Source organism: Miscanthus floridulus, chromosome 10, assembly GCF_019320115.1.
Source record: "Miscanthus floridulus cultivar M001 chromosome 10, ASM1932011v1, whole genome shotgun sequence".
In the NCBI taxonomy this organism is placed as follows: domain Eukaryota; kingdom Viridiplantae; phylum Streptophyta; class Magnoliopsida; order Poales; family Poaceae; genus Miscanthus; species Miscanthus floridulus.
The window spans coordinates 17,446,861-17,591,039 of record NC_089589.1 but is presented as its reverse complement, the minus strand read 5'-3'; the positions used below and the strand labels follow the sequence as shown (position 1 = coordinate 17,591,039).

Genomic DNA, 144,179 nt, shown 5'->3' with positions numbered 1-144,179 from the left:
AAATAAATAAAAAGGATATTCAGATTTAATCAACTGAGGGATGGCGTGCATAATTTGCTGAAAACCGAGGGGATCTTTAGCAATTTTGCCACGGCGAAGGGGTATCGGCCTCTCTGGACCGTTGATCATGTGATGGACGGCAGAGAAAAGAGATGGCGGCGGCCAGGAACAGTGCTTCCGGCGGCGGGGCACCATGGCCGGTGGCAAGGAGGTCACTGGTGCGCATGGGTTGGGGTCTACGGGCCACGGTTCGAAGAACCAAGGGCATCGGGGAAGAGAGGGGGCGGAAGGGAACCCGCCTAGGCCAAGATTGCGGCCGAAGGTCATGGCTGAGGCGGTGGTCGCCATGGCCGACGATGCAGAGCTCTCAGGCGCATGCGGCTAGGGCTCTAGAAGCCATGAAAATCAAAAGTAACGGCACGGGGAGAAAGAGGGGAGCAAGGGGTTCTCACCGCGGGGGAAAACGAGGACGGAGACGGCTCGGGGACGGTGAACCGCATAGAGGGGTGGACGACGGACCTCGGCGCTTCTCCGTGCGATGGTTGTGGCTTCAGTGCGCTCGGCAAATGCGAAAACAGAGCGGGGGCGACATCAGTGAGGGCGGCGGAGAGTCTCGGCTCCGTTTTATAGAGGTCGGGCGCGGGGAGACGCTCCCACGACGACGCGAGACGTGGGCGCGGAGCGGCGGTTGCGGACTTGACCGGCGCTGTGGTTGCGGGAGGTGGGGGAAGGCGCCGACACGTGGGCCTAGGCGGTCAGTGACTGAGGCGCGGGCGGCAGTTGAGGAAAGCAGCGCGGCCTTGGCTGGGCCAGCCTAAGAAGGAAAATAGGAGGAGGGGAAAGGAGGGAGGCGCGCGGGCCGGCGGGAGAAATGGGCCAGCAGGCCAAAATTGAAGAAGGGGAGGGGAGAGAATGATTTTTTTTATATTTTCTAGAGTTTTAGCAAACCATTTTCAAATTGATTTTGTATCCAAATTCAAATTTGATCAAAACCAATCATTGCAAAAATAAAGGTGCAGCAGCATGTATGCATCAAAAGGTTACTAACCTTATATTTGATTTTAATTTCCCAAAAATTATTATTTTCCTATATTTGAATGCACACATAATAACATAATTAAATCAAATTTACTTATTTTAAAAGAATGAAATTTTTGGGTGTTACAATTCTACCCCCCTTAAGATGAATCTCGTCCTCGAGATTCGGATGATTGCTTACTCAAACAGTTGTGGATAAGACTTTCGCAATTCCTCTTCTCTTTTCCAAGTAGCCTCATCCTCTGTATACCGATTCCACTATACCTTGCACATTTTTATAACTCAGCTCCTAGTAACTCTTTCTGCCATCTATAAGATCTTTATCGGATACTCTTCATATGTGAGATCTTCCTTAACAGCAAGTTCTTCTAAAGGAATCTGCTCTTCTGGTACTCGCAGACACTTCTTTAATTGAGAAACATGAAACACGTCGTGCACACCTGACAAACTCTCAGGCAGTTCCAACTGATAGGCTACTTCTCCATGTCTCTCTAGGATCTTGAAAGGTCCAATATACCTTGGTGCCAACTTTCCCTTCATATTAAATCTTTTCACACTTCTCATTGGTGACACCTTCAAGTACACATAATCTCCAACTTTGAAAGTCAGCTCTCTTCTACGAGTATCAGCGTAACTCTTCTATCGAGACTGAGCCACTTTCAAGTTATCTCTAATCATTCTCACTTGTTCTTCTGCGTCTCTAAGGACATCGGGTCCAAACACTTGAGTTTCACCAGTCTGATTCCAGAACAAAGGCATTCTACATTTACGCCCATATAGCACCTCAAATGGTGACATCTTGAGACTCTTTTGGTAACTATTATTGTACGAGAACTCAGCATATGGCAAACTCTTGTCCCAACATGTACCATATTGCAGTGCACAAGCTCTCAACATATTTTCCAAAATCTGGTTGATCCTTTCAGTCTATCCATTAGTTTGTGGGTGGTAAGCAGAACTGAAATTCAACTTTGTCCCCAAAGATCTATGTACTTTCTGCCAGAATTGCGACGTAAACTGAGTGCCTCTATCAGACATAATTTTCTTGGGAACACCATGTAAGCACACTATCCTTTCCATGTACAACTCTGCTAGCCTTGCACTTGTATAGGTAGTCTTGACTGGTAGAAAATGAGCAACCTTGGTGAGTCGATCCACTATTACCCATATTGAATCATAACCTCTTTGAGTACGGGGCAAACCTATGATAAAATCCATACCAACTTCTTCCCATTTCCATTTAGGAATCTTTATTGGTTGTAGCAACCCTGCAGGTCTTTGATGCTCAGCTTTCACCCTTTGACAAGTGTCACACAAAGCCACATACTCTGCCACATCTCTCTTCAAACCATACCACCAATACTTCTCTTTGAGATCCAAATACATCTTATACTTCCGGGATGTATAGAATAAGTAGACTCATGTGCCTCTTGTAGAACTGCATCACGGATAGCCTTCAATTCAGGTACACATATCCTTTTCCTGAACCAAAGAGTACCATTCTCATCCATCCTGAATCCTGGTGCCTTTCCAAGCACTATATTCTCCGCTATCTCCTTAAGTTTTTCATCCTCCAATTGACCTTTGCGTATTTCTTGCTCCAAGGTAGGCTCCATCACCAATTCTATTGCATTAGTGACCAAACTCAAGTTGAGATATTCCATTTCAGCACACAACTCTGCTAGCATAAATGTCATCCGAAGTCCATTGGCATAACTCTTCCTACTAAGTGCATCAGCTACGACATTTGCTTTTCCCGGATGATAATGCACTTCCAAATCATAGTCTTTGATCAATTCTAACCAACGACATTGTCTCAGATTCAGATCTGACTGGGTAAAGATATACTTCAAACTCTTGTGATCTGTATAGATATCACTCTTATGCCCAATCAGATAATGTCTCCAGATTTTTAAAGCATGAACCACAGCTGCCAATTCCAAGTCATGAGTAGGGTAGTTCAACTCACGCTTCCTTAATTGACTTAATGAACAAGGTACTACATTTTTCTTCTTTCATAAGGACACATTCCACACCTTGATAAAGTGCATCCTAGTGGACATAAAGCCCTTGTCCTGATTTGGCAAAGCTAATACATATGTTCTACTCCAACCTCTTCTTGGATTCCTTCAGCACTTAGCTGAGGTCTCTTGATCTAAACTAACTTGAAAGCTTCTCTAGTAGCTCTATCAAAATCTTAATGATCTTGGATAAACCTTCGTTGAACCTTTAACCAAACCTCATTGAGACTCTGAGTTTCTCTCACATCTTTGGGTACCACCACGCTTCCGCTGCGCAAACAAGAACGTAGGACACTTCAGCTTGCAAATTCTTCAACTTGGCTACCCCCTTAAGAAAAGATAGACTAGGGGACACCAAAGTATAGCTTACATCTACTTTTAGATGAGCTAACTAGTATCAAGATGTTCTGGCATCCCAACGATACTCTTGTGTATGGGCAAGAAACCTGAAATTCCTCGCGAGATGAAAAAAAGCAGTTCTGTAAAACAGCTGTAACTCCCATTCCGTTAATCTAATGAAGTTGTAGCTTATACCGTTGGAAAGATTATAAAATTATCCACAACTTCCTTATAGAACACTTTTCTAAATTCTATAGTTAACTTGGTCGAAAACAGTACACAACAGAAACTACTCCAGATTCCAAACAGCACAGATGCATCGCCTTGTGATTTTCGTATCTCCATAACCAAAATAGCTATCAAGCTGATTCTTGCGCTCAGAGAAAGATATTGAAGTGTACTATTGTCCAAAATTTTCTCATGATTTTTGGTTGTCCAAGAATAGAGATATAAACCGAAGAGTGTAGACTGCTCTGAAAAGATAGGATCAAGAGAACAGAAGAAAACCATAACCTAACTATTTATTGCACTGATCCTTATACCTTAGGCCTATGAAATTGTGGGAACACCCAACAAGATCATTGCAATCATTACAAAAATTCAAAACAATCATAAGCATAATGACAACTCAATAAACCATAAAGATGCACAATTCAATCATTGACTCAACTTGTGATACTATCGTTTTCATAATGTTATGGGTAAAGATCCTAGAGCTTAACTTTAGATTACGCAAGAGGTGGTAAGAGAAGATTCCAAAAGCATAACAAAGCAAGAAGTAAAGGTGGGAACAAGACTTTACAACAAGCAACAAGGTGGAGATCAATAGCAAGGATAAGATATAGTATAGGGAAAATATCAAGGTCTATAGAACAAGGATTTTTACAACAATTTCTAAACCTTAGAACGATCAGTTTCTAACTAGGCTTGCGTCTTACAGTCAGCATTGCTCTGATACCACTTTGTAGCACCCAATTTTAAGGATAAAATTGAATGCACTAAACTCATGTGTGCCCAGGGATCAGTCACACACATAAGTCGATAAATTACAAAAGTATCATCACGGTGTATCTTACATAACGATTGATACCATCACATAGTCTTACACAACACAGCGGAAAATAAAAGAAAGTAGCTCTCTCGTGGAAGCTCCATTCACAGGGATGGTCAACTGGTTGACCACAAGCCTAAAAGTCCTCAGGAAACTCCTCATACTCATTGACATCTATTACCCATCCGGGATTTTTATCCAAATATAGAAAGTAAACAAGCGTAAGTACTTCCCGTACTTAACAAGATAACATGGGGTTATGAAAGCTCAAAAAGGTTGACTCTGGTTTACTGTAGATAGCACTTTTAGTAAGTCAAGATTTTATCATCAGTTATTATCAAGTTATGCTTAAGCCCCAATTAAACCCACGTGATCAGATATCAGAATCAATTGTATCATATTATCATCATAGAACATCATAAATGAGCAACAATAAATAACTAGTTATTCTGTGAGTTTTCCTGATCACATCAATTGTATCTATGACTCGCTACGATCACATCAACACGAAGTTCACGAAAATCGGAGCTAAACGCAAAAGTTTTGATTTAAACACGATTTCCTATAGCAAATTAATTAAGTAAACCTAACCATGAAATTTAAAAGTTGCAAACATGATTAACAGTGGTACTAACATGTAGATTGTGAAATTACGAAACTAACACAATTTGAACGGGTCGATTCGGAGCTAAAACGAAGTTTTTATGAGCAAAACAAATCCAATGGTATTTCTATAATTAGTATGAACTATTTTCAGATTTAAAATAAATAAAAAGGATATTCAGATTTAATCAACTGAGGGACGGCAGGCATAATTTGCTGAAAATCGAGGGGCTCTTTAGCAATTTTGCCATGGCGAAGGGGTATCGGCCTCTCTGGACCGTTGATCATGTGATGGACGGTAGAGAAAAGAGATGGGGGAGAGAGAAAGGAGGCCGGCGGCTGGGAATAGTGCTTTCGGCGGTGGGGCACCATGGTCGACGGTAAGGAGGTCACCGACACGCACGGGTTAGGGTCTATGGGCCACGGTTCGAAGAACCGAGGGCACCGGGGAAGAGAGGGGGTGGAGGGGAACCCGCCTAAGCTAAGATTGCGGAGCTCTCAGGCGCATGCGGCTAGGGCTCTAGAAGCCATGAAAATCGAAAGTAACGGCACGGAGAGAAAGAGGGGAGCAAGGGGGTTCTCACCACGGGGGAAAACGAGGATAGAGACGGCTCAAGGACGGTGAACTGCGCAGAGGGGCGGACGGCGGACCTCGGTGCTTCTCCGTGCGACGATTGTGGCTTCAGTGCGCTCGGCAAATGTGAAAACAGAGCGGGGGCGACAGCAGGGAGGGCGACGGAGATCTCGGCCCCGTTTTATAGAGGTCGGGCGCGGGGAGACGCTCCCACGACGACACTATATGTGGGCGCGGAGCGGCGGTTGCGGCCTTGACCGGCGCTGCGGTTGCGGGCCGGTGGGGGAAGGCGCCGACACATGGGCCCAGGCGGTCAGTGACTGAGGCGCGGGTGGCAGTTGAGGAAGGCAGTGCGGCCTTGGCTGGGCCGGCCCAAGAAGGAAAACAGGAGGAGGGGAAAGGAGGGAGGCGCGAGGGCTGGCGGGAGAAATGGGCCAACAGGCCAAAATTGAAGAAGGGGAGGGGAGAGAATGAATTTTTTTCTTTTTTATTTTCTAGAGTTTTAGCAAACCATTTTCAAATTGATTTTGTATCCAAATTCAAATTTGATCAAAACCAATCATTGCAAAAATAAAGGTGTAGCAGCATGTATGCATCAAAAGGTTACTAACCTTATATTTGATTTTAATTTCCCAAAAATTATTAATTTCCTATATTTGAATGCACACATAATAACATAATTAAATCAAATTTACTTATTTTAAAAGAATGAAATTTTTGGGTGTTACAGGGAATTGGGCTTGAGACCCACTTGAAGTTACTCCATAGTGGTAACCTATCCTATGTGATCGGAGATCCCGTGAAGTAGGATGGCGAAACAAGCTAGTGGTTGATTGATGGAGAAACCCCTTACATTAAAGCCCAAATCGTTATGAGATGCACTATTTCTCCTATGCCGTATGGTAGGTTGGTTAATTCCTTAATGTGATCCGAGTGGCTTATTTAAGCAGGGATGTTGCCCTATAGAACATCCTAGAAGGAACACACCTATATGAGTTCGACTGCTAGTCATAGTCTATGAGATGTGGGTAATCTCTAGATACTCATGAAAGGCATCGAAGTGTGACTTATATGCTTTGTAAGGAAAATGGACCCTAGGCCCATTTACTTTGAATTTTGGTGTTTGATTGCCAACACAACCAAATTGGACTAATGAATTTGCAAGTGATTGTTTTGTAGTTCAATAGGATGCAAGACGTGACTTGGACAAAGGCGACGTGATGATCCGATAATCAACACCTTAAGCAAGACCTTAGGAGCACAAGAGAAGACCCAAGATATCAAACAAACTCCAAGCACAAAGATAGGAACCAAGCCACACGCAAGATCGCGAAGAAATGAGCTCACAGAAGCGACCAGACGCTGGAGGAAAACGACTGGATGCTCCGATCAGGAGGCTTGGCAATAGCAGCAACGACCAGACACTGGACCGGACACTGATGAAAAGCGATCGGATGCTCCGATCAGAGGCTCGGCAATAGCAGCAGCGACAGGACGCTAGACTGGACGCTGGCGGCAAACCGATCGAACGTAGGACAACAGCGTCCGATCGAGTACAGAGAGGTTCTAGAGCGGTGAACTTGTGACCTAACACATCCGGTTGCAAGTGACCGGACGCTGGCAGCGTCCGATCAGTTGTTCGCAGCTCCAATGGTCGGGACGACTGGACATGTCCGATCAGGACGACTCCAGTGTCCGGTCAGTAGCAGAAAAGTGGGAATTCATCCCCAACGGCTACTTTCTTAGTGGGGCTTATAAATACAACCCCCAACTGACCATTTGGTATGTGTGGAGCTGAGGAAACATAATAAGGGTGTTGATACACCATTTTTGTGATCTCCACATGCATAGTGCTTAGTGTTTTATTAGGTGATTAGCTTAGGTGCTTTGCGAAGTGCTTAGGTTGATTAGACCACCGCTTATGCGCTTTCTCGAGTTTTAGGCCTAGTGTTTAGTGAGGTTTACATATCTCTTACCCCTCAGTGCTTGCGAGCACCATTGTTGTACATCAGAGGGGCTTATAGTCTTGCGAGATCACACCAACCGCGTTTGTGGTGTGGCCGCCACCGTGTACTGGAGGGAACAAGGCACGCAGTGTTTCGGCCAGGAGCTTGATAGTGAAGACGGCGGGGAGAATCCAGGAGAGGCTTGCCAGAAGGCACATTGGAGACCCACTTGCGTATGGGGAAGGCCCAAGGCTATCTACAGAGTTACCCGACTGGGAGCTTGGCCCTTGCGAGGGATTCCTTGCGAGGGGCTCCAACGAGGACTAGGGGGAAGCTTGCACGCTTCTCGATACCTCAGTAAAAATACCAGAGTCGTCGACAGGAGTTTGCATATCTCTACATTGCTCTTTAGCTTCCGCATTTACATTGATTGCTTTACTCCTTTTGCGGTACAGATAGTAACACACTAGCAAAACCGTAGTTGCACATTTAGATAGTTTATCTTTTGCATAGGTTTTGCCAGGGTTGGAAAAGAGGCCATAGTTTAGAAGTTAGATTTTTAAGTCGCCTAATTCACCCCCCCCCTCTTAGGCATCACGGTCCCCCTTCAATTGGTATCAGAGCCGGTTGGCTCAATTTGGACCTTTGGCTTAACCACCGTTGAGCCAACGCTATTTGCAGTGATTGGGATGGATACCTCTAGGCCTACATACTTTGACGGTACTAACTTCCCTTATTATAGAGCTAGAATGGCTTGCTACCTTGAGGTGGTTGATTTGGGAGTTTGGAGAGTCACTCATGACGAGATGAAACCCATTAAGAATCCCGATAAACCCACGAAGAGTGATGAAAAGGAAATTCATTTCAATGCTAAAGCTAAGAATTGCTTGTTTGAATCATTTAGCATGGATGTGTTTAACCAAGTATTCACTTTAAATACGGCAAATGAAATATGGTTAAAACTCCAAGAGCTCCATGACGGCACATCTAGTGTCCGTGAGCAAAAGCATTGTCTAGCTAAGCAAAATTATGATACCATTACAATGAATGATGATGAGCTTGTTCGTGATATGTATTCTCGTTTGAATCTAATTATCAATGAGCTCCATTCAATAAGACTAACAAAGCTAGATGATGCGAACATTGTAAGGAAGATCATCTCCGTGCTACCACAAAAGAAATATACAAGCATCATAACCATCCTTCACAACATGGAGGACTTGAGCACCATGACCCCCGCCATAGTCACTGGCAAGATAGTGGCATTTGAAATGTCACGCAAGATGGGTCAAGAAGAAGCCTCTTCATCAAGCAAAGGCAAAGCTCTCGCATGTAGCGAGAAAAAGAAGATGAAGGGCAAGCAAGTTGAGACAAGCTCAAGCTCAAGCTCCTCAAGTGAAGAAGAAGAAGAAGATGAAGATGATGATGATGATGAAGATTCAAGTGATGATGATCAATCTTCCTCCTCCACCTCCGACCTTGATGAAGAATCAATCAAACTAATCAACAAGGTGGAGAAGATGATCCAAAAGCTCAATGTCAAGGGTGTGCCCATCCAAATTCAAGATATCATCTTCACCAATCAAAGAAATGAGCGAAGAAAAAGAGGATGCTATGGATGCGGCGAGTTGGGGCACTTTATAGAAGTTTGTCCAAACAAGCCCGCACCCAAGACAAAGAAGAAGGCGTGCAAGAACCAAGCCCTCACATCAATAAGGTCATGGGATGATTCTTCAAGTGAAGAAGAACACCATCACAAGAGGTGAGGGCACAAGCACTCATCATCAAGCTCTTCACGTGTGTGCCTTATAGCACGAGGTAACGAAAGCTCATCTTCTAGTGAGAGTGATAGTGATGATGAAATGCCTTCTTATGAAGAAATTGTGCAACAAAATCATAATTATGCTAAAGTTTGCACTAGTCAACAAAAGAAGCTTAGAAAAATAAAAGAAAAGCTAGATAGTTCACAAGAAGCATATAAAACTTTGCTTGAACAATATGAGAACTTTGCTAATCTCAATGTTGAACTATCTACTAAAATTGAGAAACTTGAGGCTAGTGCAACAACAAATGCATGCACAATCAATGATGAGCAACTTGTAAAGAAAAATTAAAAATTAAAAGAAAAGTTAGCTAGCTCACAAGATGCTTATAAAAGTTTGCTTGCTAAAATGGAAACCATGTGCAAACAATGTGATGAGCTAACTAATAAAGTTGCTACTCTTGAAGCCGTTAGTACAACCCCCACTAAGACATCAAAAAAGAAAAGCTCTAACATGTCTAAAAAGGATGCCTCTACTTCTTGTAATGATTTATGTTTAGACTCATCCTTGTGCAACCAAGTTTGTGTTAAGAAAGTTGTTGTAGATACATGCACACAAGAGGTTGCAAAGGAGAATTAGCAACTCAAGCAAGAAGTAGCTCGCCTCACCAAGGACTTGACTCAAGTGAAAGACAAGGCGAAGCAAGCCCAACTTCATCAAGATAACACCATCAAGGGAGTGAAGAAGCTTGATGAAGGACAAACTGTGGTTTGCTACGTGTGCCACAAGGAAGGTCACAAGTCCTATGAGTGCAAGGTGAAGAATGGGGGAGGAGCAAAGAAGAAAGAGAAGAAGCAAACAAGCAAGCTCTCCAACACCTACACCAACAAGGTGGACAAGAAGGCCTCGACACATTATCTCTTGAAGAAGAAGAAAAATAACAAGGTGGTGGCTATCAAGGTGAACAAGCAAGCCAACAATGGGGTCAAACACTTTTTGGTGCCAAAGGAAATCATCTCCAACATGAAGAGCACCAAGAAGGTTTTGATCTCGAAAGAGAAGTGAGAAGTCCTATGGACTTTGGGGAATTTAGAGACTTGGCAAAGTATGGATGCATTTCATGGGGTGCATCATGATGGACAAAATCATTGCCAAGTGGGTTAATGAATACTATGGACCCAAATTCCCCTCCCCATGTTAGGTAACTAGATTCAATTTACTTCAATTGGTATTAGATTTAAATTTTCCTACAATTGGTATCTTTTAGCATCTAGTTACTCTTCATGCCTAGGTTTTCATTTGCATTCTTATATTTTTTGTCATGCATACACTGGGTATTTCATATGGTAGGCTTGCTCGGTTTCATTCTTATTCCTTGGAGCAATCCTACATGGTTTAAAATTGTTTAGGAGCACGGCACATAGCTTGTCCTTCAATTGTTCATCTAATATGTGCCAAAGTCCAAATTATAGATAATTTCTCCTGAATATCGCCTTCGAAAATGACTCACATTCATGTGATGTCATCTTTTAAGTGGTATTTTTTATTCTAAAATCAATGTGCATGTTTCTTATAAGTATTCCATACTTGTGTGCACAAATTTAGGGAGAGATTACTCTACAAGTTGGATGCTTTGAGACTAACACTTTTTCAAGCTTATCATGTGTGTAGTAGTCTCATTGAAAGGAAAATAGAGTCTCCAGAGTTAAGCATCATACTTCAATATCCACCACCGATTGCATGTGGTATTTCTAAACCAATATCATCATGTTGATTTCATTTTGATATTTATATGCATTCTCCGTACATTATATAGATTAATTTCCCTTGTGCAATACTTTGCCAATTATGCATATGTTTTGACTTCTATCATATGTATGCATATATTTAGGGAGAGCTTAGTCTATATAACGTGAGAGTCAAATTTTGTGATCTATTTCACTCTACACACAAAGGATCACAAAGTATGACCCTCCCTTGTGCTACTAATGTCTTCCTTTTTTGGTGTTTGATTCCAAAGGGGGAGAATTTAGAGGACCAAAAGCAAGCATTAATTTGTAGTAATGGTCCGAGAAAGGGAGGATAGTGGATTATGGATTAGCCTATGTAATGGGGAGAATTTGTAGGAAGCAAGGCTTAAATCAATAATACCACATAGGGACATTTGCAAGGGCAAGATAATTTTTTATGTAGTCTTACAAGTAGTATCTTTTAGCATCATATAACCTTGCCCCTTGCATTGCATCCTAGCAAGTAGATAGGTTTTAAATTCAAAAATTTTATTATTTGCTTGCTTTGGTCGTGTTGTCATCAATCACCAAAAAGGGGGAGGTTGTAAGGAAAATGGACCCTAGGCCCATTTACTTTGGATTTTGGTGTTTGATGACCAACACAACCAAATTGAACTAATGAATTTGCAAGTGATTGTTTTGTAGTTCAATAGGATGCAAGACGTGACTTGGACAAAGGTGATGTGATGATCCGATGATCACACCTTAAGCAAGACCTTAGGAGCACAAGAGAAGACCCAAGATATCAAGAAAAGTCCAAGCACGAAGATAGGAACCAAGCCGCACGCAAGATTGCGAAGAAACGAGCTCACAGAAGCGACCGGACACTGGACCGGACGCTGGAGGAAAGCGACTGGACGCTCCAATCAGGAGGCTCGGCAATAGCAACAACGACCGAACGCTGGACCGGACACTGACGAAAAGCGACCGGACGCTCCGATCAGAGGCTCGGCAATAGCAGCAGCGATCGGATGCTAGACCGGACGCTGGCGGCAAACCAACCGGACGCAAGACAGCAGCGTCATCAAGTACAGTGAGGTTCTAGAGCGGCGAACTTGCGACCGGACGCATCCGGTGGCAAGTGACCGGACGCTGGCAGCGTCCGATCAGTTGTTCACAGCTCCAACGGTCGAGACGACCGGACGTGTCTGATCAGGACGACTCCAGCGTCCGGTCAGTAGCAGAAAAGCGGGATTTCGTCCCCAAAGGCTACTTTCTCAGTGGGGCTTATAAATACAACCCCAACCGGCCATTTGGTATGTGTGGAGCTGAGGAAACATACCAAGGGTGTTGATACACCATTTTAGTGATCTCCACATGCATAGTGCTTAGTGTTTTATTAGGTGATTAGCGTAGGTGCTTTGCGAAGTGCTTAGTTTGATTAGACTACCGCTTATGCGCTTGCTTTAGGTTTAGGCCTAGTGTTTAGTGAGGTTTACATACCTATTACCACTCGGTGCTTGCGAGCACCATTGTTGTACATCAGAGGGGCTTGTAGTCTTGCGAGATCACACCAACCACGTTTGTGGTGTGGCCGCCACCGTGTATCGGAGGGAACAAGGCCCGCGGCGTTTTGGCCGGAAGCTTGATAGTGAAGATGACGGGGAGCATTCGGGAGAGGCTTGCCGGAAGGCACGTCAGAGACCCACTAGCGTGTGGGGAAGGCCCGAGGCTATCCACGGAGTTATCCGACCAGGAGCTTGGCCCTTGCGAGGGATTCCTTGTGAGGGGCTCCAACGAGGACTAGGGGGAAGCTTGTGCGCTTCTCGATACCTTGGTAAAAATACCGGAGTCATCGATGGGAGTTTGCATATCTCTACCTTGCTCTTTAGCTTCCGCATTTACATTGATTGATTTACTCCTTTTTGCGGTAGAGATAGTAACACACTAGCAAAACCGTAGTTGCACATTTAGATAGTTTATCTTTTGCATAGGTTTTGCCAGGGTTGGAAAAGAGGCCATAGTTTAGAAGTTAGATTTTTAAGTCGCCTAATTCACACCCCCCCCCTTTTAGGCATCACGGTCCCCCTTCATGCTTCAACCAGAGGGATGCTTGTAGCAACCTAGTACCAAAAAAGAACTAGGGTGAAACTCACTTCACACAGAACTGTCAATTCAAGGCATAGTCCATTGTTCAGTTGTGATTGAGTGTAACCTCTGTTCTAGACGGATGTTCAACTTAACAGTCTCTGTCGAAACTCTGGTATATCAAAGAACTTTGGATTGGAGATTATTTAACATGTGTCCTAGAATTTGGTGGGGATTTTTACATTTAATGTGGGCTAGGCCCATATATTATCTAATTAAATCAAATAAATTATAAAGCCCATATTAAATAATGTGTGCAATATCATTTAGTCCCATATGGTATTTTGACTAAATGTTGACTCGACTTAAATGTACGGACTACGTCTGTCTACACTGAGTGGGTTGAGAAAGGATGAGGTGAGCCACATGCGCGAGCCACCGCAGGCCCTGACCCGACGCGACACACGTGCTGCGGGACATGAAAGGTTTTGCAACTCAAACCAATCATGGGAAGGAGAAAATGGGAGTTTCTAGGTTACGGGAGTTTTTGCCCCTAATACGGAAAGTAATGAGAAGAGTGACGGGAGTTTCAGGAGTTTCTGCCCCTAAAGTAGAAAACTATGACGAGAGTTATGGGAGTTTTCCGTAGCCGCGTGCGTCTCCTCTCCTCCCTGTCTCCTCCTCACTCGTGGTGACTCCTTCCCTTCTGAGGCTGACTCATGCACCCTTTGGTTTGCCTGGTTGCGAGATAAATAGAAAGGCTCGCTTCAACATTCGTTTCTCTTGGTTGAACACGCAAACACATCCATTGTTTCCGCTGCGGCCAAGTTTCCCGTCCTGGTTCCCGCGAGCACGGGAATAGGGAGATTATAACTCCGGAACCGAGTCGTCTACGAGTTCATTTGCTTGGGTGAAGGGCGGCCATCAGGTTTTTGGGGAGCGATCATGTGACTACTCGATCGATCCATGACCTATGACTTCATCTTCTTCCCGGCATTCATGACGGCGGCGGGAGTTCGGCACTGCAACTCTCTACATTGCATCAAGCGGGACAACTACACCAACAGGCGCTATGTCGACTAGCGTAACCGGCTCTGGTGCCGCTGGGTATGTTCTAATTCATCCCCTATCTTCAGTTATTAAAATCATGATTATTAGTATCATCTATACGTCCTTGTCAATTAGATCACACGTGCACATATATGAGGGCACAAACTTGTTGTTAATCTTTTTCTGGATTAAATTAATACTAAAATTGCCTAAATTTCTAACATCGATATCACTATTCAGTTTCAGTCCTCATGACCCAGACCGAGCTGGTGCACAAGAGAAGGTGATATTGAAGGAACTGGAGGAGGCATCAATGGTGCTTGAGGAGGTGATGAACAATCGTAAACATGTGTGTGCTGTACGTCCATGGCCACTAGTTTATATATAAGTTCTTTCTATTAGACATGTATATGTGTGTTGTACACAATATGTCTTGTAACACAAGATGTGTACAACACTTATAATTGTCTAATACTTTCTTTGTGTAATTTACTTTGGGTAGCCATAATAAGACTATTTATATACAATGTTTCTGTAGGCATCATACAGCAACACAACTTCTCAAACAGTGGAGACGACATTGTGGTAGATCGTTCAAGTAATGCTAGTGCTTCTTTGAGCTTTGCATCAGATTGTTCTTTCATTTGAGTTTTGTACTCTTTTTTTTTTGCAATTTTAGTGATATGCTAATATATATTGATTCTTCTAGGTGATGCAACTGAAGCAAATGTTGTTAGGAATAAACAATATATTCCCGAGGAGGAAGCAGGTAATCAAAACCCCATCCAATTGCAAACACTTGAAATAATGCATTGGAGAACTAGGAGCTCTCTTATGTTGTAATGTTTCGGTAGGCACAGTGCAGCTCGAGAACCCTGCAAATGCAGAAGGCATTATGGAAGAGGATCCTACAGGTTTTTATACTTGTTTGATTTTCTTACGTCTGTGGTTTCATTTGATTTATGAATATATTCAAGACTGTAGTTTTAATATGGTAACATTTATCAATTTGTTTTTAGATAATCCTACAAGTAATGTTGTTTCTTCTTTGACTTTTTCTTCAGGCTAATGTTTCATTTATTTTTCCACTTTTTAACATTTGTAATTATATGTTATTAATATGTTTTGATTCTTTAATTATAGTGCAGCAACCAAATGATATCAACAACGACCAATAGAATATGGAGCAACAAGCAGGTAAATTATAACCTTTCCAATTGGAGACCCTTCAAGAAAGGTCTAGTGTTGAACTAAAACTTTTGTGATGCTGTGTGATATGCTAATATATATTGTTTTTTCTAGATGTTGAGAACCAACAAGACGTTGCCGTTAATTAGCAACACCTTCCAGACGAACAAGCAGGTATGCTATAACTCATCCAATTAGTGATCCTTCAAAAAGTGCAGTTGAGAAAGAAAAATTTCTATGACATAATATTTCTGTACGTAGCCATAATGCAAGACGTAAGAAAAAATATTTCTTTCCTATCATATATTAAACTAATCTTTTTTATTGTCCAGACACCATTTGTCCACAACATCTGCCAAAAAATATTTTAAGAGGTGGATAACTGATGGAAATAGGACGTGTGGGAAGTGTTGTGCACATATCCTGTCCGAAATGGCACAAAGAAAAAATAAATCAACTCTACATTGGTTGAAGCTATCCGTATGGCTCATCACAAAGAAAGCTAATTAAGCTGGCTCAGCAATCTCATATACTTATATAGGAATGATGATAGGCCCAACAAAGAAATTTTCTGGGTTCTTCTTCTCTGTGGAGTGCCTGGATATGCATCAAGAAAGTGAGGGCAACTACAGGGCGGCGACCGGAAGTCCATCTCCTTTGTTCGTCCAGCAACGGAAAGCGCAGGCCGAAGACATTCCAAGATCACTATTCAGTTTCAGTCCTCATGACCCAGACTGAGGTGTTGCACAAGAGGAGGTGATATGGAAGGAACTGGAGGAGGCATCAATGGCGCTCGAGGAGGTGATGAACAATTGTAAACATGTGTGTGTTGCACGTGCATGGCCACTAGTGTATATATAAGTTCTTTCTATTAGACATGTATATGTGTGTGTTGTACACAATGTCTTGTAACACAAGATGTGTACAACACTTATAAATGTCTAATGCTTTCTTTGTGTAATTTACTTTGGGTAGCCATAATAAGAGTATTATATACAATGTTTATGTAGGCATCATACAACAACACAGCTTCTCAAACACTGGAGACGACATTGTTGTAGATCGTTCAAGTAATGCTAGTGCTTCTTTGCGTTTTGCATCAGATTGTTCTTTCATTTGATTTTTGTGCTCTTTTTTTTTTGCAATTTTAGTGATATGCAAATATATATTGATTCTTCCAGATGATGCAACTGAACCAAATGTTGTTAGCAACGAGCAATATATTCCCGAGGAGGAAGCAGGTAATCAAAACCCATCCAATTGCAAACACTTGAAATGATGCATTGGAGAACTAGGAGCTCTCTTATGTTGTAGTGTTTCTGTAGGCACAGTGCAGCTCGAGAACCCTGCAAATGCAGAAGGCATTCTGGAAGAGGATCCTAAAGGTTTTTGTACTTATTTGATTTTCTTACGTCTGTGGTATGTTTCATTTGATTTAGGAATATATTCAGAACTGTAGTGTTGATATGGTAACATTTATTAATTTCTTTATAGATAATCTACAAGTAATGTTGTTTCTTCTTTGACTTTTTCTTTAGGCTAATGTTTCATTTATTTTTCCACATTTTAACATTTGTAATTATATGTTATTAAGCCCTTGTTTAGTTCGCGAAAAGTTTTCCCAAAAAGTGCTACAGTACCCGTCACATCGAATCTTGCGGTACGTGCATGGAGCATTAAATGTAGACGAAAATAAAAACTAATTGCACAGTTTGGTTGGAAATTGCGAGACGAACGTTTTGAGCCTAATTAGTCCATGATTGAACACTAATTGCCAAATAAAAACGAAATTGCTACAGTAGCCAAATTTCGCACTTTTCGCGAACTAAACGCGCGCTAATCTGTTTTGATTCTTTAATTATAGTTCAACAACCAAATGATATCAACAACGACCGACAGATTATGGAGCAATAAGCAGGTAAATTATAACCTTTCCAATTGGAGACCCTTCAAGAAAGGTCTAGTGTTGAACTAGACTTTTGTGATGCTGTGTGATATGCTAATATATATTGGTTTTTCTAGATGTTGAGAACCAACGGGACGTTGCCATTAATCAGCAACACCTTCCAGATGAACAAGTAGGTATGCTATAACTCATCCAATTAGTGATCCTTCAAAAACTGCAGTTGAGAAAGTAAAATTTCTATGACATAAATATTTTTGTACGTAGCCATAATGCAAGACATAAGAAAAAATATTTCTTTCCTACCATATATTAAACTAATATTTTTTATTGTCCAGACACCATGTGTCCACAACTTCTGCCAAAAAATATTTGAAGAGGTGGATAACTGATGGAAATAGGATGTGTGGGAAGTGTTGCGCACATATCCTGTCCGAAATGGCACAAAAGAAAAAATAAATCAACTCTACATTGGTTGAATCTTCATGACAAAGAAAGCTAATTAGGTTGGCTCAGAAATCTCATATACTTATATAGGAATGATGATAGGTCCATCAAAGAAATTTTTTGGGTTCTTCTTCTCTGTGGAACCCCTGGGATATTCAGTACAACCGGGAGTGCCACGTGGCTCTGGCTTTAGCTCAGTAGTAAGACCTTTTCTAGCTTGTTAGTTGTTATCGAAAAGCATAAGAGGGGTGTGTTCCGGATTGGGTGTAGTGCGGAAAGTGTATAGCCTGCACGGAATGTGCCTTCAGAAAGGGGAGCTCTACATTCGCAGGCCGCATAAATCTAGTGGCCACTAACTTGTTAGGGAAACCTTTAAAAAGCTTCATAGTGAACCCTACTGACCTCCCTAGGAAGGGATCAAGAGATTAGCTACCTCGAGCGAAAGGGTAAATCACGGCTCGTGGTGAAAGTGTATAAACTCTGCAGAGTATTAAAACCGGTATATCAGCCGTGCTCACAGATACGAGCAGCCCAAAAAACTAACAGAATGGGGCTTAAGCACAACTATATGCTAATATAGTGTTAAAACCTTGACTTATTGAAATGCTAACCGCAGTAAACCAGTGTCAGCCTCCTGAGCTTCATAAACCCATGTTATTCTTGTTAAGTACGAGATGTACTTACGCTTGTTTATTTTCATTATTTGGATAAAAATCCTGGATGGGTAACAAATGGCAATGGTTATGAGGACTTTCCTGAGGATTACTAGACTTGTGGTTCACCAGTCGACGTCCCTGTGGAGTTTGGAGGCTCTCGTGGAGAGTGGTTATCTAGTTCTTCTGCATTTATGATAGACTTGATACTATTGTAATGAATTATTATACGTGGTGTAATTAACACTTATGATGATACTTTGTAATTTGTCAGCTTATGTGTGCGACTGATCTCTGGGCGCACATAAGATTTATGCATCCAATTTTATCCTTAAAATCAGGTGTGATACGGCGCTTCACTCGATTTGGGATTTGGGGAAGAGAAGATCTAGGGTTTCTCATTGCACTTGTGAAATTTGTGCGCGAAGCGCGTGAGCTAGGTGGGGGCCACTTCTTTTTGGCGACAGACAGATTGATGATATACCTATTTTTAGCAACAGACAGTTAGACGTTAAATATAAATATTTATAACGGTAGATAATGAATCGTTAAATGAGGATTTAGCCACAGGTGGTCTGTGAGTTGTCTTTAGTGACTGATCATCCATCGATAAATATAATTTTTAGCGTCAGATGTCTAACGCTAATGCGGTGTTGTGGTGTAGTGTTCGTTAAACATTTTTTCTACCATATATTGAGCTAATAAGCATTTTTTATTGTGCGGACACCATGTGTCCACAAGTTCTACCAGAAATGTTTCGAGAGGTGGACAACTAATGGGAAAAGGAAATGTGGGAAATGTCATGCACATATCCTGTACAAAATGGCACAATGAACAAAAATAGTTGAAGGTATTCGTATTGCCAAGATCTCAAAGAAAGCAAATTCAGCTGGCTCAACAATTTCATATCATTATATACCAAACGATGATAGGCCCGACAAGGCACATACAACTGAAGGTCTAAGTGGGCTAGAATGATATGCTTTAAGCGGCCAGATCATCATAATAATTCCACAAGATCATTTTGGACTAGTCCTTACAAAACAAAACCTGAAAAGGAACATTTTGTCTGAGCTGGACAAACCTGGGAAGACAGGTTTAAAAGCAGGCAATGGGGAGCTCATTTTCCTCACATAGTCGTCATTTGTTGGCTATACCGGATTAAGGTGCTGAGTCAATAGCACTAAGCGGGGGCTATGAAGATGACTAAGACCACAAGGGCTAGTTTCTTAACAGTGGAAGGTTTAATAATTTGACAACTCACCACTCTTCTATTGTTTTCGCATTTGTGGTCATAGATATATTTCACCTTATTGAAATGTGTATAAAAATAATAATACAGTAATACTATTGTGGGAGAGATCTTAGAAGACACAAGCGAACAAACAAGAAGCAAGGCTTTGACCAGAACATGAACGAGGCTTTGCGATTTAGTTGCTTGTCGTGTTATCTTGTTTGAGTTGTGTGGAGTGTTTCTTTTCTTTTGCAATATTTTTAGTTAGACCGTACATTTTGCTCTTTTTTCATGCAACTACATGTGTTCTAAAATAGCTACCATATTTTATCCAAATACGCAACGAGGTTTTACCTTTTGTTCATTTATATGTATGTTCTTTTCTATTAGACATGTATCTGTGTGTGTCGTACACATTGTCTCGTAACTCAAGATGTGCACAACACATATACATGTCTAATACTTTTTGTGTATTTTACTTTGGGTACCCATAATATCCATATACCACTATTTATCATTATCCACTAAACATATTTTACATATTTGAACTAATATTTTTTTATTGTGCGCACCATGTGTCCATAATTTCAGCCAGAAGTGCTTCAAGAGGTGGATAACACATGTAAAAAGGACATATAGGAAATGCAATGCAATGATATGTCCCAAATGGCACAACAACAAAGAATCGACTCTACAATACTTGAAGGTTTCTGTATATATGGCCAGGATCTCAAAGAAAACTAATTCAACTGACTCATCAATCCCATCTCATTATAGAAGGAATGATGATAGGCCCAATAAGGCACAAACAACTGAAGGTCTAAGCAGACTGGAAAGGCAAATACTTCAAACAGCCAGATCTTCATGAAAATTCCACAAGATCATTAGGGTCCAATCCTTGCAAAACATGATCCAAAATGAAAAATGTGTCTGAGTTGGAGAAACATGGGAAGACAGGTTTGAATGCAAGCAATGGGGTTGCTCATTTTTCTCACACTAGTATATTGCATGTGTTAACGCTACGGTAACTTTCGGGTCTATGCAAATTAGAACTGAAATATATGCAAAAGACTCTCCAAATGATGACTTAGAGAGTGGGATTTAGAAAGGCTTTTGGATATTCTCTAAAACAACCAAAAGATGGTTCCCTTGCGTAAGACTTAGCCATTACAGCTCAACACATCACAATGCAAACCAATCGTATGATTTGGGAAATCCTTTTTAATAACTTTGACTTAAATATCTTGGAAAACAAAAAAGAAGAATGTTATGCCTCGTTATAGAAAAAAGTATTTCACAAACCGGAACTCTCTCAAATTACAGTTGCATGTTTTACACTACAAAAAAACCTTCCTTCTATGACAATAATCCTCATGACGGGACAAATTATTGTTATATAATATATCATAATATGACACAAAGGTCTGTAGCGTCATAAAATCAGGACCGTCGGAACTATATATGACGATTCTTTTTCTTTTGTCACATAAAGGTACCAAGGATCGTCATAAAATGTAATTCTTAGGAGCCGGCTGATGGTACCGAATTTATGACGATATATGGAGTTTTTTATGTGACAGCAGTCGACCATCACTGAATGTTTTTACAAATAAGAGCCTGTTTGAGGGCTCAAACACATGATTTCGAGGTTCCAAACGAGCAGCCTTACCACCGAGCCATAACTACATTTGTGTCAGTTGAAGCAGTTTTACTTTTATGTATTAAATTTTAGTAGCTAATGGCATCTTTAAGTTGGGACTTGGGCTTGGCTCTGGGCCAGCTCAACACGGAAGAGGGATAAGGCGCGGGCGACGTTGGGCTTGGAGCTGGGCCTCGGCCCAGGTGAAAAGGAAGAGGGGGCGCGGGTGGAGGGAGATAGGTCGGGCCTGAAAGAGTAGTGCCGAGAGACATTTTTATCCTTTTCCTTTCTTTTTTCTTTTTAATTTGTAAATCCATTTTGAGTTCAAATTCAAGAGCTTTAAATTGTCCAAACAAATTTGGATGAAGAAATGACTAAGACCAAAGTTGTAGATCTTGATGAGTTGTACAACTTTGTTGTTGCTCACTTTTTCATTGGAAATCATTTTACTATGTCAAAATTCTATTCGAATTTATCAAATTTTGAAACTCAAATTTAAAATTACCCAAACGAATTTGGATGAAGAAATGACCAAAACCAAAATTGTAGGTCTCAATGAGTTCTATAACTTTGTTGTTTATAACTTTTTCATTTGAAATAATTTACTCTCCCAAAATTCTATTCGAAGTTCTTATATATTGAAGTTCTCACAAATCATGTGAACAAGCGCAGTTTTTCTTTTTAATCTTTCTCTAAAACTTGTAACTAGTCTTTCTCTCTCATACTAACTTCAAATATGATGATTTTTTCCGTAAAATTTTCTAAAATCATTCTCCATCAATTTATTATGCTCTTACAGCTATTATTTTGGTCATCTTTTCATGTGACTTTGTTTTATCAATTCAAAATTTGAATTTTCAAAAGTAGCAACTTCAAACAATATTTTGAAACAGAAAATGATTTTAGATGAAAAAGTCATGAACATAAAAGTTCTTAGACTCATTAAGATCTACAACTTTTATTTTGGTTATTGCTTCATCCGACAAAGTGTTAGTAATATTGTTCACAAATTAACATATATCTTATATAGTTTCATAAACTATGTTAGAGAATTATGGATTTGTGAACAATGTATACTACCATTTTGTCAGATGGAGAAATAATCAAAATAAAAGTTGTAGATCTCGATGAGTTCTATAACTTTGTTGTTGATGACTTTTTTTATTTGAAATCATTTGCTAGGCAAAAATTTGGAAAGAATTTATCATATTTTGAAATTCAAATTTTGAATTGTTCAAACAAAGTCGGATGTAAAATTGACCAAAACAAAAATTTTAGATCTCATCGATACCTACAACTTTAGTTTGAGTCATTTCCACGTACGAGTTCGTTTGAACAACTAAAAAAATTTAAATATCAAATCATAAGAACTTCGAAACAAAGTTTTTAGGCAAAAATGATTTCAAATTGAAAGGTAGTCATCTACGAATTTTTAGAGCTCATCAAGATCTATGACTTTTGTTTTTGTAGTTTCTTCATTCGAGTTTATTTGAACCAGGCATTATAAAAGTCACAAGTAATGAATATTAGAAAAAACAAGCACTGAAATTAGTTTAAACCTTATTTTGGGCTAGAATTCTGTTTCGGACCGTGATGCCCCTTGGCCCAAATAAGTGTCCGACGATCTTATTCGTCCAAATTCATCCAACGGCCCAGATTATGCCCACGTAAGATAAATTAGCCTCCTAACCCTAGCTCCTCAACCCCACCCACACACGCCGCTCTCTCTTCTCTCTTTGACTCCTTGCCTCCTCCCGCGACTCTGTTCAACTCCTCCCGGGGTGGCGCGGCGGCGCGGCGCGGTCCCCCTCCTGCTCCCGCGATGGCACGGCGCGGTCTCTAGCCTGCTCGAGCGGCGGCGCGGCGCGGTCCCTGGCCTGCTCAGGCGACAGCCTGGCGCGGGACGGCAGCCATGGGCCACGGCCGGAACCCTAGCCACCGGCCGAAGGGGTGGCCGCCCTTCTTCTCCTTGGCCGGATCGACGACGGGGTGGCCGCCGTTCTTCTCCCCAGACCGGATCGACTACGGGATGGTCGCCCTTCTTCTCCTCCAGCCGGATTCACAACGAGCCAGGTAGGATCCGCAGGGGGCTCCTCCGCATCGCCGCAAGCCAGGTAGGATCTTGCCTTTGGCTGCTGATATTTCAGCTCAAATGCAGCTTGGGTTTCTTCTCTTTGACTGCCGGTGTTGGTGGATTGTGGTAGTAGATCTGGAGTCGGTCACGCGTGCTCTTCATCCTCACCTGATTGTGGTTGAGATGAATATACCGTGTCTCATTTGCCTGAATCTCTGGTTCGTGTATTTGTTGTGGCTGTGTTAGAGGGCTCCATCAGTAGGATTGGCTGTCCGAGGATTCTGTCTCTTGGTACGCTCACTGCAGTTTTAGTGGGCATGGATTGCTCACTAGCTCACAAAGGCAGTGCATTGTGTAGCATATGTATATTTGCTAATATTTCTAGATAGCCTTTTTCTTGTCTTCTCAACGTATTTGTCCTATAGGTTTTAGACTATAGGTTTTAGACTGTAGGTGTTTCCATTAAACTCTGAATAATAAAACCTTGCAGTTGGGAGCCAACATTGTGTAGGGCAAATCAAAGGTCCAGAAATCACTAGTTGATTGTACTGTAAGACTACAGTAAGATCAATGGATTATTAGCATACTTAATTTTGAAGCATTTATATAACTCGATACTACTTAATATATTTATTTGCCCTCTATATTTGCCGCTCTAGGCACTCAACACCAAGGAGCCTCCCAGATAATAGTACGTACTTGTTGATATATAGTATGTATATCTATGTATTATTAGTTAATAGTATAAAGAGAAAACAAGTCCATGAATTAATGCAGTCATAGAGCGTATCCAATGATAAACTCTTGAATTGGTGATTATTGCTATTAATTTAGATAACTAACGCTGTTGAAGACATTGTTTATTGGTGATACTTTGCAATGTTGCCTTGAAGAACATTAGAAGAAAATTCTAAAGTAATTTAATATTTATCTTTTATTTGATATTCTTGAACTGTTTATAGGTAAATTTTGTTTATACATGTTTTTGTAATATGGTTATAGTGAGGAACACATGTCTCACCAAACCTGATTAATGTTGTCTTCCTGGCTCCTGCAAGGTTCATATAATTAGTACAATGTATTAAACCTTTTGCATTCTAAATAATAAAAAAAATAAGCAACTTTTATCAGTTGTATGTGTTGTCGCCGTAGGTTCATAGCCATATGAGATTATGAGTACTCTGATGACAAAGGTTTTTATTTGACCATCAGGTATAGTGATTCCCATGGTATCCCTGGAATTAGGAAGGAAGTTGCTGACTGCATCCACAAACATGATGGATATGAGGTTGAATTCTTTACTGCTGAAAATTTTACTTCTTTAGAAATAACTAAAAATTTTATCAGAGCTGTAGACCATTTTATCTCTAACGCTTCTATGCTCTACTTACTGCAGTGATCCAGAACTCTTGCTGCAGTTTTCTTTAAATGGTGTTGCAAATGTGATGTCTTCTCTTCGATAAGCTGTCTGGATGTTCGCACTGTTGCTGTGCTAACAAATTCCACTGTGTCCTGCTCACAAGGTTCTGTATCTTGTGTATTTGAGTGTATATATGAATCCTTGGAGCTGATGATCTGAATTACATTGGTTTATTGTTAGCATAGAGGATATGATTGTTGGCCTGTACAGCAAGGCTTTAAGCTAATACTTTATTCCACCTGCCAGGAAATCAGCAACCTGTCATGTTGTGAGATTGGGCTGTAATGATCAATTTGTGACGGTTGACGTATTGAATGACGATTTGATCAACCAATATGTGACAATTACAATCGTCATTAAATGACAATAATATATGACGACAAAACATAACCGTCACAAAAGGTCGTCACATTTTGTGATGGTTATCCTTGTTATCGTCACAAGGTACATTTAGCGACGGTCTTTCTGTGACAACTTTCATGACGGTGGTTTTTTGTCATACCATTCATTGTGACAAATCCTGTACTTTCCATGACACTTTCAGTTTGTTATAAAAGCCTAGATTTTTTGTAGTGTTACATTTTGAACAATTATTACATTGCAACTTCACTAATTACCACAGAACCAAATACATAATTGAATATATATTATAACTTCTAAAATTATTTTTGACTAAATTGATCTGTAGTTTCTTGAAAGAGTAAAATGATGGCAGCCACCATATACCCCTCTAGCCATCAGCTCCTGGAGGCTCCATTTTGCATGTCCTAAGCTAAACCGCAACATGCACTCGGATCCACCTCGACCACTCAGGGTCAATGCTATCTAAAGGGCTTAAAGACTATCGGCGGGTCACTCACTGTCAGCGGCGAATCTAGACTAAACTGCTGTCGGGGTCGCATAGATTCATGAACCCAATTTGATGGGGTCGTAGCTGGCCGGAATACGCGGGGTTCCACTGATTCGTACAAAGTTATCGGGGTCGCATGACCCCGACAACTTTGCACTGGCTTCGCCGCTGCTCACTGTCACCTCGATCGGGAATGCCTCATGGCTTCATGTCCGGCTGCACCTTTTTTCTGTCTCCAAGCAAAACAAAAACAATCAATATTTTTTTCCAACCCTGTCTCCATGCAAAAAAGATACATGGTAAGTACCAAGCCAAGTTATGTGCCCTGTGCAACGATGATGAGTGGGACTCCGAGGAAGAAAACACTTTGTAGCTTGGTGATACAGTTAGCACGGGCAGTAAGCATAGAAAAATGAAACCAACATATATTGGAAGATAAGATGTCATGAAATATTTTAGATCACAAGACAATTTTTAATTTATGTAAACAATTAACATATCTAAATTTTAGACAGTTTTTTTTGTAACTCAGCCACTCAGGCAAGCAGTTCTTGCGTAAATGTATAGCCATAAATCTGGCTGGAGCTTGAGAAGAGAGTGATTACCGAACATAAACCGGATGACCAACCCTGATAATCGTTCCTTTGCCATTTCATGACAGGGATTACTCGCGGACCAGATTTTGCCCAAAGTAACCTATAGAATTTTATCCGAAACTCATCAAGTTAGAAAGTCCAAAGCAGCTATGTTAAATTCAGGTAGATTTTAAGCAACTAAAGTACAAATTCACTGTGGTCTGTTAAGCAACTGAAGAAGTACAAATTCGCTGTGGTCTGTTGAGCAACTGAAGAAAAAAAGGACTACCTTTTTCCGATGTCCTGTGGGCATGAGGCTGGCCTCCTACAATCTGATCTCTCAATTGCAGTAATACCCTTGCTTTGCCATTAAGAAAAACAGGACTAAGAAGATTCACTGTAGGCTGGTGATTAGATGCTTTGCTGGGTGTTGGCAATGACAGAACACGACTAAGAAGCTTCACTATAGACCGGTGAGAAGTGCAGACAAATTCAAAGCTGGTTAGTTACCATCCTAAAAATTACAACACCATCTACACAAGAAGAATCTCTGGATTACCTTATCCCAGATCTCGGTAGGCTCCAATAGCTCCTCCAAGGCCTCCATGGTTAGCGGTCTCCCTGGCGGAAGGTGTTGAGGGAACTACAACAGGCTCTTTAATAAACTTTTGTGTGGTGCCAGGCGCAGGAATTTTATCATCACTGTTACTGCAGATCATAGCCCCGTTTCCAACTGGATCAGAGTAAAATTTTCTCGTCCTCCGTTGGTTTCTGCGCTGCGCTGTTAAACAAGAGTAAAATAACATAAATATCAAAAAGATTAAAAAATTGATGCACTGCTCATTCTGAGAAGTTATATGAACAATGTTGCATACACAGAACTACTCACGGAATTAATGAAGCAAATAAACTCAGGTGGACTTGCATGGCCCCGATTTTATTTGGTGTATCAGCTGCGTCAGCTTCCCTAGATTACAACGACGGAGGCTGCAGTGCCGCATTGACGTCCCTACCCATCCGCTGATTCGGTCAGTGCAAGGCACACAAAACAGCGAAACATGAAGTGGAACTGGATTCCAGAGATCTGGCCGGCAAACCCAGGGTTTGTGGATCAAAAGTACACACTCACCATGGATCGTTACCAAGTGGAGTCGGAAGATTTCAACGACGAAGCCATGGCGGGCAGGCGGTTAAGACTCGCTTCTCTCCTTCCGGTGCCGCAACGCCATGTACTGGGTCGAACCGTGGGGACAAAGTCGAGCCCGTTGCTGCACTCTTCTTCTGCAAGGCAAGGCGGGGCGGCACCGCGGCGGGACGGGTTGGGAGGAAGACGGCACGGGATGGGCCACTGCGGTGTTTCTCCATGTCGTCTGGAAGGATTTTTTTTTTGGAAGGAAACTGTTGACGATAAAAAATGATCGGAAGCATGAATTATTCTTGGGCAATGTTTCTAATATTATTATGGTTACAAAAATATATTTGAAACATTGCGTTAGAATCCATGAGAAAAAAGGAAGGAAAAGGTGATCTCTCTCTAGCAAACCAGCCAGCCGGTTGGGAAACCAGCCAGGCCGGCTGCTTTTGCTGCTGGTGTGATGGATCGGCTTGGCTGGCCTGGGAACCAGCCTGGCCGGCTGCTGCCGCACCTCCCTGGCTGAACGGCTTGGCCGGCAAGCCAAGCAGCCAGGCCGGTTGGCCCCACTGCGCTGCCCCTTCCCTGCTGCGTGTTGATGCTTGGTCGCTGCCTCCCTCCCATGCATGTACGCTGCTGGCCTGCTGCTGCCGCACGCACTGGCCTTTGTGCTGCATGCCTGCATGCTGCTGCCCTGCTGCTGCATGCGCCTCTCCCTTGGCCCATCAGCTGCATGCGTTTTCTCGCTTGCCTCGCTGCTGCATGCTCGGCTGGGTGCTCTGGCCAATCGGCTTGGCTGAAGGCCGATCAGGCTGCCTCCCTGCTGAACGTAGCGCCCCTCTCCCTGGCTGCTTGCCGGCACAACCGGCGAACCGGCTAGGCCGGTCTCCCTGCGCATCCAGCTGGCCCAGCTATTCCAGGACCACAAAAACCAGCCTGGCCGGTTTGGGATCCGACTAGGGCGGTTTGACTGTTCCAATCCGACCCGAACTCCTTCTTTATCCGGATTTGAATGTATTTTTGTATAGGAAACTTGGAGATCACGATATGGAGATGCTTCCTATTGGGATAAGACCACATCCTCTCTATATATAAGAGGATTACGGCCGATTGAAGGATCTAACACTCAATCGTCAAAAAACACATCTACTACCTCTCTCTCTATCCTCTTTTCATATCTACCTCTTCTCCTCGTTCTTCGTCAGTGCTGCATGACTGGAGGATCGATGACAACGACGCTCTAGAGCAGTTAGGCCGGCTAGAGCAGCCCATAGCCGCTGCACGCCCCGACGGGGTCCCTCCCGGGCATGTGGGGTTTCGGGTCTCAAGAGACCTCGCCGGTGTATCTTGCGTATCGCGCTCCCGGCGAGGCTCCTCCGGCGATGTGTCTTGCGTATCACGCTCATCGCTGGAGGCACAAGGTCCAGGTGCGGACATTCCCAAGGCGCCGGCCGACCTCAAAGTCGGCTAGGCCCTAGATTGAGCGATTTAGCTCCTTATCGGTGTGGTGACCTAATTAAGTGTTAACAGAAACTTCATTGCTTTTTTTTTGGTGAGTTTGAGATTTGATCGTGGGTCTCATCCGGTGTGTCGTTGTGCAAGCGGCGTGCGTTGAAGCGCGAGGCGTGTGTTGAAGCTTGAGGGTGGGAGATCTAAATAACGTTGGCCATCGGATCGAGTTGAAGCCTGTGAGGGAGAATTAGGAGCCATAAATTTTAATGATGTTGTAGTGTTGGGTACAATTTCGTTGGTGTGCAATGGTTAGAGTCTCTCAATGGGGGAAGTTTTTTTGGGGGGACCTAGTATAGTTTTGATTGGTCCCTTGTAGTAGAGATAGCCGGCATTGCTGTCTATGCCTGATTGGGTGCCCACTTCGTAGCACTATGCAGGGTCTATAAAGATGACTAAGACCAAGGACTTGTTTCAGACGATTTAATAATTTGACAACTTGCCACTCTTCCATTGTTTTCTCCTTTCTGGTCATAGATATATTTCAGAAAATGTGTGTAAAAATAATAATATAGTAATACTATTGTGGAAAAGATCTTAGCAGAAACAAGCAAACAAAAAAGAAGCAAGGCTCTGATCAGATATTTGAGAAGATGAATGAGGCTTTCCGACTTAGTTGCTTTCACGGTTACCACGTTCATGTTGTGTGGTATGTTCCTTTTCTTTTGCAACATTTCTAGTTAGACAATACCTTTTGCTCCTCTATTTTCAGGCAACTACATGTGTTATGAAATTACTGCTGTAGTTTTATCCAGTTAGGCCATTAAGTTTGCCTTTTGTTCATTTATATGTATGTTCTTTCTATTAGACGTGTATGTGTGTGTTGTACACATTGTTTTGTATCACAAGATATGTACGCTACATATACACGTCGTATACTTTGTGCATTTTACTTTGGTAGCCATGATATCCATGTACCATTGTTTATCATTATCCATTAAACATTTGCTTTCAACCATATTTTGAAATAATAGTCTTCATTTATTGTGCGGACACCATGTGTCTATAATTTCTACCAGAAGTGCTTCAAGAGGTGGATAACTAATGTAAAAAGGTTGTGTGGGAAATGCAACGCACAGATCTGTCCAAAATGGCACAGCCACCAAGAATTAACTATACAGCAATTGAAGCTATTCGTATGGCCAAGATCTCAAAGAAAACTAGTTCAGTTGACTCATCAAACCCCATTTAGAGAAGTCAAAATGCAATCATGAGGTATATAGGAAGAGTAATTAGAACAACTTTCACAGTGATGAGCCGACCAGCACGATTCGTGAGTGATGCCTTCCAATTCAGAAGATTATCAGCCACTTTATCAACTAGTTTGAGCAATTCGGTTTTGGAGGGCTTTCTGATACTCAAAGGAAGACCCAAATAAGTGCAAGGAAAATCCTTTATCTCACAAGCCAAATGATTGGTCATCAACTCCCGCTCTTCGATGGGTGGTCAGTGAGCTCTTAGCAATATAAGTCGCCCACTGATTTGCCCAAAAATATCAAGCAGCTCTATGATGAGAAAGAGATCATTAGCATTTGGCTGAACAAACATCACCACATCATCAGCATAGAAGGAGGTTGCTGAGGCTGCTACAATGCAAGTGGCTGTAGAAACATTCTTGGGTGGCCTATTCACTAGAGAGTTGAGCACGTCCACCATCACTAATTTTTTGGGCTACAACCCTTTGGCAATTCTTATAACGCTTTTTGGAGAAACATCATAAATCAGCGACGTATTTCGCAATTGTCATGAGGAATACATCATCATATTTGTTGTAGCGTATTCTCAGTTTAATCAATTTTATGGAGAAGGGTGTAAATATTTATGTCACCAAATCCAATATACATATTTTGCATAATTAATCAGTCATACTGTTTTAAACATTTGGTCAAATATCAGATTATTTGACTTAGGACAAAATAGAACAACTTTATTTTATGGAAAGAGGGCATAGCTGTTTAACAGAATTAATTGTAGATAATGACACATATTTTGAACTTCATTGTATTGTTAAGAGTTTGCAAAAGGTACAGCTATTGCATCTTACATTAACTTTGATTTGGCTAAAACACAAGCACTACTACATTACATTCTACTACTACATTGAAGCTAACATTTTGGAATAAAGTAAACCGGATACACACTAGATAGCTACTCAATCATATGCAGCATGTTCGCTGGTTGGTTTTTGGGCTGATAAGCCCGGCTGGTGCTGGTTTGTTGTGAGAGGAAAACATTGTACCATGGCTGATAAGCCCTAGCTGAAACCAACAAGTGCACCGGCTCATGGTTCACAGCTGATCTCCAAGCTCCTAGCACTAATGGACGCACTGGACCATCCAAAGTTCAGTTGTTGATGCAATTGCGTGGGATGTACGCGCGGAGCCAGACCTAACGCGTGTGTATGAAGATCTAGGCACGGTCAACGCCGTTGAGTAGCAAGCTCACGAACGCTTTGCTCTTGTAGATGACGCGGCCGTACATTGGCTACGCGCCACGGGTGGTCGTGTGGAGAATACAGCCGCCCAGGTACTGCATTATTCGATGAGGATGTAATCATGCACATGTACATATATATGGCATTCACAAAGCTAGCAAGAGATTGAGTGTGTAGCAATCATGCATGCATGCATCAATCAGTTGAAACAGAACATACTCCCTGAAGTAGCTAAAGATCTTGTCTCGTTCGACTGCCTGACCCCGAGAGAATGTCACGAACATGGAGCGATAGTCCTCTGGCACAGTGATGATGACCCTAGCGTAGGGTGCTTCGAGCTCTAGGTTGCGGCCGATGAGGCCCGTCTGATAGAGGTGTAGCAAGTGGTAGAGGCGATCGTCGAAAATGAGCGTGCACACATCACGCACGATGAGGTATAAGTTGACGGGGGAAGAAGAGGGGGTGGTCCATGCAGCTGTCCTGGCAGAGCACAGAGAGGAGCGGGGTCGGTGGGCCAGCGAAGAGGTTCCTCATGTGAAGGCAATGGATGACGCAGCTGGCCTCGATGACCAGATTGCCTAGGGCGGTGGTGGTCATGCTCGGCAAATGGTAGATGACCTGGTTGGTGCCCAGATCGAAGCAGAGTAGGAGCGCCACGGCGTTTTGTGCCACCTGTGGGTAGCGGTCGCAGTCATCGAGGAAGCATTCATATACATACACCCCAGGAGAAGGTGTAGCTATGTAGCACGTCCCGAGCGGTGGTGACAGCGACCATTGGTGGAAGTGGAACTAAGCAAGCAAGAAAGATAGCTCTTGCTAGTAGCTAATGTATGCACTGATGATCGAAGAACTGATGAAAGGGTGATTGGTTGATGGAAGGGAAGCTCTGCAGGATGGGGATTTATAGGCCAAGGAGACCAAGATGACCCTCTGGTAGTTTCTTGGTTGGATCATTTTCTCACTCACCGTTCCCTCGTAGAATTAACAAACACAAAGTGCGAGAAATAGGGGCATGCAACTGCTTCTAATGGGCGCTACAATTTGGCCAATCGCCACACATATAAGAGGTGAATCTTAATGAATCTGATTGTTTATCTTACTTTTTACAAATTTTATCTTGTTTTGTATTTTACCATAGCACTAGCATAGGCACACTACTAGTATAGAAAGCTATGTTTTGCGTTTTCTTCATCTATATGTATGTTATTTCCATGGCATGTATATGTGTTGTGTGCGTACTGTCATGTAACACAAGAAAATGTGTACAACACATATACATGTCTAATTTTTTTTGTGTATTTTACTTTGGATAGCCATAATATGCATGTAATGCTATTTATCGTTATCCATTAAACATTTGTTTCCTACCATATTTCTATATAATAAATAATTTTTTATTGTGCAGACACCATATGGCGGCCATAATTTCTGCCAAAAGTGCTTCAAATCGTGAAAATGTCATGCACATATCACATCCAAAATAGCACAGAGCATACTCCCTGAAGTAGCTAAAGATCTCGTCTCGTTCGACTACCTAACGCCGAGAGAATGTCACGAACATGGAGCGATAGTCCTCCGACACAGTGACGACGACCCTAGCATAGGGCGCTTCGAGCTCTGGGTTGCGGCCGACGAGGCCCATCTGATAGCGGTGCAACAAGTGGTAGAGGCGATCGTCGAAAATGAGCGTGCACACGCCATCGAGGAGATCGGCGATGCCACACACGATGAGGTCTCAGTTGACGGGGAAGAAGAGGGGGTGGTCCATGCGGCTGTCCTAGCAAAGCGCAGAGAGGAGTGGGTCGGTGGGCCGGTGAGGAGGTTCCTCATGTGAAGGTAGTGGATGACGCAACTGGCCTCAGTGAACAAATGGCCTAGGGCAGTGGTGCTCATGGCCGGCAGGTGGGAGATGACCTAGTTGGTGCCCTGATCGAAGCAGAGTAGGAGCGCCATGGCGTTTTGTGCCACCAGTGGGTGGCGGTCACAGTCGTCGAGGAAGCATTCGTATAGACCCCAGGCGAAGGTGTAGCTGTGTAGCACATCGCGAACTATGGTGAGAGCGGCCATTGGTGGAGGTGGAACACTAAGCAATCAAGAAAGATAGCTCTAGCTAGTAGCCAATGTATGCATTGATGATCGAAGAACTGATGAAAGAGTGATTGGTTGATGGAAGGGAAGCTCTGCAGGACGGGGATTTATAGTTCAAGGTGACCAAGATGACCCTCCAGTAGTTTCTTGGTTGGATCATTTTCTCACTCACCGTCCCTCATAGAATTAGGAAAAACAAAGCGTGAGAAACAGGGCACGCAACTGCTTCAAATGGGCGCTATATCGTTTGGCCAATTGCCATGCATATAAGATGTGAATCTTAATGAATCTGATTGTTTGTTTTACTTTTTACAAATTTTATCTTATTTTGTATTTTAACATAGCGTTAGCACATGCACAATACTAGTATAGGAAGCTATGTTTTATGTTTTCTTCATCTATATGTATGTTCTTTCTATGGCATGTATATGTGTTGTGTGCATACCGGCGTTTTGTGCCACCTGTGGGTGGCGGTCGCAGTCATCGAGGAAGCGTTCGTATACACCCCAGGTGAAGGTGTAGCTATGTAGCACGTCATGAACTATGGTGAGAGCGGCCATTGGTGGATGTAGAACTTGTTAAGTGTGAAGATCCTATCTAATAGGCCTATATGCCTATATATATCCATGAGGCTATCTATATATAGTCACTCCTTCACCTGTGGAGATTAGCTTCTGAAATCCCCAGGTTAGTATCATGGTATCAGAGACATGGATTAGGGTTAGGATTAGGCTACTCTAATTCACCCACGATCCAATTTTTCTTTACCTTGGGATCCATCCTGTCTCTTCGCGGCGTCGTCCGCCTCGTCTGTTCGGCTCATCGCCGCACATCCGCGCTGTTCGCGCGGCCCGTCGGATCCTTCTCGCGTTCGCGCGGCCCGTCGTCGATCCTTCGCGCCGTTCGCGCGGCCCGTCGGATCCTTCTCGACATTCGCGCGGCCCGTCGTCCCGTCCGTCACCGATTCTCCGCGCCGTCCGTGCGGTCCTCCTCCGCGCGTCAATTCGCGCGACTCGTCGATCCGCGTGAGTCGGTCTTCCACGCGTTGATCCGCGCGATTCGTCGCCAGATCGTCTTCATCGTGCCTTGTCCGCTCGGTCTTCCATGCGAGCAGAGGAGGCCAGGCCGTCCTTGTCATGCCGCACGAGTGTCTCCGTCTGGACTTCGTGCCCTGCTCGTCCATCAGAGGTTCTGCTCATCCATCAGAGGTTTCTCTGCTCTGCTCTGTTTTTCCTCTGCTGCTGCTGTTGCTGGTCTCCTCTGTTGGCGGTGGTCTGCTCTGTTTTTCTATTCAGTGGTGCTTGTCATCTGCTACTGCTTATCTTGCACAATGTCGCAGTCGCAATTACTGTCAAATGCCATTGTTTTTCCTCTAAAACTTGATGGTCCATCTAATTATCGAGAGTGGGCTTTCTCTGTCAAAACTGTACTGCGTGGACATGGCCTTGCATCTCATCTGACAGATGATCCTCCAACTGACAAGTCGGAGGATGGTTCTGGTGCTGCTGCCGTCACGACTTGGACTAAGGATGATGGCCGAATCATGAGTGCCATAGTCACCAGCATGAAACCCTCACTAATGATGAGCCTTGAGCACCATCAATCTGCTAAGGAGATGTGGGACTACTTGCAGGGGAGATATGTTCAGAACAGTGGTGCACTTTTGCTTACTCTAATGCAAGGACTTCATGATCTTCAGCAGAATGAGATGTCTATCGAGGAGTATTATACTGCTTTTGATCGTCTGATGGGACCTTTTCTTTCCATGGTTCCTAAGTGTGAGGCAGGGTGCTCAGGCTACTGTGATAAGAAGAATAAGTTCATTGAAAAATTCCTTATATATCAGTTTTGTCATGGTTTGCGGCCTGATTTTGAGTCCAGTCGTAAACAGTTGTTAAATGCTTCCACCACTCCGTCTATTTCTGATGTGTTGTCCGCCTTGATTGCTGAGGAGACACGACTTAATTCTCAGTCTCCTGTATCAGTACCTCACAGTGTTCTGGCAGCCTCTCACAAGACCAATACAGTGAAGGGCAACTCTTTTTCGCCTTGTGTTCATTGCAAGAAGACTACTCACCGTTCAGAAAATTGCTTTGTTCGGTATCCTGAGAAGTTAACTGCTTATCGCTCACGCCATCCCAAGCAGAGTGGTCGTGGCACCGGTTCCACCCCTACAGGCTCTATGCCTACAGGTTCCACCCCTACAGGATCTGTGTCTGTTGCTGCTGCATCACCTGTTACTGCTCCTTCTTCTTGGGTGCTTGATTCAGGAGCCTCTTTTCATGTGTCATCAGATCAGTCATAGCTTGTTGCCTGCAAGCCAATTGTAGATGATGCCTCTATTCAGACAGCAGACGGTACATCCTGCCACATTACTCATCAGGGTTCTCTTTGCACCTCTAATTTTTCTGTACCTAATGTCTTGTTTGTACCTCAGTTGTCCATGAATCTTCTTTCAGTTGGTCAATTAACGGATCACAATTGTTTTGTTGGATTCGATGACTCATCTTGTTTTATTCAGGATCATCGCACCGGGGCTGTACTTGGGACTAGCCATCGCCGTAGAGGTTCTCATAGCCTCTATGTTCTCGACACTTTACGTCTTCCTCACTCTACTACCTATGTGTCATCCACCGCCGCTGCTACATCTTCATCAAGTACATCGCCATGGACTTCATCTTTCGCCAAGTGGCATCATCGCCTTGGTCATTTATGCGGGTCTCGTTTATCCACCTTAATAAACAAGGGTTGTTTAGGTCCTACATCCATTGAGTCTAGTTTTCAGTGTAAGGGTTGCAAGCTTGGAAAACAGCTGCAGCTCCCATATTCTACTAGTACTTCTCATTCAGCTAGACCTTTTGATATTATTCATTCTGATGTATGGGGTCCTGCACCTTTCGCTTCCAAAGGTGGTCATAAATACTATGTTATTTTTGTTGATGATCATTCTCGATATACTTGGATTTACTTTATGAAACATCGCTCTCAGTTGTGCTCTACTTATCAAAATTTTGCTCGCATGGTGCACACACAATTTTCCACCCCCATTCGAGTTTTTCGTTCAGATTCTGGTGGAGAGTATTTATCTCACACCTTTCGCCAATTTTTGACCTCTGAAGGCACTCTTGCTCAGCTTTCTTGTCCTGGCGCGCATGCTCAAAATGGGGTTGCTGAACGGAAACACCGCCATATCATAGAGACTGCCCGCACACTTATTGCATCTTTTGTTCCTTCTCATTTTTGGGGAGAAGCTGTGTCCACTTCTATTTATCTCATCAACAGACAACCATCATCAAAATTGTCTGGTCAGTGTCTTGGTGAGGTTCTTTTTGGTACTCCTCTTAAGGATCCATCTCGATATCGGCATATTGTGGGCAGCCTTGTTTATCTCACTGTTACTCGACCTGATATTGCCCATGCCGTCCATATTTTGAGTCAGTTTGTGAGTGCTCCTACGACCGTTCATTTTGGCCATTTACTTCGTGTCTTGCGGTACTTGAGGGGGACATCATCTCGCAGCTTATTCTATGCCCGTGACAGTCCGCTTCAGCTTCATGCTTACTTGGACTTCACTTGGGCGAGTGACCCAACAGATCGTTGCTCTATCACAGGGTACTGTATTCTTCTTGGATCCTCTCCTATTGCATGGAAGTCCAAGAAACAAGCTGATGTATCTCGTTCTAGTGCAGAGGCAGAACTTCGAGCACTTGCCACCACTACTGCAGAAATCGTATGGCTTCGATGGTTGTTGACTGATTTCGGAATTTCTTGTGATGCTGCCACACCTCTTCTATGCGATAATACAGGAGCTATACAGATTGCCAATGATCCTGTGAAGCATGAACTTACCAAGCATATTGGCGTCGATGCTTTCTTCACTCGCTCTCATTGTAATCAGCATACCATTGCTCTTCAATATGTGCCATCCGAGCTGCAATTAGCTGACTTCTTCACTAAAGCGCAAACTAGAGAGCAACATCGGCTTCATTTGCTCAAACTCAATGCTTCAGATCCTCCATTTCCACCTTGAGTTTGAAGGGGGGTGTTAAGTGTGAAGATCCTATCTAATAGGCCTATATGCCTATATATATCCATGAGGCTATCTATATATAGTCACTCCTTCACCTATGGAGATTAGCTTCTGAAATCCCCAGGTTAGTATCAGAACTAAGCAAGCAAGAAAGATAGCTCTAGCTAGTAGCTAATGTATGCACTGATGATCGAAGAACTGATGAAAGGGTGATTGGTTGATGGAAGGGAAGCTCTGCGGGACAGGGATTTATAGTTCAATGCGACCAAGATGACCCTCTAGTAGTTTCTAGTTTGGATCGTTTTCTCACTCACCGTTCCCTCGTAGAATTAGCAAAAACAAAGCGTGAGAAACTAGGGCACGCAACCACTTCAAATGGGCGCTATACGGTTTGGCCAATTGCCATGCATACAAGATGTGAATCTTAATGAATCTGATTGTTTGGTTTACTTTTTACAAATTTTATCTTGTTTTGTATTTTACCATAGCATTAGCATAGGCACACTACTAGTATAGGAAGCTATGTTTTATGTTACTTCTTCATGTATATGTATGTTCTTTGTATGGCTTGTATATGTGTTTCGTGCATACTGTCATGTAACACAAGAAAATGTGTACAACACATATACATGTCAGATTTTTTGTGTACTTTACTTTGGATAGCCATAGCATGCATGTAATGCTATATATCATTATCCATTAAACATTTGTTTGCTACCATATTTCAATCTAATAAATATTTTTTTATTGTGCAGACACCATGTGGCGGCCATAATTTCTGCCAAAAGTGCTTCAAATCATGAAAATGTCGTGCACATATCACATCCAAAATAGCACAGAGCATACTCCCTAAAGTAGCTAAAGATCTCATCTTGTTTGACTGCCTGACCCCGAGAGAATGTCACGAACATGGAGCGATAGTCCTCCGGCACAGTGACGATGACCCTAGCATAGGGCGCTTCAAGCTCTGGGTTACGACCGACGAGGCTTGTCTGATAGCGGTGCAACAAGTGGTAGAGACCATCGTTGAAAATGAGCGTGCACACGCCATTGAGGAGATCAGCAACGCCGCGCACGATGAGGTCTCAATTGATGGGGAAGAAGAGGGGGTGGTCCATGCGGCTGTCCTGGCAGAGCCAAAAGAGGAGCAAGGTCGGTGGGCCGACGAGGAGGTTCCTTATGTGAAGGCAGTGGATGACGCAGCTGGCCTCGATGACCAGATGGCCTAGGGCGGTGGTGTTGATGCCTTGCAGGTGGGAGATGACCTAGTTGGTGCCCTGATCGAAGCATAGTAGGAGAGCCACGGCATTTTGTGCCACCTGTGGGTGGCTGTCGCAGTCGTCGAGGAAGCATTTGTATACACCACAGGCGAAGGTGTAGCTGTGTAGCACGTCGCGAACCATGGTGAGAGCGGCCATTGGTGTAGGTGGAACTAAGCAAGCAAGAATGATAGCTCTAGCTAGTAGCTAATGTATGCACTGATGATCGAAGAACTGATGAAAGGGTGATTGGTTGATGGAAGGGAAGCCCTGCAGGACAAGGATTTATAGTTCAATGCGAGCATGATGACCCTCTAGTAGTTTCTTGGTTGGATCGTTTTCTCACACACTGTTCCCTCGTAGAATTAGCAAAAACAAAGCACGAGAAACAGGGGCACGCAACCGCTTCAAATGGGCGCTATATCATTTGGCCAATCGCCATGCATATAAGATGTGAATCTTAATGAATTTGATTGTTCATTTTACTTTTTACAAATTTTATCTTATTTTGTATTTTAACATAGCGTTAGCACATGCACAATACTAGTATAGGAAGCTGTGTTTTATGTTTTCTTCATCTATATGTATGTTCTTTCTATGGCATGTATATGTGTTGTGTGCATACTGTCATGTAACACAAGAAAATGTTTACAACACATATACATGTCAAATTTTTTTGTGTATTTTACTTTGGATAGCCATAGTATGCATGTAATGTTATTTATCATTATCCATTAAACATTTGTTTCCTACCATATTTCTATCTAATAAATATTTTTTATTGTGCAGACACCATGTGGCGGCCATAATTTCTGCCAAAAGTGCTTCAAATCGTGAAAATGTCGTGCACATATCACATCCAAAATAGCACAGAACATACTCCCTAAAGTAGCTAAAGATCTCATCTCGTTCGACTACCTGACCCCGAGAGAATGTCACGTACATGGAGCGATAGTCCTTTGGCACAGTGACGATGACCCTAGCATAGGGCGCTTCAAGCTCTGGGTTGCAGCCGACGAGGCCTGTCTAATAGCGGTGCAGCAAGAGGTAGAGGTGATCATCGAAAATGAGCGTGTAGACGCCATCGAGGAGATCGGCAACGCTGCGCACAATGAGGTCTCAGTTGATGGGGAATAAGAGGGGGTGGTCCATGTGGCTATCCTAGCAGAGCGTAGAGAGGAGTGGGGTCGGTGGGCCATTGGTGGAGGTGGTACTAAGCAAACAAAAAAGATAGCTCTAGCTAGTTGCTATTGTATGCACTGATGATAGAAGAACTAATGAAAGGGTGATTGGTTGATGGAAGGGAAGCTCTGCAGGATAGGAATTTATAGGCCAAGGCGACCGAGATGACCCTCTGGTAGTTTCTTGGTTGGATCGCTTTCTCACTCACCGTTCCCTCATAGAATTAGCAAAAACAAAGCGCGAGAAATAGGGGCACACAACCGTGTCAAATGGGCACTACGGTTTGGCCAATCGCCACGCATATAAGATGTGAATCTTAATGAATCTGATTGTTCCTTTTACTTTTTACGAATTTTATCTTGTTTTGTATTTTACTGTAGTGTTAGCACAGGCACACTACTAGTATAGGAAGCTATGTTTCATGTTTTCTTCATCTATATGTATGTTCTTTCAATGGCATGTATATGTGTTGTGTGCATATTGTCATGGAACACAGGACAATGTGTACAACACATATACATGTCTGATTTTTTTTTGTGTATTTTACTTTGGATAGCCATAGTATGCATGTAATAGGTTTGCCTCACATGCATGACCCATGTGAACTGCGTCTTACAAGCTTGAAATAAATACTTCGATACGCCCATAGTATTTTGCATCTAGGCTTGATCGTGCAGCCCTCTTCTCATTCTAAATTGATGGTCTATTCTGATGTTGATTAGGTTGGTTGTCCTAATATATGCAAGTCAACTTCTGGCTTGTTGTGTTCCATGATGAGAATGTTTTCTCTTGGCCATCCACTAGTGATTGGCACCTATACGTACTGATGGTAGAAAATCATCGTAGTTCTAAATCACTCTTATTCTCCATAAACTATTAATAAACTCATATGCCGTAGTGCTTACTAGAGAAATTAGCTAGGACAACAATATTTAGCATTGGATTAGCCCTCCCTCGATGTTTGGTCACACTCTGAAACTCATAGTTCCCCCTAAAATAGAATTATTATTTGTATAGAACTTGTTGTTTTCAATAGACAAGTTAAGAACAATTCAAGTCTTCAAATTCAAATATATATCTAACAACTTTCTAAGAGAAACGGCTTAACGAATTACATATGCATACTAGAAAAGATGAAACAACTCAAAGACAACGTAGCCACTTATTCTGTTTTACATGAAAATCAAAGGATTATGGAGCTGGACCAAGAACACTATTGGAGATGCAATTTCATCAAAAAAAATTTACTTGAGATGCAGTTTATTTAAATCATGCCTGCACATTTCGTGGAAGTTATGCCAGATTGAAACCACTGAACGTATCTCTGTCCTCCAATACAAGGAATTATGCACAAATTAATCCAAACTACTTAGAGCACTAGAAGTAGGAGGTGATATTAAAATCACAACCTCAGATGGGACACAAGAAGCATAAAGACGATTGCCTGGAGAGGAAATAGTAATCCGGCCTGAAACTAGAATTGAGAAGAACTCGAAGCGTGAGAGATATATGTTAGGGGCTTAGGGCAACAGACAAACAGTAGACAAAGAAACCACAGAAATCAGAAACCATATGTGAAGAATCTAAAGATTTAGCAAAGTATACTCCCATACTAGGAGGAGGAGAATTGAGGAACGCGGATTAAGGATGGAAGCAAAGTAAGACATCGCAGACGGATCACACTGAAAAGTGAAAACAGAAATCGAAGGTACATACAATTCGAAAATGATAGAGGCATCGAGCGAGGGAGGGATCGAGGAACTCACTGTGACGGGGAGATCGATGGTGTGGACTGCGGCGATGAGCTCACCTCCTGAAGCGGCGCCCACGCGGGCAGTGTCGTCGGAGGCCGGAGCAGTCGGGGCACCTCCAGTTCGCGGCGTTGGAGCGCGCGGGGGCTTCCGATTCTGAGAGCCAGGGGGAGTGCGGAGTGCCACGGGGTGGCATAGGTGGAGCACGTTGACCTCAGATGGTGAAATCCTGCCACCCTGCCGCGGCCCGCAGGCCATGTGCTGACTCCATCGCTGATCGCTGTCGCAGGGTGTGAAGCGCAGCGGCGCGGCTGGGGCTTGGAATTGGGGAGGGGCGGTGTCCTAGGGTTTGGGAAGGGTTTCGCTTCCTGCAAATTTTGGGGATAGTTTTCTTTCTTTCTTTTTTTGGCACACAAAACCGTTGATGTCAGGGTAGGCGAGCAAGAGAAAAAAATATTATTCGTCAATTGCCCTTTTCTTCCTTTCCGGCGACGCCTATCGGCTAAGGTTGTTAGTGACGGCGCAAAGCATGTCAACAGTCAAAAGGTTAAATCCTAAGTCCAAGATTACGTTTTGACCACAAGCTTGGAACGAGGAAGTCGAGAGTCTGTATAGGTGTAGACTAGGACCCTGTTTGGATTCATGGAGCTAAAGTTTAGCCCTAGGCTAAAGATTAGCCCTTAGAATGAAGGGGCTAAAATTTAGCCCATGGGGTTGTTTGGATCCAGGGGCTAAAGATTAACCATGTACCCTATCATGACTCATTTGTCCCTAATTAATACATGTCGCACCCGGTTTTAAGAATAAAACCAGATCCACACCATATGCAGGGGCATGTATGCACAAACATGTGGCTAAACCTTATGATGAATTTTAATTTAATGCTAAATTTTATTTTCCTATGTTTTCATGAACACAAAATTCAGAAATAAATTATTTTAAACCTATTTTCACAAGAGGCAAATTTTGGGGTGTTACAATTCTACCCCCCCCCCCCCCCCCCCCCCTTAAGATGAATCTCGTCCACGAGATTCGAAAGACGTCGGCTAGGAGATAGAGATACTCCGTCTATAGATTCTTCTTTACTTCCTCGCGTGGTTCCATCGTCTTGCTAAGGATCCCACTTTACTTTGCATACCTGTTGACCTTACTCCAAATATCTTGCTCTACCAATTCCAAGATTATAACGGGCACCTTGAACAACTCTCAGGTATCTCCAATCACTAGGCCACCTTTCCTATAATACCGATTCTCTTTCTTAAAATATTTATCTTCCAAACATTAATGGTTCCGGTCAGGTTGCACAAACTTGGAATATAATTCTTAATACTCGGTGTCACCCGAACCTTCTTAGCATGACTCTCCGTTGCTAAGGGCATCGGCCATGACTTTTGCTTCTCCAAGTGATAGCACTTTTCTAAGTCATAAGCAATTTCATTCCAACGAGGATACCACAAGCTCAAGACCAACTTAGTGAAGATGCCCTGTAGATTCTTGTGATCCTCCTATGTCACTTTTACTTCCAAAAAGACAGTACTTCCACGCTCCACAATGGATAACTCCAGATAACATGTTAGGTAGTTCAACTCACGCTTCCTTTGTTGACTTAATGAACAAGCCACTGCTTTTCCTCTCATATAAGGATACATCCCACACCTTGACAAGGTGCATCATTGCAGATATGAAGCTCTTGTCTAGATCTGGCAAAACTAATACATAGGTTTTACTTCAACCTTTTCTTGAATTCCTTCAAATACTTACCTGGAGTTTCTCGATCCAAACTAACTTAAAACTACTTCCAGTAGCATTATTAATATCCAGATCTTAGTTAAACCTCCCTTGAACCTTTAATCAAACCTCATTGAGACTCTGAGTTTCTCTCACATCTTTGGGTACCACCACGCTTCCGCTGCGCAAACTAGAACGTAGGATACTTCATCTTGTAAATTCTTCAACTTGGCTACCCTCCTTAAGAAAAGATAAACTAGGTCACACAAAAGGGTAGCTTACACCTTCTTCCAGAGGAGCTAACTAGTATCATGATGTCCTGACATCCCAATGAGACTCTTGTGTATGGGCAAGAACAAGAAATCTAGAATTCCTCGCGAGATGAAAAATAGCAGCACAGTAAAACAGCTATAACTCTCATTCTGTTAATCCAATAAAGTTGTAGATTACACCGTTGTAAAGATTATAAAATTCTCCACAACTTCCTTATAGAACACTTTTCCAAATTCTACATTTAACTTGGTCGAAAATAGTGCACAATAGAAACTACTTCAGATTCCAAACAACACAGATGCATCGCCTTGTGATTTTCGTATCTCCACAACCAAAATAGCTATCTGGCTAATTCTTGTGCTCAGAGAAAGATATTGAAGTCTACTATTGTCCAGAATTTTCTCATGATTTTTGGTTGTCCAAGAATAGAGATATAAGCCGAAGAGTGTAGGCTGCTCTCAAAAGACAGGATAGGGAGAACAGAAGAATACCATAACCCAACTGCTTACTTCACTAATCTTTATACCTTAGGCCTATAAACTAAATGAAATTGTGGGAACACCAAACAAGATCATTGCAATCATTACAAAGATTCAAAACAATAATAAGCATAATGACAATTTAACAAGCATTAAAGATGCACAATTCAATCATTGACTCAACTTGCGATACTATCGTCCTCATTGTACCGGTTGTAACAATCCTAAGACTCGTCTTTAGATTACGCAAGAAGGTGTTGAGGAACAGTTCTAATAGCATATCGAATCAAGGAATGGAGATGAGAACAAGGACTTTAAATAAGCATCAAGGAGGAGATAAATATCAAGGATAGATACATAGTAGAGAAGAAAATATCAAGAATTATAGAACAAGGATTTTATAGCAATTCCAAAACCTTAAGATGGCCAATTTCTAACTAGGCTTGAGTCCTACAGTCAGCATTGCTCCGATACCACTTTGTCTCGCCTAGTTTTAAGAATAAAACCAGATACACACCATATGCGAGCCCAGGAAGTCAAATCTCACATATAGCTACAAATAAAGGTAATATCAAAAGACAATGCTTAAATACATAGCGTAATAGTATAAAGATTATAACCTCAGAGTATAGACAGCGGAAAGACAACTCCGATCTTCAGGCGAAGACTCCAAATCCACAGGGACAACTGACTGGTTGATCACAAGCCTAATTCCTCCAAACTCTAGCAATCTGGTACCCATCCGGGATTTTTATCCAAATAATTAAAAATAAAGCAAGCGTAAGTACATGTCGTACTCAACAAATATAACATGGGGTTCATGAGGCTCAAAAGGCTGACACTGGTTAACTGCGATTAGCTTTTAATGAGTCATCTTTTAGCAATTGAGTAGCAACAAGTTTATCACAAGCCCATAAACACATGATCAAGTAAACATGAATAATGAATAGCATAAACAATTAACCATTAGTGAGCATCTTCATTGTCCATATCACCAGTGTTCATCATCTATTCAGTAAGGGTTCCAAGGCCGCTCGTGACCGTGAGCACGGCTGATATACCAGTTTTACACTCTGCAGAGGTTGTACACTTTCACTGTGAGTTGTGATTTACCCTTTCGCCCGAGGTAGCTAATCTCTTGACCCACTTCCAAGGAAGGTCGGCAGGGTTCACTATGAAGCCTTTCAAAGGTTCGTCTAACAAGTTAGGGCCGCTAGGTTTCTATGGCCTACGAATGTAGAGCTCCCCTTCTGACAGGCACAATAACGCGCAGCCTATACACTAACGGGCAGAGGCCGCACTATATCCAACCCGGAACACACCCCTCTTGCGCCATAAAGGTAACCACTAACAAGCTAGAAAATGTCCTCATACTGAGCTAAAGCCAGAGCCTTATAGCCCTCACAGCTGTACTGTAAGTCCCGGATGATCACTTACAGATAAGTCCTTAGGGAGAGGAATCTAGAGCATCTTAAATAGCCCCATGCTCAAGCCCCCTTGTTCCATGTTGCTAAAAAGCATCTTTTAGTGTTTATTGCATATTACATTAGTCAAGTTACAAGATCATGGTCTTTAATTGAGCACTAGCCTCATACTACCCAATACAATACCCCATAGGTATCAAGGCACAAGGTACAAAGTACTAGGAAATCCTTAGTGGCAATCAAGGTAGACACATGCAGTATGAATTAAATGATTAAAGGTGTATAGGTAACAAGGAAGATCCCATGCTATACTTGCCTTAAACACCGATCCTTCGGTAAGCTTTAACCTTCAACGTTCTTGTTCTTCTTCTTGATCACCACGTATATCTCACCGACTGGACGAAATCATAAAGCACCACACAAGCATCCATACAATCATACACGAAGCAAACAATAGATCTAAATTAGAACAGTACACCAAATATAAAATCAAGATGAAAAGTTTGTAAAACAAATCTACGTCTCGCTACGAACACATAGACGCGAAAAACACGCTAATCGAAGCTACGGTGAAAAAGATACATCTACCGAAAGATTCGCTCATAGGAGAAAATATAAAACTATTAGCTTCATGTGTTTAAAACATATATAATATATTTCATAGAGATTATAATTTAAGTCAAATTTAGATTTGATTTATAAAACTAAAGTGAAACAAATCATATTCTATTTATAAAATCCAGTTGCATAATTATTAACCAAGATATGATTTAAACCATGAAATTTCAGAAATAGTAATATGGTAAACACTGTTACTAATGCATAAATCTCGTCGCTATGAATCTAGCACGACTTGAACGGGTTAAAACGGATCTAAAACACAAAAGATATGAAATAAACAAGATTTCCTTTAATAAAATAATAGATTAAATCTAATCACGAATTTTAAAAGTTGAAAACACATCTAACAGTAGTACGAACATGTAGATTATGAAATTATGAACCTAACGCAAGTTGAACGGATCAAATCGGAGTTAAAACGGAGAAGTTATGGCTAAAACAAAATCAGTGGCAAATCTGTAAATAAGTGAAAACGTATTTTCAACTTTACCGAAACAAAATACGCTTTCCAAAGAAGAAAACGGACTCAGGGAAAAACGTTTTGGACTGCGGGTTCAATTATTGAAAAGCGTGAGGACTCTTTAGCAATTGTGCCTGCGAACCGGTACCTTCTAATCTAGGATGTTGATCACGAATCCGACGGCTGCGATCGGTTGGGAAAGATGAGGTCGTTCGCGGCTGCATCCAGATGGTGGCGCCATGGCCGGACCTTGCCGGCGACGTCGGCTTCGATGCTCCCGGTCACCACAGCTCACGGGAACACCACGGAGGCAAGAGTGGCTCGAGGCGAGCTCGGTGGAGGGCTCGAGGAAGGCTGCGACAGCACGGTGGCGGCCTCGGGCACGATTAGGCGGAGTGGAGCTCGGGGTGGCGCGGCTGCGGCCATAGGTGGCGGCTCGGTGAAGGAGGCTGCAACGCAGGAGCTTGCGGGTGGAGGCGGAGAGCTCGGGCATTCGATTTTAAGGGCCGGCTCGGCTTGGGGCGCACACAAAACGGAGGGAGACGGGGGCGGCACGGACACCACGGCGGCGTCGGAGTCCAATTCGGGGACGACTGGAGGAAGAAGATACCGGCTGACATGTGGGCCCGGGGTGTCAGCGTCAGGCGAGAGAGAGGAGGGAGGGGACGCGCGACGTGACTGGCTGCTGAGCGAGCCGAGCGCGGGAGTGGGCTGCGAGCGCGCTGCTGGGCCAGACGCGGGGGGAAGAGGGACGGGGCGCAGGCCCAAGAGGAAGAAGATGGACGGCCCGCGGAGGGGGGGGGGGGGGCAAGCACGAGTGGGCCAAGCCACGGCTGATGGGCTCCGGTGGCCTGCTGGGTTGCTGTGCTTCCAGGCCAGAAGGCAAGGGCTTGCTCTTTTTTTTTTTCTAAATTAACTTTCTTAATACTTTTTCAAATGGGTCTTGAATTCATTTGAACCTTGAATCAAAACCAAACTTGAATATTATTTCAAATATACTATTCAATAAAGATGAGAAAGTTTGGTAAGTTTTCAAAAATAAATTTTTACAACTTTAAAAATTATTTTATCTTCAAGTTTTCTTTTTATTTTTCTTTTCTTTTATTTCAAAGCTGTTTTCAAATTCATTTTTAAAAGCAATTTAAACCGTTTTAAATTCTCAATCAAAACCACTCAATCAAATACATCAAATGCAAGGGCATGTATGCACAAACATGTGGCTAAACCTTATGATGAATTTTAATTTAATGCTAAATTTTATTTTCCTATGTTTTCATGAACACAAAATTCAGAAATAAATTATTTTAAACCTATTTTCACAAGAGGCAAATTTTGGGGTGTTACAATTCTACCCCCCTTAAGATGAATCTCGTCCTCGAGATTCGAAAGATGTCGGCTAGGAGATAGAGATACTCCGTCTATAGATTCTTCTTTACTTCCTCGCGTGGTTCCATCGTCTTGCTAAGGATCTCACTTTACTTTGCATACCTGTTGACCTTACTCCAAATATCTTGCTCTACCAATTCCAAGATTATAACGGGCACCTTGAACAACTCTCAGGTATCTCCAATCACTAGGCCACCTTTCCTATAATACCGATTCTCTTTCTTAAAATATTTATCTTCCAAACATTAATGGTTCCGGTCAGGTTGCACAAACTTGGAATATAATTCTTAATACTCGGTGTCACCCGAACCTTCTTAGCATGACTCTCCGTTGCTAAGGGCATCGGCCATGACTTTTGCTTCTCCAAGTGATAGCACTTTTCTAAGTCATAAGCAATTTCATTCCAACGAGGATACCACAAGCTCAAGACCAACTTAGTGAAGATGCCCTGTAGATTCTTGTGATCCTCCTATGTCACTTTTACTTCCAAAAAGACAGTACTTCCACGCTCCACAATGGATAACTCCAGATAACATGTTAGGTAGTTCAACTCACGCTTCCTTTGTTGACTTAATGAACAAGCCACTGCTTTTCCTCTCATATAAGGATACATCCCACACCTTGACAAGGTGCATCATTGCAGATATGAAGCTCTTGTCTAGATCTGGCAAAACTAATACATAGGTTTTACTTCAACCTTTTCTTGAATTCCTTCAAATACTTACCTAGAGTTTCTCGATCCAAACTAACTTAAAACTACTTCCAGTAGCATTATTAATATCCAGATCTTAGTTAAACCTCCCTTGAACCTTTAATCAAACTTCATTGAGACTCTGAGTTTCTCTCACATCTTTGGGTACCACCACGCTTCCGCTGCGCAAACTAGAACGTAGGATACTTCATCTTGTAAATTCTTCAACTTGGCTACCCTCCTTAAGAAAAGATAAACTAGGGCACACAAAAGGGTAGCTTACACCTTCTTCCAGAGGAGCTAACTAGTATCATGATGTCCTGACATCCCAATGAGACTCTTGTGTATGGGCAAGAACAAGAAATCTAGAATTCCTCACGAGATGAAAAATAGCAGCACAGTAAAACAGCTATAACTCTCATTCTGTTAATCCAATAAAGTTGTAGATTACACCGTTGTAAAGATTATAAAATTCTCCACAACTTCCTTATAGAACACTTTTCCAAATTCTACATTTAACTTGGTCAAAAATAGTGCACAATAGAAACTACTTCAGATTCCAAACAACATAGATGCATCGCCTTGTGATTTTCGTATCTCCACAACCAAAACAGCTATCTGGCTAATTCTTGTGCTCGGAGAAAGATATTGAAGTCTACTATTGTCCAGAATTTTCTCATGATTTTTGGTTGTCCAAGAATAGAGATATAAGCCGAAGAGTGTAGGCTGCTCTGAAAAGACAGGATAGGGAGAACAGAAGAATACCATAACCCAACTGCTTACTTCACTAATCTTTATACCTTAGGCCTATAAACTAAATAAAATTGTGGGAACACCCAACAAGATCATTGCAATCATTACAAAGATTCAAAACAATCATAAGCATAATGACAATTTAACAAGCATTAAAGATGCACAATTCAATCATTGACTCAACTTGCGATACTATCGTCCTCATTGTACCGGTTGTAACAATCCTAAAACTCGTCTTTAGATTACGCAAGAAGGTGTTGAGGAACAGTTCTAATAGCATATCGAATCAAGGAGTGGAGATGAGAACAAGGACTTTAAATAAGCATCAAGGAGGAGATAAATATCAAGGATAGATACATAGTAGAGAAGAAAATATCAAGAATTATAGAACAAGGATTTTATAGCAATTCCAAAACCTTAAGATGGCCAATTTCTAACTAGGCTTGAGTCCTACAGTCAGCATTGCTCCGATACCACTTTGTCTCGCCCAGTTTTAAGAATAAAACCAGATACACACCATATGCGAGCCCAGGAAGTCAAATCTCACATATAGCTACAAATAAAGGTAATATCAAAAGACAATGCTTAAATACATAGCGTAATAGTATAAAGATTATAACCTCAGAGTATAGACAGTGGAAAGACAACTCTGATCTTTAGGCGAAGACTCCAAATCCACAGGGACAACTGACCGGTTGATCATAAGCCTAATTCCTCCAAACTCTAGCAATCTGGTACCCATCCGGGATTTTTATCCAAATAATTAAAAATAAAGCAAGCGTAAGTACATGTCGTACTCAACAAATATAACATGGGGTTCATGAGGCTCAAAAGGCTGACACTGGTTAACTGCGATTAGCTTTTAATGAGTCATCTTTTAGCAATTGAGTAGCAACAAGTTTATCACAAGCCCATAAACACATGATCAAGTAAACATGAATAATGAATAGCATAAACAATTAACCATTAGTGAGCATCTTCATTGTCCATATCACCAGTGTTCATCATCTATTCCGTAAGGGTTCCAAGGTCGCTTGTGACCGTGAGCACGGCTGATATACCAGTTTTACACTCTGCAGAGGTTGTACACTTTCACTGTGAGTCGTGATTTACCCTTTCGCCCGAGGTAGCTAATCTCTTGACCCACTTCCAAGGAAGGTCGGCAGGGTTCACTATGAAGCCTTTCAAAGGTTCGTCTAACAAGTTAGGGCCGCTAGGTTTCTATGGCCTACGAATGTAGAGCTCCCCTTCCGACAGGCACAATAACGCGCAACCTATACACTAACGGGCAGAGGCCGCACTATATCCAACCCGGAACACACCCCTCTTGCGCCATAAAGGTAACCACTAACAAGCTAGAAAATGTCCTCATACTGAGCTAAAGCCAGAGCCTTATAGCCCTCACAGCTGTACTGTAAGTCCCGGATGATCACTTACAGATAAGTCCTTAGGGAGAGGAATCTAGAGCATCTTAAATAGCCCCATGCTCAAGCCCCCTTGTTCCATGTTGCTAAAAAGCATCTTTTAGTGTTTATTGCATATTACATTAGTCAAGTTACAAGATCATGGTCTTTAATTGAGCACTAGCCTCATACTACCCAATGCAATACCCCATAGGTATCAAGGCACAAGGTACAAAGTACTAGGAAATCCTTAGTGGCAGTCAAGGTAGACACATGCAGTATGAATTAAATGATTAAAGGTGTATAGGTAACAAGGAAGATCCCATGCTATACTTGCCTTAAACACCGATCCTTCGGTAAGCTTTAACCTTCAACGTTCTTGTTCTTCTTGATCACCACGTATATCTCACCGACTGGACGAAATCATAAAGCACCACACAAGCATCCATACAATCATACACGAAGCAAACAATAGATCTAAATTAGAACAGTACACCAAACATAAAATCAAGATGAAAAGTTTGTAAAACAAATCTACGTCTCGCTACGAACACACAGACACGAAAAACACGCTAATCGAAGCTACGGTGAAAAAGATACATCTACCGAAAGATTCGCTCATAGGAGAAAATATAAAACTATTAGCTTCATGTGTTTGAAACATATATAAGATATTTCATAGAGATTATAATTTAAGTCAAATTTAGATTTGATTTATAAAACTAAAGTGAAACAAATCATATTCTATTTATAAAATCCAGTTGCATAATTATTAACCAAGATATGATTTAAACCATGAAATTTCAGAAATAGTAATATGGTAAACACTGTTACTAACGCGTAGATCTCGTCGCTATGAATCTAGCACGACTTGAACGGGTCAAAACGGATCTAAAACGCAAAAGATATGAAATAAACAAGATTTCCTTTAATAAAATAATAGATTAAATCTAATCACGAATCTTAAAAGTTGAAAACACATCTAACAGTAGTATGAACATGTAGATTATGAAATTACGAACCTAACGCAAGTTGAACGGATCAAATCGGAGTTAAAACGGAGAAGTTATGGCTAAAACAAAATCAGTGGCAAATCTGTAAATAAGTGAAAACGTATTTTCAACTTTACCGAAACAAAATACGCTTTCCAAAGAAGAAAACGGACTCAGGGAAAAATGTTTTGGACTGCGGGTTCAATTATTGAAAAGCGCGAGGACTCTTTAGCAATTGTGCCTGCGAACCGGTACCTTCTAATCTGGGATGTTGATCACGAATCTGACGGCTGCGATCGGTTGGGAAAGATGAGGTCGTCCGCGGCTGCATCTAGACGGCGGCGCCATGGCCGGACCTTGCCGGTGACGTCGGCTTCGACGCTCCCGGTCACCACAGCTCACACGAACACCACGGGGGCAAGAGTGGCTCGAGGCGAGCTCGGTGGAGGGCTCGAGGAAGGCTGCGACAGCACGGTGGCGGCCTCGGGCACGATTAGGCGGAGTGGAGCTCGGGGTGGCGCGGCTGAGGCCATAGGTGGCGGCTCGGAGAAGGAGGCTGCAACGCAGGAGCTTGGGGCTGGAGGCGGAGAGCTCGGGCATCCGATTTTAAGGGCCGGCTCGGCTTGGGGCGCACGCAAAACGGAGGGAGACGGGGGCGGCACGGACACCACGGCGGCGTCGGAGTCCAATTCGGGGATGATTGGAGGAAGAAGATACCAGCTGACATGTGGGCCCGGGGTGTCAGCGTCAGGCGAGAGAGAGGAGGGAGGGGACACGCGGCGCGACTGGCTGCTGAGCGGGCCAAGCGCGGGAGTGGGCTGCGGGCGCGCTGCTGGGCCAGACGCGGGGGAAAGAGGGATAGGGCGCAGGCCCAAGAGGAAGAAGATGGACGGCCCGCGGAGGGGGGGGGGGGGGCAAGCGCGAGTGGGCCGAGCCACGGCTGATGGGCTCCGGTGGCCTGCTGGGTTTCTGTGCTTCCAGGCCAGAAGGCAAGGGCTTGCTCTTTTTTTTTCTAAATTAACTTTCCTAATACTTTTTCAAATGGGTCTTGAATTCATTTGAACCTTGAATCAAAACCAAACTTGAATATTATTTCAAATATACCATTCAATAAAGATGAGAAAGTTTGGTAAGTTTTCAAAAATAATTTTTACAACTTTAAAAATTCTTTTATCTTCAAGTTTTCTTTTTCTTTTTCTTTTCTTTTATTTCAAAGCCATTTTCAAATTCATTTTTAAAAGCTATTTAAACCGTTTTAAATTCTCAATCAAAACCACCCAATCAAATACATCAAATGCAAGGGCATGTATGCACAAACATGTGGCTAAACCTTATGATGAATTTTAATTTAATGCTAAATTTTATTTTCCTATGTTTTCATGAACACAAAATTCAGAAATAAATTATTTTAAACCTATTTTCACAAGAGGCAAATTTTGGGGTGTTACAATACACGTGCATAGCCATGCATAGCGATGGATGGGGGTAATATGCGTCTTGTGCCCCATAGAACCACTTTTAGCCTTCTTTAGCCCACCTTGGAGGGGCTAAGGGAAAAGGGATGGGTTAGAGTTTAGCCCTCACTTTTAGCCCTCCTGTTTAGATCCATAAGGGTTCAAAGGTGACTAAAAGATGTGGGCTAAACTTTAGCCCTATGGATCTAAACATGGCCTAGACATACATGTTATAGAGAGACAAGGAGATGGAAAGACTAGGCATAGATCGCTAATAATAAAAACTGCAAGAAAAGTGTATGTACATGTGTGTTAGGTTAACATTATATGCATTGCTATATATATAGTCGGGTTTTCTCCTTCACTCAACAGTGTAACCAAATCTCACCCGCCATCTCTATGCCCACAACCTTCATCAATGCAAGTCCGCCCACTATAGCGATGCGCCGATTTATCTTCTTCTCATTTTGCTTCTTCTTCTTCTACCTAAAACTGCTCCAGCCCACACCCCCGACCCCCCGCCGCCTGCCACCCACCCCCACCGCTCCTTCCCTACCCTCCCCTAATCGGAATCAGAGGATTCTCCACCACTGCCCCTGCCTCGCTGCTGGCCTCGCCCACCACTGGCGACCGGTCATCGACCGCACTGCCCACCAACCTCCCCCACTAGCCAGCCTCCGCCCTCCTCTAATCTCATTCGGAGGAGGAATATGTTGATCCCTTGCCGCCTGCCACCGACACCGCCCTACGGATGTCCTCTCCATCACTCGCTCGGCAGCCCCCTGTCGCCGAACCGCCACCACCGCCTATCCGGCCGCCACCCCGTATCCCTCCTTCTAAGCCCGGAGAACACTAGAGGTTCCCCACCGCCACTCAGAAACTCTAACTTGTACAGTTGCCAAGAGGAAGACGACGCTTGCTAGTTCCAATCACGCATTGACACATCCTCGCGCGTTGGCAACATCTAGATCGGATTTTTCTTGTTAGGCCGATTTTGTTGCTTCGTTCTGCTTCTTGTCGCGCACCTAGAACATCATAAGTTATGTCTCTTGTATGCCATATTTTATATATATAGGTAATGTCTAATTTTACTTGTCAAAAAATGGTGCATTTTAATTATTTACTTTTTCTTTACAAAATTCTAGCCACTCAGATTTTCTATTGTTCTCTATGACTAATTAATTTGTAATTAATTCTCTATCACTAATTGGAAAAAAAGGCGATCCATATTGGTTGCTGCTACGCAAAAGCCAAGCGCTAACTACCAACTGACCTAGGAATGCAGTGAGCGCACTTCGCCACTAGCCTTTCTGGGCTTCGACATGCACAGCAAACCAGCCAGTAAATGCTGATGCTACCCAGCCTTTGAGAAACAATGGATTGAAATAATGAACTTCAATTACAAGAAAGTAATTGTAATAACAAGTAGTTCCAAATATGTACATCAATGTTACATAACTTCAATGTTTATTACAACAATGACCCAGCCTTTATATTACAAGAGAGGAGAATGAGAAATAGTTCAATCTAGCTAGAACTTCCAACATTTATTTGTATGATTACATAACTCAAATTGTACCAAATAGTTCCAAATATGTACATCAATAGTTACATGCTTTCTCTCAATAATATAAGATAGAAAATCTATCTTATATTTTACTGTGGAATACAAAATAAAACAATACACACAGCATTGGAGCATCTCTATATAAAAAATAATCTCTAGACTATGTATTTTCTATACGTGCAAATGTCTTCAGTCTACAAAGAATGTAACTAAATCCTATGCAAGTATTCATCTGCTAAATGGATTCCAAACTCAGCAGTAAAATCCATGCAGCTAGCTAAGCATGAGAGCAACCACCATCACACTGAAACGGTATGTATAACCTCCAAAAGGAACTAGGTCGTAGCTTATAAATGTGTATCAAATCCGATCACGTGAAAAGTGTCACGACATCTCTTCTATATCCCCTAACTATCAGCATCCGTGGGACGTTCACGACAAGCATATCCATATATTCCATGTAGCAGTAGGCCGGGTGGTTCAGAGGTGGTGGTGGGAGGCTCACCAGCACCACGGCCGCCATCATGGAGTACTTGACGATAGTTGTATTCAGCTTTAGCATCGTATAGAGGAACTTCTCAACCTTCTCTTCATTTACCACGACTTGCCTGCCATCCTCCATCAGTGGCCGCCCTTCTCTTTGTGCAGTCTCCTTCATCTGAGAAAGGTATGCTCTGATTCTATCCTGAGCGCTTGCGTATTCTTCTTGGGGATCCTTCTTAGCATTAGGGCTGATCTCAGAACGTGCTTCCATTGACTTCATGGTCACAACAATAACCTCAGCATGCATCCGCAGATCATACAGATACTTTTTAACATCAGCCTTTAGCTCCTCAGCTTCTGTACCCTCTTCTGCTATGCAGAATACCTGAACCTTACAGCTTTCAAAACCATCTCTGGCGAGTAGGAGCTGAGACAACAGAAGCATTAGTCCTCCATCCCTCACAATCCAGTATAGGTCAATGGTCCCATACAGTCTCTGGTACTCATTAGGCCACTCATCAAGTCCTTTCACAATAACAATAGCCTTGTTAGCAATAATGCAGTCATTTATGATGCTGATAAATGATGACGGTATCTGTGTTATTAGATTCTCACGACGCCATATCTCAGGATAACGCATGACAACAATATTTGGCTTCAAGTTGCCTAGGCCCATTATCTGAACAATGCTGCGGAAACCATCAGATATTGAGCGAGCAACGATAATCTCAGCAACACCCTCACAATGCTTATAGTCAATATAGGCACTAAGTTGACGGTAAGCTGTATTTGCTTCCTCAGCTGATTCATGGAAGTCACCATCAATGATTGAGACAAAAATCGACATGCCACGGCCCTTTTTCTTCATGCAATTGGCAAAATCTGCAAGTTTTGGATGGCACGGGACATTTTCTGGAAGTTTACCCCAAGGGCGGCAAAATATAAGAGGAATGGGGTACCAATTTTTTGGATGTACGTTATTTGCTGCACGAAAATAATGATAGTTATATAACATGGAGCTTGTAGCTTAGCTTAATAATGTTTATTTTCCATGCAAAAATATTCTACCTCCCAGCGATCGGAGGCTTCGCAGAGCCAGTTGAAAGTATGCACTTTTAAATCCATCTCCCCAGTCACCAGCCTTTCCTTTTAAGCTGACATAGTAGTAGATAAGGCTTGCGAGGCCAAGGGAGACCACGGTAAAAGTCCATGAGATCATAAACATGATAACTGTATATTTAGGGGAAAATTATCTGTCATTAAACTCAAACTATACAAAATATTTTATACAGCTCAAGGATATAATTATTTGAGACATAAACCTTTGAAAAAAACAGATAACAGTTCCATGAACATAAGTTTCAAATTTTGTACACTTGTTTTGTGATTCAGTCTTCAATTTCCACATGCTTCTAAAGAAGTTATTGCAATATTATTTACAGATTATAACATGTAGACATATATTTTTGATAAACTATGGTCACAAACAAAATTATAGGAATGAAGAATCATACCAATACATTGAGATGCACCGATCAGCGAAAGGACCCAATGGTGTATCTTCCAACGAGGGCGCCAGCTAGGAGCATCAAGGAGATCCAGCAGAAAGCATGACAAATTAACACCAGCATAACACAGAAGGAAAAACATAGTGATAGTAGGTGTAATCAGATCCAGGTTCCCGATCACAACACAAGCAATACATATGAAGCTTGTAAACAGAGTTGCCACATGAGGCTCAGACCCTTCGTAAGCCTTAAAACAGTTAAGAATGGGAAGGATGTCATCATTCGCTATTGCTGCAAGTAACCTTGGAGCCCCGGTCAAGCTCTGTAGTGCTGCACCCAAAGTGGACAAAATAATTCCAATATAAATTACTGCTGGACCAGGCCAAGCAATTGCTGCAGCAAGAAGCCTGCATATATTAGGCATGTTTAGGAGCTGACTACACAAGACGAAAAGTAGCTAGTCTTAAGAAACAACACAATGTACTTTATGAAATTGGAGAATTCAAGCTTTCAACATTCAAATTGTGTGATCATATTATAGTATATTAGATCACTCCACCTACAGAATATGAGTACCTACTACTAGTTACATTCAAATTCAGTGGTTCAGACTTCAGACATAAACAGCTGCTGCATTTCTGAATTAGTTTTTCCCAGGCAAGAAAATGGCACTCATGGAAGATTTAAGCATGTTCCATTTCTCATATGTAGCACTTCACATGACAACAACAGAGAAGAAGGTGCAGCAACAATATTGCTAGCTAAATTCAAATAACCACCAGAGTTTGTCAGCACTCCAGCAATCTCAGCAAAATTGAAAAAAGAAAGATTGATTCTTTAGCAATACTCTAATAAGCCATTTATGCAAGTAGAAAGGTTTAGCTTCCTTGCACCAAGTGCAGTAGGATAGCAAGAGTGCTAAATGACAACGCATGTAAAGCATCCACCACTTCCCCTTGATGTCACAGATTCAATAAGCTAAAGGTATCTACCACTAGGAAACATACTATCAACAGTCATTAGAATGCAAGACCAGTGATGCCATATTTCTAAGGAATATGGAACCTGTCAGTTAGAAGCTCTTCTCTTGTAGCCAAGGCTCCAAAAAGAAACACAGATATCAGATACATCAGTGTAGTTGAAAGGGTAGCACTTATTGTTCCAACTGGTATGGAACGCTGTGTGTCTTTCAGTGAAGCAGACCGGTTTGAACCAGCCATGATTCCAGTAACTGCTGGGAAAAAGAGTCCTAACAATGCACTGAAAGAAAAATAGAAAACTGTCAGTAGGTGTGCATTGATTATAGATTAATAAATATGAATAAGACACACTATTATGTCACTAATTGGAAGGTTTCAAAAGATAAGTGTCAAAAGCAGAGAAGGTCCTACTTAAAATCCCAATATATCGACCCATTTGGATCAGGAACCCCAGCATTGTTTGTAGGTTGGTACTCTGAACTCCAGTTCTCCGCAAGTGTGACGATACTCAACCCAGTGATTCCCTCTAGGTAGGAAATACATCAATAAAAGTTCAATGCAAAAAAGAATACAAAACAAAATAATAATCAAAGGACTACTTACTTGAAGCACCAGGCTCTGGTGCAATGGAGACGCCAATATAAATGCATAGTATTGAGAAGAGGACTGGTACTAAGAAAGCAGGTGCAACCTTGTTGATAATTTTGACACCGCCAAATACAATAAAACAGAGTAATATGGTCACGACGACACCATAGATCTGGAGGTCATGCAGACTAGGTGTTGATATAGTTGCTGCACCACTTTTTGTTGTACCATTTACTAATGTGTTGTTGACCACTGTTATAGTCTCTGCTTTTAAATAAAATTTCAACAAGTTAATTTAAATAAAAATATTACATAAACAGAACTTAGAACGAAGAACATGACCACTGCAAAAGTAAGCTAAACACAAATTCAACACTTCAAAGAAAAAGGTTCCCTTTTGCTACTAATGATTTGATTTAAAAAAAAATTTGCACTTCATACAACTGTAACAAATAATCTCCTAGACATTTCTTTAGTAAAAATAAATTATTTATAATCTTTACTTGCACCTCGAATTATCCCAACCCATGAGAAATATGAAAATGTAATTTTACTATCTAAACACCACAAATATCAGATATTTGTTGCCCAGGCACTTCCTAAGATTGGTTTTGAGCTAGTGGATATAACAAAAAACGGGGGTCTCAGAGGATTTTACAGTAGGGTATTCCACATACAAAAAAAGTTTCAATACAAATATGCAATATATTGGACCATAAGTTCATAACACAACGACCATAACAAGAATACAATGCAGAAAAATTAGATTCACTCTAGATTTTATCAATTAAGATTTCAATTTGTTCTAAATTAGAGAAGAAAACGAAATCTGAACATGGAAGCCTAGAGTTTGGACTGGAGAATAGATCTGGGAGAGATAGACGCTGGGTCGAGCGAAGCTAGGAGGGGGTGCCGAGCCGCTAAGGGAGAGGGGTACTGCCGTGCTGGCTACTGTAGACACTGCAGTGACAGCCAACGACTTCAATGCCACCCTCCGCTGCTGGATGTTGGTTGCCGCCTGCAGTAGCGAGGGGGAGAGTCGAGCGGACAGCAAGGTTGGGGTTGAGGGGGAGCCGAGAGGGGTGCTGGCTGCACCGTGACCGCTGCTTATGACTTTTGAGTCAATGCGCCGCAACTCGCCCGCTGAGGTGTTGTGTCACGGAGGAAGGACGCCAATTTGCCAAACGGGAAAAGCGGAGACAGGAGATGGGATGTAGTTTCTAGTGACTTCATGGGCTGGTAGAAGGTCGACTAGGCTTTTGGACGAATTTACAACATACTGTACAATTATTGTTAGACAGCCGTGTATGGTGCATGGGCTATTTGGGCCTTTATGGTTAATTATAGATTGATTGATATTATATTAGGCAAGGAGATCCCACGGTGGCCATGATTCTATAAACCAACATGGCCCTCCTTGCCTATATATGTAACCTGCCTATTGGCCTCTAATCAATCTATCAATTCCAATTGCCTTCAATTATATGTATATATTTATATACATATATTTATTTTTTTAGAAAAAATATGGGTATTCCATGGAATACAGGGAAATACCCCTAGCTCCGCCCATGGGTGGTCATTATAATAGCGTATCCATCTGACTTGGAGACAAAAACAATGAAAAATCACATCAGGATCCCTTGACCCTTTCCGCCACAATTGCAACCATTCGACAAATAGTGCCAAAGAAACATCCAGATTCCATAGTTTACCAAACTAGTATGACAAACTTGCAATCAAATCTAAATTTAATTGTTGTTCCTATCACCAAGGGTAAATAGACTTTTTCGTTTAAATTTGGTAGTAGCTATTTTTATGGGAACATACGACACATAAAGCGCATATACAGACAAACTATATGACTAGCATGTTAGCATTGCATGTATCTTTCACAACACTGGACATAGAATGATAGAACTGTTCATTTTATGGTATTGTCTTTCTAGATATACAAATTGATCATCCACACATAAAAATATTCATAAGAAAACCAAGAGAAAACTTGAACCAAGAGAAAACTTGCTCGAGTACCTTGAAAGAACCCAGCTGACGGAATAGCATCTAGAAATGTTTCTACAGCTCCCAACACATACCTAAAATTAGGGATCACAAATAAGAACATAGTAGGTCATAATATCTCCACGGGAGAAGGCTAGCAAATAGAGAAAAATACTAATGCATCCATGCACTCCACTCATAAAAGAATGGAATTATATGCTCAAGGTTGTTATATCTGAAACTTGATTAAGCTCACATTGCAAGAACCAAGATTCATTTTTCACCATGTAATATTATAGTTATTTCCTCCTTTAGTCCTAAATTGACAGTTTAATAAACATGTTATAAATTCTCAAGAACATATGCCAACATGAGGGTTTTGCACTCAACCACAATATTGCCAAAGGTCTAATTTGATTTGTTGAGCTTTGAGTAGCATTTTTAGGAACCCAACTCATAGAAGATCAGGTCACCGGGCCATATATGTGCAAGAAAACAAGCAATTCAAACCTAGTTATATGATGTTGAGTTTACATTTTAGTGAGTTGTGGCAACCTTTGAATGTAGTTCTGAAAGTGCATCTAGGCCCTAAGTGGGGTTTTGGTGGATTGAATGACACCACGATCATTGGACTAATGTAATTGATGAGATCATATGCAGGTACTTAGTCCTAGGTTGATTATTGTGTTGGACTCAAATGAAATGCAAATGAGAATTGAGTCCAAAAACTGACTGACAAAATGAAGAATTGACAAATATGTGGAAATAACAAAAGAGGCATGCTTTGATAAATATCAATTGGTCTCACACATGAGGCTTTTTCATTGTATGAAGATATTGAAATTGTGACTTCGAATTGATCAAGGATTGTTGGTATCAAAGTTTGATTGATCTCAAGATTGATATTCAAGTGAGGATCATAGTATTGAAGAAATGGAATTCAGTTGACTGCTTAATGTTGATTCATGACATGGTGTGATTTGAGGATGGCTCGATAGGATGAAGGTAGCAAGAAAATAGCTTTGAGATGCCAAGCGAAGGTGAAGGGCAAGTGATAGCTTGGAGGACGAGGTACCATGGCTAACGTGAAAAAGAGAGTACTTACATTGAGCTAATGAACTAATCGAGCTATGATGGCTCATGTTATATGCAAGATGAAATCATTGTTAAATCAAATGAACAAGTGACTTATGGATAAAAAGTGTAGTCTTGATCACATGGTTTGGAACATCCTAAGTCACAAGCTCAACCAGGACATGCTCACGAAAATGGCAATGTTGAAGGCCCCTAGATGATGAAGATTGAAGTGGTCGCACAATTTCAAGAATTAGAGGCTCAAGTATGAATTAATTGCATATATTTAACCTCAATTATAGGTGTGTCGTACTCAAAAGAGATGCAACACTGGTTACTAGACAAGTCCTAAAAGTGCTCAAATCAAATCTAGAAAGATACTCGAGTGTTAAGCATTAGTTTTAGAAAAAAGTGGATAAAAAGATGGTAAAACTGGCTAGCGCATGTTTGAGTAGCAATGGCTAGTTTTGAAAGAAACCGACTAGGCCAGTTTTGACTGACTTTAACCCCAACAGCTATTTTATGGGAGTTGAGTATTTATACATACTCATCCCCTCCCACTTTGAGGGGTTGTCGATGCCTTCCACGTCCATCTAATTTTCAGAAAACCTTGAGAGCATCGTTTATTCCTCATTTCATGCGACTTGAGTCTAAGTGAGATACCCTTTGGATTAGAGAGTGAGCTTTGAGTTGTGTGAGCATGAGTGAGAACTTGGGAGCTGATTCCAAGCTTTAAGCACACTTTGTGGCTGTGTCAAGCAATCACTGAAGCATTTGTTACTCTTGAAGCTTGGCTACTAGATGGCTAGGCATTGTTGGCAAGCACCCAAGGCTGTGGAGTGCAGTGGGATAGTTTGTGAGGGCTACAATCTTGCCCTACAAAGGAAAAGATCAACAAGGGAAGTGGTAGTTCAGAGAGACCGGACATGAGCTTGACCTTTGCGGCCACTCAATGGAGATGTAGGGTCCAAGTAGAGGACAATTTGTGAGGGCTGTTGGTATAGTTGTTGCACCACTTATTGTTGTACCATTTACTGACTGTTGTCTCTTGTTTTGATTTGTCTCACTTTCATGATTCTACCACCTCTTTGTGCTTTCAATTGTGCCTATTTTGTTATGCTTTCACTTGTGACTATTTGGCTGTGCTTGTTTGTGACTGTAGGAGCTTCATGAACCAGTCAAGCAACACCTAACAAAGCAGCACACCAAGTTTGGTTCATGATAAAAGAAGTGTGGGGGCGTTCTACATTTACATATGCTTTCTGCAAAAATCAGCCAGGTCAGTTTCTATAGACCCTGTGAAATTTCTTTAAAACTGCTAGGTTAGGAAGTATCTTAGAGCGCTCAAGAGATCCATCATGATGTGAAGACAAAAGTTACAAACCCAAAGAGGTTGAATTGAAAGAGTTTTGAAACAAAAAAAATAAAGCACCAGACAATTGACCTTAAAAATTGACGATCAACTAACAAGCACTATATTATCTGTTGCACTTGCATCAGATCGACTTACACAAGAAAAATAAATTAAGGTCTTTGAATGTTACAATTAGGTCCTTGGGCCTTACAAGTAGGTGGACCTGAGCATTTGTCGTGCCGTATTGAAAAAGGCTGGTGTTTTTGGACCACAAATCCATGCCCACTAACCCAATAACTTCCATAGGCATAGTCGGGTCAATTCTTTTCGAGCCAGGACCATGCATGGGAGGCTACCCACTAGTTTTTAGTTGAATAATAATTAAAAGAATTGTTCTGGGTTGGTCTCGGACCATGCTAATATTTTCGGGTATGCTTCTCACTATCCAAGCCCTATCCAATTGGAGCTGCGGGCAAAGCTATTTTGCTTAGGTCTACAAGTAGGATCCTAGACCGATAACGGGTCCCTAGAAACTTGGGCTGGGCCCTTTTACACACAACAGGGCTCCTAGCCTAAAGCACACCCCCAAAAAGCATTGGGTCATCCTTTTCCAACCCCACATCTAGAAATCAATCCTTTCGCTATATATGCCCACTAGTAGAGAAACGACCTTTGATCCACTTCAAAATTTGGATATAGTCCCGGTATTTTTCGCGCCCGGGACTAGAGAAACCTTTACTCCCGGTTGGTAGATCCAACCGGAACTAAACGTCCTTGCCCAACGGCTACTGCACTAGGCTTTTGCTGGAGGGGACCTTTAGTCCCAATTGGATCTACCAACCGGGACTAAAGGTTCACTTTTACTCCCGGTTTGTACCTCCAACCGGGAGTAAAAGTCTACTCCTGGCTGGAGGCTCCGTCCAGGACTAGAAAGGGACATTTAGTCCCGGTTTCTGTCTACAACCGGGACTAAAGGTCTCCTCCTATATACCCCTTGTTCCTCCCCGAGCTCGAGCCACTTCGAGCTCAGTGTTCTTGCTTCATCGCCGGCCTCTCTTCTTCCTCATCACCGGTGATCACAAGATTTCTTCCATTCCTCCATCGATTCTTCGGTTCTAAAGGTTACCAACTTTATACTCTTATGTTTCATCAGTAGCTTATTTTATTTTGTGGACTAGATATATGTGGTTTTTTTATGGTAGATTTTTTTTATTTGTAAGCCATTTAAGCTCAAAATCATTTTAAAGTTTGTATATTTGGATGAAGGAAGGTTAAAGTAGTTATTCAAAACTAGTATTGAGCTTTCATTTCTAGCATGCATAGCACACTTCATGCTTTAGAGATATAGAGAATTTTAGAGTTTTTTTTAATTTTATTTGTTTATAAAATAAGAAATTTATATTATATTAAAAATAAGTATAGAGAGTAGATGGCAACTGCTTCCGGGTCCTCGGCCTCTCATCGGGTTACAAAGCGACTAAGGCCGGACCTCCCTCTCATTGCATGCGGCAAGTGTGAGGAGAAGATTGTGATGGAGTACCGGGTGAGGAAGGAGTGTCCCAATAAGGGCCGTATCTTCTACAAGTGTCCGGATCGCAATGTGAGTTATTTTATCGCATTTGATGATTATGGTTAATTTATACTTATTTTCATGATGATTGTGATTAAAGTTCTAATTTTTTTGTTTTAATTTCAGTGGGATGGCACTGGATGTTCAGGCTGGTACTGGGAGGAAGAGTATGTTGAACACGTGCAAAACTCTCTTGCACAGGCGGTTACAGCGGCTGATGAGGCAGTGATCCTGCGGAAGAAGCCCATAGATGTTGAACAAATGCATGATCTGTCTGTTTTAGTTGGGATTGGTCGCGAAATCCTTATGCTGCTGAAGTGCATTTTAGCTTTAGTTTTTTAGTGATAGTTGGGATTGTCTACATTGTAGTGAGACTTTCATAAATTAATACCTTGTGTGGTGGCATGCATGTCGTATAATTAACTAATTATGTTCTAGGTTTTAATATGGTATGTATGTCATGTAATGCAGATGAGAGGGTATTGGATGTACAATGCTGATCGCCGCTCCCAAGAGTTCATTGAGGGCGTGCATTCTTTCTTACATGTTTGAATGCCTAGCAAGCATCAAGGTACCATCTGGATTCTCCTCGAATATAAAGGGTATAATAAATGTGCCAGAGAAGAAATTCTTAAACTTAAAGTCCCATGACTACCACGTGCTCATGACACAATTGCTTCTCGTTGCATTAAGAGGAATTCTACCTCCAAATGTACATCTAGCCACAGTGAAGCTATGTGCATTCCTAAATGCAATTTCTCAGAAGGCAATCGATCTAATGGATCTAGCTAAACTATAGAATGATGTGGTTCAATGTCTTGTCAGCTTTGAGTTGGTGTTCCCTCCTTCCTTCGTTAATATCATGACACACCTCCTAGTTCACCTGGTCAAGGAGATTAGCATTCTCTGTCCTATGTTCCTACACAACATGTTCCCCTTTGAGAGGTTCATGGGAGTCCTAAAGAAATATGTTCACAACTGTGCTCAACCAGAAGGAAGCATCGCCAAGGGCTATGGAACAGAGGTCATTGAGTTTTGTGTTGACTTTATTCCCGACCTTGACCCGATTGGTGTTCCTGAATCGCGACACGAGGGGAGACTAAGTGGAAAGGGGACACTAGGGAAGAAACCATATATTGGTATGCAGGACAATTATTTTAATAAAGCACACTATACAGTTCTGCAAAACTCCTCTTTGGTGGATCCGTATATTAAGACACATAAAGAGTTGCTCCGATCCGAGTTTCAAGGGAAGTCTAAAGCTTGGATTACGTGTCAGCACATGGAAACTTTCAGCGACTGGTTGTGAAAAGAATGTCAGGGTGATGAGAGTATTGATGAGCAACTTTATTTGTTGGCTAGGCAGCCATCGTGGCATATCCTCACATACAAAGGGTACGAGATAAATGGAAATACATTTTACACACTAGCCCAAGATAAAAGGAGCACCAACCAAAACAGTGGTGTCCGCATAGATGCCACCGACCCTAATGGAAATAAGCAAACATATTATGGCCGCATAGAGGAGATATGGGAACTAAACTATGCACCTACTTTTAAGGTACCTTTGTTCAAGTGCCAATGGATAAAGGCGACTGAAGGCGGGGTAGCAGTCGACAACCAGTATGGAATGACAACTGTGGACCTCAACAATATTGGGTACAAAGACGAACCGTTCGTCCTTGCCAAGGATGTGAATCAGGTGTTCTATGTCAAGGACATGGCTACAAAACCGAAGAGAGGGAAAAACAACAATGACCCAATCAATGAGCCAAAGCGCCACATAGTTCTTTTAGGGAGAAGAAACATCGTCCGAATTGAAGACAAGTCAGACATATCAGAAGATTATGAAAAGGATGACCGAATTCCACCCTTCACAGTGAACAAAGACCCAAGCATCCAGCTAAATGATGAGGACTCCATGGTTACGGCGCGATCATAACCAAGGGATATATGTTAAGAAGAAGTTCACTACAGTGCCCGCTTGATATATATAGTGATGTATTAGACCTATTATGTAATAATTATGACTTTAGATTTTATTGTCGTGTTTTTATATTTTCTACGGTTTAAATGAATTTTCTGCTAGACTGTGGATTTCCCGTGGAGAATGTGTGATGAAAAACCAAATGATGAACGTTAATAAGATGTGAAAACTAATTTCCTGTCGAAAAACAATAGTTTTAATGATTTTCATTAAGTAGTATATTTTTGCATGGTGTAAATTGTAATTATTATTTACACTATGTCAAATATTTATACAGTAAAACAAAAGAGTTTAGTTTACAAATTTTTGTTGCGTATAATAATGCAAAACCAAGTCCAAGAATTTTTTTATAATTTTTTTGGATAATATTTTATTTATTAGGCAATTAATAACTCTCTGCATGTTTATATAAAAGAAATATATAAAAAAGGAAAAAATTTATGGTAATTGGAGAAAGCCAACTGCAGCTCCCCCTTTATTCCCGGATGGATCAACCACCCGGGACTAAAGGTGGAGCTTTAGTCCCGGGTGTATCCACTAGCCGGGACAGATACCCCTTTACTCCCGGGTGGATCAACCACCCGGGACTAAAGGTAGAACTGTAGTTTCGCGGCCCGCCCAAATGCCCTTTACTCCTGGGTCATGGGTACACCCGGGACTAAAGCTCAGACTTTTAGTCCCGGTTCTAATAATAGCCTGGGACTAAAGAGTCCTTAGTCCCGGTTGGTAGCTTCAACCGGTACTAAAGGTATCCCTTTATAAACCACGCCCTAGTTCTCTTCCTCTCTGTCTCCGCCACGCCGTCGCCTCATCTTCTCCACCAGATCGATCCAGCAGTGCCGCCGCTCCTAGGCGACCACCCTAGCCTCGCCTCGTCAGCGCGCCTCTTCTCCGGTCGGCCAGCGCGCCTCGCTCGTCCTCACTGGAGCGCGCGTCGTCCTCGTCCCCGGCCCCCACCTCGCTCGTGCTCACCGGAGCGCGCCGAGCCTTCACCGCGCTGCCTCACCGGAGCGCACCGAGCCTTCACCGTGCTGCCTCACTACGCTGCCTCACCGGAGCCTTCACCATGCTGCCTTCACCGTGCTGCCTCACCAGAGCTGCCTCACCAGAGCCTTCACCACGCTGCCTAGCTTGTAATTAGTTTCTCTTGTATGTGCCTGTCAGTTGCATTGTATGTTTGAGCATGTTTTAGTTTCTGTAAAACACGACGTGCGGGACGGCAGAGAACTCGTGCTACCGACTCCACGCGGCTGCGGTGCCCAGCGGTGCGGCTCGTTTCCATTGGGAGCGCCAGGCAGGCGTCAGTCGTCGTTCAGCTCTGTCGGTCATGGTTTTGCGGTTGCGTTGCTGTCTTGTGCACTTCGTTCGTAGAATCGGAGCCCGAACAGCCGGCCTGATAGTTTTTGTTGCGTTGCTATGGTTCGGGGTGCAATGCAACGCAATGACAATTGACAATGCGTTGCTAGGTCAAAATATGGTCGTTTCATAGGACTCCGCGACTAAACATTTTATTTTAACTTTTTATGAAATGAAAAACTTAGAAAATAGTTAGAAAATTGTAGAAAATCCGTACTAGTTGAACTTGCAGACCGTGATCAGCTCGGCGAGCATGTTCTCTGCCGAGCGGTAACAGACGTTAAGGAGGAGCTTTGATTTTACGAGGGAGAGCGGCAACGGTCGTGGAAGACCGTGTTCCCTTCCTCGTAGAATCGGAGCTCTTCCTTGGCCAAGTACGGTGCCGTCCGGTGGAGAAATGCTCGCCGAGATGATCACGTAAGCAAGGTCAACTAGTACGGATGGTTATTTATTGAAACATGTTTTTGAGCTATAATTTGATGGATATTTGATAACTTTTGACCAACAAATGTCATCTACAAATGTTACTATCCTCGGCAACCTAAACGCCCGCGAGCTCGCCAATATCGAGCAGATCACTTAGAATTATTTTTTCCATGAAATGAAATACTTAGAAATCATGCCTTTTATTTTTTAGAATTAATTTTTCCCTTAAATGAAAAACTTAGAAAATAGTTAGAAAATTGTAGAAAATCTGTATTAGTTGAATTTGCGGACCGTGTTCATCTCGACGAGCATGTTCTCTGCCGAGCGGTAACGGACGTCAAGGAGGAGCTTTGATTCTACGAGGGAGAGCGGCAACGGTCGTGGAAGACCGTGTTCCCTTCCTCGTAGAATCAGAGCTCTTCCTTGGCCAAGTACGATGCCGTCCGGTGGAGAAATGCTCGCCGAGATGATCACGTAAGCAAGGTCAACTAGTACGGATGGTTATTTATTGAAACACGTTTTATTTTTTATAGATATATCTAGTGGAGTAAAAGCTAGATGGCTGCCCTGAGAGACAACATGGATGAAGAAATGATGAATATTATCAACACCGGCACTCAATTTGCCGATGGTGACCAGCAGGATGTAGATGACGGAAGTCAATACCTGGCTCTTGAAGAAAACCAAGAAAATATTGTGCAAGAAAATACTGACGAGGTATATATATTTATATATATTTGAATATTGTATATATATATTTGAATATCTATCATCTATTATGTGTACACATGATATTTATTTATTTTTTTATACATAGCCCTCTGGATCGACGACCACAACAGCGAAAAGCAAAAATATTCGAGGCCCAAAAAAGCCATTGGAGGGGCGCTACATAATATCAAAATTCAATATCGAGACAGGCGAACCACTTGGTCCACATGCAAGGAAATTCATGCAACACTGTGGGTACCTTGTAAGGGACAGACTTCCAATTAGTGCCCGTAAATGGAAGCAAAAGATCAACGAGCCTCATGTTAGTTTTGTCTCAGATCTTGATAAGAATTTAATTTGGGATGATATCCTTCGACATTTCACGTTGCAAGCGGATGATTATGATGATATCAACGATGATGAATTGAAGGAGCTAGTTCGAAAGTGGGCTATGAAGAAGATGGCCACATAATTCCAGACTTAGAAGAAATCCCTATACATGAAATACGTCAAGAAGAACCTAATGCCCAATTTCGATGCTAGGGGCCCACTCGCGAAGTTGAGGCCCTACTGGAATGATTTTGGACAGTACAAGACATCGGAAGAGGGTAAGGAATGGGTGAGAAGGAACCAAGAGAATGCTCGACAGAAGGTATACCACCATGGCATGGGATCTGGTGGCTACGCGACTGCCATTCCCAAGTGGGAAAAAATGGAAGCGGACATTCTTGCCAAGGATATCACACCAGAATCACTTAATTGGCCCAAACGCGCGAAGAATTGGTTTTTCGCTCATGGGGGAAGACTGGACCTAGAGATCGGGAAGCTAGTTCATGGCCCAAAACTCGAAAGAGCAACACAAAGATTATCTTATGCTCTACAAGCTAAAGCTATTGGTGCGTTCAGGCCCAATAGAGAGAAGGATGAACTGACGTATGCCATCAGGACTGCTGAACACAGTGGCCGAACAAGAGGTTTAGGATGGAACATTTCTTGGGAGCATGGTTTCCCTAACGACAGAGATACCTACAGAAGCCGGCAGAGAAGGAAGGATGAGGAAGCAGTGCGGATCAGCAGGTTGGAGGAATATGTTCGTGAGTCATAGAGGCGTTGCTTCAAGCACAAGAGCGCAAAAAAACATGCAAGCTAGAATGCAAGACGAAATCATAAAGCAAGTGCAAATAGCAATGAGTGTCCAAAGGCAGGCATCAGATGCAGGAATCAACATTAATATTAGCCCCCCTGATCAGTTGAAAAGCAGCTGCGCTTCCACAGAGTTGCCAAATCAAGATGACGCAATGCTACGTTTCCCTGTGGATGACATCACTGCACCGTTTACATCATGTGAGCTACATATTCTAAAAGAGAATGCCACAATCATGGTGGCTCTCGATGTTTTTTCTCCTCCAGATCCTACCAGGACACCAAGAATCCATGGGGCAATAATACTACCTGGATATGTTAGCGTCTCAGTGGATAGAGTTAACAAAGGTTTTAGTGATCTGGCTCTTGACATTCTAGGAGGTGATGGGGAGAAGACTCTAGGAGAAGCAGACAAGACATTCATACTATGGCGCAAGCGCTATATCATTATTCCTAGGGTCTTTAGTTCACCGCCGCTTCCTCAATTGCCAGACAATAGGTGTGGACAAAAAAAATTTCACTAATTTTCTATTGACATGCATGATTAAAAATAACAATTTCTTATACCTAATTATTCTTTTTTGTACTCACACAGTAGGGTCTCCGCCAACCTAAGTCCAATTATCCAATCTCTAGATCATCATAGTGCTCCGAGAAATCAGGTGGCAACGCCACCACCGCCGCCACCTCCAAGGAGGTCTCCAACGCCTCCAAGGAGGTCTCCAACACCTCCAGAGAGGTCTTCAACGCCTTCCCCGCCTCCCTTGATGACTAAGAAGAAGTCAGCTCCTAAGAGGTCCGCCCCGCAAACAAAGCCGTTGGCCCACCAGCCGGCAAAGAAGAAAGCCACATCTAATCCAGTTATTCCCCAAAAACTGTCTTACGAGAAAAGTGAAAAGGAATTAAATGCTGCAGTACAAAAAGAAGTGGACAGTTTCTTCGAAAAAGTGAAAAAACAACGAAAAGCGAGGGAGAACCCGGAGAAACTGTACTTCTACCTACCTTCAGATCTTCTAAGAAAGAAGGTGGACCAGAAAAAGCAGGAATCTCAAAAGACCCTGCCAAAATTGGACTACGACCGCTCTCTCACCAAGTCATTTGAGGCAGCGCAGAAAAAGACTAGACCAGGGAAAGGTGTTGCACAACTCAGACAACAATCGCAACAATCAGTCCCCCCTCTTGTCGTTCGTAATGAATATGGTTCGAACTTAGACTTAGACGTCGATTTTGAGGAGTTGGCTCGGTTTTACGAGGAAACTGGTTTGGACCTTGCCCAAGTGCTCGCTGAAGGATCATCTGCTCCGAAAGTGGATCCTTGGAAGAAATTTGAACATAGAAAGAGTCTATACAACCCTGAGACCTTAGGTGAACTGGGTACGCAAATGTACCTGCTAAACAAGTGGTACATGGCGGCGTGTGAACGGGGAGAGGCTTTTGTTCCTATCAGAGTTAGAAACCAACATTACTTCCATGGCGATGACATTATATATGTCGAGTTTGTAGAATTACACCAACTATGCCACCTGGACTCTCTCGACAAAAGTCTCATTAGTTGCTATTGTCTGTAAGTGTGATTATTTCTACTATTAAAGTGTATATATATAAAGCTACATGTATATATATAAATTATATATCCTCACACTATATTTTTATATATGCAGATATGAGATGACAGAACTCAGAAAGAGAAATGATAATGATGTTGGTTTCATTAATCCAAATGTCATATTCAAACACCCTAACCCCCCGCATTAATGGAAAGATGAACTCGAGAAAAATCTCATGAGGTTCTTAGTGAACCAACAAAACAAGAACATACTCTTCCCCTACAACTTCAAGTGAGTGTTAAATAATTAATGTCGATTATATGGACATTTGTTCAATTATTTGCTTACTAGCTAAGCTATCTCCCATATATATATATATATATATATATATATATATATATATATATATATATGTTGACTCTAGTTAATGTCGATCATATTTGTGTATAAAAACATATGCAGCAATCATTGGATATTGATGGTCATCGATATGGCCAATAGTCGGTTGAGCATCTTAGACTCGTTAAGAAAAGAGCAAACAGAGTACCAAGACATGATAGATATTATCCAAGGGTAATTTGGTCTCTCTAGCAACTATATATACCCCGATCTCTTAACTGCAACAATTATTAAAGGCCAAATTAATTTTTTATTTTATTGGGCGCAGTGTTTGAAAAGGTTTCATTGAGGAACACCACATGAAACATTACAAAGCGCCACTGGATGTAATCGCACACAAAGTAAGTACTAGCTACATTTATATATATATATATATATATATATATATATATATATATATATATATATATATATATATATAATTCAATTAACACCATGCATGCTTTCAATTCACCGGATCTTTTTTCTCGTAAAAGTGGGTTATGAGGCAAGAACAGGGGAACAACTACTGCGGATACTATGTTTACGAGTTCATCATGGTGTACGCAAAAAGAATTCCTGAAGAGATCCTCAAAGTACGTTATATAAATATATTCATATATTCACAATTTCTTTTGTTGGTCATATATATAAGTAATCACGTGACCAACACACACACATATATATATATATATATATATATATATATATATATATATATATATATTAATACTTTTCCTTTAACTTTTATTGAAGACTCTATGGTTGAAGGAAAAAGTCATACGACGTGACCAACTGAAAGCAATTCAAGAGACCATAGCATGATTTTTTAATGACCAGGTCCTCAACCCCGCCGGCGAGTTCTACAATGACGTCAACGAAACATGGAAGCCAAACCAGATGGAGTGAATTGGTTATCCTAAGGATATGATAGAATATACAATGCAAGCTTTATTTGTTATATATATATATATTATATGTACATAAAATAACATACAATATATGTATATGCATGTAATACATACGTTAGTTTCATACTTTAGTTTGTACAAAATGTTCGAACATTATAAACATGTAGAATACGTATATTACTAGCAGCATAGAATGCGTATTCGAAAACCTATTCGAAAACCAAAACGAATCATCAATTGAAAATAGAAACAAAAAAAAGAAAAAAAAAGGAAACCTCTAGTCCCGGTTGGTAATACCAACCGGGACTAAAGGGCCACCCCACGTGGCCAGGCCGGGAGGCCTCTTTAGTCCCGGTTGGTCTTACCAACCGGGACTAAAGGTGCACCTTTAGTCCCGGGCGAGAAGCCGGGACTAAAGGAGGGGCCCTTTAGTCTTGGATTCATACTCCCGGTTGGGAAACCGGGACTAAAGGGGTTTCCCAACCGGGAGTAAAGCCCGTTCCTGTACTAGTGTGTAACACCCTAAAATTTGCACTCTTTTAAAATAGCTAAATTAATTTATTTATGCAAATATGTGTGCATTAAAATATAGGAAAATAGTAAATTTTGTGGAATTAAAATTAAATATAAGGTTAGAAACTTCTTGATGCATACATGCTGCTGCATATCTAATTTTGTGATGATTGATCTTGATTCAAAGTTCAAATGAATTCAAAAACCTATTTGAAAATGCTTTTGGAAATCTATTTGGAAAAAAAATGCAAAATTCATTTTTCCCCTCCCTTCTTCATTTCGGCCCATAGGCCTTTCCTTCTGCTGGCCCAGCTCCCTCCCGCAGCCCAGCTCGCGCGATGCGCCCTGCCAGCCCAGCTCGCCTCCCCCTTGCGCGCTGCGCGGCCCAGCACCGCCGCCGGCCCAACATCACAGCAACTGCCGCGCCTGCCCTTTCCCCAGCCGCTGACGCCCGGGCCCCGCCTGTCGGCGCCGTCCCCTTCCTCCGCGTGACTCGGAAACCGCCCGCGCGTGCGCCTAGGCAACCGCCGCCCACGCCTCCGATCGTGGGAGCGCCTCCCCCGCGCCCGGCCCCTTTTTAAGTGAAGCCAAGCCCCCCCCCCCCCCCCCCCGCCCCCCCCCCCCCCCGCGCGCCCCCTGCTGTTACCCGCTCCGTTTTCGCTCGCTCTCACCTTGGAAGCCCCAGCAACCGCTGCACGGAGGAGCACCGCCGACCGAAGATCGCCGTCCGCGTCGCCGCCTTCCCCGAGCCGACTCCGTCACCGAGTTCCCCGCTGTGAGCCTCCCCTTGCTCTCCTCTTTCTCCCCGGCCTTTTTCTTTGGCGTTAGATGGTTCCTAGAGCCGTAGCCGCACGCGCCGAGAATCTTCGGCCGCCGTCCATGGCGACCGCCGCCACGGCAGCACCCTTCGGCCATCTTTTTCGCCCAGCCTTGATCCCCCGCTCCCCCGTTTCTTCCCGGTGCCCTCGGATATGCATTCCGTGGCCCGTGGGGCCATAACCGAGCTCGCGCGGCGAGCTTTCGCCGCCGTTCATGGCTGAGCCGCCGCGCTGCCACTGTTCTGGCTGGCTAGTTTTCTTCTCTCTCCCCCGGATCCATTTCTGGCCGCTCATTTCTAATCCAACGGCCGAGAACGTCCGGTACCCCTTCGCGTGGCAGATTTGCAAAAGAGACCCTTGGTTTCGGATGAATAGAACCCGTAGCCCAAAGCGCATTTCCCTGATTACGCATTCTCATTTTGAAAGCGTAAAGATCACTGCTTAAGTCTAAAATACGTTTTCAGTATTTACAGAAATGCCATTTGAACTATTTTGCTTATAAAATTATCGTTTTAGCTCCGAATTGATCTGTTCAAATCGCGTTAGCTTCGTAATTTCATAATCTACATGTTAGAATCACTGTTAGTCAAGTTTGGAACTTTTTAATTTCATGGTTAGATTTAATTAAATATATTGCTATAGGAAATCCCGTTTGAATCATAACTTTCGCATTTTAGCTCCGTTTTTCGTGAACTTCGCGTTGACGTGATCGTAGCGAGACATAGATTATTTTCACAAACATTTTATCCTGTTTTCTATACTATTGGTGTACTGTTCTAATGATAGGAATGTTTGCTTTGCATGAATGCTTTTGGGATGGTGTATGTTGCCGTGTTGGTCGCGTTCAGACGGTGAGGAGAACGTTGGAGACCAAGAATTATTCGACGACCAGCAGGACCAGCAAGAGTTTGTGAATCAAGGCAAGTATAGCATGGGCCTACCTTGATGTCCTATTTCACTTTAATCAATTACTCATTTGCATGTGTCTAATTTTGATACCCGTAAGGACATCCTAGTGATTGATTATCCTGTTCCTTAACTCCTATGGGGTAAATGCATATGGGTAGGTTGCTAGTGCTCTAACTGAACTTGAGCTACATGATGATGAATGATTCTATGGAACTAAGAGTTTAACATGATTTATAACAACTGTTCCATAGAGTGAATGTGCAAATGACCTTTGATCATGTTGCTCCCAGCCCTCTATAAGGACTTATCTATCGGCAAAAGCTGGGACTGACAGTGCAACCGGGAGAGTCATATGGCTCTGACTTTAGCTCAGTAATAGGACCTTTTCTAGCTAGTTAGAGGTTACCTTTTTGGCACAAATGGGGCTTGCCACGTTGGGTATAGGGCTGCCTCTGTTTCTATGAGTATAGCCGCGATGGATATGTGCCGTAGGAAAGGGGGGTTCCTACATCTGCCTGCCAAGGAAACCTAGCGGCTCTAACTTGTTAGAGAAACCTATGAAATGGCTTCATAGTGTACCCTACCCGCTCACCTTGGCAGTGACATGGGAGTAATTAACCCGGGCATATGGGAATCACGACTCACGGTGAATGTGCACCACCTCTGTAGAGGGTAACAAACTGTTATAACAGCCGTGCTCACGGTTACAAGCGGCCCGGAAAACTCACAGAATAATTGGTTACTTGTTGTTGATCATTTAAGTTGTTCTATGATGATATATGATACACTTGACCCTGATATCTGTTCATATGGGATTAAATGGGAGCTTAAGCACAATTTGATAATACCTGAGAATAAAAGCTTGACCTACTAAAAATGCTAACTTCAGTAAACCAGAGTCAACCTTTTTGAGCTTCATAACCCCATGTTAACTTGTTAAGTACGGGATGTACTTACGCTTGTTTATTTCTTTATTTGGATAAAAATCTCGGATGGGTAACAGATGACAACAGTTATGAGGAATTCCCAGATGATTTTTAGGCTTGTGGTCAACCAGTTGACCTTCCCTGTGATGGTGTTCCACGTGAGAGAGTACCTTTTATTTTCCGCTGTGATGTATAAGACTAAGTGATATTATGATTCTGTTGTATGAGACACCGTGATGATACTTTATGTAATTTGTCAGCTTGTGTGTGTGATGGATCCCTGGGCACACACGAGTTTTGTGCATTCAATTTTATCCTTAAAATTGGGTGTGACAAATTGGTATCAAAGAAGTGTTGACTGTAGGACGCAAGCCTAGTAGAAACTGGTCGTTTTAAGGTTTATATGTTGCTACAAAAAAAACCCTTGCTCTATGAACCTTGATATTTTCTTCTCTACTATATCTCCACCTTTGCTATTCATCTCTACCTTGGTACTTATTTTAAAGTATTTGTTCTCATCTTCACTCCTTGGTTTGACATGCTTTTAGAAATGTTCCTCATCACCTTCTTGCGACGAGTCTTAGGATTGTTACCCCTAGCAATAAAAACGATAGTATCGCAAGTTGAGTCAATGATTGAATTGTGCATCTTTATTGTTTGTTGAGTTGTCATTATGCTTATGATTGTTTTGAATCTTTGTAATGATTGCAATGATCTTGTTGGGTGTTCCCACAATTTCATTTAGATATAGGCCTAAGGCATAAGGATTAATGAAATAAATAGTCGGGTTTTAGTTTTCTTCTGTTTTCCCCATCCTGTCTTTTCAGAGCAGTCTGCACTCTTCAGTTTATATCTTTATTCTTGGACAACCAAAAATCATGAGAAAATTCTGGACAATAGTAGACTTCAATATCTTTCTCTGAGCGTAAGAATCACCTTGATACCTATTTTGGTTATGGAGATACGAAAATCAGAAGGTGATGCATCTGTGCTGTTTGGAATCTGGAATAGTTCTGTTGTGCACTATTTTCGACCAAAAAACTGGGGAATTTGGAAAAATGTTCTATAAGAAAGTTGTGGAGAATTTTATAAGCTTTCGAACGGTATAAGCTACAACTTCATTGGATTAACAGAATGAGAATTACAGCCGTATTACGATGCTGCTGTTTTTCTGCTCGCGAAGAATTCTAGATTTCTTGTTCTTGCCTATATACAAGAGTATCAATGTGAAGACAGAACGTCTTGATATTAGTTAGCTCATCTAGAAGGAGATGCAAGCTATACTTTGGTGTCCCCTAGTCTATCTTTTCTTAAGGGGGGTAGCCAAGTTGAAGAATTTACAAGCTGAAGTGTCCTACGTTCTAGTTTGCGCAGCGGAAGCATGGTGGTACCCAAAGAAGCGGCTTGTTCATTAAGTCAACTAAGGAAGCATGAGTTGAACTAACTGACATGTTATTTGGAGTTATCCATTGCAGAGCATGAAAGTCTATCTTCTTGGAAGTAAAAGTGACGTATAGGAGGATCACAAGAATCTACAGGACATCTTCACCAAGTTGGTCTTGAGCTCGTGATATCTTCGTTGGAATGAGATTGATGATGACTTGGAAAAGTGCTAACACCTGGAGAAGTAGCTTATCAGTTGGAACTGCCTGAGAGTTTGTCAGGTGTGCACGACGTGTTCCATGTTTCCCAATTGAAGAAGTGTTTGAGGGTACCAGAAGAGCAAATTCCTTTGGAAGAACTTGCTGTTAAGGAGGATCTTACTTATGAAGAGTATCCGACAAAGATCTTGGAAACTGCCGAAAGAGTTATGAGAAGCCGAATCAAAAAGATGTGCAAGGTGCAGTGGAATCGGTATACAGAGGATGAAGCTACTTGGGAAAGAGAAGAGGATCTAAGAAAGACTTATCCCCAACTGTTTGAGTAAGCAATCACCCGAATCTCGAGGACGAGATTCATCTTAAGGGGGTAGAATTGTAACACCCTAAAATTTGCACTCTTTTAAAATAGCTAAATTGATTTATTTATGCAAATATGTGTGCATTAAAATATAGGAAAATAGTAAATTTTGTGGAATTAAAATTAAATATAAGGTTAGAAACTTATTGATGCATAATGCTGCTGCATATCTAATTTTGTGATGATTGATCTTGATTCAAAGTTCAAATGAATTCAAAACCTATTTGAAAATGCTTTTGGAAATCTATTTGGAAAAAAAAATGCAAAATTCATTTTTCCCCTCCCTTCTTCATTTCGGCCCGCAGGCCTTTCCTTCTGCTGGCCCAGCTCCCTCCCGCGGCCCAGCTCGCGCGATGCGCCCTGCCAGCCCAGCTCGCCTCCCCCTTGCGCGCTGCGCGGCCCAGCACCACCGCCGGCCCAACATCGCAGCAACTGTCGCGCCTCCCCTTTCCCCAGCCGCTGACGCCCAGGCCCCACCTGTCGGCGCCGTCCCCTTCCTCCGCGCGACTCAGAAACCGCCCACGCGTGCGCCTGGGCAACCGCCACCCACGCCTCCGATCGTGGGAGCGCCTCCCCCGCGCCCGGCCCCTTTTTAAGTGAAGCCGAGCCCCCCCCCCCCCCCCCCCCCCGCGCACCCCCTACTGTTCCCCGCTCCGTTTTTGCTCGCTCTCGCCTCGAAAGCCCCAGCAACTGCTGCACGGAGGAGCACCACCGACCGAAGATCGCCGTCTGCGTCGCCGCCTTCCCCGAGCCGACTCTGTCATCGAGTTCCCCGCTGTGAGCCTCCCCTTGCTCTCCTCTTTCTCCCCGGCCTTTTTCTTTGGCGTTAGATGGTTCCTAGCGCCGTAGCCGCACACGCCGAGAATCTCCGGCCGCCGTCCATGGTGACCGCCACCACGGCAGCACCCTCCGACCATCTTTTTGGCCCAGCCTTGATCCCCCGCTCCCCCGCTTCTTCCCGGTGCCCTCGGATATGCATTCCGTGGCCCGTGGGGCCATAACCGAGCTCGCCGGCGAGCTTTCGCCGCCGTTCATGGCTGAGCCGCCGCGCTGCCAGTTTTCTTCTCTCTCCCCCGGATCCATTTCTGGCCGCTCATTTCTAATCCAACGGCCAAGAACGTCCGGTACCCCTTCGCGTGGCAGATTTGCAAAAGAGACCCTTGGTTTCGGATGAATAGAACCCGTAGCCCAAAGCGCATTTCCCTGATTACGCATTCTCGTTTTGAAAGCGTAAAGATCACTGCTTAAGTCTAAAATATGTTTTCAGTATTTACAGAAATGCCATTTGAACTGTTTTGCTTATAAAATTGTCGTTTTAGCTCTGAATTGATCCGTTCAAATCGCGTTAGCTTCGTAATTTCATAATCTACATGTTAGAATCACTGTTAGTCAAGTTTGTAACTTTTTAATTTCATGGTTAGATTTAATTAAATATATTGCTATAGGAAATCCTGTTTGAATCATAACTTTCGCATTTTAGCTCCGTTTTTCGTGAACTTCGCGTTGACGTGATCGTAGCGAGACGTAGATTATTTTCACAAACATTTTATCTTGTTTTCTATACTATTGGTGTACTGTTCTAATGATAGGAATATTTGCTTTGCATGAATGCTTTTGGGATGATGTATGTTGCCGTGTTGGTCGCGTTCAGACGGTGAGGAGAACGTTGGAGACCAAGAATTATTCGACGACCAGCAGGACCAGCAAGAGTTTGTGAATCAAGGCAAGTATAGCATGGGCCTACCTTGATGTCCTATTTCACTTTAATCAATTACTCATTTGCATGTGTCTAATTTTGATACCCGTAAGGACATCCTAGTGATTGATTATCCTGTTCCTTGACTCCTATGGGGTAAATGCATATGGGTAGGTTGCTAGTGCTCTAACTGAACTTGAGCTACATGATGATGAATGATTCTATGGAACTAAGAGTTTAACATGATTTATAACAACTGTTCCATATGGCGAATGTGCAAATGACCTTTGATCATGTTGCTCTCGGCCCTCCATAAGGACTTATCTGTCGGCAAAAGCTGGGACTGACAGTGCAACCGGGAGAGTCATATGGCTCTAACTTTAGCTCAGTAATAGGACCTTTTCTAGCTAGTTAGAGGTTACCTTTTTGGCGCAAATGGGGCTTGCCATGTTGGGTATAGTGCTGCCTCTGTTCCTATGAGTATAGCCGCGATGGATATGTGTCATAGGAAAGGGGGGTTCCTACATCTGCCTGCCAAGGAAACCTAGCGGTCCTAACTTGTTAGAGAAACCTATGAAATGGCTTCATAGTGTACCCTGCCCGCTCACCTTGGCAGTGACATGGGAGTAATTAACCCGGGCATATGGGAATCACGACTCACGGTGAATGTGCACCACCTCTGCAGAGGGTAACAAACTGTTATAACAGCTGTGCTCACGGTCACGAGCGGCCCGGAAAACTCACAGAATAATTGGTTACTTGTTGTTGATCATTTAAGTTATTCTATGATGATATATGATACACTTGACCCTGATATCTGTTCATATAGGATTAAATGGGAGCTTAAGCACAATTTGATAATACCTGAGAATAAAAGCTTGACCTACTAAAAATGCTAACTGCAGTAAACCAGAGTCAACCTTTTTGAGCTTCATAACCCCATGTTAACTTGTTAAGTACGAGATGTACTTACGCTTGTTTATTTCTTTATTTGGATAAAAATCCCGGATGGGTAACAGATGACAACGGTTATGAGGAATTCCCGGAGGATTTTTAGGCTTGTGGTCAACTAATTGACCTTCCCTGTGATGGTGTTCCACGTGAGAGAGTACCTTTTATTTTCCGCTGTGATGTATAAGACTAAGTGATATTATGATTCTGTTGTATGAGACACCGTGATGATACTTTATGTAATTTGTCAGCTTGTGTATGTGATGGATCCCTGGGCACACACGAGTTTGTGCATTCAATTTTATCCTTAAAATTGGGTGTGACATAGTGCCCCTGATTGGGTAGTTCCATGGAGATTTTTTGCCACGTGTGTAAGTGTTTGAAACTAGAGGAAAGAATCAAACACTTTAAGCTTCAAAGATTAGAGGATTCTAGCCTAGTGTGGTGAGAGATTAGAGAGTTTAAGCTCTCATAGTTGGCTCGTAATGACCCATGAAACTCAGAAGTGTTGTGGTGCAGCTCACAAGAACAATGGTCACTAGATGGAGGAAAGGGTTGAGAGCCAAGGGTCAGTATATAATTAGCTAATGACTAAATTTCGAACCAAAATAATGGAGACCAAATCAAAGTGACTAAAGCTGAAAAACCTGTCATCAGTTTAGTATTAGGTTACTAGTAACCGGACTAAGTCTAGATAATTCGGTCTGTACCATTAGGTAAGTTGAAAAAAAAAACTAAAACACAAAAAAAGGCCCAGTAACACTTACACCTTCGTATATATAGCCCAAGGCAGCCCGAAATAATATAGCTTAACCCTATGTCCCTAAATCATCCTTGGATCCCTACCTCACACCTCTCTTCTAGACTTTCGATGACGATACCATCTTCATCTTTGTCCTAAACCATATCTCATCTCCCAAACTCCAATTCCAACTGCGGTCGCACAAGGCATAGCTATCCAGCCATCTATATCCCACCTAACTCACAGCAAGGATGCAAGCTGACGAACATTGTTGTACTCCTCTATCATCTCTGTCCCTCTTTTTAGGAAATGAGGCAAGGAGATCCACTTCACCACTCGGAGTGTACAAGTGCACGATAGTACGAGACGCCCGGTGAACAACAGCGGTGGCACGGTGCTGCTTCAGCCTACCACCCTTCCCTGTAATCTAGATGGCCAGTGAACTTTATGGTGGTCACCTGGTCAGCCACGATGACAACACGCCCTCAACCCCTCATCATGGTGGCCTCATGTGGTGTCCTGCCCCATTGTTCAATAGCGTCAACGAGGCACCCTAACCCATATCGCCTCACCTAGCATCCTGATGCGCTCGATTCCCCCAGCTCTATGGCTACATACACTTTTTTTTTGCTCTGATTCATCTTGTTTTGTTTTCTATGATTAATTTATCAGTCAAATTTGGTTGGAGCCAAAGACTAAATCCTGCCTAGTCTTGAGTTTTTTCAAGAACCGGTTGGTTTACAATTTTGGGTAACCGATATTTGCAAATGATCGAGGAAACGATCAATTTGGTCTAACCGAATGCCCAGGTCTTTTGATATGGGGTCATAGACAACCATTAATGGATTGGCCAAACCTCATAAATCTTGTGTTCCCTTTGTGCTCCATGTAACTATGCTTCTCTTGTGTTTTTGTTTTTGCCCCTTCATGTTATCTCTTGTGTTTGTTATGTGCACTAGTGCTTGTAGGTGCTCCAAGACGTGGGCTTCATTAAGACATCATCTTCACAGTTGTAGTTATCAATCCATCTAGAAAGTAGCTTCTAGTTTGCCAGTAGTATCTTCTTAGGGCTAGGCTGTTTCTTGTCTTGCTAGTTGCAGCTAGAGAAGCACCTAATGCTTGTTCTTGTTGTAGGTTTGCACTTAGGTACATTTCGAGTTGTAGCACTAAGTGATTTACTTTCTTGCAAGTTTATTTCTTTATCTTGATCACTTGGTTGCAAAACCAAGTGAGCAACAGGTTACGAGTCATGTTCCCACAAAGTTCTGTAAAAAATTTGTAGATCCACCAATTCAATCTACCCCCATCTAGGTGATCATTAGCAAATCAAGATCCTTTCAATGATATACACCTAACTATGATTAATGATTTAGGGGGATTTAGGCCCTGAGGGTCACATATCATTTCTCTAACATTCACATGCATGACGAGAAAATTAAATAAGCACGTGGACTTACATAGCTCCAGCAACTGCATTTCCAAGGAAGAAGCACAACCCAATACTAATCCCAACTTCTGGACCAAGTGCACGACCAATTAGATAGTAAGGGCCACCACCCTGAGAATAAAAGAAAATATATCTCACTCTATAGGTGTTCAAATTTCTAGGCCATCCATTCAAATACCCAAATTGTGAACTAATTTATTTATTTTTAAACATGCGGGTGACAGAGAAAATACAGAGAGGATATGGAAAGGCAAATAATTCTAGTAAATTTTAGATTTTTTTCTTCTAATTTTGAGATTTTCATTAAATATTTTTACTATTTGTTAGATTTTACACTACTGGAAACGCATACTTTGCCGAGGGCATGAGGCTTTGCCGAGGGCCAAATATCGGGCACTCGGCAAAGAGACTCTTTGCCGAGGGCCAGACACAGGAGCCCTCGGCAAAGAACGGCCCTCGGCAAAGAGGCCTTTGCCGAGGGTACGACCCTCGGCAAAGACAGGCCCACGGCAAATCAAATCTTTGCCGAGGGCCTCGGCCCTCGGCAAAGTAGGCCCATTGGGTCACGGCGGCCATTTTCCGTCAAACTTTGCCGAGGGCCACCCGTTAGGCCCTCGGCAAAGGTTCGGCAAATTTTTTTTTAAGTCTTTGCCGAGGGCCCCAGACCAGGCCCTCGGCAAAGATTTTTTAAAAAACAGTTTTCGGCCAAATTTTTTTTATATAAATCGGCTTTGCCGAGGGCCCGAGGCTAGGCCCTCGGCAAAGAAGACCTTTGCCGAGGGCCAGAATAGGCCATCGGCAAAGATTTTTTATTTTTATTTTTAAAATTCTTTGCCGAGGGCCACAGGTCAGGCCCTCGGCAAAGAGCCCTCGGCAATTTTTTTTTTGGTTTTTTAGCCTAGTTTTTTTGTGGTGCTACAATACATTGTTTTGAACTCAATTTTAAAATTCAGGCCAATTTTGATTTTGTTTTGTATATTTCCTTAATTTATTTCGATTCTTTGATTTTTTTTGAATATGTCAAATTTGAACTGCAGGTGCATGGAATATTGCAATGTAGTGTTTCGAAAAATGTTATTCATGTTAATTGGTGCATGTTGAGTCCCTATCCACGAGCTCGCATCAAATTTTCACGCATCTTGTTCACGTAACATGGCGACCGACTTGCCGGGAAAGTGTTTTAAAATTATATAAAATCCATACGAAGTCCGAAAATCACGAAACTTGGCGAGATGTCATGTTATCGCATGTGTAGGCTGTGGTAAAAAATTGAGAAGGGTTCGAGCGAGTTGCGACATCGGATGCCTGAAACCCAGACATCTCCACATGTGATCTTTGCCGAGGGCCCAAGCAATAGCCCTCGGCAAAGATTTTTTGGAAAAAATCCTGCCAATTTCTTTGCCGAGGGCCAGGGAGTAGGCCCTCGGCAAAGGGTTAAAAAAATTCAAAAAACCATTTCTTTGCCGAGGGCCGGCCCTCGGCAAAGAATTTTTAAAAAATCCTGCCAATTTCTTTGCCGAGGGCCAGGGAGTAGGCCCTCGGCAAAGGGTTAAAAAATTCAAAAAACCTTTTCTTTGCCGAGGGCCGGCCCTCGGCAAAGAATTTTAAAAAAATCCTGAAAATTTCTTTGCCGAGGGCCAGGGAGTAGGCCCTCGGCAAAGGGTTAAAAATTCAAAAAAATCATTTCTTTGCCGAGGGCCGGCCCTCGGCAAAGAATTTTTAAAAAATCCTGAATATTTCTTTGCCGAGGGCCATAGAGGAGGCCCTCGGCAAAGATTTAAAAAAAAATAAAAACTTTTATTTGCCGAGGGTCGACCCTCGGCAAACAAATTCAAAAAAAAACCATTTCTTTGCCGAGGGTCGGCCCTCGGCAAAGAAACCGCCTACGGCGCCGGCATCTGACGGCGTCTTTTCTTTGCCGAGGGCGATCCTGGCCCTCGGCAAAGGTTTTGCCGAGTGCCCGATAAAGGGCCCTCGGCAAAGACCCCTTCGCCGTCTAAAAATTCCCCGAGGGATCTTTGCCGAGGGCAGCCCTCGGCAAAGCCTTTGCCGAGGGTTTCTAGTCCTTTGGGCCCTCGGCAAAGCATGCGCCTCCAGTAGTGTTAGGTTTTAACCTCACCATCTCACATATTTCACGAACATAGAACAACTCATTGATTTGCAAATGCGAATTGTAACATACTTCGAGAAACTTCACCTACCACTAACTCTACTCATATTCAGCATACCTTCATTGCTCCATTTGTTGCAATTGCACTTAATGACAATCCAGTTAAAAATGTGCATGCACCGCAAAATGCGACTAAAACAAGTGACTGCAATATGCCTCCCATACCCACAATCCTGTGGTAAATAGAAATAAATTGTCAATTCTTGAACATTGGAATATATTGTTAGTTTGTCCATAAGAAATAGACAATGCCATGAAGCACAAATTTCAAAATGACAAAACTTCTTGACACTAAAAATTTAAACTATTGACTTACTATATCTAGATTTGGTTATAAGATTACAACCTTACCATTCTAAGGTTTTGGTTAACTATGAAAATAGATCGCTGCTAATGACTAAACAGATAGCAAATGTAGCACGAAGGATATTTGCCAAAAACAGATAGTTATATTTTACATGATACTTGATGACATATGAAAATATGAATACAGTAATGAAAGCTGTTGTGCTTAAGCTGGAAAACTATCTAGAAACTAATGCAACACATACACAATAAAAACGATAGTAGAAGTATACCAAGTAAAACGGATATAATATATTATTCCCAAGATGTTCTGCAGACATGGAATAAATACACCCATCAAGGTGCCTTGTTTAGGCTCAGTTTCCTACACACCAAATAAAATAAATGTAATTATCAACAGAGTTATGTTTATGAAGAGTTAAGTGTTTTGCCCGCATATGGACCAAAAACACCTTAGGGAATCCAATGGCTATCTCAACATCCTCACTGTCCCTAGGGCTAGATGGTGCCTGAGCTTGTTCTCCTGCCATACTGTTCATAATCAATTAGATAAATGGCACGTTCCTTTTCATTTGTAGAGTAAAATAAATAGCCTTAGGTTTCTAGCCATTTCCTTAAATATCAAGTGGTTAACAAAAGAAAACACAAAGTGCTAGCCAAAACACCCTAATATCTAGTAAATGTGGTGAAAATAGTAGAACATGTGGTCATACCTCTTGAGTCCCAAAATATTGACTAGAGAGTCAAAACCAAAGAGCTCAAGCTTTGAATCACTTTGAGATACATTAGGTACAGCATGACCATTTGAAGAAGCCATTTGTGTTCTTGGGTCAATACTTTGATTAGCACTAGGCTTCATGGCCTATCATATAAAGAATTATAAGCATGTAAGTTCTCGCACATTTCACACCAAAGCCGAATAGTTTTCTTTTCAAAACTCATAAATGGTTAATAGAGGAACATGACCACTATCTAGAATAATTGGAGAAGCTTAGAATGGTGCTACATTGTTATACTACATTAGACTAGACGACGGTGAAAGTATTGGTGCAATATCAACCAACACAAGGAAAATTGCACTTCTAGTCTAGGCTCTAAGCTTGCATAATTCCTTTAAAGAACAAGTGATCAAACCAATGTCATTTCAAAGTATACAACCATGTGTCCAAACTGACATGCCAAAAAACTCCATTCATTCAATTTGAATCAAACAACAGGTCTTGTTCAATGTCATACATAATTTAGTTTGCATATTTTTTATGTCCAATGGGCTCAATACAAGAGAAAACGATAGGGTAGTATTTCAATTTATAGGCTCTTTATCGCTATCCCTAAACCAATGTCGACAAAGCACGATGGTATTAACTCAAATTACTAAAAAAAAACAACTCCATGCCTTGGGTTCCTAGCCTCACTTGACCCATTCTAGATCTCACATCTGTCGCCCCATGGCTATGGCATCAATTGATAGCTCCCTCCATTGGCCTAGGAGCATGAGGGGATCAATGGCATCAATGAGGAGGACCCAGCACCAAAGCCATGCCTTGGCAGCAGGGGTCCTGGCTATTGTCCAGATAGCATCTATGGAGCTTGGCTCATCCGCTATGGCACTTAATTAGGTGATAGTGTGCCGCTAATTTCCCACACTGTTTAAAAAAAGTCGATGTAATATTAGGTAGCAAGTAGGGGATGCAATGGGTAATTTTGGTCTGTCTAGGCATTATATTGGACATAGGGACAGCGTAATTGAGATGTATGGTGAGTACAGCAAGCTATTTCAATGTTGTATCTATCCATGTTGCTGCGGTAGATATTGGAGATATTCAGCTATTGGGATGACGGTTATGTTCTAGGTAACACACATAAGTGCTTACCACACATGTTTTACTGGGGCTTTGATGTATAAATCAGTGACACTGGTTTTAACCCACTTGCCTAATGAGGTTGAGATAGCAGCCAGAGTTGTAAGCTTTTTATTAATTTTGTTATCAATGGTGGATAGGTCATCGGGGCATTGATTTAGGACGAAGCCGATCGGTGCTTGATTCTTGACAGATTTCTTTGCTGGATATATCCTTGAGCAACTCATTTTCCCCTTGTCTCTAATGGGTATTGCAATAGGTGAATTATTGTCAACAGACCCGGACTGCCCATACGATCCACACCTGGCACTCATGCAAATTCCGCAGATTCGTTGGTGCATGTTGAGTGTTGACATATGAAAAATGACATCTAACCCATCTTCATATTCCAATGGTGCATGCCTATACTTCTTACAAGCTGGGGCCACCCTGTAAATAAAAGACAAATGTCGATCCGTTTGTAAAAAATAATGCTCATCAACTGAGAAAAAATAAACATATACTCGTGTATACCTTAATCTTTTCATTCCACCACTCTTCAGTTGTAGCAATAGTCCGAATTTTAGGGTCACCCCCTAACCTCGGGGCATGGATTTTCAAAGTCTTTCATGCTCTGAGGGCATCTGTCCCACCTATTTCTATGTTGGCCACGACGGTAGGACCCTGCCAGTTTGTTCTTCAAACTTCAACAGGCTCTGTGTGTAACCTTATAGCCTGTTATGGGTAGCTAGCTATCTCTTCCAAAACTATCTCTATCCACGCCAAGGTTTTTTTTATCGGCCGATATTCACCGAAATTTCCGAAATTTCCTTTCTATCCACAGGGTCCGATAAAATTTGACATCGGCCAAATTTTTCCCTTCTTTCCTGTTCTCACACAGACAACCCAAATTCAGCCGTGCGACGGTCCCACACTATAATGTTTTATTCTTGTTTTTATCGGTGAACAAGTGATGTTTAATAGCTTAGGAATAGTTTCAAGTCAAATTCTACGAAATTTTTTTAAAACAATTTGAATTTTTTTTTGAATTTGGTCCGATATTTCCGATATATCTTGCTTATCCTGTTTATCCATGACCTCCGATAAATTTTTATTTCCGATAATGAAAACCTTGATCCACGCTCTATGTGCAATGGCATCCAATTTTGCAGTGGCTTTCTTTTTTTTTTTTTTGTCCCTTTTTCCATCTATACAGAATTATCATTGCAACCAGCCAATATTACTAACTCACTAACAGGCTTCTGGCATTCATGAAGATTAGAAAATGAAATGTACAGGACTACGCAACAATAATAAACAGGGTGTGCTTACAGTTGAACTAACAGACAGTGCATGCATGGAAATTTCAGGGAAAGGAAAGAATTCAGAACATAGAAGGACATGGCAGGCAAATTCAGAACATAGCAGGGACATACCATTACTGAACAAGTTAGGCCTGTTGTACGATTTGCTACTGAAAAAAATGATTCTTCCTAACATATAGCCAGATGAATTCCAGTTGTAGTATCAAGCATCATCAGCCTAGCTAGAGCTACTAGTAATCAATCTTGTGTTTTGTCTTTAAGCTGCAGTTGTTAAGGCCAGTCTCAGTGAGTATCTTTGTTAGAAACAGTATGGACTAGTTTCATCCCCATGAATAAAAATCATTCTACTCCCATAAAACTCTTTTTATCAATATTGTGCCATATTAGTATATTTAATGCTCATGAAACTCACGTGAATTTCTCAAGGCAAAAACTGCACAAGTTAATGCACAGTTCTTCCCATCCAAATTGCAGCAAGGAGATTGTAACCTCTGAGCAACGCCTTTCCAGATCTGATTGGAAGAGCAAGGAGGAGAGGAGATGCTCACGTACGTCGCCTTTGTGGCAAGGAGTGGGCGGAGGTCCGAGGTAGCCCGGCCAAACTCTTCTGCAGCAGCAACGTCGTCGCAGGCGTCCGGGGGCTGACGATCGATCTTTACGGCAGCGGAGGAGCGGGTTCGCCGTCACCTCTTCCAGGAGCTCCTGGCGGGGAACGGATGAGTGGGTGTACGTGGTGGCTGGCGCCCTGCAACCTGGCCGGACTGCCGGAGGCGCCGGGCGGCGGCCGGCCAGCAAGCCCTAGCAATTCCGGCTCCGGGAGAACGCGAAGGGAAGGAAACGCACAAATGGCATGCAGAGTTTGTGTTTTAACCGGTGGCAATTGTGGTAAATACTTAAGTTTTGCCTACTCAAAATCAGCCGGACAAAGCTCCTCTCCACCCGAACCAAAATCGAAGCCGGAAAAAGCTCATCTCCATTCACTTCTCACTTGCTAACTGTTAGCTCACGCTACTATAATGGACCAATCAAAATTATACTAAGTCTTGCAAAGAAAACGTCCCCGGCTGAGAGTCTCCGATCATTGTACACCTAAAAATGTAGACAGCAAATCGAATCCATTAAAATTAAGGGCTAATAAAAAACATGGACCAGATCCAACGGCCGACGGAAGAAGTTTGATGCCAGGCTTCAAATGCACCCGCATCCCGCACACGCGCCCTGCCCATGCACGCGACTCGCGAGCAGGGTTCGAAGTCTGGGAACATGGAAAAAAAAAGCAAACGCCGGGATCAAGACGCGAGCAGGGATCCGCTACCGCCTCTGGCCATGCGTTCTCGCGCAAACCCGCGCTGCCGCTGCGCACGCGAGCGCGGAGGCCCGCCGCCGCGGCCGCTAGCCCTGACGCTCTGCCAATCCGCAGTCGCACCAAGCCGCCGTCGCCGAGTCTCCGTGCTGCTCCGTGCCGCCTGCCGCCGTCGCCGAGTTTACCTCGGCCACGCTCGAGATTCCCGCGGCATCAACTGCTCGGGCCGGAGGGGTCGCCTGCCATCGCAGACGCGGAGGGGCCGCCGAGGGAGCAGGCGGCACCTTTCGTGGTGGTGCGGGAGGACGGGCAAGTGCGGGCGCTAGATCTGAGGCATGGGGAAAGCCGGTGCGTCGCCATGGACCTTGACTCCGCCGTGATATTTTGGAGCGCGTTCTTCGCCGCCATGGTGCCGGACGCCTCTGCGGGCGGGGGTAGTGGTAGGAGGGTCGAGGTGGATGGGGTGGACAACTTGGAGGCGTTCGAGTACAGACTAAACAAATTGCTGTGCTCGAGGTCAGATGCATCCCTTTCGTTTCCTTTCCCTTCCGGTTTCTTCTGTCTCTTTGTTTTGTTTGATTCATAATATCCATTTTTTATTGGCCTGGGTGGTCCACAACACACAAATCTTTTTTGTGCGGATGTGCTTGCAGGATCGAGATGAGGAATTTATTCTGATATATATGATACTATTCGAGAAACAGGCCAGTCCGATATTCATGTACTACAAAGGGAATTCTTCGATATGTGGTAACTGGTATGGGAGTAAAATTGTATTCTTATCCAATTCCTATTCCCTATGCGCAAAGGGGTCAACTTATTTCCCCCTTCTTGCAGAATCAGAAAACTTATTTGATGTAAGCTGCGATTGAAGGGCAGAGGAGCATATCGTCCTGAATAAAAGCCAAAAAAAACTACTGATTTGCAAGATCTCTTTCGATGATCACTTTTTTTACCATAGTCCTGGGATTATCGTAAATCAGCCAGACACTCGATCTGCTCACATATGAGCATCTCCAAGTTAGTCTCTGTTTCGCTGCTCTCCCCTTGTTTTTTTTATATGGTTTCGTGCATTAGCTTCTTGTATGTATGTTTGATCAACAACATGAATCTTTAGCTTTCCAGATCTGACACCGAAAAGCAGCATGATCCATACTAGCCTTATTTGTGACTTAAGTCAATTTGTTTAGTCTGTACTCTGTACCTAATCCCCCATCTGGTCGTAACATAGCTATTTTTGTGTGTGTTGCTCTTGGATTGAATATCAATTTCCCCAAATTGTTTCAGATTAGCTGGTCACTGCGGCATGCCTGTCTGTGTGTTACAATAAGCAAATTGGTATGACCATGGTTTTTACATATTATTTTTTGCTGTATCTTATAATCCTGTCATTGTAGTATGGTAATTTTGTGGTCATATTTTACCAATAGTGTTTTAGAGTGCACATGAGCCTTCATCTTGGCAACAGCAGGTTGTGACAATCACCATCTATCACATATTCTTTTATTTAGCTGTTAAGTTCTATCTTTATCAAACTGAAATTTTCTCAAGTATATTCAATGCTTAGCTGCCCATATAGTAAATTTGACATATCACTGATCTCCATGGGTGAAAACCAATATAGTTTCAATGAAGCTTGATTCCGGTACTGGATAATTAATATTTACTCAGTGACTCAGTGTTGTTTATAAATGTCGATCTTTCTCAGTTTTTTTTCCTCCCAAATATGTAGGAACTAAGCCTTTCTGATTGCGTAAAATTGCCACTGCCTGTGCTAACCTTGGCCACCGGGGCCTCCACCACGCCGCCGCCACGACAGCCGGCCATCCCTGTCCTCGAGCGCGTCGTCGTCACGCCACCGCCTGCCCCTACTGCCAAGGGGGAGGGGGAGGTCGGGGCCGCGACGGCCTGCGGTGATGACCAGCAGCAGCGTGCCAAGCCTGACCAGAGGGGCGAGGAGTGCTCCCTTGCTGCCGCTGTCGTCACGCCGCCGCCGCCTGCACCTACTGCTGAGGGGGAGTGGGAGGGGCAGGGCAAGTCCGGGGCCAGGGGCGGCCTGCGGCGACGACCAGCGGCAGCGTGTTGAGCCTGACCAGAGGGGCGAGGAGTGGTCCCTCGCTGCCTTATCTGGCTGGATGCAGCGGCAACACCCATGCCATGCTCGGCCGCATGGACGAGTACATCGCCTGTCATGGCAAGGGCCTCGAGATCCAGATGGCTTGCTCGGCTTGTCTGGCTGCAGCTGCAGGAACTCCTCTCACGAGTTACTGTAGTTACAGCCCAAACAGCTGCAATGTTTTCAGCTTGCTAACGCATCAGTTGCTTCCGAGTTCTGACCAAACAGGATGAGCAGGGTAATTGTTTCCACAAATTCCACTACACATGGTTTCTTAATAGGAACTGTTTACACTAAAAATTGGAAGAAGAACGCGGAAACTCGTAGTCTTCCAAAGTTGTGCCAAACAAGGAATCGATTGCATGAAGATCGATATCAGCTGATTCGGATACGACTCTGGAATTAGATCTCTTAGATGACATCAGCGGATAGCGATGAGGAGTTATGGTTGGCGCCAGGAAACTACATAGCGAACTCTACAAAAATAGAAAGATTAGGGTCTAAGTTATCTTAAATTAGGAATGTTTTCCTTTATGCCAAAGATTGTAACGAATCGTGATCGAGTAGAATTCATGTTTAGACTCCGGGTATAAATATTGGACCCCGGTTATTATAAAAAACATACAATCAATCAAATACCAGTTATTTACTTTTTTCGGCTCCGGCCACCTCTTAGGAGTAAGAGTAGAGTAGATCTCGGCGAGTTCTTCAGCAAGTACGGCTGCATCGATCCGGTCGACCTCCACTGCTTGTATGTAAGTACCGTCATAGCTTATACCTCTGTTCGTATGGCTGCATCGATCTGGTCGACCTCCACTGCGACTCTGGTATAAGTTAGTTATCGACTCTTGTCTAGTTCAAGTACGGCTGCATCAATCCGGTCGACCTCCACTGCTCAAACTAGATTAAGGTCAAGTTATCAACTCTATCTAAAGGTGGCGTTCCTTCGGATAAATTCATTAAGATGCCGATATTGCTTATTGCTTCCATTATTTATTTAATTACAGCAATATCACTTCGCCCGATTAGGATTGATCTAGATCGGCCTTATATCTTTTTTAACACATCGTTTGTTAATCTAAACTGATCTAATCTGCACTTTAAACGATAAGTTATGTTTTATCGGCTGTTTTACATCAATCTTGATCATGCATAGCGTGCGGTTAAGGCATGTTTGATCTTGAGTAGATCTATTGGCTAGCGAAAATAGTTCTATGACCCGTTATCACGGCCTGTGTGATTTTGCCTCACATCCCACTGTTAGCACCGTGGAGTGGGGATCGTTATTTGGTAGATCTATTCCTGAGAGGGCATGACCTTAACTGTGCGCTATGCCTGAATCGGCTGTTTTAGCCGATATCGAGCACTTTTATGAACAGTTCGCATCACGAGATCGTTGAAGTAGGGATATGTTGAAAGATGTGTTAGCCCCATGATCTTATTATTGTATTACGGCTTGCATGATTCTACCTCATGCCCCACTGATATTAGTAATAAGTTAGGGTCGTCGAGTCTATTGTTATTTGTACGACCTGCATGATTCTGCCTCATGCCCCACTGGTCATAGCCATAGATGAGATCTAATATGTTCATTAGATTTATCTCTATTAAATGGTTGAATGATGATGAACTATTTCTTTCAGAAAAAGGGGTCCGGTTACTTGCAGTCATTGGCGTAGCATGAACTAATTACTGTTGATATCCTTTTGCCAGTGACCAATATTTGTCTAAACAATGATATTCATCCAGAATGATAACCGATTCTTCTTACACAACCCCATGAGCTTTAACTGATTTATTCTGATGAATATGCTAGAATCGACTATTTAGTCGATCTCCTTTCATATCGGCTCTCAGAGACGCACATTCGGGACTGTCTGGCAACACTGGCATGTTCTGCCCTTAATTACTGATAAACTTTCTCTCCTTGTCAATTGCAGGGTCAAATTGACTGGCACGTCTCGGGAGGAGTGCGTAGGATCGACCATCCCTGCGCTGAAGCTAGGGGGATCTCCAGCTCAATCGAGCGGACCCTTCCGGCTTGCTCGTGTGCCCTCGGTACGGGACAAAATTCCATGTCGACACACGTTTCTGGCACGCTTGGTGGGACCCCACAATCGTCATGGCGGCTCACAATAACAACAACATCCTTATGGTACATTATGAAGATCTACCTGATAGAGATAAAGGTGTCATCAGCAAAGCTACTGAAGTGTTTCGGACCAAGTGTTTGTTGTCCTACACCAAAACACACGACAACACAATTATTCAGAAATTTCCACTACCAAGATTTCTACTACATGGGCAGACAGATACAGCTGAAGCTGAAGACAGGCGTTTCTTTACGGAAGTTGTAGACAAATCTGTTCGTGATGCCATAACGAAGCTTTCTTGGACATATTCCACAACGCCATGAAAGAGGCGATTCATGGGTTTCTAGTTGGTCAAGGTGGACCGGCTTATTACAACATTCTAGATCCGTCGACCCAAGGGACTAATCAAGTCGGTACTAGCTATCAAGAAGTAGCACCAGCTGGTAATGGTGATGTCCAGGCAGTTCAGGGTCCATCTGAACAAGCTCAAGGTACTACTACGAATCAAATATAGTATAATTCTGGACCGTCAGTACAGCATGCGCAACAGCCAGTGGGGCAAGGTCAAAATCAGGTGATCAATTTTGGCACAACAGGCCATATATCATCGTCGGCTCAAAAAATAGCACCCTCAATTCAAAGGATCCATAGAGATATAGATCCTTATGTCTATAATCAGAGACTTCAAGCAGCAAGCCAGCAAAGAACCCAACAGATGAAGATTCCACAAGGGTATTACTATGGCACAGATTATAACACCCTTCACATGATTCCGAATCCAAGGTACCAAGACACACGGGATTTCAATCCATAGATGGGTCAGCAGGTGTAGAAAAATCCAAATTCAAATGCTGATGAGTTGCTGCTGAAGGTGACCGAGATGATGAAAAATCAGTTCGGTCTGAAGCCAAAAGGGCTGACCTTCTTGTACAAACGTCCATATCCAGAATGGTATGATTTGGTCACTCTTCCCACAAATTACAGGCTCCCAGAGTTCGTTAAGTTCATTGGCCAAGACAGTACAAGCACAATAGAACATGTCAGTCGGTATCATACTCAATTGGGTGAAGCATCTATTGAGGATGCCCATCGAGTTCGTTTCTTCTCATTGTCCCTATCAGGGTCAGCCTTCACTTGGTTTTCATCATTGTCAGTCAATTGCATTGCCAATTGGGCTGACCTAGAGAAGAAGTTTCATACATATTTTTACACTGGGACTGGGGAAAAGAAGATAACCGATTTGACAACTATAAGGCAGAAGACTAATGAATCGGACACTGAGTTCCTTCAGAGGTTTCGAGAGACTAGAAACTTGTGCTTCTTATTAAACTTGGCTGATGATCAACTAGCTGTTTTAGCTATTCAAGGAATGCTGCCAATGTGGAAAGAAAAGCTACTAGGATAAGAATTTGATAACTTGGGTCAATTGGCTCAACGAGTGGTAGCGCTCAATAGCCAATTTCAGAGTATGCACAGAGATACCCAATTTCAGAAAAGTACCACAGTGGCTGAGGCTTACAATCCATACTCAGTTGATGATGGCTATGAAGATGAAGAAGAAGAGGTTGCTGCGGCTGAATGGAATTGGGGCAAGAAAATAGTAACGGTGCCAAATCCTTGGGGAAGAGGAGTCGAGGAGAGCTATGACTTTGATGTCACCAAATCAGACAAGCTCTTCGATTTCTTGCTTGAGAAGGGGCAGATCAAGTTGTCCGATGGCCATATTATGTTGCCCCTGATCAATTAAAGAATAAGAAGTTCTGCAAGTTCCATAACGCTACTTCTCATTCCACTAATGAATGCAGAATTTTCCGACAGCATATGCAGAAGGCTATTCAGCAAAGGAGGCTCAAATTTGATACGCCTCGGAAAATGAAAGTTGATGATAATCCTTTCCCAGGAGATCAAAACATGGTTGATGCTAGACTGATCAAAGGAAAGAATAAGGTTATAACATCGACCAAATCAAAAGAAGCTGAAACAGTCGATCCCAAGATGCAAATATCGGCCGACAAATACAGGGAAATTAAAAGACGTCGCGATGAGCAAAAAAGCTGATATGAGCAGGGAGGAACTTCAAAAGCAGGGACAACAAAGCCACGAGTTACATCTTGGATTCTATTGAATAAGTGGCAGTGGCAGAAGGAAAAGGATTATCAACATTGGTTAAAGGATCAAGAATACCAGCGTCAACTAGAAAAAGACAGGTACGAAAGGAAACAAGCTGAATCACATTTGAATTGTCCTTTCTTTAGACATCGCTAGAATAAAGGTTTGAAATTGCCTACCAGACATGACTGTCCAGAATGCAGCAATTAATATTGGGAGTTTAGGCAATCTCAAACCAACCGCCGGTCTATCCATGCTCAAGACGCATATCCTCATAATAACATGGATTGACGCTTAAAAACTAAAAGTGTTCATGATCGGCTTAGAAAACGAGTTGTTGACCAAGACTAGGCTGATTATGAAGAAGAAGGCAACAAAAGAAAATATGTTTGGCGGGAAGGCCAATGGTGTCCAGGAGATTTGACAAGAAGCCAGAAGAGAAGGGTGCAATACCTAAGGAATAAAGAGTTAGAACAGGCTTAGGCATGCAGCAAACTTCAAGTGTGGCATACTAAGCAAACACCCGATAGAAAGCAACCATCGGCTAATATCCAAATGGCTTTTCTGTTGCCATCAGAATTCAGAGCTCCGGCAGATCAAGAAGTGTATTTAGATTTTGATGAATCAGAGTATTAAGAAATAGTTGCTAAGTTAACGGTTGTATAGCAAGCAATATTTGATAAACCAGTCAAGCATTGGCACATAAAAGCTTTATATATGAAAGGTCTTGTTGATGGAAAGCCGATGAACAAGATGTTGGTGGACAGAGGTGCTTCTGTCAATCTTATGCCTTACACTACTTTTTGTAAACTTGGCAAAGGACTAGAAGATCTGATGGAGACTGACATGATGCTTAAGGATTTTGGAGGTAATACATCTAAGACCCGGGGAGCAATAAACGTCGAACAAGCAATCGGGAGTAAGACTCTACTCACCACATTCTTCGTCATCGATGGAAAAGGGTCGTACAGTTTGCTCCTTGGTCGTGATTGGATTCATGTGAACTGTTGTGTACCATCGACCATGCATTAGTGTTTGATTCAGTGGCATGGAGATGATGTCGAGGTGGTTCACGTTGATGAATCTGTGAGCATCACAACAGCCGATCTCGTCTTTTGGGAACTAGGAGACTTCAAGTGCTTTTCTGGCAAGTTATGGGAAGGAAGCTTCATTAAGATCAGCAATGAAAGCCAACAACCGATGCAAGCGATCGACTCTGAGAGTTTATTTTAGTAAAAAGTCACGGCTTCACAACGGCCATTGGAATAAAAAATAAGCATTAGTTCTGAGTGTGGGTTTAGGCCAACGTACGAATGCTAAATGGAATCCTAAGTGCAGATCAGAATTGATGGATTTCTTCAACGAAGGTGCAGTCGATCCTAATTGTTGTAACACAACCTCCGAGAGTAGCGGAGACCTACACGGTCGGCAGTTCGCAAAGACGTCTCCGACCGATCACCTAAGCGAAGGCCTAGCCACCACGCCTCCAGACCCTAACCTTGGAAAGATGATAGTTTCTCAGACTGTGCTCGCAGGACACTGCAAGCGACCTCGGCGGAGCCTCCGCCCGTTAGGCGCGCAGGCACCTTCGGACGAAGAGGGCAGAGGCCGCCCCACTGATAGGCTAATCAAATGCCAACGTCTAATATGTGTGTGCAGGTAAGCAGAGGAAGGCGCTCATGGACGGCGCTGGCACTCCGGTTCGGCCTCCGCTCATATGGGCGGAGGCCTAAGCAGGAGCATGACTGAACCGGGCGTCGGAGGTCGGTGGCCTTCGGCGCCCTTGAGGCAGAGACCGATGGCGGAGGGCCAAAGGCCCATCAACGAATCCTGAGGCCTGCTGGGCCAGTTGGTCGCGCAGGCCTAGTATCTGATAGCGGCATGGCAAGATTACCCCCGAGACGAAGAGCAAGTAGAGGAATATTCCCAGAATGTACTGTAGCAGTTGAGGGGCACTGTTGTAAGCACCGCAAAGGCAGTAGTTGAGCCCTATAAATAGGGAACACTTGTAACAGTATGGGGAGGTTGGTGAATGTATTAATGAAACCACAGCATTACGCATCACTCGCTTACACGCCTGCTTGTTGTGCCAGCCCTTCCAAAGCTTCCGCCCGATTACTGCACTCATCGGGCAGAGGCCCCTACCACTTCCTCATCGTCAGAGACCACAAGTCTCAACATTGGCGCCCACCGTGGTTTTCCCAAGGCAAACCAATGATGGCAGGGAAAAGAAAAACCACCAGAGCAGCAATGACCACGGGTTAGAGAGGAAGGCCTAGGCGCACCACTCGTAGCACCTACGCAACCTCGCCAGCGGAGGATGACACTAGAGCAGATGCCTAGGGTCAACCACCGGAACCCCAAGATCCAAAGATTCAAGATCCAGAGGCCCAACCAAATTCAGGCACAACACTCGAGCAAGAACTGCAACAGCTGCAAGCACAGTTGCAAAGAGCGCAACAAGAAAGGGACAGAATGACAGCAGCATTCGTAGCTAATCAGCAAGCTACTCAAGCATCAGCACAAGCAGTAGAAATAAGGCAGCAGTTGGCAGTCCTACATGCTGAGATGCTAAGTATGCAGCATGTAGTACCAGCGTCAACCTTTGCAATCCCAGCCTCTACAGCAACACCAACTGCAACCATACCACAAGGGCCTCCGCTAGTGATCAGCCCGACCACGATGCCATCTTAGGTGATGCGGAGGCCTATCGATCCCAAGTCCCCACTCTCTGAAGGCATACAACAATCGCCATGGCCAATGGCGTACAAGTCAATCACACTACCAAAGTTCAACGGAAAGACAGACCCCTATCAGTTCATTATGAGTTACAAGGCAGTAGTAGCCTCCGCCGGCGGAGACGACGCCATCCTAGCAAAGTCATTTGTTATTGCTGCCGAAGGTGACGCATTGGCTTAGTACTCCATGCTCAAACCAAGCACGGTCTATTCTTGGGAAAACCTCCAGGACACGATATTGGCAAATTTCAAGGGGCTAACAGCATAGTCGCTGACATCCACAGATCTGTTCTAGTGCAAGCAAATGCAGGGAGAGACACTACACGACTACTTCTAGAAATTCGTGCTCCTAAAGGCGAAGGCACTAGATGTCCTAGACAAGATCACCATTGAAGCAGCGATCAAAGGCCTCCGAATTGGGCCGTTCGCAGCACACCTAGCAAGAAAGAAACCAACTTCCATACAACAGTTGTATGACAAGTTCGAGAAATACTGTAGATCAGACAATGACCTCTGGAAAAGGCTGGAGGAGAAGGGTCAAAACAGACAGCAAAACAGCAGCAAAAACTCCCAGAAGAGCTATACGAACCAGAATGCATCAAATCATAAACCAGGCCAGGGGCAAGTGCTCAGCATCGAGGGTCAACCTTACCCCAAACAAGGGCAACTGGCAGCGCCAGCAGGGCCGGAGACCTAGACCAGGAACCAAGGTCGGCAAGGTTACCAAGGCAAAAACTAGAACAAAAACCACAAGCAGAAACAACGCAGGCCATATTGCGTTTTTCATGGTGAAAGCGCAGGGCACAGCACCAAAGATTGTCTGGAGACAAAAGAGACATAGGAAAGGATGAAGAACAAGCAGACTGACCAACCTCCGACATAGCAAAGCGCAAGAGAGGTCAACACCACCTACACAACTGGCCACCAGCAGTATTGCCCAATGTACCCAACGCTAAACGCAAACCAAATACATCCCTCCACACTGGCCTCTGCCTATTACCCAAACTTCCTAACAGCATGGCGGCCAGTGCCTTCGCAGCAGCCTCCGGTGGGTAACTACAGGTCGGAGGCAAGCTTGACCTACATAAACCCAAAACCTCCTCACATAACCTACCTCGAAACAAACCCATCGTCACAAAACCAAAGCAGGTTCAAGCCTCCGCCGCAACAGCAACATATGCAGCAATTGCCTCCGCAGCCACCTCACAACCAACCCCCAACACCAAAAAATGAGCCAAACCCAAAAAACCAAGTCAACCCCCATGGACCGCTACCAACAATAGGCATGATACTACCAATCGCCAGAGGATCATCAATGGAGTTTCAAACAAAAAAGCAGAAAAAGGATCACCTCCGCCTGGTAAACAACGTAGCAGTCCAAGGCCCAGCAAAATACACAGATTGGTCCAGAGTCCCAATCACCTTCACAAAAGAAGATCTCCAGCTAGAAAGCTACCCTCACATAGACACAATGGTAATCAAGACCAACATAGCAGCATGGGAGATAAGCAGAGTACTGATTAACACTGGCAGTTCAGCAGATATCATCTTCGCAAATACCTTTGACCAAATGAAGCTCAGTAGAAATCAACTACAGCCCTCCGAATCCCCTTTGATAGGTTTCGGAGGCAAGCAGATACAAGCATTAGGAAAAATCTCACTCCCAGTGTCGTTTGGAACCCAAGCAAATGCTAGAACCGAGTACATAACCTTCGACGTCATCGATCTATATTACCCATACAATACCATCTTGGGCAGAGGATTTACAACCAAATTCAACATAGCCCTGCATATGGCCTACCTGTGCATGAAAATACCTGCACTCCATGGTATTATCACAGTCCGAGGCAACCAGAAAGAAGCAAGAAACATAGAAAAAGCAATCTACAGAGCCTAAAGAAACATCAATGCAGTCGAGTCGACAGACAAAGAACTAGAGCCTCTGGATATGCCCAGAGGAAAAACAGATATGGCAGGTCAAGAAGAGACAAAGGTGACCCCTCTAGAAAAGGAGTTACCAGACAAAAAAGTAACAATCAGCTCAGAATTGAGCAAAGCAGAGGAGGAAGAGCTCATGGAAACTCTAGTAAAAAACAAAGACATCTTCGCCTGGTCAGCCTCCGACCTCCAGGGAGTCAGCAGGGACATCATATAGCATGAACTGGATATCAATGAAAACATGAGGCTAAGAAAGCAGAAACAGAGAAAAATGTCAGAGGATAGAATCCTGGCAGCAAAGGCGGAGGTGCAAAGATTGCTAGATGCAAAAGTCATCAGGGAAGTCAAGTACTCAGAATGGCTTGCAAACATAGTACTGGTACCAAAGAAGAATGGCAAAATGAGAATGTGCATAGATTTCACAGATCTGAATAAAGCTTGCAAAAAAGACCATTTCCCATTGCCAAGAATAGATGCCTCCATCGACAAGGTAGCCAGATGCCAGAGGTTTTCTCTCCTCGACTGTTTCTCTGGGTATCACCAAATCTGGATGAAAAAAGAAGACGAAGACAAGACAAGTTTCACCACTCCATTCGGGACATATTGCTACACCAGAATGCTGGAGGGCCTCAAAAATGCCGGAGCAACCTTTGCCAGAATGACAAAGGAAGTTCTGGGCTCACAACTAGATAGAAACATCATAGCCTATGTCGACGACATAGTGGTCATGAGCAAGAACAAGGATGATCATGTCTCCGACTTACAGGAGACCTTTGCCAACCTTAGGACAGCTGGCCTCCGCCTCAACCCAGAAAAATGTATATTTGGAGTCACAAAAGGGAAGATGCTCGGATACATCATAAGCAGCAAAGGCATCAAAGCAAACCCAGACAAAACCAAAGCAATAATGACAATGGAAAGACCAAAAAACAAGAAAGAAGTGCAAAAGCTGACGGGAAGAATAGCAGCGCTCAACAGATTCATCTCAAAATCAGCAGAACGCAACCTACCCTTCTTCCAAGCCCTGAGGGGCAGAGACAACTTTGAGTGGAGGTCCAAGCAGTCGGAGGCATTTCATAACTTGAAAGAGTATCTGGCAAACTCACTGGTGGTCTCCGTCCCAGAATCGGACAGCCACCTATTGCTATATGTGGCGGCCTCCGACCATGCAGTCAGCACAGTCTTAGTTCACGAGCTGGAAAAAGAATCAGGCAAAACTCAAAAGCCAGTTTATTTTATCTCAGAAGCATTATCTGGAGCCAAGCTAAACTACACTTAGGTAGAAAAAGTTGTCTATGCAGTGCTGATGGCATCAAGAAAACTAAAGCATTATTTCCAAGCCAATGAAATCTCAGTTCCAACATCGCTGCCACTGCAAGACTTGCTCAGAAACAAAGAAGCCTACGACAGAATAGGAAAATGGGCTACAGAGCTATCACAGTTTGGTATCTCGTACATCCCTAGAACAGCAATCAAATCACAAGCACTAGCCGATTTTGTAGCAGATTGGACATCTCCGATAGAGCCCAAGGTACAACCAACCACTCAAAGCTGGATAGCATTCATGGATGGAGCCTGGGGCCAAGCCAGAGTAGGAGCCTCCATCGTCCTAACAGCACCCTCCAGCATCAGACTGAAATACGCAGCAAGGCTAGAGTTCAAATCAACAAACAACATAGCAGAATATGAAGGCCTAATCCTAGCACTCAGTAAAGCAAAGGCCCTAGGGGCAAAAACATTGATAGTCCAAATAGATTCTCAAGTGGTTACTGGCCAAGTAGAGAAAGAATACATAGCAAGAGAGCCAGAACTCATCAAATACTTATCCGTTGTCAGAAACATGAAGCGGAGATTCGAGGGCTTCACCCTGAAGCACATCCCAAGATCAGAAAATGTGGAGGCAGATGAACTAGCAAAAGCTGCGGCAAACAACCTGCCACTGCCACCAAACACTTTTTACCAGATCCTGAAGTCTCCGGCAACTACGGAGACATCTAAGGCACCTAAGCCCATACTACAACTGCAAAATGAAGATTGGAGAAAGGCGATAACAGAATTCTTGGAAGGCAAAACCATCGAAGAAGATGAAGCAAAAGTAGTAAGAATATAGGCCAGGGCAAGAAATTACACAATCATAGATGGTGTACTGTACAAGAAAGGAGTAGTCCAGCCACTCCTCAAATGCATATCGCAGAGCGAAGGCATAGAGTTACTTCAAGAAATACACTCAGGAATTTGCGGGTCGCACATTGGCTCTAGAGCATTATCAACAAAGGAAATCAGGCAAGGCTTTTACTGGCCAACACACATACAAGACGTAGAGCAGACAGTCAGAACATGCAAAGCATGCCAAACATTCTCTCCCGAGCAGTCAAAACCGTCGTCGGAGACCCAGCTTATACCTCCAACATGGCCGCTACAAAGATGGTGTATGGACCTGGTCGGCCCATTACCACCATCCCAAGGAGGAAACAGATTCACAGTAGTGGCAGTAGAATATTTTACAAGATGGATAGAAGCAAAGCCACTGGCGAAGATAACCTTAGAAACTGTCAGAAAATTCTTCTGGCAAAACATCATTTGCAGATTCGGTGTACCGAGGATTCTGACAGTAGACAATGGAAAGCAATTCGATTCAGAGAACTTCAAAGAATTCCGCAAAAGCATTGGGACAAAACTAGCCTTCGCCTTAGTATACCACCCAGAGTCCAATGGTGCTGTGGAAAGTGCAAACAGAATAGTGTTTTTAGCAATATAAAAAACATTGTTGGGCCTATGCAAAGGAAAATGGGTAGATGAATTATCCAGAGTGATTTGGTCACATAATACATCTATCTCAAGAACAACAGGATTCACACCATTCAAACTGCTTTATGGAGAAGAGGCCATGATGCCAGAAGAAATCAAGCACAAAAGCCTCCGCACAACGAGATAGCTAATGTTGCAAGATGAAGAATATGCAAAAGAAACAATAGAAGCCACAAGACTGGAAGCAGTTGAAAACATTGCAAAATATCAATCCCAAATCAAGAAGTGGAGAGACTCTCAGGTGGTAAGAAAAGACATAAAACACGGAGACCTCGTACTCAGAAGAAAACCCAACGCACAACTTGTTGGCAAACTACAACCGAAATGGGAAGGCCCATACACAGCAACGGCAGCAGGCCACCCAGGTTCTTTCCACTTGACCGACAGCGAAGGTGTCATGACAACCCACACCTAGAATATTGACAGCCTCCGCAGATACTACATCTAGGCAATGTACCAAAGGGCAACCTCTGCAAATAATAAGCGGAGGCCCCTCTGTTCATTTAACTTTCAGTTTTTTTTCTTCAACCCAAAAAATGTAAAAGAGCCTATACTCTTTTCCTCACAGGGGAACTCCAAGCGGAGGTGAGGTTTTTAACGAGGCAGGCTCAATGTAAAATCCTCTAAAAATATAAAGAGGTAATTCCCCAGAAGAACGCTCGAAAAGTATGAAACCGAAAGCGGCCAGCTCTGGCGCCGCAATATTCGGTAGGTAAAAATAATCACAGGTCCTTTCGAAGTGCCGGCCATAGGCCTTGGCAATTTGAAATGACCTATATGGCCAAATAGGCCTCCGAGCCTTGACGAAGACCTGACCATGTTCAGGCATCAAGGCAAAAAACAACCTTGGTAAAACAGGCCTCCGAACCTTGACGAAGACCTGACCATATTCAGGCATCAAGGCAAAAAACAACCTTGGCCAAACAGACATCCAAACCTTGACGAAGACCTGACCATATTCAGGCATCAAGGCAAAAAACAACCTTGGCAAAACAGGCCTCCGAACCTTGATGAAGACCTAACCATATTCAGGCATCAAGGGAAAAACAACTTTGGCCAAACAAGCCTCCGACCCTTGATGAAGACCTCACCAAATTCAGGCATCAAGGTTAAAAACAACAACGGCCAAACAGGCCTCCGACCTTAACAAAAAACCACCCCAAGCATCAGGGGCAACACTGATATGGCGCCAGAACCAGGAAGAAGGTCTTCGCCATCGAAAACAACAAAAGGAGGAAAAAGGTTGACCAAATCCTGTCATTCAGCAACTAGGCCTATTTACTCCAAAAGATCTCTAAAAGGACGAGCAATTCAAACAAGATACAGGCCATTAAAGCCAAGATACGATCCAACAAACAACGTATCAAAAATTAAACACCAAAAAGCCACTACCCCACTTTAAAATAGGCCCCCCAACCTAAAAACCCCAGTCAGCATAGAGCACAAGGGGGGAAGAAGGCAGAGCACAAACACAAGCCACTTCAATGGCCATGGAGGCAGGGGTCTCTTTAGATATCTAAGTTAGCTGAAGATATTGTGCGAAAACTCGTAAAATCGGAGGCACTAGTAGATGGGCGGAGATAGTGGGAAAAGAGAAAGGACCTATGGCACGGTGATGAATAGCGCAGGTCTACGGAAGAAGGGGGATATCGTATGAAATCTCAAAACATCACCTCGACGCCAGAGACCTAACCTGCCATCCCCACAATCAAAACATGTCCCACGGGTGTGCAGCGTCGGAGGCCTATACCACCAGACAGCCAAAACACCCAGCTAAACAAATACCAAAAGTCTCCACCTCATGCACAAGCCGCACCAAACCTCCTATCGGATCCCACACCGACTCAGCAACCCTCGCCAGGTGAACTTCAAGTATGCCTCCACCGGCCAAAAAAATGCCAGCACTCCTACCCCGGCCATCAAGCAAGCACAAAGAAGGAGAGAACATGGGGCGGAGGTCCTGGCCACCACCTCTGTATCACGCACGTTCGCCCAAGCAAAGGCCCACGGTGTGCAAGCTCGGGACTAGATGAGATATGTAAACTAGCACAATAGACATAAGCCCCCCCCCCACAAATAGTCAAGAAAGTGAACTTGTTTTGTATTCCATAAAACGTCAAGTAGCATTCTTACAGGACACAAACTTACAATAAAATCCAAACTATTGTGGCGGAGGTCCGCGCCAAGCAAGCGCGCGAGTAAACCCAGCGCGCTCGTCGTCTATGTCAAACTTAACTGACTCAAACATGTCACGCGCAACGCTGCGGGAAAGGCCAAACACCAATATTCCCAAAGCTCTCCGCTCACATAAATACCATCGTTGTAGAGAGTCAAAGGCGCGACATCTTGCGCAGGCTCCCGATTCAGAACCTACGCAAGGTTAAAATTTTCCACAAAATCATTCAGAATAAAAGAAACTTTATTTACAAGAGCCCAACTGGACTACAATATACAAGTCAAAACAACTAAGTCCTACAAAGAGCCTAGACCTCCGGCGCCTCAGCCACAGTAGAAGTCCTTGGAATGGAGCCCGCATCAACTATGGGCGGGGACGGCGCCTGCGGCCTCTGACCATCACCACCGCCGATCGTAGCGCCCACCGGAGCGCCAGTGGTGGTGGAGGCACTGCCCGCGGTCATTGAGCGCAAAACTGGCGGTGGCCTACCCACAAGACTCTTCTGTGCATCCTATAGCACAGGCTAAAATATCAGTGGCACAGGTAATGAAAGCCTTTGTAGCTTCGCAAAAAAGCAAGGAGAGAAAAATAGCGGCTACAAAGACTAGAAATACCTTTGCCCTCTTTTCCTCCACCAGTTTCCGGGCAGCAGGTCTCCCAAATGGAGCCCAAATGTACCCAATGAAATTTCTCATGGTTTTTCGCAAACCAAGAGAAGTCTCACCAAGCTCCTCTAGACCCAGCAGCGCTCCCTCCGGAATACTTTCGGTATGCGTACACCCGCCGCGCACCAAAAGCTTGGCATAATTCGCTACTCCCGCTAGCGCCCCGTAGTCCGTGCAACCATTGATCAGACCGGGGAGCTTTGTAAGGTGACGCTTTAGCCAGGAGGCGAGGGCGTAGACACTGTCTTCCTCTAGAGGAGCGGAGGTTTCGCCTCCAAACTCGGCGACGATGGCCCGGTAATGGCCAATGGTTGAAGCAAGGACCCCCTTGATCGAGTCCAAATGCCTCGTTGTCAAAGACAGCTGCTCCCCCACCATAGCTGCGGATTCCTTCTCAGAGGCCAGCTCTCACCGGAGACCCTCGGCCAACTCATTCGCCCTATGGGCCTGCTCGGCGGACAAAGCTTCTACATCCTAGGCCTTAGCGAGATCGGCCCTCAAAGCCTCCTTTTCTTGTTCCTTCTCCGCCAGAGAAAGGCGGAGAGCTGCAAGGGAGTTGGCCAAACCCCCTTTTTCACCTTCCAGGCGCTCGTTCTCTGCCTTGAGTGCTTCAATCACAGTATCTCGGTCAGAGACCTCACAAGTGCAGCGCTCTTCCATAACAATGGCCGTGTGATACCCCTATGATCAGAAAGAAGAAGACCAAGGCGATTAGCAATAGAAACAAAAACAAGTCTAAAGGCGAACATACACCAAAAAAGGCAAACCGCCGAAGATGCACCAAGCTCTGGTGTTCTAGATGAACACAGAGAAGTTGGAAGAAATCCATGTCTCTCAGACACTGTTTGAAGCGATCTGTTCAAAGAAGAACAAACAAACACAAAACCATAAGGTGAGAAAAGCAAATCTCAAAATACATACACCAACTGTCAGAGACCACCTCCGACGTCTCCAAGAACCCCAAGATAGCACTCTTCCCAACCTGAGATAGAAGTGTCGGAGGAGCCTGCATAGCAAAAACAACAACAACGACGACAACTCAGGTCAGAGGGCCGATCAGAAATAGACAATAACAACAGGCCAAAAGACGAGTAAGATAAAAACACTCTATACTCACTCAGACCCGACGCCATCGGCCCTGGCTGCCCTAGACCAAACCTGATGCTGGCAGTGGCCGCTCGCTCCTCTGGGGTGAGGAGTCCAGCCATGACATCACCTACAAAGCAACAAGTAGACGGTATTAGCACTTGGTAGAATACATAAACAAATAAATCGGGCGAAGACAGTAAACACAAAAATGTGCGCCAAACAAACTTACTCATAAAAAGCCCAGGCTAGGCCGCCTGCCAAGCCCCCTAGGCAGAAGTCTCCGACATATCACGCGACGAAGGCCCAAAGGGCCGGCTCTCCTCAGCCAGTGGCCTGGTGGGCGAAGGGCTCGAAGAAGACTGAGCCGCCGGGGCCTACTCAGCAAGCATGGCCTCCGATTGCCCGACGTCGGCCGCTGGCATGGGGGAAGGTGCAACAACGGTGGGAGATGAAGGAGCGTGCTGCAAGACAACCTCCGCGCCCTCTTCAGAACTTGAATACAGCCCACCAAAAATGTCGGGCATAGGATCGGCGGCGCAAGCCTTCGGCTATTCGGTGACACTCGTAGCACCGTGCAAGGAGCACGCCGGAGCAGCACTGGCCCCCGGACGCTCCGCACCGCTCACATGGCCGCGCACAGGGTGCACTGGAGCTCTAGGAGAGCCGCGATCCCCGCCGCTCGCGACCCGCACGTCCACTGATGGGACAGAGGAGCTCTGAACGTCTTCACTGCCGACGGAGGCAACGTCGGAGGAGCTCTGAACGTCTTCACTGCTGGCGGAGGCAACATCAGCACTACCGACCAAAGATGCGGCCGCCACGATCACCAGAGCACCGGTCTTCTTCTTCTTTTTCGCAGGCGCCTAAGCAACAGCGACGCCCTTCCTCTTCTTGGACTCGGCCTCTGCCATAACATTCTTTGCGAAGGCCTTCTTCTTCTTGTCAATCGAAGCCAGGACCTCGGCGGGAACCTCGCGCTCCCGGTAGATGATCCCGAGCTCCTCAAAAACTCGATTGAGCCACAGCATGGTGCCTGCCATGGCTCTCTAAGATGTGTACACACGCTTGGAAATTTTGCCAACCAACCCAATGGTGGCCTCCTCAATGTCGGCAACGAAGCTATCCTCCGTCACCCCTCCCCTAAAGACCGGCCAAAGCAGGGGAAAGGAATCCCGACCTCTGGCCCAAAAACGGGAACCTTCACCTTTTCCATCTGAAAGGCTGGGTTGTCTCTGCCCAAGGGCCAATAGTTGGAGGCCATAATCTCCTCCACCAGGTCATGGCCCCCGGAGTAGCAGCACACTGCCGGAAAAGCCCGGTCGCAAGCCTTCCTCACCGGAGACATCTCCTCCAGCGGATCCACGCGCGTATGCGGCGCCATCTCCTCCATTCTTGAAGTCAATGGATACTCCACGACCTCCACACCATCCTTGGTAGTGCCACGGACCCCATAGGTCTTCACGTAGAACCACTGCTCAAGCCAGCCACGGTCCCACTTGCCCTTCTGGCAAAAAGAAATCTCCAGGTGGTCTACGCCTTGGTTCCTCTTTGACATAAAGGTACAACTACCATACTAGTAGGTCACCTCCACCTCCTTGCCCTCCCGCACCTCCTTCTTCTTCTTCGACTACTTCTGTAGCTCATAGTATGCGTAGAGGGTGTCCACATCTAGCTCAGCCCCATAAGAAACACATGCCCAGCAAAATTTGCTGAGCGTAAGGAAGGCCGTAGGGGTCAGATGGTGAACCTAGACGTTGAACGTCTCCAACACCCAGCGGAGGAAGGGGATGTAAGGAAGGTGGAGGCCGCATGTGAAAAAGTCCTGAAACACCACCGCATATCCCTCCTTCGGCTCTGGAATGGTCTGGTCGGGCGGAGGGATCTTTACCCTCGAAGAAGGAAAATACGATTCCTTCAATATCTCCATGAACACCTCTTTAGTAATGGAGGAGGGGCCGAAATCCCATGACTTTATCGCCATGTCTCTGGAATCCACAGCGGCCAGGTCCCCAACAGACACAGAGACACTCCCCAAATCCTCCTCCACCAGCTTCTCAAATTCCAGCGCAGAGGCGGAGGCAATCATGCACTCCTCAAAACGTGCACTCCAGCCGCCTGCCCTAACACCAAGAAGGTGGCGATAGGGTCCGAAGAAGGCGGGCCGGAGAGTATGGGCGAAGGGCGAAAAGAAAGCCACCACGGCAGCAACTTGGGAGGAAGGCGCAAGAGGAAACAAGGAACGCGCGAAGGCAGTTCAAGCGAAAGCAAAGAAAGCAGAGAGCGATTTCAGGCGTTGCAACGAAAACGAATGACTCATGCGGGGGGACCCCACCACCAACACTGCCCTTATATAGGCCATGGGCGAGCAGTTCAGCTCTCGCCGTACAACGGTCACCCCTAGATAGTGTGTCTGGCGCCCAATGGTAACCCCTGGATAAGTTGCAAGGTGCACAACGGCTAGATTTGTAGCCCGACGGCAACCTTAACAAGACCAGCGGCCGCGCCAGAGCGGGCCTAGGGGGAACCAGCGGGGATCGGTCAGAGACATGACCACGCGTAGTCTCCACCACCGCGGACGTCCTTGCTTAAGGCATTTTGAGCTCATGACACACTCAGGCGGACCGTGGTCTCAAAAGGGGGGAACTGTTGTAACATGGCCTCCGAGAGTAGCGGAGACCTACGCGGTCGGCAGTTCGCAAAGACGTCTCCGACCGATCACCTAAGCGAAGGCCTAGCCACCACGCCTCTAGACCCTAACCCTGGAAAGATGATAGTTTCTCAGACTATGCTCGCAGGATGCTACAAGCGACCTCGATGGAGCCTCCACCCGTTAGGCACGCAGGCACCTCCGGACGAAGAGGGCAGAGGCCGCCCCACTGATAGGCTAATCAAATGCCAACGTCTAATGTGTGTGTGCAGGTAAGCAGAGGAAGGTGCTCATGGACGGTGCTGGCACTCCGGTTTGGCCTTCGCTCATATGGGCGGAGGCCCGAGCAGGAGCACGACTGAATGGGGCATCGGAGGTCAGTGGCCTTTGGTGCCCTTGAGGCGGAGACCGACGGTGGAGGGCCAAAGGCCCATCAACGAATCCTGAGGCCTGCTGGGCCGGTTGGTCACGCAGGCCCAGTATCTGATAGCGGCGTGGCAAGATTACCCCCGAGACGAAGAGCAAGTAGAGGAATATTCCCAGAATGTACTGTAGCAGTTGAGGGGCACTGTTGTAAGCACCGCAAAGGCGGTAGTTGAGCCCTATAAATAGGGAACACTTGTAATAGTATGGGGAGGTTGGTGAATGTATTAATGAAACCACAGCATTACGCATCACTCCCTTACACGCCCGCTTGCCGTGCCAGCCCTTCCAACGCTTCTGCTCGATTACTACACTCATCAGGTGGAGGCCCCTACCACTTCCTCATCGTTTGAGACTGCAAGTCTCAACACTAATCTTGCAACCGGACATGATGGCCGATGGTCTATAGGATGCCCCTTCCTATCCAAGCTTGGGGGATCAAATTCAATGTCCTAAAAAAGGATCAGTTAGAACGGTTGGCGACAGAATTCTTTGAACAATGTTCCTAAAAGAAATGGCGAGTTACCTCTCTGCCATAGGCAAATTCCCCATCCAGAGCCATGCACATAGGATGAACCAACCCGTAGAAGAGGTGAGAGTGCCATTCTTGCCACCAGGAGTCAAAGAGATTGGAAGAAAAGATGACTTTGGCCCAGTCATGCAAGAAAAGGGAAGGGAGATCTGATCCCAGTTGGAAAACTCTAGAGGCTTCCAATATTTCACTTATATCTTCTCTTGGCCTCAGTATATCCTTGAAGAAAAGTTGGGGGGGCAATTGGCTGAGACCAAACTGATGAGCTACAAACGAAGGGTTGTAAAACTCATAAGTTGGGAGATGGCCTAGAATGAAGGAACATGTAACCATTTTGCCACGATCGTGGTGAAATTCAGCTAGAAAAACATAGGGCTTGATAAAAGAATTGAAGATCGCAGCTGTTGTCTTGTCCAAATAGCTAGATTCAAATCAAAATTTGAACGGGAAAGACAGTTCACTATTTTCATCTTCATCATAAGGTAGCCAAGTCAAGACGTCTGTATCAAACCCTTTGTAAAACATTTTGAAGAGATGGCCAACATCAACATTAATTATTATGGCCGATGTAGCTTCACCATAGCTTGTGCACTGGTGGGTTCTTCCTCCTTCGCCCTTAGATTCCTCATCAAAATTAGAGGAAGGAAAGCTCAGGTCTCTGAGATCAGGCCTTACCAGCTTGTGTATATGCAAATTGAGCCATAGTTGTATCAGCCACCAAGGGCCGCTGATAGTATGCACTAGTTCATTCTTCATCAGTTGGGCAGCCACCTAGTACATCAGATGATAAGCAGCTCTTAGCAGATACTTTCTAAGAGGGATATCCTTGCCTAATGCTAGGTGCTCCGCCATGAGTTTATGATTGTAGGTTGGACCACAAGATGACCCATAGAAAATGAATCTTTCTAGCCACATGTTCAGGAAGGCCACATATTCCCTTTCGCTGACAACTGAATCATCTCCAACGTGGTTCAGAATGTAGCTGGCCCATCCTGTACAGTCTGCTATTTTGGCTAATCTCTTAGAACCAGCACTCAAATACTCATAAGGCTGCATTGATCCGGTGATTCTAAGGCCGGTCAACATGTAAACGTCGGTCAGGGTGATAGTCATTGGACCATGACAAAAAATAAAAGCATTTAGAGCATTGGACCAGAAATAAGAAGCAGAGATTAGGAGTGAATCATTCCTCTCCATTTCGGACAGCGAGAGCGTCAAGCATTGATTCAAATCATAAAGCTCCCAATCTCCACCCTTTTTCTCGGAGATCCTACGAAACCAATTTCTTCATCCCTTAGGCGTTTTAGGCCAGTTTCTAAAGGGAGTTTTATTCTAGGAAGATGAATCCACTGCAGACTATTTGAAGGGGATCTGGTTGGTTTCTTGACGGATAAAATTAGATGGATCAGGATCACCCATAGGCCCGAGGATATAGACATTAGGAACAACAGCTGATGGAATCAAGATTTTGTTCCTCATTTCCTAGAAATCAGGTGAAATAAATTCAAGAAGAAAAATATGGGGTAGCGGCCAATACTCGGAGAATAAAAACTTGGGAGCATACCTCAGGAACATGGTCGTTGGTCGCCATTACAGCCAGAACAGGTTCGGATCTAATGAAGATAGCTTGGATGACAGCTCGATAGAATAGAGGATTTGCTAGGGTTTGGGGCCTTGGCGATGATGGCGTCAGCTATTGGAGTTGGCTCAAGAAAGGAGGAGAAAGCGAAAGGGCCGAGTGAATTGGAAGAAATACTATTGGGATGTTATATGAGACTCGGACCGGGAAGTTAGAAGTTATGCGTATATCTCATAATAGAACGGTTGCGGCATGGTAAACCAATAAAGTAGAATTTTGGAATAAAATTATTTTATCCCAAAATTGGGGGCATGTGTTTGCACCAAAATTTAGGAGAAGAACGCGGGAACTCGCTGGCTTCCAAAGTTGTGCCAAACAAGGAATCGATTGCATGAAGATTGATATCAGTTGATTCGGATATGGCTCTAGAATTGGATCTCTTGTATGACGTCATCGGATAGCGATGAGGAGCTACGGTTGGTGCCAGGAAACTACATACCTCCAATGCTCAAACTAGATTAAGGTCAAGTTATCGGCTCTATCTAAGGGTGGCGTTCCTTCGGATAGATTCATTAAGTTACCAATATTGCTTATTACTATTATTATTTATTTAATTATAGCAATATCACTTCGCCCAACTGGGATTGATCTAGATTGGCCTTATATCTTTTTAATCCATCGTTTGTTAATCTAAACTGATCTAATATGCACTTTAAACGATAAGTTATATTTTATCGGTTGTTTTACATCAATCTTGATCGTGCATAGCATGCGGTTAAGGCATGTTTGATCTTGAGTAGATCTATTGGCAAGCAAAAACTGTTCCATGGCCCGTTATCACGGCCTGTGTCATTCTGCCTCACACCCCACTGTTAGCACCGTGGAGTGAGGATCGTTATTTGGTAGATCTATTCCTGAGAGGGCATGGCCTTAACTGTGCGCTATGCCTGAATCGGCTATTTTAGCCGATATCGAGCTACCGGCGGGCGATGGGCAGGGAAGCTGTGGCGCCGCAGATCGCCGGGGCCCGAGGCCTAGCCGGGGTGGTGTGGCATGGGCTACAGCGGCATAGGGTGTCCGCCATTATTTAGTCTTTCAAGAAACTTCTGGCCAGTTTTATTTAAAAGAATTTTAGAGGTCATACAATGTATATTTCTCGTCATATGTTTTATTGTATTGTAATTAGTGGAGTTACAATATAATCATTGAAAAGAAAGAATTGGAATGAAAAAAGGTGGCTACAAAGTTTTAGAGGTTACTGGTTTTGTCAGCTCATATTTTGGTTGTTTTGATTTGTATGTCTAAATGTCATCGTAGCGTTAGCACGGACATACTACTAGTCTCTAGGGAGCACTAGTTTTTCGCGTTATTATTAGAAGCTGGCGTATGGGATTGGAATGTATGAATGTTTTTATTTTCAAAATCGCTAATGCAAATAAAATATTGGACGCTCTGTTGACCCACCTCAGTGATTAAAAAATTCTACGCCCTCATGCTTACCACGCCGCGCAGTCGGCTTCCTTTCCCATCATGTTTCATGCACTTGCCTCACTCACGCTCGGTGGAGCACAACCACACACCAACCTACAACCTCATACTTCACCGCCCAAACATGGCAGAGAAGAGAAGACGGGAGATATGGCTACAACATTAAAACATAGTTGTTGCAACATTTTGAATCAACCTATGAAACAACTAGAGAAAACCTATTGTAACATTAAAACATAGTTGTTGCAACATCTTGAATCATCTTATGAAACTAGAGAAAACCAGCAGTAACACGATAGAGAATGTTTAATTAAAACTAGGCCTTTGCACCATCCAAAAACAAGCAACTGCAACATAGGAAAACACATGTCTACAAAAAAATTGCTGAAGCATCCAAAAATGCATCTAAAATAGAAATATATCAAAATCCGCTTATTATGCGGTGCAACATCTGGAATGAGTCAATGCAACATCTCCCAAAGGTCATTGAAACATCACAATCATATGTTGCAACATCATGAGAATGAAGGATCCACGGAAATAGATCCGGTGAGGAGCTCTAGCCCTGGTCACACGCCCATCGCCCTCCGCTTATGAGCGCACCACTGCTCTACCTCTAGCTCCTTGCCCACAAATGTGTGATAGCCTTATGCTCCTCCAATGCAACATAGCTTACGAGATCCATCCAATAGGGGGAGGGAGGGAAGGGTGTAGGGTCGAGACGGCGGACTACAGGGGGTGAATGCTCCATTCTAAAATTAATCGTGTCGGCTAACTATAACAAATGCAGAAATAAAGCTATCGGTCTAGCCAAGACTACACCCCTCTATCTATGTTCTCTAGCACCTTACAAAGATCCTAATTATGCAACTAAGGTGCCGAGCTAGCTATAGCTCACCTAATCAGTTCTAGTGGCAAGGTCACACAAACCTATGCAACTAGTACTTTGCCAACTAGGGGAGCTCCTACATAATCTAGTAAGCAAAAGCACAAAGCCACCTAACCTTACTAGCAATGCTCAATAACAAGGCTACACAAGCCAAATTATAGAGCGCAAATTACTTAGCTATACAAACTAAGCAAAGTGACTAACAAGGTTACTAAAACCAAATTAGCCACGCAAGGGAGCTATGTCTATGCTACACAAGCAAGAAGGTAACTAGCAAGCTACATGAGCCAACTAATTACAAGAGCAACTACACAAGCACAATGTATATGAAAGTAATACAAGCTTGTGTTTCACGGAATGCAAACCATTGAGAAGATGATGAAGACAATGTTGACACGGTGATTTTCTCTCGAGGTTCACTTGGTTGCCACAAAGCTATGTCCCCATTGTGTCGACCGCTCACTTGGTGGTTCGACAGCTAATTGGCATCACCCGCAAAGCCCGCACGTCAGGCACCGCAAGAACCTACCCCAAAAGTGAGGGTAGCTCAATGACACGCTCAACTAGAGTTGCTCTTCGTGATCCCCATGGGGTGAGCACAATCCCCCTCACAAATCCTCCTCCAGAGCACCACACAATCTTCTCGCGTGCTTCAATGGAGTCACATGCCACCAAGCCATCTAGGAGGTGCCAACCTCCAAGAGTAACAAGCACCACCGGCTTGCAACACGATCACCTAGTGCCACTTGATGCAACCTCACGATGCAATCGCACTAGACTCGCTCACTCACTCAATCAGATGAACACTATCAAGCAAGAGTGAGTTAGAGGGCTCCCAAGCACCACCACATAAGCCACCAAGGCTCTAGTGTGCTCAGCTAATGGCCAAAGGCCGACCAAGGGGCTATTTATAAGCCCCCACATGAAAAGAGCTATTGTACCCCTTCATTGGGCACAACTCGGGGTGACCGGATGCATCGGTCAAGATGACCGGACGCACCTGACTAGCGTCCAGTCACACTACACCATCCATGTGTCGCTCTGCTTTCAACAAGAGCCGCCATATCTCAATGGTAACTTCACGCGCCAACGGTCAAGATGATCAGACGCACCAAGCCCACGACCTAACACGCCTCTGCTCGAGGACCTGACGCGCCACTGCCTGAGTCCGATCATTTCCAGAGAGCTCCCCGAGCCTCTGTTTTGCGACCGGATGCATCAGGTGAGTCACAATCGGATGCAACACCTAAGTCTAGTCCTTCACCACCTGCCACATGTCAGAGCTATGCCCGTGCCATTACATCAGCGTACGTCAGAGATGACCGGATGCGCTACGTGTCAGGTCACTCTTTGCGCCAGCATTCAGTCACAAGAACGAGACCACGCGCTCTCTGCTGCAACATGACCGGACGCACAGGTCCTACCAAGGCCAGTGTCCGGTCACTCACAGTGACCTCCTTTCGCCTCCTTTTCTTCGCCAAGTTGATCTATTTCAACTCCAACTTCTTTCTCCTTTGCAAATGTGCCAACACCACCAAGTGTATGTGTGTTAGCATTTTCACAATCATTTTCAAGAAGTTAATCACTCAACTTGCCACACCACTCGATCCTAACACTATGCAAAGTTAGATCGCTCAAGTGGCACTAGATGACCAATATGCAAACAAGTTTGCCCCTCTTGATAGTACGGCCATCTATCCTAAACCCGATCATAAACTTCTCTACACACCTATGACTAGTGAAATGAAATGCCCTAGGATGTACCTTAGCCTTGCGCATTCCATTCCAACTCCTTCGATGTTGATGCAACACTTGCACCCACATGATCGACAATGATATGATCCACTCCATATCATCATGTGATCATATTGGTTCATCGATCTTGACTTCACTTGCTCTTCACCATTACTTTGGTCCATCGACGCCAAGTCATCACTCAACTTGCCCTTCACACTTACAACCGGTCCGTCGAGCCAAGTCATGCCTTGATCTTTTCCACCTTGATCTCATGACTCAATGTCATGTCTCATGTGCAATGAGCTCCTTCATCATCACATGTGTAAGCTTTGCAACAACTCCGAGCCATCTTCACCATCATGGCATAAGTTGCTCACACACATGTACTTGTAGACTAATCACATGTGTATCTCACTCAACCGCATATTAGTCCACCTAAGGTTGTCACCCAATTACCAAAACCAAACACAGACCTTTCAATCTCCCCCTTTTTGGTAATTGATGACAACTCTACAAGGATATATAAATTAAGCTCTTTTGGATTCATGTTGCTTGTCCAAGCAATTTTACCATGTGTAAATGATTTTGGACAAGTACCACAAACCCAAATTGGTAGTATTAGCTCCCCCTACATATGTGCTAGAGTGTTTGGTTTGAAGCTCGCACATATGCATAGATTGGAATTGTGGGAGAGTAATTACTACCAAATGATGCTAAGGTGTATAGAATAAACCTTTGAAGCATGATACCAATCGGAGTTGCACTTTTTAACACCATCCTTAGCACCATAAGTAGCTAGACAACAAAAATACTAGAAACCCCGTGGGATCAACACTATAAGCAAGGTTCCAGTACCGTGTGTAGAAATACAAGTCTAGCTACCATCCTATGCATGCTAATTATCAAATCATCAACCAAATTCTACATCTAGCATACACCACATAAGCATGCATATCAAATTTAAAACCTTATGCAATGCAAGCAAGCACATGAGTATGCACATATCAAATGCAACCAAACAAAGTTCATGAGCTTGCTCCCCCTACTTGTGTGCTTCTCTTGTCCATGAATTTTGATCCTTCTCCATTCCTCAATGTTGCTCCCTCTTTGTCCATATCCATGTCCAAATCCAACTTCTCCCTAATGCCTCTTGCATATTTCATATCTTTGTACCAACCTCTCCCCCTTTGTCATCAATTTCCATAAAAGGTGTGCATCACTTGATACAAAAGGTTGCATTGGGGTAGATGGTTGACACTTGAATCTTGCATTTTTTATGGACATCACTTGATTATTGGAATGACACCACTTGTATAGCTTCTTGAGATACCACACATAGGATCTTTGACCTTGATACCAATTGGTGGGACACCTCCCCCTAAGTCATTTCATGGGTCATCCATTTGATAAACTTGAGCTCTTGTAGTGAGGGATGCATTCTTCATTTGATGATCACTTACAGTTGAGGATCACTTGTGGAACTACCTTCTTGTATGGTTGATACCATGTGTAGAGATGTGATACCACGTATATGATTGATTTGTCAATAAAAACTATTTCTTGAACATTTGCTATTATCATGAGTACCACTTGTAGGATATCACTTGTAAGTTGATCTAGACACCACTTGTGAATTCTTGATGAAATACTTGAGTCTAGATGCCACTTGAAACAATTAAAACTAGATATCCATTTGCATTGTTGTCTTGTGCTTGTACTCTTGTTACTTATCATGAGCTTCTAAGTTGACTTGAACTAAATTGATTTGCCTAAGCTTGCAAGTTCGGTTTGAACCAATGACAAGCTTCTTCACACCTCTTACAAGGGTTATCTTGTCAATGTTGCACTTGTCACTTATTAGCAATCCAAATTAAATCAAGTACTTGGGTTCACTAGCTCATGAACAAATTCATATACTAACCACTAGATCAATTAATCATTCAAGCATAGTGGTGGGCTATGAATTTAAAACTTTCATTTGTTATGCATGATCCTATGAAGTATGAACTATATGCACTAACCGCATACTAGTAAGGGATGAAATGATCATGCATATTACAATGATACCTTTGCTATCTTGAAGTAAGAGGATAGTCATATAGATTCCAATTCATTACTCCAATAGCAATGTGAAGTCCAATTCAATTGCTTGGTGAAGACCAATCATCAATATGAAATCCATTCTTCACCCATATGAAATTAGAACCACTAATATGATCAAGTGAACTATCATGATGTGGTTGACTTGCTTTATTCTTTGATCAACGCTTGCATGAGAGAACTATTTGGAATACCACTTGAATTTTCATGACTAGCTCTCTTTTGGGTGTTGCTTGCTTTTCTTGATCAACCATTTTGATTGCTTCAACTAAGCATCTCAAATGCTTCTCGGATCACCACTTTCATGTTAGCCTTTCAAGTACCACACTTGGTTTACCTACAAAAGGTGGCAAGCCCCTACACTAGGGAGAAGTAACCTCTCTCCAAGAACCATTCTTGACACTCACTTGAAATGAATTTGTTGATTGATCCAAGTGGACTTAACTCAATGAGTATTCATAAATCCTTCTTTAAGTCATTTTCTTTCTACTTATTTAAGTCCTTTCCTTTCTACTAAATAATCTCCAATGATCATTAGAACTTAAACTTCATCTTTATCTTGAGCTTGGTCTTGATCTTCAATTTTAGTACCAAATATGCGCCAAGTATACTCCACAATCAAATGACCTTGTACTATTTGCTTGTCATACTTCTAGATCAATCCAAAACCAAACTTAGGTACATCAAACACTTGTAAATATGTTTCCAACTTGATGATCTTTCAATCAAAGTGACTCTTGATCAATCCAATAATTGTTACTTTTTTGGTAGATTCTATACCCTTCAAAGAAAAATGCATATCTCCCAATGTACAGACCCAAATGCCATGAAATTTGGTGGATATGTGCTTCACTGTGTCATCTAGATGATGTAAAAATTTGAGCTTCATTTGATTTCATATGTACTGCCAGAAATCAAATCTTCCACCACTGCTATATGCTAAAAACTGCTGCACTATAGCTGATAAGATCTACTCCAAAACCGAAGCATCTCTTACCCAATTCTCATGAAATTTCTACAGCATCTCCTACCATAAGTCTAGAGCATGTACACCAATTTTCATGCCAATCTAATAAGTTTTAATCACTCAAACATGGCTAAGATCACAGCTCACTTCGGGTTTTGCAATTTAGGAAAGATTTCAATCACTTGAGCTATACTTCATCAAATGTGAATCAAACTTGAGATCAACTTTTTTGAACGCTTTCATAAGACATATATCCATTCAATCCTCTTACTAAAAGTCATCTCATGAATTTATCCAACACAAATCAATCCAAACTTGATTACTATGCAATTTATCCATTCAAACATCTCATAGCAAGCAACATATGCATATATATCCAATTCAATCAACTCATATGCACCCAAATAAATGATCAACAAGAGATATACCTTGGTTCGCTCATGATCATCCATAACAAGCTTCAACTCAATTATCTACAAGCCATCTAATATTCCATTAAATCACCACAACTTGAATATAACACTTGTATGTTGATAGCACTTGGAGTTCACTAATTCTGGGCTTGGCATTGGGATAGGATTGCATTAATCTTCAATACTTGACTCAACATATGATGAACAATGTGAAATCAATTGAGTCAAACCTCCAATGCCATGGTACCTACACACATTCATCCACTTTTTGATGGTACCCAAACTAGTTTGGGTCCTCTCATGTTAGGTGCAACATACTTAGGCAATGCCTTAGTATGAGTAGTGGGATGTTTTGCAATTGCAACCAATGAGATACCATTGCCATCCTTCCTAAGCATAGTATTTGCGTCAATTGAAATGGGCTTAGGAGAGTTACCTAAGGGACATGAATGAGCCATGTGTCCCCTTTCTCGGCATAAGTAGCACTTTCTCTTTGATTGAGCCTTCTCTTCATTTCTCATGTGGTGCTTCCCATAGCCTTGCCTCTCATGAATTGCTTGAGCCTTTCTTCTCAAGCTTGGTGGGACACTTTGAGGCAAAGTGTCCCATATCTTCACACTTGAAGCACTTGATGTGAGCATATACCTTCTTCTCTTCTTCATTCTTGCTCATCATCTTGGCATCTTGAATTTATATTGGATGTCTTGCCTTTCCACCCCTTCTTGTTTTCTTCTTCATCATCATCAAGTCACCACCATCTTCGTGGTTGATCTTGATTTGCTCTTGGGGTGTCTTCTCTTGCTCATCTTGTGGCTTTGGTTGATGCTCTTCTTGTTGCTTCACCAATTGCTTGGATGGGCACATTGAGGTAAGGTGACCCCAAGTGCAGCACTTGAAGCACTTCACATGCTTGAGCCTCTCTTCTTCCTTCATCTTCTTGAGCTTCTCAATATTTGGGCATCCATTTGCAAGGTGTCCCACTTTATGGCACCGATAGCACATGGAGTGAGACAACTTCAACTGTAGTTGCTTCTTCATCTTCTTCGCCCTTTTTCTTTCACCCTTTGTCATCTTCCTTTTGAAGCTAAGGCCACTCTTGTCACCAAAGTTTCTTTAAGTCTTCAACATGTGTTCAAAGATGACTTTTGAGTTGTAGCACCTCTCTAACTTGTTGCTCAAATTCTTCACTTCATTCTTGAGCTCATTGTTCTCCTTCAAAAGGTTAGTCTCACAAGACAAAGAAGTAGAACAAGCATCTATATGTGAAGAGCATGGCATTTCTAATAAATCATCACAAGAGGTGGATATATGCTTCTTCCCTACATCACAAGAGTTAGTCACATGTTGCAATTGATCACTTGACTAATGTGATGAGCTCTCATTCTTTTTAAGTTTCTTTGAAAAAGCTTTAATGAGAGAAGCATGTTGTTCTAATAATTCTTCATGAGATGTAAGTAGTGTCTCATGAGTCAATTTTAGCTCACCATATGAAGATTTAAGAACATCAAGTAAGTGCTTATGTTCTTCACATGAGTTCTTTAGAAATGAGTTTTCATTTTCCAATTTCATTGCTTTAGCTTTCTCATTTTCTAAAGACATGGTCATGCTAGCAAGTCCACTAACAAGCTCATCATATGAATCAACATGATCAACCACATTAGCATTTTGTACCTTTGTGTCACCTTATGACATGAAGCAATATGGTGATGGAGAGCTTGTAGAAGCAATGTCATCCGGGCATGACCCATCATCATTACCATCAAGTGTGCATGGAGTAGCATCATCATTTGCATCACTTGAGGAATCATCATCATCAATCTTGTCAAGTGAACTTGTAGTGGATCGATTATTATCATCACTTGACCATGAAGTGGAGCAATCTTCCACAATCACCAAATTATGGTCATGCTCAACACACTCATGCACAACCTCATCCTTGGGCTTATCCTCCTTCTTGAACTTGCCATCGTCCTATGTGGAGGAGTCACCGAAGGTGTGCTTGATTGATTCCCACAATTCATGAGCGGTTCCTTTGTGGTTCACCTTGTAAAATAACTCAAAGCTCAAAGCATCCATTAGATACAAATAAGCATCGACATCAAGTTCAAAGAGAACCTTTTGAGCTTTGGTTAGATTTTTATGGTCCAAGACATGGGTGAGACCACTTGTGACAACCCACCAAAACATAGGTCCCTTTGCACGAAAATGATCAAGCATGTGATTTTTCCAATATGCAAAGTTTGTGCCATAAAAAATGTGTGTCTCACAATCATCTAGCCCACTAGATGCCATCCTCTTTGGTCGGTGAAGATCACAAATGAGAGACCAAGCTCAGATACCACTTGTAGGGTCGAGATGGCGGACTAGAGTGGGATGAATAGTCCTTTCTAAAATTAATCGCATCGGCTAACCGTAACAAATGTGGAAATAAAACTATCGGTCTAGCTAAGACTACACCCCTCTATCTATGTTCTCTAGCACCTTACAAAGGTCCTAATTATGCAACTAAGGTGCCGAACTAGCTAGAGCTCACCTAATCAATTCTAGTGGCAAGGTCATACAAACCTATGTAACTAGTACTTTGCCAACCGAGGGAGCTCCTACATAATCTAGTAAGCAAAAGCACAAAGCCACCTAAGCTTGCTAGCAATGCTCAATAACAAGGCTACACAAGCCAATTATAGAGCTCAAATTACTTGGCTACACAAACTAAGCAAAGTGACTAACAAGGTTACTAAAACCAAATTAGCCACGCAAGGGAGCTACTTCTATGCTACACAAGCAAGAAGGTAACTAGCAAGCTACACAAGCCAACTAATTACAAGAGCAACTACACAAGCACAATGTATATGAACGTAATACAAGCTTGTGTTTCATGGAATGCAAACCACCAAGAAGATGATAAAGACAATGTTGACACGGTGATTTTCTCCCAAGGTTCACTTGGTTGCCACCAAGCTACGTCCCTATTGTGTCGACCGCTCACTTGGTGGTTCGGTGGCTAATTGGCATCACCTGTCAAGCCCGCACATCAGGCACCACAAGAACCTATCCTGAAAGTTAGGGTAGCTCAATGACATGCTCAACTAGAGTTGCTCTTCGTGATCCCCATGGGGTGAGCACAATCCCCCTCACAAATCCTCCTTCGGAGCACCGCACAATCTTCTCGCGTGCTTCAATGGAGTCACAAGCCACCAAGCCGTCTAGGAGGTGCCAACCTCCAAGAGTAACAAGCACCACCGGCTTGTAATATGATCACCTAGTGCCACTCAATGCAACCTCATGATGCAATCTTACTAGACTCGCTCACTCACTCAATCGGATGAACACTATCAAGCAAGAGTGAGTTAGAGGGCTCCCAAGCACCACCACATAAGCCACCAAGGCTCTAGTGTGCTCAGCTAACGGCCAAAGGCTGACCAAGGGGTTATTTATAAGCCTCCACACAAAAAGAGCAGTTGTACCCCTTCACTGGGCACAACTTGGGGTGGCCGGTTGCGCTATGCCATCAACATGTCGCTCGACGTTGAACCAGAGCCGCCCAATCTCAACGGTAACTTCACGCGCCAACGATCAAGACAATCGGACATGCCAAGCCCATGACCTGACGCACGTGAGACGCATTAGATCGTCGCCGCGCGTGCAGCCAACACCTAACCAGATGTGCCTCTGCTCCACGACCTGACGCACCACTGCCTGAGTTCAGTCGTTTCCAGAGAGCTCCCTGAGCCTCTATTTTGTGACTAGATGCATCAGGTGAGTCACGATCGGATGCAACAATAGAGTCCGGTCCTTCACCGCCTGCCATGTGTCAGAGCTATGCCCGCGCCATTGCATCAGCATACGTTAGAGATTACCAGACGTGGCTCTAGCGTGTCAGGTCACTCTTTGCGCCAATGTCCGGTCACAAGTCTGAGATCGCGCGCTCTCTACTGCCACTTGGTCAAATTTGTAGGTCCTGCCGAGTCTAGCATCCGGTCACTCACAATGACCTCCTTTCGCCTCCTTTTCTTCACCGAGTTGATCCATTTCAACTCCAACTTCTTTCTCCTTTGCACATGTGCCAACACCACCAAGTGTACAGCACCATGTGTATGTGTGTTAGCATTTTCACAATCATTTTTAAGGAGTAAGCCTCTCAACTTGCCATGCTACTCAATCCTAACATGTATGCAAAGTTAGATTGCTCAAGTGGCACTAGATGACCGATATGCAAACAAGTTTGCCCCTCTTGATAGTACGGCCATCTATCCTAAACTCGGTCATAAACTTCTCTACATACCTATGATCGGTGAAATGAAATGCCCTAGGTTATACCTTAGCCTTGCACATTCCATTTGAACTCCTTCGATGTTGATGCAACACATGCACCAACATGATCGACAATGATATGATCCACTCCATATCATCACATGATCGTATTAGTTCATCGATCTTGACTTCACTTGCTCTTCATCGTTGCTTCGGTCCATCGACGCCAAGTCATCACTCAACTTGCCCTTCACACTTGCAACCGGTCCGTCGAGCCAAGTCATGTCTTGATCTTCTCCACCTTGATCTCATGACTCAATGTCATGTCTCATGTGTAATGAGCTCCTTCATCATCACATGTGTAAGCTTTGCAACAACTCTGAGCCATCTTCACCATCATGGCATATGTTGCTCACATGCATGTACTTGTGGACTAATCACCTGTGTATCTCACCCAACCACATATTAGTACACCTAAGGTTATCACTTAATTACCAAAATCAAACAAGGACCTTTCAAAGGGCTAGTCTTGAAGTCTTTTTTCTTGAAAATGGGCCTAGTCTCAAAGTCAGAGGGGCGCAGGGCTCGGCCTGTGTGCTAGAGCTTGCCGGCACCGGCGCTGCCCCCGACCTTGTGTCACAATGCTTGCCCTCTAGGCTTCACCACAAGGAATCACTTCATCTTCACATGGAAAACATGGTCGAGCTTGTTTTGAACCACTTTGTCTTGAGATGGCAGAAAGCATGGCCAAACTTGTTGTGTCGCGTGCTTGGCTTGGTGTGAGAGGAGAGCGAGGAAGATGTGAAGCGAGAGTGGTGTTCTGTGTGTAGATAATAAAGACTAGAAGTAGAAGATAAGATGGGAAATGTGAGGCTAAGCCTTCAATGAGTGGAAAAGAATGAATGGTTGGATGGGTAGGAAGAGGAGTGTGAGGCTAACGTAGGCATCTGATCTTTTATTCAGGTCTAGACATCCAAATAGGAGCAATTCCTCTCATGTATAAGTGCATCTTCACCGGATCTCTTTTTTTCTTTTTCGTAAAATCTACTATAGGGGATTCAGAAACATGATTGGTGATTTTAATGGAGTATTGCTATACTAGATTGAAAAAACTCATCTATTTATTTAGGTGTGACCCTCCGGGGGAAACCTTTTCTCTCATTCCTTTCCTTTCTCCCTCAAACAATCTTCTCCCTTTTGTCCTCTAGCGACAGCGACATGGTGGCCCACGTGTCTCACCCCACTAAGCCCTAGTGGTGGCCCTGGTGCTGTGGCTTGCCTTCTCGGACTTCGGCGGCCTCGGCACGATGATCATCGTAGCTCACCCGCTCGACCCCTGGAGGCCCTAGTGTGGCAAAGCCTACTCAACCCATCCTTTGTGTTCATCGGTCCTAGCTTCCTCTTCAACGACATAGTCAAAGGGAGATGGCATGGGTGCATCATCGCCAGTGGAGGAGGCTGCCCTGGAGCGCTTTGTAATAGCAAACTCCATATGCGGTGGACAAGGAGAAGTTGCAACGGTGGTGAATGTGGTCAAGTGCAGGCAACTAGGTTTATGGCTGACTCTAGGCACTACGAGCTCGGGGAAGATAGTTGGGGCTATGATGACCCAGTTCTAGCTAGTGATCAGCCTTCGCAGCAGCCCCCGGATAGTTAACCATGCCATCAGTGATGCTAGATGCGAGAAGAGACGGTGGCGGGTGTAAAGAGATGGATGATGATGTGGGGAAGAAACCGTTATAGGAAAGGGGGAGGGGATGAAGGGGCATCCCCTAAGTTTGAGGTAATAGTAGAGGTTTTTGAGTGATTGGGAAAAATGAAAAAAGGATAAGAAAATGGGAATGTTAAAGTATTAGTTTTTGTCTTATTCCCCTATATGACATGTTTTAGAAAAAGGATATTATTTTTTCAACTAGTGATGATGCTCTAAGGTAGATTTGGGAATAAGATAGACACCCCATGACCGACGTCGAGTACATCATGGTCCTCATTGCCCATGGCTATCGAGCATGCCAAACATCACAACAGATGGCCTTAATATAATATATAAAATACTATTATAGGATGGATCAATAGATAGATATTGATATAGAAAAAATAGATATTGTTTGAGAAGATGAGTTGGATGAATATTGTATCATGGGAGTGAATAAATATAAAAAGAACATAATTTATAGATTCGTGACATCCTCTAAAAGGTGAGTTTTAATGAGTGTCTATTCTTAAATTTTGGATTAATTGCTAGACCATGAGTAGTGAGCATATTGAGAGGGAAGCAAATAGCCAGAGAGTGTGCTCATTAAGGATACTTTGAGAACCCTCCCCCTCCCTGTCCTGATACATTGAACAAAAGTTTTAGTCTTCTTCCTCCTCCAATCCCAAACCACCCTACTCAGTTGACTTCTCCCTCAATCTCCACCTCTCCCCCTACCTCCATCGTTGCCCCTCCCAATCTAGGTATATCACGGCAACCACCTTTGTCACTAACCAGTATGGCAACAATGATGAGATCCACCATCTTATTCCCATGCCATGCTTCCATTTCTCCATCGTCACCCCTCTTGATCTAGCGACACCATCGCCACTAGATCCACTGCCATGCCACTAGCCCACTAGCAACTACAGATCTGACTCCCCCACCGCTGACCATCCCCAACCAGCCTCCTCCACCACCTCGGTGCCGCCACCATTCCACCCACATACCATCACCATTATGGGCTGGACTGCCTCCTCTAGAGATCTATCCCTCTAAACCAAGAAGCCACAAATATCCTCTCCCCAATCCGAAATCCTAATCGAACCTCGCCGGAGTTAGCAGAGGTGGCCAGAGAAGGTCACTGGAGCTAGATGGATTTTACTTCTTTCTCCTTCCTTCTTACTTCCATTTTATCCCAATTTTTTTGTTCTTTGGATTCGAATGAATATTTCCAAATATGGGGGGCCTCTTGATTTAGGCTTTTGTAGGTTCTTTGATTTGAATTCCAATTATGTCCAGGTTTCTGTTCCTCATAATAAGACCATGCCTGAAATTTGCACTTTAAAAGGAACAGTCTTACAGGTGAAATTGGCCAAATGAAACAAACACCATCCAAATCAACAGTCAGCACATAGCAGCATACAGAGAGGAGTAGACAAGTTGGTAGTTTTAATTTCAAAGAGTTGGGCCAAAGCTACACAGTGGATGCAAAACGCTAAAAAATGGTAGAACTTGAAGAAAATTTAAATCAACTAACATTACAACACAGTTGAGATTACATGGATCAACGCAAGACGAAGTTGTATATGGTATTCAGCAATATGCCAACATTCTATTTCTAGTTGCTAGTCTAATTGCTCATAGAACGAAGATAACAAGTACCCATCACCACGTGGCAGCTCTTGTTAATTAACTTAGTAACTTTAAGGCGATGATCATCAAGTCCACCATTCCTTGCAGGCTTGCATCTATGCAGCGTGCACCATCAACGACAATGGCATGGGAAGCATGCTCGGCTCTGGCACGGCGATGAAGCCCCACTACGCTAGATTTGGACATCACTGCCGGCCTCATCACTGCCGGATTTGTGAGAACCGATAGTGATGTTCTTTCACTGCCGGTTATGAGCTCAAAAATAAGAAAATGATTGGGGTTGGGTTAAAACCATAAGTGAAGCACCACATCACTACTGGTTTGTGGCTTGAACCGGCAGTGTTTTGGTGGCCACTCATCACTGCCAGTTTAAGCCACAAACCGGCAGTGATTGGACTTTATCACTGTCGATTCCAGCCAAGAACCGACGATGATAAGCCTACAGCACAAAAAGGCTGCAACCGTCCTCTTCTTCCTCTCTTCCATCCCGAGAACAGAGGCGCGCGTTTGGGCCCTTCCCTCCATTGTTGCGTCTACTCTTCACCATGAAGCTAGCGCTTGGATTTTGAAGAATGGCTTGATCTTTTTGCTTCAAGGTTAGTAACAAACATCCACTCCTTTGATTTAGTTGCTTAATTAGCTTCGTTTTGATGGCTACATTGCTTGATTCTCATTCGAGTTCTTTCTCCATTCTAGAGACCACTTTTCCAATTGGACATTTGTGCAAGGCTCAAAAATGTGGTGAATCTATCATCCAAACGGTTGGTGTCTATGAACACATTTAAATTCGTGGCTAATTATTCCATGGTGGTCAAGATCATCATTGTTAGTATGTGATGCTATAATTAGTTCTTAGAAGTAGAGTAGAATAGTTGTTCTTCAATATTGTGCAATAATTGTTTTTTACTATGATTTTCAATTTATAGGGCCAGGGCTACCAATTTTAATTTTCCAATAATTAGTGTACAATAATGTTTTCCAAAAATGGTACTTTCGAGCTACAATTGTTGTTCATGAAGCTCGATTTCTTATTAATTCTTTGTAATTGTTGTCTCAGTATTTTTTTGTGCAGAGATGGATCGAGAGTGGATGCATCTGTCCCAAACAGACAAGTGATACATGCATGGCGTCAGCCAGTTTATCACCGATGCCAAAGCCCATGCTGGGAATGGGAACCCTGTCTTAAGCCCATGCAAAGATTGCAAGAATCAAAGGAACTTTTGTTAAATTGAGTCTATATGATCGCACTTGATTACCAGGGGATTCATGCCAAACTATACGATATGGACTATGCATGGCGAGGTTGGTGTGAATGTTCTGCAGGAAAACGATGATGATGTGGACATGCCTAATGTAGCCATCCATGATGGTGATGAGGAACCCGGTGTCAACACGGAACCTATGCCCACAGTTAATAATATGTTTAGGAACATGCTAGCTGACGACACCGAGGATAATGATGGCATTTCTCAGCTGCTACATAATGTAGAGACCAGATGTCTTAGTGAAAGATAGCTGAGAAAGCTAGAGAAAATGAGATAAGATAGCAAAACACCATTGTATAGGGATTGTCCAATGAGCAAACTGGAAGCCGACATCATGCTGTTAGAGTTCAAATCGACAAATGGATTGAGCGATAAAAGCTTCGATCAGTTGTTAGGTATAATAAGGAAAATGCTCCTAAAAAATGAGTTGCCAGAAAAGACATATTTGGCCAAGCAAATGATCTGCCCCATCGGCCTCGAGGTTGATAAAATCCATGCGTGTTCCAATGATTGCATATTGTACCGTGGAGAAAAATACAAAGACTTGGACAAGTGCCCCAAGTGTGGAGCTCCATGGTACAAGGAAGGGCCGTTAGATGAGGGTACCAAGACCAGAGGAGGTCCCGTAAAGGTCGTTTGGTATTTCCCTATAGCTCCCCGGGCATAGGTTGTTTGCATGTGCAAAGTTAACCAAGTTGTTGCGCTAGCATGGCGAAGAGTGTAAGAAAGATACAATGATGAGGCACCCCGCCGATGGGCAAGACTGGGGACTGTCAATACTATGTTCTATAAGGACATCGGTGGAGAGGTAAGGCACCTTTGGTTTGCTTTGAGCACAGATGGGATGAATCCTTTCGACCAGGTTAGAAGCAATCATAGCACCTGGCCAGTGACGCTCTATATATACAACCATCCACCTTGGGTCTGTATGAAGTGGTCGTACATCTAGATGCCACTACTAATCCAAGGGCCAAGACAACCTGGGAATGACATCGATGTGTTTTTGGAACCAGTGATCGATGAACTAGTGGAGATGTTTGAAAAGGGTGTGCCGGATGTTTGGGACGAGTACAAAAAGGAACATATCACGATCAAGGGAGTACTTATCGCTACAATCACTGACCTGCCAGGTCAAGGTTCATTGTCCAGAGAGAAGACAAAAGGCTATACTAGATGTGTCGAGTGCTTGGACGACACCGATGCGGTAAATCTACCAAATAACTCAAAGATAGTTTATATGGGACACCGTAGGTTCCTACCTAAGGATCACTCTTACCGTAGGAACAGAAAAGATTTCAACGGTACTATTGAGAAACGCTTAGCTCCAAAATATTGAGACGGGCCTGCGATACTTCGAGAACTCAATAAACTAGAGGTTGTCCTTGGGAAGGGAGACAATGCAGTAGCAGCGCCTGATGGGAGCGTTTGGAAGAAAAAATTGGATTTCTAGAAACTACCTTACTGGCCACTTCTGAGTGTACGCCACTGTCTTGATCCCATGCACATCACTAAAAACGTGTGCGTTAACACTCTTAACACCTTGATGGACACCGGGGTAACATCGAAGGATTCACTAGTCACACGCCTGGACATGCAACACTTGGGAATCAAGAAGGAGCTACATCCTGTGGAGCTAGAGAATGGCTAGTTCAAACTTCCGGTTGCATCATGGACATTGAAGAAGGAAGAAAAGCATGCGCTTATTTCTTTCTTCAACGAACTCAAAGTCCCGACGGGCTACTGTGTGAACCCGAAGAGGCTAGTGAACATGAGAGAACTCAAGTTCAACTATGGCCCTATGAAGGCCCATGACTATCATGTCATTATGACTCAGCTGCTCCCTGTTGCCCTACGTGGTATCCTCCCCCCAAAGGTCCGCGCCCCAATCATAAAGCTTTGCTCGTTCTTCAACGCGCTCTCAAAAAAGGTCATTGATGTATCCATGCTAGAGCAGCTGCAGCGGGACATAGCCAAAACTCTTGTTAGGCTTGAGATGCATTTTTCGCCGACTTACTTTGATATCTCATTGCATCTGCTCATTCATCTTGTTGACCAAATTAGAGCCCTTGGCCCAATGTACCTACATCAGATATTCCCTTTCGAAAGATTGATGAAAGTTTTCAGGAGGTATGTTAGGAACAGATTTAGACCAGAAGGGGGCATGGTTGAAGGATGGTCAATGGATGAGGCCATTGAGTTCTACACATATTATCTAGACATCAAAAGGGTCGGAGTTCTAGAATCTTGTCACAAGGGAAGACTACGTGGCAAAGGAACGATCGGGGAGAAATATGTTACAGTAGATGACCCTATTTATTTCAGACGGGCATAGTTCGCTATTCTCCAGCAAGCCGATGGTATGATGCCATACATTGATGAGCATAGGCAATCGCTGCAAACTCTCTACCGAGCAGGTCACAGGCTTGGCAAGGTAAAAAACATAAGAAGGAATTTGTCAGCTGGTTACGACGTCGCTTGCTTGGAATAAAGTTGGGTAATTAACTGGATGCCTTAGCCAAGGGGCCTTCGAGTACATATCTTAAGTACCAAGGGTATGAGATCAATGGATTCATATTTTACACAAAAAAGCAAGACGGAAAGAGCACATACCAAAATTGTGGTGTTTGTTTTGATGCTCATGATGAAAACAGCAACGTGTAGGCGACATACTATAGTTTCATAGATGAGATATGGGAGCTAGCCTATGGTCCATTGAAGGCAGCTCTTTTTCGCAGCTAGTGGGTCCGGCTCGAGGAAATCAACACTGACAGCGAAGGGTTCACTACCGTTGATCTCACTAAGACCGCATACAGAGATAACCCCTTCGTCCTTGCAAGAGATGTTATGCAAGTCTTCTATGTAAGGGACAACAAGACAAAAGAAAGGCTAAAAGTAGTCCTAGAAGGGAAAGGCAAGATTGTCAGTGTCGATGGAGTGACGGACGAAGAAGACTACAGGGGCTATCAGGAAATGCATCCATTCGGGGCGAACGTACCCCTACCTATCCTTCAAGAGGGTGATGAACCTGCTTATGTATGAATTGATCACAATGAGGCCCTCATTGTTGATGCACCTAAAGATAGTTAGATTATTGTTAACTATGTAATTATTATGCCGACGTTGTATCAGTAATTTGCACAGAATATTTAATTTATACTTTGTGCACATCTCTACAATTTAATTATTGACTATGTAATCAAATATTAAGATGATGTTCACAAACACTATTATTTGATAATTATACATCATTAATTAATTATCATAGAATTAAATAATTAAGACACAAATTTTTGTGTTATTTTAGAATATAAACTAACTGCATTATTTCTATTAATAAATAAATAAAGAAAAGCAAACTAACCGAATTCCCTATTCTAGCTCAACGGTTAAGGTCGCGCACTCTGTACTCTGAGACCCGCGCTCGAATCCCAGTGGGCCAAACCTTTTTTATTTTGCATTTATTATTTAGTAGTGCATAACGATGGGATAAAAGAAAAAAATACAACCATTCTAACTGAACTCCCTATCCTAACTCAGCAGTTAAGGCCGCGCACTCTCGACCCCACGACCCACGTTCGAATCTCAGGCGGGCCAAACTTTTTTATATTTTTTTTACTAAAAGATGGCGGTAGAGCCCTTCACTGCCGGTTTTGGTTTTAAAACCGACAGTGATAGCTTCTATCACAGTCGGTTGATCAAACCAACACAGAAGGCCCAATTCACTATCGGTTTTTAAACTAAAACCAATAGTGATGTGTAGATGCTCCTCACATGCCAACAATGCTCCCAGGACCACAACAGTTGGAACACTGCTCCCACCTACCCGACAACTTTAGTTCAGAAATAAAAATATACCATGACTGCTAGCCCCTATAAAATGGCCCTCAGCCAAGAGCTAGCCTCTCCATGCAAGTTGGTTTCAGCCAGGCCTTATCAGCCTGATACAATATTTTTCTCTCACAACAAACCGACAGTGATGTCCATGCCCTCTATATAAAACAAACTATCGGCCACATACATCTATCCCACCCACCCACGAACTATCTCAGTCTCATTTCTCATGTTTCACTCTCACTTCTCAAGACATCTACTCTCTCTATGTGATTTGGTCATGGCTCCTACATTTTTCAATGGTATTGATATGTTGTCTTCTCCAATATTCTATCTATATTCATTTGATCTATATTTATATTCATGTTTCTTTGCATTCTATATTTATATATATATTCTTATTCCTTACATTCGATCTATATTTAATTATGTTGCCACATTTTACTTAGAAGAATTTTTTGTGCTTATATTTTATGTTCATATTTTTTTGCATTTTATCGATCAGGTGGTATGAACAACGGACCTCCCCCACCACAAGAACCAGGTTTCCACCCTAGCGATGAGCCACTCGCTCCTAATGTGACCATTCCACAGTCCCAGTTCCAGCTATTGTATGAAATACTTTCAAACATCTTTTGTTTTTTATGCTAACAAATAAGTGTAATTAGTTTAATATCATTGTTGCATGCATATATGCCGTAGACTATATCCCCAATAGATTGGCTACGAACAGCACTTAGCTAGTTCTTTATCTTGGACATCATCGAGAACACGGCATCTAATGCAAGTGGTTGGCTATGGACGTGTGAACTCAGTTTTTCCATCCCTGTGAGGGGTTCAAATCATTGGAACCATATCCATGGGACGGGAATATAGAGCCCGGACGTGATAAGCGCCCAATTAAGTGTCGTGTGCATCTGTTTAGAGGCACTTCGACGTATTTACTATGATGTGCCTGATTTCTCGCACTTCAAGGCACTTGCATTGAATGCTAGTGATATCCCCGTCCCGCAAGCAAGCGAATGGTTTGTGAGCTACAACCATGCGGATGTGGTAAAATGGTCACTTATACTTGAGTCGTGGTTATTTGTTGTTTATTATTGTAATAGCATTCTCTAATTTTTTTTTATTTTTCTCCGCATGTAGATTGCGCTCCAGGACCTTTCCTATGTTGCATGTGGCTTGTGGGTCGTTCTAGACCAAGCTACGGAGCAACTCGGGTACAATTGGAACTTCTGCAATGGAAACCTCGGCCAACTCACTATAGAAGGACGCCAGTACTGCATAAGGATTACAAATAGGGGCAGTGGTCGTTCAGTAGGTTACATCTATGGTCGACCATTCTTTCGGTATTGTGAGGCATGAGAGAGTGCACTCATACGGGCATTGGACTTTATCGATACAAGCGGATACATAATCCGTGACATCAATTACCATATATGGCTACAGAGGCATATTAGTGTGCGTGGCCCGATCAATCCCGACAGTGATTCTGAGAGTAATTAATGCTTATTTAGCTAGGTTTTCAAGGTCATAGTTTAATTGGGTTCTAATTTTAATATGTAGGGCTTTGTGTGTTTAATTATTGTCATGCATGTAATTCGTGTAACATTTGTTGGGTAACTAGAAATATACATTCTGGTGTCATATTGGTCTCAAAATTATTCTCAGGCTTGCACGTGCTACGTGTGAAGGAAACACCAAGTTTGAGATTTTTCGGAGATGGTTTGCTACTTTCTCAGGTTTAATTGAATTTCCGCGCGACGATACCGTTTAATTATAGGTTGAACTGAGTCTACCCACGAAAAGATCTGGAATGGTGCCAAACTTTTACACATGCTCTAATGTGCCCTAGGAATAAGAATTTTGTGGAGGTGGATGAAAAAATCTATTGGGTCCAAGATAAAATTTACCCTCGTTTGTCTCATTTGGCACAGAGAAAAATATAATAAATAAAAAAAGATCAGAAAAACCTCAGATCCTGTGTGGGGTCTTAATTTGGGTGTACATGCTTGTCAAAAAAAATCAAGCCATTTCGACATAGGCGGAGTATACATGCTTCACAGAGGTACATGTGCCCTTTCATCGAACCATGACTATACACATAGGTTATCAAGGAATCTGTGGTTCATAGGCATTCCGGTGTCATATTCGTCTCAAACTTTTTCTTTGGCTTGCACATGCCACGTGTGAAGGAAACACCAAGTTTGGGATTTTCTAGAGATGGTTTGCTATTTTCTGAGGTTTAATTGAATTTTTGCGCGACGATACCGATTAATTATAGGTTGAACTGAGTCTACCTACGAAAAGATCCGGAATGGTGCCAAACTTTTACACAATCTCTAATGGGTCCAAGATTAAATTCACCCTCTTTTGTCTCATTCAGCACACAGAAAAATATAATAAATAAAAAATTGATCAGAAAAACCTAAGATCCTGTGTGGGGTCTTAATTTGGGTATATAAACTTGCCAAAAAAATTCAAGCACTTTTGACATAAGAATACATATGCTTCTATTTATTCAGTATATAAAAGAAATTTTTTAATATATATAAACATCGCTGTCGGTTTCAAAAAGCCGACATTGATGAGAATAAACTGACAGTGATACTGGTTATCACTGTTGGTTTATCTTTGAAAACCGACAGTGATGAGCTATTTCTCAAAATAAATTAATAATTCATAAAATAGAACAAAAAAATTGGGTCGCCTGAGACTTGAACACGGGTCTCGAGGGATAAGTTGAGGGGTCTTAATCGTTGCGCCAGTAGGAGAAGTTCGAAAGAAAACAAAAACTTATTCTACTTAACACCTAAGTTAACACCTAACAGCTACACAACATCACTATTGGTTTGGGGAATGACCCGGCAGTGATGTACCCTATCACTGTCGTTTTGCAAGCAAAACCGACAGTGATGAGCTATTTCCCGAAATAAATTAATAATTTATAAAATAGAACAAAAAAATTTGGGCCACCTGGGACTCAAACACGGGTCTCGGGGGCTAAGTTGAGGGGTCTTAACCGTTGCACCATTAGGAGGAGTTCAAAAGAAAATGGAAACTTATCCTATTGAACACCTAACTGCTACACAACATCACTGTCAGTTTGGGAAGTGACCCGGCAGTGATGTACCCCATCACTATCGGTTTGCAAGCAAAACCGACAGTGATGAGTTATTTCCCAAAATAAATTAATAATTTATAAAATAGAACAAAAAATTTTGGACCACCTGGGACTCGAACATGGGTCTCGGGGGCTAAGTTGAGGGGTCTTAACCGTTACGCCATTAGGAGGAGTTCGACAGAAAATGGAAACTTATCCTACTTAACACCTAACTTCTACACAACATCACTGCCGGTTTGGGGAGTGACCCGGTAGTGATGTACCCCATCACTGTTGCTTGCAAGCAAAACTGGTAGTGATGAGTTGTTTCCCAAAATAAATTAATAATTTATAAAATAGAACAAAATTTTTTGGGCCGCCTAGGACTCGAACACGGGTCTCAGGGGCTAAGTTGAGGGGTCTTAACCATTGCGCCATTAGGAGGAGTTCGAAAGAAAATGAAAACTTATCCTACTTAACACCTAACTGCTACACAACATCACTGTCGGTTTGGGGAGTGACCCGGCAGTGATGTACCCCATCACTATCGATTTGCAAGTAAAACCGACTGTGATGAGCTATTTCTTGAAATAAATTAATAATTTATAAAATAGAACAAAAAAATTGGGTCGCCTGGGACTCGAACACCGGTCTCGGGGGCTAAGTTGAGGGGTCTTAACCATTGCGCCAGTAGGAGAAGTTCGAAAGAAAACGGAAACGTATCCTACTTAACACCTAACTTAACCCATAACTGCTACAGCACATCACTGCTGGTTTGGGTAGTGACCCGACAGTGATGTGCCCCATCACTGTCGGTTTACAAGCAGAATCGGCAGTGATGAGTTACCGCTATAAAAGTGGCGCGGGTTGTAATTATCCAAATTCATTTCAAGCCCACGCCAACCCCTCCCTCGTGCCGCCGGAGCACCACCCCACGCTGGAGCACCACCCCACACCGTCCACCGCCCCACGCCAGAGCACCGCCCCACACTGTCTACCGCCCCAAGCCAGAGCACCGCGCCGTCCGTCCCACCGTCGAGGCCTTTAGGAGCACATGGATAACTGCTTTCCCACCCCCACGGTGAGTGCGTGGCTCAATGTCCGCTACGTGTCTGATGAAATATCCCACAGCTGCTTACTTGAATCAGTTTGATCATGCAGTGTGTGCTATCATACAGTTTGATTATGCAGTTGTGAATGCTAGAACCTAGGTTTGCCACGCAGTGTGTGCTGTCGGTTTCTTTGTGTTTCTGGACGCATTGCTAGTAAGTGGTACTTTGTTACTTAGTAGCATGTTGCTCAGCTCTATTCATCAGTATACTGATAAGAACAAAAGCGTAATTTTATTTTTGATTACTAGGATAAACATAGCAGGGACTCATAATACTTGACAGAAATTGCTCTCTGAACGTTAATGGTAGTTTGTTTTCGGAGTACTTGCATTTTCTCTATGAAACCATCTTGTGCATCATTGGAGCTTGGCTGGATACATATGTGAAACCAATGGTTGGCCTCACCTCGTAGCTTGCAATTGCAATTACGCTCCCATCAGGCGGATACTCAATGTTTTTGGAACTGTCCCACCAATGCTCAATGTTTTTGGATGTGAGGATGGAGTGTATATACTTTAGACCTATAGAACTAATATATGTCCAAACTTGTCATGGAATTCTCCATGCTATCAGCATAAAGATGCATAATTATTAACTTATGCAAGATTACAAGTAAAAAAATCTAGGAGTATATCCAAAAGTCTATGAAGACTCCTATCTCTAGCCCCCGAAAGTCTCAATGTTGGAGGATTTATAGTGAGACTGAAGACTCTGAGACATCTCTAGGAGTATATCCAAAAATCTTAAACTAACTCTCTAAATCATCATTTGGTTTTTAACGAATAAAAATTATTCTTTATATCTTTCCTACATCTAATAACTATTACTAAGGCACGTGGATAGCTGTTTTCCAAACACTCCTATCTATACAATGGTTGTGTGTTATTCATAAATATATTAAATTGTATAAGAATACATCATGTTTGAATGACAACCTAATTTACTTAAATGTATAGGCAACCATGGTATGGTATGTAGTGCATGTTGGTCACATGCCTGGGATTTATCGAACCTAGGAAGATTGCTATGCTCAAGTCAATCGCTATCCTGGTAATTTGCACAAAAAATACAACACAAAAGCTGAAGCTTTAAGGATCTACTATAGTCATCCGGCCTACCTTGCAAACTATGGGCAACCGGCCTACTATGGTCCAATGAATGCAAATCATGGCCATCCGATGGCACTGGAGATCGAAGAGAAACCACCCACCGGAGATGTGAAGATTAGGAGAACTGCTCCTTGGTATTGGAAAGATGTCATGCTTTTATTTATGGCTATGGTCATCGCTTTTCTTATTTAGAAGTTGATGTAGGCTTAGTTTTGTAGAACAGTAGGTGAACTTTGTTGTATGTGGTCAATCAAACAATCAATTTGTTCTAGGTGAACATATGCCATTATTTGACTTTGTTGTATGTGAACTTATTATTAGACTTTGCATTAAACATATTATATATATATATATGAACATATGCTATTAGTAGTTGTCCGCGGCCAAAACTAACCTCGATCGTGTCACAGCCATGACTCATCGTCGCCTGTTACGCCGGTCCCATTCAAGGTTGTCGAAATGAAGGGAAAGTACCTGTCATAGCCGGCGGAAAACAATGAACGCGGGTTTTATGTAATGTGGGCAATGCTTCACTACATCGACGGGAAATCAAAAGAAGCCGATAAGTTGGTGTGTATAATCCCCATTTTATTTATGTCTGTTAATAATTCAACAACATGATTTACTGTTTCTCTTTGGATATCATCTTTTTTGAACGACAGCGTAATAAATATAACCACCAAAGGTTGTTAGACATTGAGATCGTCGCAATGCAATCGGAGCTCGCAAAATTCATCTTAGCCGAGGTATTGAAAAAAGATGGAGTATTTTCCATTGTACAATCCGCGAGGTACAAGGATTAGTACGGTCCAGAGCGGCTCGCCAGATTATTGTAAGAAGTCCGAGAATATTTCTTTTTTATTTTGAGGGATCAAGATCTGGATAAGAACATTTGAACCGTAACCGTAACATTTGTAATGTTTAATATAAAGTGAAACCCGATTCCACAAAAAAAATATAAATTAAAATCAATTATAAAATAATAAAATACGAATGGGCCATCACTGCCGGTTAGCAACGAACCGACAGTGTTGCCTTGCAAAATACTGCCGGCATGAGCCATGAACCGACAGTGTTGTCTTGCTCAACACCGTCGGTTTGAGCCCTCAACCGACAGTGTTGGCTAGCTCAATACTGTCGGCTTGAGCCATGAACCGATAGTGTTGGCTAGCTCAACACTGCCGGCTTGATCCATGAACCGACACTCTTGAATCAACCTTCACTGTCGGTTAGGACTACAAACCGGCAGTGTTGTTCAACTAGACACTGTCGGGTGGAGCCAGAAACCAACACTGTTTCCTGTAGATCTGTGTCGTTTTTAAGAACTGACAATGATGTCAACCCCATCACTGTCGGTATGCCACTGTCGAATCAAAATCCAACGGTGAAGGGGGTTTTAAACCGACGGTGATGTCCAGATCTGGGGTAGTGCCCAATCCAGAGTAGAGCGCCCGTGGCAGAAGCTGCCGCCGAGGACGACGTCGCGCTCGTATTCTTGTCGCTGTCCCACCTCTCGGCCGACGACGACGCGCGGCTGGCCGGACTTCCGCTCCTGGCCGACCCTGACGATGACAACGACGACGCAGGGGCGGCCGTGGCAGCAGATTTGGTCTTGTGCGCGTCGCACCTCGCGACGGCGTCGGCCCGGCCAGGCTTGAAGAGCGGGTTGCTGCCGGCGTCCTTGCGTGCGCCCCACCTCTCGTCGGTGTCGGCGCGGCTCGGCTTCTTGGGCAGCGATGAGTTGGGCTTGGGGAGGACGACGATGGCGACGCGCAGCGGCGCCAGCATCAGCGGCAGCATCTTGCTCTTGGGCGGGGGAGCGGCGCTGGCAGAAGCGCGTTGGCGAAGTACACCCTCGCGCGCTCCGCCGGTGTCACCATGGATGGAGGTCGAGAGGGAGACGAGACGCTCACGCACCAGCAGCGCAGCAGAAGCGGCGGCGCAAGTGATGAGCTGGGCAGAGGAGACGAGGCGGATAGGATGGATCGGCCGTAGCAGCATCCGTGAGATATATATAGGCACCAACGCATATAGGCACAGGGAATGCGTGATGCGTCGGTCGGGATCGGCGAGCGCGCTCAAAAAAATTCAGGTACAGGGTGGGAATAACATGGCGACGCCTGAAGGCCAGATCTAGCCGAACGAACCATGAGGGGCGAAACAGAGCGGCGACCGGCGACTCAGCCCGTCCTTCCCAACTACCCCGCCGTCCCGGAGGCCGCGCCGGTGAACTACGTCGGAGGGGGGAGTGGGTCAACGGAAGACTCTCTCCCAGCTCTCCTCGCGAAGCGTGACGCCTGGCGAGCCGAGAACCTCCCGGGGACTTCGACGCCGAACACGGGTTGGGGTGGCGCTCCGCGTGCGGTAAGTGCTCCTCCGGCTCATGCGTCTTCGATTCAGGGGCAGGGTTCTGATACGCCGGTTGTTGGGGTAGCGAGGGGAACGAATCCTGATGGCGGCGTCCATGGAGGTGAGCGTTCCGGAATCCCGTCGGTGGTTGCTGGGCATGACATGGGGGATGCGTGGCCGGAGTTGCAGGGGGAGGACGGTCTGAGAAGAGTCTCCATAGGCGTCTCACCCTGGCTCCAGGTGCGCTTTTTGCAGGGGAGAAATCATCGGGTTATCGCCAACGGAATTTGTTCTGTTCTGTCAGCGAGGCATCGCAATTGGAGGACCTGGAAGGGGCCTGTGACCGATTGGAAGAGGCTATGGCCAGGATGAAGAACGTCCGATGGGGGAGCGCCATTGTTGCGAAATCAGGGGAGGCTTCAGCTTCAACGGTGCGTGAGGTAGGAGACGAGAAAAGGCGGGGGGATGAACGGTTTGACCATTCATGGACCCCACGGGCCCAGAGCCCTGGACCGGGCTGGATTTGGATCCCGAAGGGCTGTATCTCTCTAGAGGAATATTACCCAGCCCATCTTGAGGATATTCGACGATTTGGACACGCAGCCAGGAAAATTAGGGTTCATCCGAAGCCACCTCCCCTCACAAAATCCTTTGCTCAAGCTGTCCACTGGCGGAGCATGGCAATTGGCAAATAGGGAGATCCAGCGATTTCCTGGGAAAAGGAGGCTGGAAGAATGGAGGTATGAGGACTGGACGGTGAGGATGATTTACTGGGAGGGGACCTGAGACAAGAACAAGACCTGAGGATTCAACTTCAACGTCGCTCAAGATTTAAGGAGAGGATCGAGAGGGGTGCGTACAAGGGAAGGAGGGTTGAAGGTGTTAGAATAAACTACTGTTTTTCTTGTGTGAACATAGTAAGGAAAGGCAGCACCGAAAGGTTCCCTGATGTGATACTGTAGCACTACAGGTGCAGGCGTCGCACGGCTCACCTGTAGCACCGTAGTCATGCAGTGCCGGCGCAGAGTCAGCCCTGTATGTTATCTAGTTACTGTTACAGCATGTGGGATGTACTAGGACTAGATAGATAGAGTTGTATAAATAGACTACCATGGCAACTCAGTAAAGAGAGTTCAGATTTGCCATCTCACAGACAGAGCTTCGGTCAACGCTAGTGTCTTATTGTGCGTGCATGCTTTGTTCTTCTTTCTTCTTCTAGCTCTAGCCATAGTGTGTGGGACGGACAATGCTTATTCGTGATCGACACGGCTAGTGGGTGCTCGGCAACACTAGCGGGTGCTCGGCAAAACTGGTGAGTGGTTCACTCATCTGAGCCGATGATCCTGTGGGCCAACAAGTGATATCAGAGCCGTACAAGCGTCGTCGCCAGACTAACCGCTGACGATAACGGACGGTTCGAAGTTGGGCGGCAGCAGTGGCACTGCTGTGGCTGCCCAGCCATGACCGTATGTCATTGTTCGCACGGTACGGGAGGTCAGCAGCACTAGTTGGCCGACGTTGACTCGCACCAACTATGGAGAGTGGTCGGTGACCATGAAGGTCAAGCTCAGAGCCCGACGGCTCTGGAATGCTGTTGACAATGGCACCGACAATGAGGAAGATGACATGTCAGCGTTGGAGGCTATCATCGCTGCTGTACCAGCAGAGTATAGGAGCCCTTGGGAACGAAGGACTCTGCTAAGGAGGCAGGGAGGCTATTGCGGCGATGCGCGTCGCTTCCGACCGCGTAAAGAAGGCGACGACCCAGCTTCTAAACCAGGAGTACGCCCTCCTCAAGATCAAGGATGGTGAAACGGTGGAGGACTTCTCCCTCCACCTGTAGACGCTCATCAGCAAGCTAAAGAGCCATGGCGTCACCATTGACGAAGAGGAGGCGGTCTCTAAGTACCTCCACTTCATGCCGGCAAAGTACATCCAGATCGCTCTCTCCATAGAGACGATGCTGGACTTGTCCACCCTCACCATTGAGGATGTGAGCAGGCGACAGCAACAAAGGACAGCGGGAAACTCCTGCTGACGGAAGACGTATGGGTTGTTCAGAGGAACTCCGGGAAGGCAGCCTCCTCCAGCCGCGGTGGCGATGGTAAGCGCCGCGGTAAGGCTTCTTCGAAGAAGAAGCAAGTCGACCCCAACGCCTATCGGCGTTGTGGGAAGATGAGCCATTGGCACGGGAGTGCCCAAATCGCAAGCAGGAGAAGAAGGCTCAGGCTCATCTGGCGCAAGCCGATGATGAGGATGAGGCCACTATCCTGATGGCGACGTTCTATGCACTACACGACGTCGAGGCCAAGGAGAGGGAAGAGGCAACGACGGTGGAAGGACCTAGGAAGGCCCTGAAGACCATCAACCTCGACGAACCACGCGCCCAAGTTCACCTCGGATGTGTGGACGCCGACTAGGAGAAGCGGTGGTATCTGGACTCTGGTGCCATTAACCACATGACGGGCTCCAAGGCTTCCTTCTCCGAGCTCGACGACGATGTTACCGGTACGGTGAAGTTTGGTGACGGCTCAAGGGTGGCTATCCAAGGGCGTGGCACCATTATCTTCAGGTGCCAGAACAGGGAGCACCGCGCGCTAACGGATGTATACTACATCCCGCAGCTATGTTCCAGCATCATCAGCATTGGTCAGCTGGATGAGCGCGGTAGCGAGGTATTGATCAAGGATGGAGTCCTTAGGATCAGGGACCGGGAGCAGTGACTTCTTGCCAAGGTGAAGAGGTCCCTAAACCGATTGTACCTGCTCGACCTGAAGGTAGAGCAACCGGTGTGACTGGCAACAAGGCACTCCGAGGAACCATGGATGTGGCATACCCGGTTCAGACATCTCAGCTTCGACGCGCTTGGTTGACTGGAGAAGATGGTTTGAGGGCTACCCCCACATCAAGCATGGAGGTGAGCTATGTGACAGCTGCCTGGCCAAAAAGTAGAGGAGGCTACCTTTCCCAAAGGCGACCAAGTATCACGCGAAGGATGCTCTCAAGCTCGTTCACAGAGACCTCTGCGGGCCGATCATGCCTGCTACAAACGGTGGTCAGCGGTACTTCCTCCTGCTCGTGGATGATTGCAGTCACTACATGTGGCTGCAACTCCTGATGAGTAAGGACGAAGTGGCGACGACGGTCAAGAAGTTCAAGACGCACGCAGAGGCCAAGAGTGGCAAGAAGCTCCACGTGCTGAGGACTGATCGCGGTGGCGAATTCACTTTGGTAGAGTTCGCTGCGTACTGCGTGGATCAGGGTGTGGGGCAACACCACACCACACCATACTCGCCACAACAGAATGGCGTGGTGGAGAGGCAGAACCAGACAGTGGTCGGCATGGCCCGATCCATGATGAAGGCCAAAGGCATGCCGCCAAGGTTCTAGGGAGAGGTGGTGACCACGGCGGTGTTCATCCTCAACCGCGCTCTGACCAAGGCCCTGATGGGCAAGATGCCGTTTGAAGCTTGGTATGGACGCAAGCCGAGCGTGTCCATCCTCTGGACATTCGGCTGCATCGGCCACGTCAGGAAGACGAAGCTAATCCTCACCAAGCTGGAGGACAGGAGCACACC

General features: G+C 43.7%; 1 protein-coding gene and 1 long non-coding RNA gene across 8 annotated transcripts; one reads left to right on the top strand and one right to left on the bottom strand.

Moving 5' to 3' along the window:
- Positions 1–54,725: 54,725 nt before the first annotated feature.
- Positions 54,726–89,249, bottom strand: LOC136487767 (cation-chloride cotransporter 2). Of its 7 annotated transcripts, XM_066484873.1 has the most exons (15): positions 88,975–89,249; positions 88,534–88,683; positions 85,970–86,118; positions 85,709–85,787; positions 85,529–85,620; positions 85,009–85,123; positions 82,791–82,891; positions 60,396–60,457; positions 58,377–58,625; positions 58,185–58,299; positions 57,859–58,053; positions 56,800–57,200; positions 56,354–56,515; positions 55,901–56,269; positions 54,726–55,810 (listed from the first exon to the last, which is right to left on the bottom strand). In XM_066484873.1, the coding sequence occupies exons 2-15, from the start codon at positions 88,534–88,536 to the stop codon at positions 55,173–55,175; spliced, it is 2,730 nt and encodes a 909-aa protein (XP_066340970.1). In that variant the 5' UTR covers positions 88,537–88,683; positions 88,975–89,249; the 3' UTR covers positions 54,726–55,172. The 7 variants fall into 7 exon arrangements, with proteins under 7 accessions (XP_066340970.1, XP_066340965.1, XP_066340969.1 ...); XM_066484868.1 differs by having other exon boundaries at positions 54,726–56,269; XM_066484872.1 differs by lacking the exons at positions 88,534–88,683; positions 88,975–89,249 and adding exons at positions 87,422–87,547; positions 87,632–87,767 and having other exon boundaries at positions 54,726–56,269.
- Positions 89,250–89,723: 474 nt separating this feature from the next.
- On the top strand, positions 89,724–91,528 carry LOC136490284 (uncharacterized). Its single transcript, XR_010767577.1, has 3 exons — positions 89,724–90,745; positions 91,013–91,063; positions 91,458–91,528. It is a non-coding gene; the product is annotated as an uncharacterized lncRNA (long non-coding RNA).
- Positions 91,529–144,179: the final 52,651 nt, after the last annotated feature.

Bases quoted from the DNA above. Each gene is read 5' to 3' on its own strand.
- LOC136487767 (XM_066484868.1), bottom strand. The intron at 85,124-85,528 runs GTATACTTCTAC...TATTTACCACAG, and splicing joins TATTATATCCGTTTTACTTG to GATTGTGGGTATGGGAGGCA. The intron at 58,054-58,184 runs GTAGGACCTTCT...TTTTTCTTTCAG, and splicing joins TCGATATATTGGGATTTTAA to TGCATTGTTAGGACTCTTTT.